Below are 144179 nucleotides of genomic sequence, written 5' to 3'. Positions count from 1 at the left end.
TTATAGCAAAAGCATCGAGAGACATCAGACAACATGTACATCAAGACAAGACATCAGACAAGACCTCAATCGGCGAATGCATATTAAACTCACATAGTTTACGACTGCATTTATAATAATTGCTTCTTATCTTCACCTCTACAACCTTCAGGTAATGACATACATAGTCGATAGGGAATATAGATACAGATATCAGCGCTCACATATCCCCCCATTCATGTATCATCAACTAAATGTGCTCCCCCATTTGTTGCAACCAAAAGCCGCAAAGAGCTCGGTAAAGTTTGACAGCCCATCCACAGACCCGTAATACGGGATAAGAAGGAATTCAAATGTATACTTCGCAATACCTCGAAGCTTGATTTAAAACACGTACGGCACGATGATACATGACCCCTCAAACATGGATTCATACACACATGCTTCTACTATTTCACTAGGTCATACCTTTTTCCCACCTGCTCCTCTCCTCCCTTTACCCAATCATAAAATGGTATTTACATTATGACATATATTTTTCTTTTTTTTGAACTGTTTTAGGAAGTGGCAGTTATTGATGACTGCCAAAGGGTGGACTGTCAAAGTCGGAAAAATATCATGCTACACGTTGCCATATATTCACCTCATGCGCTTGCCCGCTGCACGTGCACATTCTCTCCCGTGCGTGCGGATACTCGCAGCTGCGTGATGGCACCTCCTCGGCCATGCGCTCGAGCGCGTGGTATGTGCATTTACGGTAGAGTTTGTGTGCGTCTAGCGGGCGACTCAAACGTTAAATAATAAAACCAAATAGTATGTTTTATAGATAATGTTCCCCTTAATAATGACTGTAAGTTTGTTTAATGTAACTGGTCGCTGGACAGAGAAATTCCTCTTTGCATGATATGAAGGGTCAGACAGGGTTTGAGCAGTGGTGTTTGGTACCTAACTAAAGAACATTTTATTAGAAACAATCCGGTGCTGGTTAGGTAAAGATTAATCGCTCCTGCGTATAGTTATGTCTATTAGTAGTTTCTGGACATTTACTATATTTGCGGTTCATTATCCATGCGGCGGGAATTCTCAGATTCCCTAGTTTGATATAGTCACAGCCCACCTGTTCAAACTAACCTATGACCTTTTGTTATGATGCGAGGAGACATTCCTGTGTCCAATGAACAATGAGATTGTAGGTCCCTTTGTAGTATACTGTACGCAGTGTATATAAGGACAGCCAGCCTGGCCAGCTCAGTCTTCTTTCCACAAACGGTTTCCATCTTGACTAACTTGGAGCTGGTACCAGGACTAGCGCAGCGATCATTCCCCAGTGTGTGTAAGTTATTCTCTGTGACCATTCTAAATCTCTGTTTGTATTTGCCATATTCTCTCTCTCTGTTATTGTATAAGATTGTGACGATATTGTATATGTATGTGTAGTTAGCCTGCTTAGATATTGATGTTAGCCTGTAGTGTATGAACTGTTAACTGTTTTATTCCTTTTACATAGCTAGATATTGTTAGTAAAGGTGTTGGAACCTTAGCAAGGTATTGTGTGTTTATTACATTGCTGAGAGTATTCAGAGTGTCTCAATCGCTCAAGAGGCTTTCATACAATAGAGGTTAATTAGCATTGCATTGTGCTCACATTACAAAACCAAGGTTTACAGTACAAACTCAATCTTTCACTGTGTTGCATACAAGGTTTACTGAGTGTCATCCCGTGAGCGTCTGCGCCGCTCGTGTTCTCCTCGTGGTCACGAAGGTACGCTACGCTAGTAGCGCAGCATTACGGTAGTCGGACGCCTATAGCGTGCTCGACACCACGCGTTAAGTTGTGAGTGAGCGTGTCGCATGTGCGTCTCGACCACGACTAAGCGTCTGCTACGCTAAGTGCGTACCCTTACGGTACCCTATACGCCAATTGCGTACTGAGTCTCTTACCCATTTTATAGTGAATGTTATAAGATAAATAATTAGCTTTATCACGCATATGCGCTGATGTTTAATAAACACAAAGGTCACAGAACAACGATATAATAATAAATGGTACGTAGCATTGGTAGTAGCAGAACTGAAATGATAAACGGTAACTGAATCCAAGGTGATAATAAAAAGTCTCTGGCAACACAAATATATATTGGTGACAAGTTGATGGCAGAATGCAGAAGGTTTAAAGCAAATAAAGTCACTGGTAACACAAACGTGAAATAACTTGATAAATGCAAATGGTTTGGAAAACAGAACTCCGGTAATACTTGCAAGGCACACAGTCTCTGATAACTAAACGTGGAATGACTTGGTAAATAAATGTGAATGGTTTAGAAGACAGAACTCCGGTAATACTTGTAAAAGCACACAGTCTCTGTAACATAAAAGTTCTTTAGCCAAGCAAGGCCCAGGCAGGAGACAGTCCTAACTCAGAATGCTTGTTAAGTGCTGGATGCAATGCACAGAATGGAATGCTGGTAATAAGGTGCACAAGTTAGGCAATGAATAACACCTGAGGAGAATCTCTTACTGCTGATGAACTGTCGCTGGAGTCTGGAACAAGCAGGAGAAATGCAGAATGATGAATGGAATGAAATGATGAGATTATCCACGGGGTACCACTGGAGACAGGAACACGGAGAACCACTGGAAACAGGAACACGGGGAACCACTGGAAATAGGAACACGGGGAACCACTGGAAATAGGAACACGGGGAACTACTGGAAACAGGAACACGGGGAACCAGGAGAACTTGACACACTAAATGTGACTCGTTGTCCGAGGCGATGAGAATGAGCCAGGAACTGGAGTTTATACCCCTTGCTCTGTGATGATTGGATGAATATATATGAGAACACACCCTGCTGGATTGGGTGCCCAGATCAGCTGAGAGTTAACTGGAGCTGGTGATTAACCAGGAGAATGACTCTGTAGACAGTTAATGCAATGCACTGCTGGTTGCTGGCTGGGATCGGGAGTTAATGCTGTTTAACTAGAAGCACTGTGTACTCCAGGCTGCTGGCTGAAACCAGTGGTTAGGTGGAGCACAGTGAGCTCAGTGAGCTGTAGGCTGCAGGAGACTGAAGACTGGAACTGCTGGGACCTGTAGTTCCACAGGTCCAATTCACAGGGGATACTCTGATGACAGAGGACAGAAGCCAGGAGACGCCTGTTCACTGGAAGTGATGTGATGGAAAATGCAGATTCCTGACAAGTACATATATAGTAAAACCCAAAAATAAAATAAAAATCAAGAAAGTAACGTCATAAATGGAGAATATCCTGTCCGCACATTAGTATTTGCCAATAGGAAAGCGGACAGAGATAGAGTAACCCCCGGGTATTTCTCTTAAATTACCACATAAAAAGTATTCATTTCTAGTAATTCCCCTAGTCAAGATAAGCTCGGAAATGTTTGTTGGACCATGTACAGACCCTTAATACGGGATGAGAAGGATTGAATGAATACTTCGCATGACTTAGAAGCATGTTGATTTTTTTTTTTTTTTACAGTACTAGAAAATTCTCCGTCTGGATAAGACCACTGGTAAACACTAATTTGGCAAATGGGAGGAACGAGAGAAGTGCAACATTACCCTTTGACAAAACCTGCTGAAGTTACGATTGTCCTCTATGATGCTAAACCCTTTCTTTTTTTTTCCTAGCAGCAGTGGCCTGTAACTAACTTAATCGACAGAGATTTTGTTAAATGTGAAATACATATATTGTACTCCCGCTCAGGAAGTACAAGGTATGTTAGATACCCTCAAAGACTAATGTTGCATTCCACTGTTCTAGATTCATGTCCATCACAGGTAGAGGAAATTATCTCACAGATACCGGGTTCCCTATGAATTTAGGATGGACAGGACACTGGATTGATGGCTGAGGTAGTCCCAGTAGTGACACAGCAAGCACAAGCTTTAACGGGGGTAGACCAAGTATTTAAGAATCAATTCCCCGTAGTGCCCAATCCAGTTGTCACTTTAATAAAATCCTCTCCACCTCTACAAACTTATCTGTCACCAACCTTTATTCTGTTTTTCTTCACAGTTTTCCTCTTCATCTTTGCGTTCACACAGGGTGGTACAATACCTGGACCCGATTCTTTCAAGATTTCGAGTGACAGCCTGAGTATTGTCTCCCAAGCCCTGCATGACTGTTTGCAGTCCTTTCAGCCTGAGAATGGGTCGGTGCTGATATAATATGTTGATGACTTGTTGTTGTGCGCTGATTCATTTGAGCCGTCCCTGGCAGATATGAAGCAGTTTCTGTTTCGTCTCTTCCAAACAGGACACTGTTATGAGCCACGGCTGTGGCTCATTCCTGTTTTGCATTTTGGTTATGTATTTTATGTTATACTTCTGTTTATGTTCCCCGTGGGTGTCATGGGGTGTTCGGAGCTCACCCTTAAGGAGAGGGTACTGTTCTGAACCACAGGTAGTGGTTCATTCCTATTCTATGTTTATAGTTGTCTTGCAGGCCAGGATTTCCTGTTGCTCTGGTTTGAGAAGACTCTTGTTTGCTGCCGGTGGTGAGTCTGTGTGATTGCAGCTTGTTCCCATGTGTTCAGCCTCACCTGTCTGTTGATTGCACCTCTCAGTTGTGCAGCAGGGCAGCTGCACGACATAATTAATTAAGACTCTCTGTTATATTCTGGCTCAGTGCAATTCACAGAGGCTGGTGATATTTCCAGAGTTCCAGGGTTTTTGAGTTCTGAGCTAGTCCCTGCGAGTTCCTGAGCTCCTGTCTAGCAGTGTCTGTCTAGCTGCTTCCAGTGTCGGTTCCAGTGTCGGTTCCTGTGTCAGTTCCTGTGTTGGTTCCAGTGTCGGTTCCAGTGTCTGATCCCGTGTCCTGCCGTGAAGCGTTCCTGTCCAGAAGTCCTGTGGCTTTGTCTGTTCCTGGTCGAGTATCTGGCTTCTTGGTGTCCACCGGTCTGTCGTTTGGGATTCTGCCTGTCCTCCGGTTCTGAGAGCCTGTGTCGGCTACATTGGGGGTTCCCGTCCGTTTGCCAGTATTTGTACTGGTTCCCTGAGTAGCGGCTTTGCCGCGTCCGTCGGCCTAGGCCGCTGTATTCCTTGGTTATATCTGTCACTGGTGTTTTGCAGAGGGTTCTGCATATGCTGTCACCGCCGGTACACAACAGTATTGTGCCGGCGTGTGGACAGCATTTCCTTTGTTGTTCTTTTCCTTTGGCGGCGTGCCGCACATATACTTAGTTTTATGGTTGTTAGTAGCCCCTAGCCTTCTGTTTGCTTTAGTTAGAGGTCCCCTTGTTATTATCCTGTCTCGGTTCACGCCTTGTCTCACTCTAAGACCTGGGGGCATCGGAGTTGGGCAGACCTAATCCGCCGTGGGCCCAAGAAACCATAGTCACTCAGGCGTGAACTGACCACACGGGTGAAACAATGGAGGTAGGGTGCTAGGGGCTATTTCCACACCACACCTTATTTCAGCGTCATGTTCTGGTGCTCTGGACTCACTACGCAACATCTCCCTTGTTCTGAGCACCAGGAACCTAACATTATCACCAGCCATACAACAAAAAAGAAATAAAGCTTTTTCGTTTTTGGCCCAGTCCAGAGTCCTGTCAAGAATCCAGTCCTGTCTAGAACTCAGTGTGCAGAATCCAGTCCGGTGTTTAGAATCCAGTCCTGTCTAGAATTTAGTGTGCAGAATCCAGTCCTGTCAAGAATCCAGTCCTGTCTAGAACTCAGTGTGCAGAATCCAGTCCGGTGTTTAGAATCCAGTCCTGTCTAGAATTCAGTGTGCAGAATCCAGTCCAGTGTTTAAAAATCCAGTCCAGTCTTGTCTTGTCTAGTTTAAAAATCCAGTCCAGTCTTGTCGTGTCTAGAATCTTGTCTAAGAATCTTGTCTAGAATCTTGTCTTAGAATCGTGTCTAGAATCGTGTCTAGTCTTGTCTTGTCTAGTTTGAAATCCTCCTATGCCTACTATGCAAGCCCTGCAAGCATCTCTCTCAGCCCTGAACTCTGCTTTCAGTGCTTTGAAACCTGAGCGGCTGGAAGTTTTGCAGCAATCCTTAAAGCAACTGCAAAACCTTCTGACCAAAATTTTGCTTTATTTTGCCAGAAGTAGTTGAGAGTTCATTCTCTAAAGAGACTCTTGTTCACAGTATGGTGACAAGTGAATCCTCAGGTTTAATTAGAGAGAAAAAGTTTGAAAGTTTTCTGCGGCCCAGGCTCTCAGAAGAGGAGCGTCTGCGTCGCAGAAACTTAGATTTATGCCTATATTGTTGGGGTTTAGGCCACTATCTGCAGACCTGTGAGTTGCGCAAGCCAAAGTGTGGTGACAAGTCCTGCCCTCTGGCCAAGTTGAGTCAGGATACAAGACCTACTCCTGTCTCTACTGTGGCAGAGGTACTTGTCACACTACCCACACTAAAAAGCACTCTGTCCTATAATTGGGGTCCTTGGGCTAGGGAGCCCCATTATAGATTTAGGAACCAAAGGAGAATGTTTCTCTCCTCTCTTGATTTTCCTGTTGAAGCAGAGTTGCAAACCCCTGGAGTGGTGCCCGATGCCCGGGGTCCTGGAGTGGTGCCCGATGCCCAGGGTCCTGGAGTGGTGCCCGATGCCCAGGGTCCTGGAGTAATGCCCGATGCCCAGGGTCCTGGAGCAGTGCCCGATGCCCAGGGTCCTGGAGCGGTGCCCGATGCCCAGGGTCCTGGAGCGGTACCCGATGCCCAGAGTCCTGGAGCGGTACCCGATGCCCAGAGTCCTGGAGTGGTACCCGATGCCCAGAGTCCTGGAGCGGTACCCGATGCCCAGAGTCCTGGAGCGGTACCCGATGCTCTAGGTTATAGAGGGACATCGAATATTATAGCTCAGGTGTCAATACCAGAAGGGGTCTCAGAAGCTGTTACCCCAGGTAGAGACTTGAAAAGCGCAACTCCAGAGAAGGTGTCTAAAACCATAGTTCTAGAAGGGAACTCGAGAAGCAAAACCCCAGAAGGGATCTTTGAAGTAATATCCCCAAGTGGGGTCTCGAGAGACAAAGCCGCAAAGAAGGGTCTAGAGGTCGCTTCCCCAGGAAAGAACTTAAGAGGCATAGCGTTAGTGGAGGTTCTGAAGGTTAAAGCTTCAGCAAAAGTCCCGGAAGTCATAGTCCCGGGAGAAGTTTCGATAATTATCGACTCAGAGAGGGAGGCCGACGGCCCGGCCCCAGAAAGGGAGGCTGACGGCCTGGTCCCAGTAAAAGAATCCGAGGTGCTGACCCCAGCGGGGTTCCCGAAGGCCACTACCCCAGCGGGGTTCCCGAAGGCCACTGCCCCAGCGGGGTTCCTGAAGGCCACTGCCCCAGCGGGGTTCCCAAAGGCCACTGCCCCAGCGGGGTTCCCGAAGGCCAATGCCCCAGCGGGGTTCCCGAAGGCCTCTGCCCCGGGTGGGGTTCAGAAAGTCACTGCCCCGGGTGGGGTTCAGAAAGTCACTGCCCTGGGTGGGGTTCAGAAAGTCACTGCCCCGGGTGGGGTTCAGAAAGTCTCAGCCTCGAGTAAGGTCAATAGTGACCAGATCCTAGCAAAGCACTCTAGTCAGTCAGATGGGAAGGAAGCAGATCCTGACTCTGTTGATATCTCAACATCTATAATCTTTGATGGGGACTTAGTCCAATTTCTGGTGCTTTACAAACACTATTACACCATTTTGTTGTCTAGACCATTTCTGGGCATCACTTCAGAGAACCTTGTGCTCTATCTGATATATTCCTTTAGAGGAGAGCCTTTTGAGTGGGCGACCAGCCTAACGAAAGCTGAAGATCCCATTCTTCAGGATCCCCCAGCATTCAGTGATGCAGTTATTAAAAGATATGGTTCCAAAGAAATTGGTTCAGGATCCTCTAGGTCACCCGCCTTATCTGCTGAGAGTTCACCGTATACTGTAAACTCGGCACAAGAGTCTCAGCCCGTTGTTTTGACTGCAGGATGTGCTTTTCTGTCTTCTTCTAATAGTAGTACTTTGCCTGAAAGTTCAGCTCCCAAGGTTAAGAAACAAATCTCTGATTTGAACCCAGCCTTGCTGGGAGGTACCATCAGTTCAGACAATGTTTGGGGAATTACCTTGGTCAGACCTCAAGAACTTTGTAAAAATAAGAAGAAGAAAAAGAAATAATTATTGACTCTTGCCTTGATATAAAAAAAAGAAGATTTTTTCCCCCTTGTCTTGTGTCCAGTGGCCACCGTCAAGGGGGGGGGGGGGCACCGTTACAAGCTGTTGCCACAGCTTGTTTCTGTTAGACAAGTGTGTCAGGTTTTTTTTGTATCCCTTGTTTTGGAAAGTCTGAATTTTGGGGTCCTTTGACCCCTCCTCAAGGGGGGGGGTACTGTTATGAGCCACGGCTGTGGCTCATTCCTGTTTTGCATTTTGGTTATGTATTTTATGTTATACTTCTGTTTATGTTCCCCGTGGGAGTCATGGGGTGTTCGGAGCTCACCCTTAAGGAGAGGGTACTGTTATGAACCACAGGTAGTGGTTCATTCCTATTCTATGTTTATAGTTGTCTTGCAGGCCAGGATTTCCCGTTGCTCTAGTTTGAGAAGACTCTTGTTTGCTGCCGGTGGTGAGTCTGTGTGATTGCAGCTTGTTCCCATGTGTTCAGCCTCACCTGTCTGTTGATTGCACCTCTCAGTTGTGCAGCAGGGCAGCTGCACGACATAATTAATTAAGACTCTCTGTTATATTCTGGCTCAGTGCAATTCACAGAGGCTGGTGATATTTCCAGAGTTCCAGGGTTCTTGAGTTCTGAGCTAGTCCCTGCCAGTTCCTGAGCTCCTGTCTAGCTGCTTCCAGTGTCGGTTCCTGTGTCGGTTCCTGTGTCGGTTCCAGTGTCGGTTCCAGTGTCTGATCCCGTGTCCTGCCGTGAAGCGTTCCTGTCCAGAAGTCCTGTGGCTTTGTCTGTTCCTGGTCGAGTATCTGGCTTCTTGGTGTCCACCGGTCTGTCGTTTGGGATTCTGCCTGTCCTCCGGTTCTGAGTGCCTGTGTCGGCTACATTGGGGGTTCCCGTCCTTTTGCCAGTATTTGTACTGGTTCCGTGAGTAGCGGCTTTGCCGCGTCCGTCGGCCTAGGCCGCTGTATTCCTTGGTTATATCTGTCACTGGTGTTTTGCAGAGGGTTCTGCATATGCTGTCACCGCCGGTACACAACAGTATTGTGCCGGCGTGTGGACAGCATTTCCTTTGTTGTTCTGTTCCTTTGGCGGCGTGCCGCACATATACTTAGTTTTAGGGTTGTAAGTAGCCCCTAGCCTTCTGTTTGCTTTAGTTAGAGGTCCCCTTGTTATTATCCTGTCTCGGTTCACGCCTTGTCTCACTCTAAGACCTGGGGGCATCGGAGTTGGGCAGACCTAATCCGCCCTTCAAACGCGGCTGCCGTGGGCCCAAGAAACCATAGTCACTCAGGCGTGAACTGACCACACGGGTGAAACAATGGAGGTAGGGTGCTAGGGGCTATTTCCACACCACACCTTATTTCAGCGTCACGTTCTGGTGCTCTGGACTCACTACGCAACATCTCCCTTGTTCTGAGCACCAGGAACCTAACAGACACCAGGTCTCAAGGGATAAACTACAGTTGTGTAGGACAAGGGTCAAATACCTGGTACATAGTACTGGTACATGATTTGACAGTTCATACACCACACGCCGTATTGGTCCTTCAAAGTTCTGCCCGAACCCGGTATGTCTCATCAGCACGATGGCACCAGTATATTACTGCAGTGTGCCTTGTCATGCACAAAGGGTGGAGGATGAGAATACTGGTGAACAAAATTTTTGTATGCATGATGGTGTGGAATATCTGAATCAGACCTTTACTACGAGACCAGACATAAGTGACAACCTGGTTGTGAACGCAGACCTGATATTTTCTTCTTCTTCTTCTCCTCTAGAGATGTTTTTTTCTTTTCTTTTTTGAGTGATGCTCATGGTACTCTACATTGCAAACACACAACAGTTAAAATGCAAATTTGTGTTCCCTACAGGAAAAGGAGGTCTGAAAGTCGAAGGGGTATGGTTAGGAATCGTCAGGACTCTGGAGAGATGGACAAGGTAAGCCAGTGGCCCCCAGGACGTATCTCCCAGGCCTAGCTGAGGCGGCACATGGTCTGACTCACCTAGGGTAAGGAAGGTATGTGCAAATTGGTAAGAGCATACTGGCGTGTACCAGGGTTCTCTTCTCAGGCAAGCAGGAAAGCAATGACCTGTCTTACTTGCATGAGGAAGAACATTTGGTAAGGTAGTACCAACAGAGCCATCCCATATCCCTCCTGCAGACGGACCTTTTCAGGTAATACAAATCGACTTCATACAGTTAACACCCTGTAGGAATTTGAATTATGTATTGGTGTGCACTGATGTTTTCTCAAACTGGGTAGAGGCATTTCCTGCTGCCACGGATGCTGCTGTGTTTACCGCAAAGAAAATTGTGCAGAATTATGTGTGTAGATATAGTACCCCTAGGAGTAGGTGTAAAGTGATAGCTTGAAACTGGACTATTGTGGTCATAGACACTGCCACTAGTGTTATGTAGCATCAGAACCATTCCCAGATCCCCACTTAACGAATCACCCTCTTCAAAAAAAAAATTTTTTTTTTTTTGGAAGACAACCTCATGTCATGATTGATCCGCACAATGATCAGAAATACACCAATGAGGTGACAGTACAGTACCTTATCGAGATGAGCCAGCATTTGAGAACTTGACAAAATAACTTGAAACTGTTGATTCCTGATATGCCAACTACTAACTGTCTTGATTCTGAACCAAGAGACTGTGTGATTGTTCTTACGCTCAGGTTGCCTAATAGACAGGTGGGAAGGACCATACCAAGTTTTGTTGACAGCACGATCCCAGTGAAAGTAGCCGAGAGAGAGACTTGGGTCCATGATTCCCATCGCAGGAAAGTCGGTAGTCCGGAAGGAACTCATAAATGGAATGAGATCGCAAAAGTATCACCAGAGAGTCTGTTCCGTGAAGACTGAGAGGCGGCACTGTTGAACACTACCTGAGCATACCAAAAGATTACAGAAAGACCAGTCATTGTAATTGCTTTGCTATGGACAAGATTTGTTTTGTTCTTTCTTTTTTCCCATTGACAAAAATTTTTTCAGGACATTCAATTTTTGTGAGGTTTTTCATGAGGAGTCGAGTGTGGGACTGGAACTGGTTCTGGAGAAAGGAGTGATGTCTTTATAGGATCCAAGGATCAGCCTATCACTTTGTTAAAGCCAGAGAAAAATCAAAGGTCTAGTAGTTACGGTGTACGGAGGTAACGTGATAGGCTATTGTCTGAGGAATACTGTATTTTGTAGTTATTGAGACCCCATAATTGAAGATGAGTGCATCCAGAGATGTCAGTCTAGAAATAAGGCAGCATTTGACAGACATCCCTTTAGTGATTACCACTCACTAGTGGGTAAGGTATTAAACCAAACGGAATGTTGGATGTGCTCAAAGGTACCTCTAAGACCAAAATGATGCAGGATTAGTGCCATATTCTTTAGAGAGTTAGCTGAGGTACTTGAATTACACAGGGGGGGGGGGGGTCCGGTGGACAAGGAATATAATATAACTAGACCCCCTAGTCTTAAGATCCACCAGTACCATAGATAAATCCCTGGTATGTTTAAATCTCACCAATTTCATGAAATCAGGAAATTGGGAGGTAATCAGGAACATATTCACATATTCACACATAGCAGATAAAGAGCTCATTAATATATGTGGAAGAAAGGTCTATGAATGGCTCTCCCCAAACTCCGAAGGTTTATGTTATCTAGGAAGGACACAATTAATAACCCTTGTTCAATGATGAAACAGACCTAGCATACGATCCAGAAATGGAAACAATGTTCAGGGAATGATAGGAATATATATCATGAAAATTTTATATGTCTCTTTCACGATTTGTTTGTGTTTTCACCCTCTACCCAGCAAAACCTCTATCGAATCCGAACATCAGTGTACAAAGACGTAGGTACACGTATGTGTGAAACGTTCGTTCAAATCAGACATCATAGGCCATAGCCCTGTCTCAGCATACTCTACAGGTTAAATGTCATCCCGCACCCAACCAGTGGTCCCGTGACCGCCGAGTGCATATAGAGGATGTCTCGTACTCCTCCCTGTCTTCCCCAAATATGGTGAATGTCTAATTTGCGAAATGAATCACCATTATGTGTTTGAAATATTTTTCTTCTGTTAATAATTGATGGCAGTTATTGTTTACTGCCAAAGGTGTGGACTGTCGAAGTCAAAAATATTACATACACAGCACATGTAAACTCCACACTGATCAGTCGCTATGCTTGCGAATACGAGCTACGAGCACAGCAATATATGGTAGCATACACATTCACACAGACAAGCCACAAGGATATATTCAACACATATTTCATAAAGCACATAAATTAAACATGTCAAGCACCAGACATTATAAGGTTTTAAATTATATAATGGAGTATAACACCATGTATATTTATTAATGGAGCGGAGCAAGATGGACACGTCATGCTTGGTGTCAAAGTAATCAGATTAATAAGTGTGTTAATTTGGTGCCTGTGGTTAAGTTGTAGCACATTGCAATGAGTAGTTATGATTAAATGTAGGAATATAAAGCTACAATTCTGAAGTGAACAAAAGGATTTCTGGAAGACACATGGGCCAGCAACCTAGAACAAAAGCCCTCACACTGACCAATGACTCATCATGAATGAGAAAGCTCCCTCCCCTGGACCAATAACAGAAGACATGTACTCCCCCAACATACACAGTGTATAGCTGATCCCAGAGACAAGAAGTTCTGTTTTGCAAGGTTACAGCCCCAGTTGCTGTTTTGTTTTTGAGAGAGAGAGAGATATGGAGTGGAGTGTGCATTGAGCAAATATGGTGATGTATTGCTGGCTGTAATGGATTCTTTTGTAACAACTGCTTCCTGTGTAAATTGTAACCATGTATTCTTTTAATATCAAATATATACATCAATGAGCTTTGGAACTCATAAATGTGTGCGTGTACTTGTTTTCTCTTAAGGGATGTAGTGTTTGCAACGTACAGCACACTTTTATCGTATATGGTAATAAGATGCGCCTTGCGTCCACAACATATATTAGCGCTGGCATTTTAAATATTTATTAGAAATTAATCTGACTCTTACAATATATATTATATGTATATATATATATATATATATATATATATATATACACACACACACATTAAATAAAATGATATGCATGCAAGTGTGATAAAATAATATGGCTGCATGCTGGTAATTTTATGCAAACAAAAATATAAACATGGCACAAATTACACTAATGTAATCAAATATACAGTAGCTGCAGGGGATACAACAACAGAAATATAATGGATGAGGCAAAAGTATGTGTACAGAATGAAAAACATAATTGACCTGTGATGCTTTAGTAAACAAACTCCCGAGCAGGACGAGGAGCCTGTGTAAACACACACACACACACACACACACACACACACACACACACACACACACACACGGGAGGGAGGAGGGGGAGAACGGGCAGGGAGCTGATAAGCTCTCTCATCACTGAAATACAGCCTTATCGCAAATACAGAGTCAAAATCCTGGATAACGCGGCTCAGAAGCCGCGTTATTATCATTAGGTGAGGTGCTGATTTTTTTTCACAGTTGAAGGGTAATACATTTGAGAAGATCACATTTCCCATTACAATTAAGGGAAATGCGATCTGCTTTCTAAAATAATGCGATAAAGAGGAATTGGAGGAGTTTTTTTAGAATTCTCCTGCAATTCCTCTTTAGTACTTTTAGGTGAAACTAAAATTTCATGAAAAGTGTGTGAAAACACCCTTTTTCACAATATTTTAGTAAAAATAATTTTAATAAATAGGCCCCTTAGACTCTCCTGGGGATTTGTGATATCGGACAACGCCACCAATATTGTGCGTTTATTACAACTGGGCAAATTCTAGCACGTCCCATGTTTTGCACATACAATTAATTTGGTGGTACAGATTTTTTGGAAAAATGACAGGGGTGTACAGGAGATGTTGTCGGTGGCCCGAAAAATTGCGGCTTACTTTCGACATTCTGCCACTGCCTGCCGAAGACTGGAGCACCAGCAAACACTTCTGAACCTGCCCCTCCATCAACTGAAGCAAGAGGTGGTAACGAGGTGGAATTCAACACTCTGTATGCTTCAGAGGATGGAGGAGCAGCAAAAGGCCATTAAAGCCTATACATCCACCTACGATATAGGCAAAGTAGGGTGAATGCACCTGACTCAAGCGCAGTAGAGAATGATTTCCGTCTTGTACAAGGTTCTCCAACCCTTTGAACTTGCTGCACGTGAAGTCAGTTCAGACACTGCCAGCTTGAGTCAGGTCATTCCCCTCATCAGGCTTTTGCAGAAGCAGCTGGAGAAATTGAAGGAGGAGCTAAGACGAAGCAAGTATGTGGGACTTGTGGATGGAGCCCTTCATTCGCTTTGCCAGGATTCAAGGGTAGTCAATCTGTTGAAATCAGAGCACTATATTTTGGCCACCGTGCTTGATCCCAGGTTTAAACTCTACGTTGTATCTGTCTTTCCGGCAGACACAAGTGTGCAGAGGTACAAAGACCTGCTGGTGAGTAAATTGTCAGCTCAAGCGGAATGTGACCCGTCAACAGCTCCTCCTTCAATTTCTCCCGCCACTGGTGCTGCAAGGAAAAGAAGATTTCCTAGCACACCCGCTGGCGGTGATGCAGGGCAGTCAGGAGCGAAAGCTGACATATGGTCCGGACTGAAGGACCTGCCAACGATTACTGACATGTCTACTGTCACTGCATATGATTCTGTCACCATGAGTGACAGCATCCAAGTAGGCATGTCAGACAGTCCGTATGTATACTGGCAGGAAAAAGAGGCAATTTGGATGCCCTTGCACAAACTGGTTTTATTTTACCTAAATTGCACCCCCTCCAGTGTGTACTCCGAAAGAGTTGTCGAAGTCGAAAAATATTGCAGTACACACATCATGTACAAACTACACACAGATGGCCTCCGTGCGCATACTTATTCTGCCGTGCATGCACATATTCGCAGTTTGCGTATGGTCGCTCCCGCGGTCCTGCGTATTAGTGCGTGGTATGGGTAATTACGGTAGAGTTTGTGATCACATGAAAAAGCCATAAAAACACATTACATATTTAATCCAAATAGTGCACAATGTACACATAGTCTTCCTGCACCACACCGGCAAGTTACAACAGTTTAAATGGTATCAGATCAAAGGGATTCACCTTTACAGGATAGGAGGGGACAGAACTAGGTTATAAGGTTGTGTATGGTATCTATCTGTAGGGTATATTAAGGGCAATATTCCGATGTTGGTTTGCAGAAGATCGCATGCTCCTGCGAATAGTTATGCCCAGGAGCAGAATATAAATATAAACTGTATTTACTGTACATTTGGTATGCAGCAGGAACCCAGAGGAGACCACCTGCAAGTGCACCTGGAACAGACATCGCCCACCTATTCAAACCAACCTATGACCTCTCCTGTACTGTAAATGACTATCCCTGTGTCCAATGGACAAAGAGATTACAGTATCCATTGTGTTAGGTTTTGGACTATTGTATAAAAGAGCCAGCTGCATGCCCGGTCACACACAGACTCTGAAGGTCATCTACCTTGATGACTGTGGACCAGACTGGGAAGCGCAGGCAAATGCAAACACGTATGTACACGTATGCAAACGACTGTAGCCATTATTCTATTGTATTGTATTGTTATTGTAACCCCCTTTCAGTAATTATATGTTGGTGTGTCGGAACCCAGCATTTTAAATACAATCAGGTGTCGTGTCTCCTTTCCCTACTAAGGTTATAAGTGTATTTCAGTCACACGTGTAGCTGCTAAGTGCTCACGGAGTATCTTTGGGTGTGTACGCACTGCGTGTACTTTGTACGGCCAGCGCGGCGTTTGTACGCAAAGTACGTACACTGTACGGGGCTCTGTACGCTAATGGTGTAAAAAGTACGTAGGCTAAGGATTGATTACAGCGGCCGCAGCGGCTCCATTTAAAGCGTATTGAAGGTCTTTTTTAAGGTGATGCTTTTAGTACTGTAAGTAAACCAACGTTTACAATTGGGGGCTCGATTCGGTTTTCACATGCTCACAGCCTAACAGGTCATAACAGAGTTAATCTATCAGCAAAGGGTGGAAAGTTATTTTACGTAACCTTTTCCTGGTCGATCGATGTTCTGAAAACCCTATTTGTGTGCTGTTAGATTGCGTCTGCTCTGTCTGGTCTGCAGAGGTGCTGATAGAACCCGTAAAACAGGAAAATAGCTATTTAAAAAAATCTGTGAATTTTATTTTGGCGCCAAAAGCGTACACAAAAGGCACCGATACTTTGCATACCCTCTCACATTGTTGCCGCAAGATTTAGATTGCTAGATTTGTTTAGATCTGTGTGAAATCGGATACATTTGTTGCTATATAGTTACATTTGAAATACAAGTATTTAAGGAAGTAAATAAAAAGCACAACACGCAGGTCTGGCCCAGTCGTAAAGGGTTACACAGAACAAGCGGTTGTGCTTGTGAGCGATTATAGTTAGCACTGCTCACATTTATAGAGGTTGTGGGATTTGTTTTATTGCGGATGCATGGTTTTGTACACGTGGCTCGGACAAAGTACAGGGCCGTGCACGCAGCGTAAAAAAGACACGCACGGTCGTGTGTTTATGCAAAGTGCGTAAGATTGCAGACACTAAGTACAAATTACACGATAGTTTCGTTCAGTTAAAAGGTGGGACAGTAGCCATGCTATAATAGCACATAACTATCCGGTTTCAAAAGCAGATTAGTAGAAAACTTTTGTTTAAACTGTATTGCCTCTGGGGGTAAAGCTGCCAACCAGAACGAGTGGAAATTTTCTGTACAGAAAAACAAAGCGTATTTGAGTGAATGAAAGCAGGAGTGAGTGGATTGAACCCCGGGAATTCGGGATCCCGTAGTTGGTACACCAAGTGAGTGGAAACTTGGTGGCATGAGGCGGCTGACCCACGTTAGTATAGATTGGAATACGCAAATCGTGAGGAGATATGCAGAGGAGCGTAATAGGGAATTGTGCATTGTGCAGTATTGAAGTAAAAAGGTTTTTTGTTACGCTCAGGCTGAGGGTCGCAGTTTGTGCATCGACTCGTGGTCGTACGGCAGTTAGTAACAAGTACCTATATGCTGTGTGATTGGACCGCATGTTTGTGGGTGCGATACGTAGCACAACTTGATTCCCCTTTTACGAGTTTATTTTGCATAAAATCGCGGAATCATTAGCGCCGTGTAGAGCATACGCAAGCGTGATTTGTGTATAAGTGCATAGGGAGTTTTCGCTGCTCTCTCTCAGGAAAATCTCCAGCGGTGGATATTTGCTGGAAAAGGTAAGTCACTCCTAACATTTCCAGTAAATAGAAACCTTAGGGAACCTCATTGGGTACATGGTGGTCACTATTGGAGTGAGTCGTGGTAATCAGCGGAGGAGTGGGTGAAAGCGCTCTGAGAACTTTCACCGTCTATTCGTGTTGTGCATTGGGGATTGCGTAAAAGGAAAAATAAGAATTTACTCACCGGTAATTCTATTTCTCGTAGTCCGTAGTGGATGCTGGGTACTCCGTAAGGACCATGGGGTATAGACGGGCTCCCCAGGAGACTGGGCACTCTTAAAAGAAAGATTAGGTACTATATCTGGTGTGCACTGGCTCCTCCCTCTATGCCCCTCCTCCAGACCTCAGTTAGGGAAACTGTGCCCGGAAGAGCTGACATTACTAGGAAAGGATTTGGAATCCAGGGTAAGACTCATACCAGCAACACCAATCACACCGTACAACTCGTGATAACTATACCGAGTTAACAGTATGAACAATAACTGAGCCTCTCTCAACAGATGGCTCATACAATAACCCTTTAGTTAAGCAATAACTATATACATGTACTGCAGAGAGTCCGCACTTGGGACGGGCTCCCAGCATCCACTACGGATTACGAGAAATAGAATTACCGGTGAGTAAATTCTTATTTTCTCTGACGTCCTAGTGGATGCTGGGTACTCCGTAAGGACCATGGGGATTATACCAAAGCTCCCAAACGGGCGGGAGAGTGCGGATAACTCTGCAGCACCGAATGAGCAAACTCAAGGTCCTCCTTAGCCAGGGTATCAAACTTGTAGAATTTTGCAAAAGTGTTTGAACCCGACCAAGTAGCAGCTCGGCAAAGTTGTAAAGCCGAGACCCCTCGGGCAGCCGCCCAAGAAGAGCCCACCTTCCTCGTGGAATGGGCTTTTACTAATAAAGGATGCGGCAGTCCAGCCGCAGAATGTGCAAGCTGAATCGTGCTACAGATCCAGCGAGCAATAGTCTGCTTTGAAGCAGGAGCACTCAGCTTGTTGGGTGCATGCAGGATAAATAGCGAGTCAGTTTTTCTGACTCTAGCCGTCCTGGAAACATAAAGTTTCAGGGCCCGGACTACGTCCAGCAACTTGGAATCCTCCAAGTCCCTAGTAGCCGCAGGCACCACAATAGGTTGGTTCAAATGAAACGATGATACCACCTTAGGGAGAAATTGGGGACGAGTCCTCCATTCTGCCCTTTCCATATGGAAGATCAGATATGGGCTTTTTCATGACAAAGCCGCCAATTCTGACACACGCCTAGTCCAAGCTAAGGCCAAAAGCATGACCACTTTCCACGTGAGATATTTTAGCTCCACGGTCTTAAGTGGCTCAAACCAGTGGGATTTTAGGAATCCAACACACGTTAAGATCCCAAGGTGCCACTGGAGGCACAAAAGGGGCTGAATATGCAGCACCCCTGTAACAACGTCCGAACTTCAGGCAGTGAAGCCAGTTCTTTTTTGAGAGAAAAAGGGATAGGGCCGAAATCTTGGCCTTTTATGGATCCTAATTTTAGGCCCATAGTCACTCCTGACTATAGGAAGTGCAGGAATCGACCCCCCGGGAATTCCTCTGTAGGGCCTTCCCGGCCACACACCAAGCAACCTATTTTCGCCATATACAGTGAAAAAGTCTTGCTGTCACGTCTTTCCTAGCCTTTATCAGCGTAGTAATAACTGCATCCGGAATGCCCTTTTCCGCTAGGATCCGGCGTTCAACCGCCATGCCGTCCAACGCAGCCGCGGTAAGTCTTGGATCAGACAGGGTCCCTGTTGCAACATGTCCTGACTGAGAGGCAGAGGCCATGGGTCCTCTGAGAGCATTTCTTGCAGTTCCGGGTACCGAGTCCTTCTTGGCCAATCCGGAGCAAAGAATATTGTTCACACTCCTCCGTTTATTACAATTCTCAGCCATTGGGTCTGAGAGGAAGAGGAGGGAATATATAGACCGACTGGAACACCCACGGTGTTACTAGTGCGGCCACAGCTATCGCCTGAGAGTCCCTTGACCCAGCGTAAAACCTTTTTTATCTTTTTATTGAGGTGGGACACCATGTAGTCCACCTGAGGCAGTTTCCATCAATTTGCAAAACTGCGTGAAGACTTCCTGATGAAGTCACCACTTTCCCGGGTAGAGGTCGTGTCCACTCCCGGAATGAACACTGCTGACAGTGCGCTTACTTGATTCTCCGCCCAGCTAAGAATTCTGGTGGCTTCTACCCTCGCCACCCTGCTCCTTGTGCCGCCCTGGCGGTTTACATGAGCCCCTGCGGTCTGACTGGATCAGAACCGGTTGGTCGCGAAGCAGGAACTCCGCTTGACTTAGGGCGTTGTATATGGCCCTTAGTTCCAGGATATTGATGTGAAGGCAAGTCTGTTGGCTTGACCACAAACCTTGGAATTTTCTTCCCTGTGTAACTGCCCCCCACCCTCGGAGGCTTGCATCCGTGGTCACCAGGACCCAGTCCTGAATGCCGAATCTGCGGCCCTCGAGAAGGTGAGCACTCCACAGCCACCACAGGAGAGACACCCTGGCCCTGGGGGATAGGGTGATTAACCGATGCATCTGAAGATGTGATCCGGACCACTTGTCCAGTAAGTTCCATTGTCCTTGCATGGAACCAGCCGAAGGGGATGGCCTCGTATGATGCCATCATCCTTCCCAGGACTCGAGTGCAGTGATGCACTGACACCTGTTTTGGTTTTCAATGGATTCCTGACCAGTGTCATGAGCTCCTGAGCTCTCTCTATCGGGAGATAAACACTCTTCTGGTCTGTGTCTAGGATCATGCCTAGGCGAGGCAGATGAGCTGTAGGAACCAACTGCGACTTCGGAATATATAGAATCCAGTCGTGTTGCTGTTTCACTTCCAGAGAAGGTGATACGCTGTCCAGCAACTGCTCTCTTGATCTCGCTTTTATAAGGAGATCATCCAAGTATGTGATAATAGTGATACCTTTCTTCCGCAGGAGCACCATCATATCCGCCATTACCTTGGTGAAATTGGTAATGACAATCCCGTACCGCAATTCTGAGGTACGCCTGATGAGGTGGATAAATGGGGACACGAAGGTATGCATCCCTTATGTCCCGATTCATTTCAGGCTTGCAATGACCGCTCTTAGCGATTCCATCTTGAACCTGAACCTTTTCAGGTATATGTTCAGGGATTTTAATACAATATGGGTCTAACCGAACCGTCTGGTTTCGGGATTATAACATGGTCGAATAATAACACCCTCTTGTTGAAGGAGGGGACCCTTGACCACCACCTGTTGAAGATACAATTTACGAATTGCAGTTAACACTGGCTCCCTCTCTTGGGGGGAAGCCCGCCGGGTCCTCAGTGAGGGGGCATCTTCTCACAGTCCAGCCTGTATCCCTGCAATACAATTTCTATTGCCCAGGGATCTAACAGGGAGTGAACCCACTTGTGGCTGAACTTACGAAGGCGTGTCCCCACCGGGCCTAGCTCCGCCTGTGGAGCCCCAGCGACATGCGGTGGATTTTTGTAGAGGCCGAGGAGGACTTCTGTTCCTGGGGACTAGCTGTGTTGTACAGCTTCTTTCCTCTGCCCCCGGCTCTGACAAGAAAGGACGCACCTCAGACTTTCTTGTTTCTTTATTCGAAAAGCTGCATTTAATAATGTCGTGCTTTCCTAGGCTGTGCAGGAATATAAGGCAAAATATCAGAATTACCAGCTATAGCTGTGGAGACCAGGCCCGAGAACCTTTCTCCACACAATCCTCAGCCTTCCATATGCCTCTTAAGTCGGCATCATCTGTCCAATGTATATTTTACAGGACACGTCAAGCAGAAATCGACATAGCTTTTGTCTCTAGGACCCAGTATACTCATGTCCCTTTGGGCATGCTTTATAATTATATATCTATCACTTAAGACAGCATCTTAAAATATTTATATGCATACTAGGGTCTCAATCTCTGCTGATAAGGTACCTGTCCACGCTGCCACAGCGCTATAAACCCATGCCGACACAATCGCCGGTCTGGGTAGTATACTAGAATGTGCACACTATCTGCAGGATCCCTGAGAATAGCTAGTGCAAACAGGACACCCAAGGGGAAGATTCTCAACACATCCTGGCCCTAGTGGGGAAAGGATACAGCCTGAGAATTCTCTTGTGGGAAGCTGCCGTCTCTTGTCTGGAGATTCCCGCTGTTTTTCCTCATGAGAGGAGGGAAATTTACCTCAGCATTCTTCCCCTTAACATGTGTACTCTCGTGTCAGGGACAGATGAGTCATCAGTGATATGCAAATCATCTTTTATTCCAATAATCATATATTGAATATCTTTTAGCCCTCTTGGCTGTAACTTTGCATTATCGTAGTCGACAGTGGAGTTAAACTCCGTGTCGATACTTTGTTATTTTGGATAGTGAACATAGAGAGACTCTGAAGGACTCTGTGACATAGGGACAGACCAGGGTAGATTTCCTTTCTGTTCCCTAACCTTTTGTGCAATAATTTTACCTCAGCACTTACACATATCCAAACAGGTGTCGGCGTTGTCGACGGAGACACCCTCCCACACACATATCCGCTCTATCACCTCCTTAGAGGAGCCTTTTACCTCAGACATGTCGACACACGCGTACCGACACACCACACACACAGGGGATGCTCTATTTGAAGACAGTTCCCCCACCAGGCCCTTTGGAGAGACAGAGAGAGAGTATGCCAGCACACACCACAGCGCTATATAATACAGGGATGTACACTATACTGAGTGATTTTTCCCCTATAGCAGCTTATATACACAGTTTTGCGCCTAAATTTATGTGACCCCCCTCTCTTTTTTACCCTTTGTGTACCAGGATACTGCAGGGGAAAGCCTGGGGAGCTTCCTTCCAGCTGAGCTGTGAAGAGAAAATGGCGCCGGTGTGCTGAGGAAGAAGGCCCGGCCCCCTCAGCGGCGGGCTTCTGTCCTTTTATGTACTTTAATGGCAGGGGTTAATGCACATATACAGTTTATCAGACTGTATTATGTGCTTTTCGCCAAGTAAGGTAATCCAATTGCTGCCCAGGGCGCCCCCCCCCAGCGCCCTGCACCCATCAGTGACCGGAGTGTGTGGTGTGCTAAAGGAGCAATGGCGCACAGCTGCAGTGCTGTGCGCTACCTTAATGAAGACCGGAGTCTTCAGCCGCCGATTTTCAACTTCTTTTCTTTCTTCTGGCTCTGCAAGGGGGACGGCGGCGCGGCTCCGGGACCGGACGACCGAGGACTGGGCCTGTGTTTGATCCCTCTGGAGCTAATGGTGTCCAGTAGCCTTAGAAGCCCAAGCTAGCTGCAAGCAGGTAGGTTCGCTTCTCTCCCCTCAGTCCCACGTAGCAGTGAGTCTGTTGCCAGCAGATCTCACTGAAAATAAAAAACCTAACAAATACTTTCTTTTCTAGGAAGCTCAGGAGAGCCCCTAGGGTGCATCCAGCTCTGGCCGGGCACAGATACTAACTGAGGTCTGGAGGAGGGGCATAGAGGGAGGAGCCAGTGCACACCAGATATAGTACCTAATCTTTCTTTTAAGAGTGGTCTCCTGCGGAGCCCGTCTATACCCCATGGTCCTTACGGAGTACCCAGCATCCACTAGGACATCAGAGAAAAGTCTGCGATGAGATCCAATTGCAAGAGCGGTGGACGTATGGTAACCAGGGTTCAGGTTGAAGAGCTGCGGCCCAAGGGGTCAGCGAGGTTTATTATGTGTGGAAAATATGGTCCACACGCTGAAGACTTTTTGTCTGAATGGGTACGTATGACTGACAAAGATAGGGTATCATTCCCTAGAGTGGGCAGCTTTGAGCCAGAGGTATTGCAGAACTTAAGGATAAGGATATGTCTGATAAAATCCAGAAAACAAAGGATTAAGGGGGGTACTCACGGAGCGATCGCTGCTTAAAATCTAAGCAATCTGACTAGATTGCTTAGATTTTAAGCACGATCGCTCCGTGTGTAGCCCCCTTAGCGATAGCGATGCGCAGCCCCGCGCATCGCTATCGCTGCTGCTAGATTGGCCTGCATGCAGGCCAATCTAGCGGGTCGCTCACTTCACCCGCTGGGTGAAGTGAGCGGCCCCCCCGTCTCCCCCCGCCCGCTCAGCACAGATCGCGCTGTGCTGAGCGCCGGGAGAGATGTGTGCTGAGCGGTTCGCTCAGCACACATCTCTCTGCCATCGGCCAGTGAGTACTGGCCTTTAGACATACAGATTGCTTAAATCTATGGTAGCAAGAGGGGGATGTGCAAAGGGAATTAGCTCGCGCAGCAGGTTCCAAATCTAGCGGTAAAACAATAGCAACCACACCACCACCACCACCATATATTGATGGGGAGAAAGTGGCTACAAGCAATGGTGCATTGGTACAGGATAGGAAAGTAAATGATAAATGTACTAATGCTAACCCTTGCCAGCTGTATCCCGTTTTAAATTTTCCCCAGGACTGTGAGCAGGAAGATGAGCCCAGCACGATATCGGCACTCTGTCTAGCAGCCACCATACAGGACACCCAGGTGGGCACGGCCCAACCACCAAGAGTTGTAGCAAGGCCCCCTAGTGGAGGGATAAGTGAGGTCGTGTCCACAGGTAAGTACGGCACCATACACTATGCAGAAACAATAGCTCCTCACATTATAGAGTCAAACCAGAATGACGTAATTGAATTAAATCCTGTCAGGGTGATTGCAGTCCCCAATGGGAAGACTGACGCTCAGGGAGTAACTCCTATCAGGAACATTGCCATGCATTGTCCTTGGTCCCGAGTAGAATTAAGGTCAATTATGTCTGAATTTCCCGATCCCAGAAAAGATCTAGTCGGATGCCAGAAGTTTGTTAAAAGAATTAGGTAACGCCCATGGGCCCACAAATAAAGATTGGCGAACAGTGCTAAGGGTGTGTTTACCCTCAAACATTGACACCACGAAATTCATAACAAATTGTAAATTAGACGCAGAGGTACCTCTCACTGATGAATACAATCAGGAGAATATACGGCAAATCAATCTGCAATTAGGAGTGTATTTCCCTACTGTTGTCAAATGGAATAAAATCTTCTCCATAAGACAAAAGGAAGGTGAAATGGCATCCGAATATTTCCATTGAGCACTGCAGGAAATAGCTAGATACACTGGGATCGAGGACATTAAAGATAATGCACACCATAGGGAGGTAGCTGTTTCAGTATTAATGGACGGCTTAAAGGAGGCATTAAGAACAAGAGTACAAACCTCTCTACCTAACTGGAGAGGTATCTCGGTAGCTGCATTGAGAGAGTCCGCTATCGAGCACGACCGGAACATCAGTAAGCACAGGGAGTCACAGGGGGATAAGCTGATGACAGTAAGTATACAGGCTCTTACAACAAAACCACATCAGCCAAAACCCCAGACCCCTGATGGTAAGTCACGTGTAGTAATATGCTATATTTGTCGAAAGGAAGGACATTACGCAAGGGAATGTATGAATAAAAGGTGCACATAATGTATACCGACCCCCTAGACCAGGATACGAATCACACTACAATTCACATAATTGGGATCAGGGACCACATAGGAGAAATAACGAGCCACATGCAGGTTAAACAAGGAGGTACCCACCAAGGAGAGACTGGCAGACCTCCGAAAATTCACAGCTACCCCCTCACATATCGTAGCTGCCAATGCGCTGCGGGAGGGTCCCACTACACAATAGGGGTTGGGCCACACCTGTAGTCTGCAGCCAGTGAAGTTGATTGCTAGCCTTGGTAGTGAACCTGAGGTCACAGTTGATGTAGCTGGTGTACCATTACCTTTTCTTGTAGATACAGGGGCGGCCAGGTCAGTGTTGAATTCCACATGAGGTGTAAAGACCACGGGAAAAATGATTTCGGCAATGGGAGTAACAGGAACGGTGCAACAATACCCTTTGAGTAGACCTGCAGAGATTACGATAGGGCCCTTGCAAACCAAACATTCTTTTCTGCTGGCTGCATCGGCTCCAACTAATCTACTCGGCAGAGATTTATTGTGTAAAATGCGGTGTATCATATACTGTACTCCTGAGGGTGTCTTTTTAGATATATCTGAGAACCATGCTCAAGAAGTACAAGATATACTAGACACCCCTCAAAGGCTAATGTCGCATTCTACTGTTATAGACACGTGTCCATCAAAGGTAGAGAAAATGATCTCGCAAATACCGGGTTCCCTTTGGACCAAAGATGGACAGGACACTGGATTGATGGCGAATGTAGCTCCAGTAGCAGTACAAGTAAAAGATGGTAGGATAGCTCCAAAAATCCCTCAGTATCCTCTAAAGCCAGAGGTAGAGTTAGGAGTGTACCCTGTCATAGAGTGGCTGCTACAGCAGGGCATCCTAGTCAGGACGTCCAGCACCGCCAATAGTCCCATCTTCCCTGTGAAAAAAGCGGGGGGAGGGGTTACAGGCTAGTGCAGGATCTAAGGGGGATAAACAAGATAGTTGAGAGCCACTTCCCCGTAGTGCCCAATCCAGCTGTCATCCTCATGCAAATTCCCTCTACTGCAAAATTCCTCACTGTCATTGACCTCTGTTCTGCTTTCTTTTCTGTCCCTCTCCACCCTGACAGCCAATACCTTTTTACCTTTACATACAGGGGAGTACAGTACACCTGAACTCGTCTCCCCCAAGGTTTCATTGACAGCCCGAGTATTTTCTCCCAGGCCTTGCATGACTGTTTACAATCCTTTCAACCTGAGAGCGGGTCAGTATTAATACAGTATGTCGATGACTTATTGTTGTGTTCTGACTCACTCGAATCGTCCTTGAAAGATACGAAACAGCTTCTGTTTCATCTTTCCCATACAGGACACAAGGTTTCAAAGGATAAGTTGCAGTTGTGCCGGACCAGGGTCAAATATTTGGGACATTGCTTGACTCAAGGACTTAGACACCTCACCGCTGATAGAATACAGGCGATTCGCGACATGACTCTGTTACAAACTCAGCAACAGATCAGCACCTTCCTTGGAATCTGTGGGTACTGTCAAAACTGGATTCCAGGGTTCTCTATACTGGCTTTACCTTTGCAAGAAATGGTCTCTTCGAACAAACCGAAATGGATCTCTCACACAGATGAGTCCGAACTGGCGTTTGAGAGACTCAAACAGTGTCTATCACAGGCACCTGCATTAGGTATGCCAGATCATGAGAAGCCCTTTAAATTGTACGGTACTGAAAGTGCTGGGTGCGCTGCAGGTGTCTTAACACAGAGACATGGTGATGCCAGCAGACCGGTAGCTTACTACAGTGCACCGTTGGACACCATAGCGCGGTCTCTCCCCACTTGCTTGCGAAGTGTTGCAGCGATAGCTTTGCTGGTAAGTAAAAGCGAGGACATAGTGTTAGGACACGACCTAACCATCCATACACCTCATGCAGTATCAGCCTTGCTAAACTCCGCCCAAACCAGACATGTCTCATCTGCTCGGTTTACAAATCACTTATGGCCCCGGTAAACATCCCCATTAAGAGATGCAGCTCACTAAATCCTGCAACCTACTTGCCAAGTGTGCCTGTACAGGCACAAAGGGTGGAGGATGAGAATGATGGTGAAGAAGGATTTAGTGCAGATACTGATACGCATGATTGTATGCAGTGTCGGATTCAGCGGGGGGCACCAAGGCACGTGTCGTTTAGAAGAGTGTTTTAAAAAGATAATTCAAATAATGCTCCCCGCATCTACCTTGGTGGTCCAGTGGTTTGTGCGGCTGGCTGCTGCTGCGTCTGCGCTCTCACATTCACTGTCAGGACAGCCGTGGGTATGGCCCGCCTTTCCTTTGGTGACAGCGTCGTGGCGGGCACCCTTATGGAGCAGTGAGAGGCACTTCTGCAATCTCAGGTGTCTGAGCGGCCACCAGTCTCCGGAGATCACTGCCGCCGCAGCCATAACTATAATCATAGTCCAGGTGAGGTGACCGGGGTGCGGGTGCTGCTGCGCTGGGGGTGTGCAGTGCACTGGACCAGGGGATGGCAGGGGAGGCCATGTGTTTCTCCAGTCTAACTACTGCTCACTCCCCCTCAGTGTGTCAGTGTGACAGGAGATTTTTATATTTCTCTGACGTCCTAAGTGGATGCTGGGACTCCGTAAGGACCATGGGGATTAGCGGCTCCGCAGGAGACTGGGTACAACTAAAGAAAGCTTTAGGACTACCTGGTGTGCACTGGCTCCTCCCACTAAGACCCTCCTCCAGACCTCAGTTAGTTAGATTCTTGTGCCCGGCTGAGCTGGATGCACACTAGGGGCTCTCCTGAGCTCCTAGAAAGAAAGTATATTTAGGTTTTTTATTTTACAGTGAGATCTGCTGGCAACAGACTCACTGCAGCGAGGGACTAAGGGGAGAAGAAGCGAACCTACCTAACAGGTGGTAGTTTGGGCTTCTTAGGCTACTGGACACCATTAGCTCCAGAGGGATCGACCGCAGGACCCGACCTTGGTGTTCGTTCCCGGAGCCGCGCCGCCGTCCCCCTTACAGAGCCAGAAGCATGAAGAGTCCGGAAAATCGGCGGCAGAAGACTTCGGTCTTCACCAAGGTAGCGCACAGCACTGCAGCTGTGCGCCATTGCTCCTCATGTACACCTCACACTCCGGTCACTGATGGGTGCAGGGCGCTGGGGGGGGGCGCCCTGAGGGCAATATATGACACCTTGGCTGGCAAATCTACATCATATATAGTCCTAGAGGCTATATAGATGTAAAATTACCCCTGCCAGTATTCCAGAAAAAGCGGGAGAAAGTCAGTTGAAAAAGGGGCGGGGCTTCTCCCTCAGCACACTGGCGCCATTTTCTCTTCACAGTGCAGCTGGAAGACAGCTCCCCAGGCTCTCCCCTGTAGTTTTCAGGCTCAAAGGGTTAAAAAGAGAGGGGGGGGGGCACTAAATTTAGGCGCAATATATGTATACAAGCAGCTATTTGGGGAAAAATCACTCAGTTATAGTGTAAATCCCTGCATTATATAGCGCTCTGGTGTGTGCTGGCATACTCTCTCTCTGTCTCCCCAGAGGACTTTGTGGGGTCCTGTCCTCAGTCAGAGCATTCCCTGTGTGTGTGCGGTGTGTCGGTACGGCTGTGTCGACATGTTGGATGAGGAAGGTTACGTGGAGGCGGAGCAGAGGCCGATAAATGGGATGTCGCCCCCTGTGGGGCCGACACCAGAGTGGATGGATAGGTGGAAGGTATTAACCGACAGTGTCAACTCCTTACATAAAAGGCTGGATGACGTAACAGCTGTGGGACAGCCGGCTTCTCAGCCCGCGCCTGCCCAGGCGTCTCAAAGGCCATCAGGGGCTCAAAAAACGCCCGTTACCTCAGATGGCAGACACAGATGTCGACACGGAGTCTGACTCCAGTGGCGACAAGGTTGAGACATATACACAATCCACTAGGAACATCCGTTACATGATCTCGGCAATGAAAAATGTGTTACGCATTTTCTGACATGAACCCAAGTACCACATAAAAGGGGTTTTATTTTTGGGGAGAAAAAGCAGCCAGTGTTTTGTTCCCACATCAGATGAATGAATGAAGTGTGTAAAGAAGCGTGGTTTCCCCCGATAAGAAACTGGTAATTTCTAAAAAGTTACTGATGGCGTACCCTTTCCCGCCAGAGGACAGGTCACGTTGGGAGATATCCCTTAGGGTGGATAAGGCGCTCACACGTTTGTCAAAAGGTGGCACTGCCGTCTTAGGATACGGCCACCTTGAAGGAACCTGCTGATAAAAAGCAGGAGGCGATCCTGAAGTCTGTGTTTACACACTCAGGTTATATACTGAGACCTGCAATTGCCTCAGCATAAATAGGGCTGCTGCAGCGTGGTCTGATACCCTGTCAGATAATATTAATACGCTAAGACTGGGGTAATATTTTGCTAACATTGAGCATATTTAAGACGTTGTCTTATATATAAAGGATGCACAGAGGGATATTTGCCGGCTGGCATCCAGAATTAATGCAATGTCCATTCTGCCAGGACAGTGGCGCACCCAGGGGGGGTTTCCGAGTACCCAGAAACCCCCCCTCCACTAAAAAATAAATAAAATTATTTTTATTTTTTTTTAAGCCGCATGAGTATTATTAATGACTGTCTAGCGTCCTCTGCAGCCTGCTGTCTTCCTGGTGGCACTTGCAAGTGCAATAAAAGTTTACTTTATTTTAATTATAGTACATATATATCCATGTGCCTACATATATACACATGTATATACATACATACATACATACATATAAACACACACACACACACACACACACACACACACACACACACACACACACACACACACACACATGATATATATATACCTGTGTATATATATGTGTACTGTATGTGTGTGTATATATATATATATATATGAATGCATGTTTAATATGCTATGTATATGTGTATATGGGTTCACTACGATCTCCCGGCGGCCGGCCTCCCGGCGACCAGCATACCGGCCAGCCGCCGGCTTATCAACAGTGTGGCGAGCGCAAATGAGCCCCTTGCGGGCTCGCTGCGCTCGCCACGCTATGCGCACCACACTATTCTATTCTCCTTCCAGGGGGGTCGTGGACCCCCACGAGGGAGAATAAGTGTCGGTATGCCGGCGGTCAGGCTCCCGGCGCCGGTATGCTGGTCGCCGGGAGCCCGACCGCCGGCATACTGAAGACCACCCGTGTATATGTATGTGTGTGTGTATGTATATATATATATATATATATATATATATATGTGTGTGTAGATATATGTATATATATATATATATTGAAGAAAACGGCGGCACTCATCAGGCTTGTTTGTCAGATAGAAAAAAATCCCATTTATTAGTGTCGTGAAGCCGACATGTTTCGGGGTAAACCCCGTCCTCAGGGCCAAACACAAGTGTTTGGCCCTGAGGACGGGGTTTACCCCGAAACATGTCGGCTTCACGACACTAATAAATGGGATTTTTTTCTATCTGACAAACAAGCCTGATGAGTGCCGCCGTTTTCTTCAATATATGCTGGTGATTCTACTTCACATGGATGGCACCGCAGCAATTGCACTGTAAGGGGTTTGAGGAGTGCCGGGACTGTGTTTGGATATATATATATATATATATATATATGTGTAGATATATATATATATATATATATACACACACACACACACACACACACACAGACACACTAGTTTTACGGACCCAGCATATACTGGGTCACCTCAGTCCCCACCCCCGTGATTGGCTCCGCCCAGTTCTGGAAACCCCCCCATGCAAATCCTGCATTTGCCACTGCAGGAGGGTATTAGAAACCCGGCAGGTGATGCTGCCTGTAAAAGGCACATGGAGATTCTGCCTTATAAAGGTGAGGAATTGTTTGGGGATGGTCTCTGGGACCTCGTATCCACAGCAACAGCTGGGAAGAAAATGTTTTACCTCAGGTTTCCTCACAGCCTAAGAAAGCACCGTATTTTCAGGTACAGTCCTTTCGGCTTCAGAAAAGCAAGCGGGTCAAAGGCGCTTCCTTTCTGCACAGAGACAAGGGAAGAAGGAAAAAAGCTGCACCAGCAGCCAGTTCCCAGGATCAAAAATCTTCCCCCGCTTCCTCTGAGTCCACCGCATGACGCTGGGGCTCCACAGGTGGAGACAGGTGCGGTAGGGGCGCGTCTCGGGAACTTCAGGGACCAGTGGGCTTGCCCACAGGTGGATCTCTAGGTTCTGCAAATAGTATCACAGGGATACAGGCTGGAGTTCGAGGCGACTCCCCCTCGCCGTTACCTCACATCAGCCTTGCCGGCTGCCCTCGGAGAAAGGTAGTACTGGTGGCAATTCACAAGCTGTACTTCCAGCAGGTGAAAGCAAGGTACCCCTCCTTCAACAAGGCCGGGGTTACTATTCCAAAATGTTGTGGTACCGAAACCAGACGGTTCGGTGAGACCCATTCTAAAATTGAAAGCTTTGAACACTTATATACGAAGGTTCAAGTTCAAAATGGAATCGCTCAGGGCGATTATTGCAAGCCTGGAGAATTTCATGGTATCACTGGACATCAAGAATGATTACCTGCATGTCCCTATTTACCCTCTTCACCAGGAGTACCTCAATATTGTGGTACAGGATTGTCATTACCAATTCCAGGCGTTGCCGTTGGTCTGTCCCCGGCACCAAGGTATTTACCAAGGTAATGGCCGAAATAATTATCCCGTACTTGGACGATCTCCTTATAAAGGCGAGGTCCAGGGAGCAGTTGTTCGTCGGAGTAGCACTATCTCGGGAAGTGCTACAACAGCACGGCTGGATTCTGAATATTCCAAAGTCGCAGCAGGTTCTTACGACGAGTCTACTGTTCCTGGGTATGGTTCTGGACACAGAACAGGATAAAAAGGGTTTCTCCCGGAGGAGAAGTCCAAGGAGTTGTTGTCTCTAGACAGAGACCTCCTAATACGTATACAGGTGTCGGTGCATCAATGCACGCGAGCCCTGGGAAAGATGGTAGCTTCTTACGAAGAAATTCCATTCGCCAGGTCCCATGCAAGGATTTTCCAGTGGGATCTGTTGGACAAGTGGTCCGGGTCGCATCTTCAGATGCATCGGCGGATAACCCTGTCTCCAAGGGCCAGGGTGTCGCTGTTGTGGTGGCTGCAGAGTGCTCATCTTCTAGGGGGCCGCAGATTCGGCATACAGGACTGGGTCCTGGTGACCACGGATGCCAGCCTTCGAGGCTGGGGGGCAGTCACACAGGGACGGAACTTCCAAGGCTATGGAAAAGTCAGGAGACTTCCCTACACATAAATATTCTGGAACCGAGGGCCATTTACAATGCCCTAAGTCAGGCTAGACCCCTGCTTCAACACCGGCCGGTGCTGATCCAGTCAGACAACATCACGGCGGTCGCTCATGTAAACCGACAGGGCGGCACAAGAAGCAGGATGGCGATGGCAGACGCCACAAGGATTCTCCGATGGGCGGAAAATCATGTGTTAGCACTGTCAGCAGTGTTCATTCCCGGAGTGGACAACTAAGAAACCTCCACCCGGGAGAGTGGGGACTTCATCCAGAAGTCTTCCAAATGATTGTACACCGTTGGGAAAGGCCACAGGTGGACATGATGGCGTCCCGCCTCAACTAAAAGTTACAAAGATATTGCGCCAGGTCAAGGACCCTCAGGCGATAGCTGTGGACGCTCTGGTAACACCGTGGGTGTACCAGTGGGTGTATGTGTTCCCTTCTCTGCCTCTCTTACCCAGGGTAATGAGAATAATAAGAAGGAGAGGAGTAAGAACTATACTCATTGTTCCGGGTTGGCCAAGAAGAGCTTGGTAACCAGAACTCCAAGAAATGATCTCAGAGGACCCATGGCCTCTGCCGCTCAGACAGGACCTGCTGCAGCAGGGGGCCTGTCTGTTCCAAGACGTACCGCGGCTGCGTTGACGGCATGGCGGTTGAACGCTGGATCCTGAAGGAAAAGGGAATTCCGGAGGAAGTTATCCCTACGCTATTTGAAGCTAGGAAAGAAGTGAACGCAATCCATTATCACCGCATATGGCGGAAATATGTTGCGTACTGTGAGGCCAGGAAGGCCCCAAAGGAGAAATTTCAGCTAGGTCGATTTCTGCACTTCCTACAGTCAGAGGTGACTATGGGCCTAAAATTGGGTTCCATTAAGGTCCAGATTTCGGCTCTATCGATTTTCTTCCGAAATTGAACTGGATTCACTGCCTGAAGTTCAGACTTTTGTTAAGGGAGTGCTGCATAGTCAGCCCCCGTTTGTGCCTCCAGTGGCACCGTGGGATCTCAACGTGGTGTTGGATTTCCTGAAGTCGCATTGGGTTGAGCCACTTAAATCCGTGGAGCTATAATACCTCACGTGGAAAGTGGTCATTCTGTGGGCCTTGGCGTCGGCCAGGCGTGTATCAGAATTGGTGGCTTTGTCATACAAAAGCCCTTATCTGTATTTTATATGGATAAGGTGGAATTGAGGACTCGTTCCCAATTCCTTCCTAAGGTGGTATAATTTTTTAATGTGAACCAACCTATTGTGGTGCCTGCGGCTACTTGGGACTTGGAGGATTCCAAGTTACTGGATATAGTCAGGGCCCTGAAAAGTATATGTTTCCAGGACAGCTGGAGTCAGGAAAACTGACTCGCTATTTCTCCTGTATGCACCCAACAAGCTGGGTGCTCCTGCTTCTAAGCAGACGATTGCTCGCTGGATCTGTAGCACGATTCAACTTGCACATTCTGCGGCTGGACTGCCGCACCCTAATTCTGTAAAAGCCCATTCCACGAGAAAAGTGGGCTCTTCTTGGGCGGCTGCCCGAGGGGTCTCGGCTTTACAACTTTGCCGAGCTGATACTTGGTCGGGTTAAAACATTTTTGTAAGAGTCTACAAGTTTGATACCCTGGCTGAGGAGGACCTAGAGTTTGCTCATTCGGTGCTGCAGAGTCATCCGCACTCTCCCGCCCGTTTGGGAGCTTTGGTATAATCCCCTTGGTCCTTACGGAGTCCCAGCATCCACTTAGGACGTCAGAGAAAATAAGATTTTACTCACCGGTAAATCTATTTCTCGTAGTCCGTAGTGGATGCTGGGCGCCCATCCCAAGTGCGGATTGTCTGCAATACTTGTTTATAGTTATTGCCTAACTAAAGGGTTTTTGTTGAGCCATCTGTTGAGAGGCTCAGTTATATTTCATACTGTTAACTGGGTATAGTATCACGAGTTATACGGTGTGATTGGTGTGGTTGGTATGAGTCTTACCCGGGATTCAAAATCCTTCCTTATTGTGTCAGCTCTTCCGGGCACAGTATCCTAACTGAGGTCTGGAGGAGGGTCTTAGTGGGAGGAGCCAGTGCACACCAGGTAGTCCTAAAGCTTTCTTTAGTTGTGCCCAGTCTCCTGCGGAGCCGCTAATCCCCATGGTCCTTACGGAGTCCCAGCATCCATTACGGACTACGAGAAATAGATTTACCGGTGAGTAAAATCTTATTATATATATATATATATATATATATATATATATAGATATATACAGATATATATATAGATATATATATATACAAATATATATAGATATATATCTCTATATATCTACATATGTATATATATAAATACATATATCTATATATAGCGATAGAGATAGATAGATAGATAGATAGATAGATGATAGATAGATATAGATATAAAATGTTCCAGGGATGCGGCACTCACGGCTAATGTAACCAGACAACCAGACCTTAAGGTGATCTCAACATTTCAATTTCTATTTGAAATTTTCATCAGGAGATAAACAAAAGTGACCATAAAAATCTTACCTTATATCCCAAACACCCGCTATTAAAAAATAGTAGATTGGTACCCTGTTATAGACGTGGCAGAAACATCAAGGACAGTGTGGTTAAAACGGATGTCACGGGCTCTTTGGATCAAAAGCAGCCACATTTTCTTACAAAAAAAACAGGGAACTACAAGTGTCTGGGGTGCATAATTTGTGGGTACCTTGAACAGGGCAATACTTTTCCCACCCGCATACTGGCAAACTGTTAAAAATCAAACAGGTCTTTACATGCAGCTCTACCCACGTTGTCTGTTGTATCAGGTGCCCATGTGGCCTGGTATATGTGGGCAAAACAGTCAGGATATTTAAAGAAAGAATGGCCCTGCACCGCAGGAACCATAAGCAAGGCTTGTCCACACTTCGCTACAAAATGATCGATGGGGTCCCCGAACAGGTACGAGGAGGTGACAGAGCAAAACTGCTCTTACAGAAAGAAGCTAGTTGGATTTACAATCTCAATACCATGCACCTGCACAAATTAAATGAACAACTGAATTTGAACGTATTCATATAAATATCCAGCATTCATGTTCTGTAATATCTGCTTATTATAGGTTAGGATTACTATCTAGTGTCTGCTAGAAACTATGGAGCTCCAGTGGCGCACCCAGGGGGGTTTCCGAGCACCCAGAAACCCCCCTCCACTAAAAAAATAAAAATATATATATATTTTTTTTAGCTGCATGAGTATTATTAATGGCTATCTAGCATCCTCTGCAGCCTGCTGTCTTCCTGGTGGCACTTGTAAGTGCAATAAAAGTTTACTTTATTTTAATTATAGTACATATATATCCATGTGCATACATATATACACATGTATATACATACATACATATAAACACACACACACACATATGATATATATACATGTGTATATATACGTGTACTGTATGTGTATGTATATATATATATATATATATATGCATGTTTAATATGCTATGTATATGTGTATATGTATGTGTGTGTATGTATGTATATATATATATATATATATATATATATATATACACGGTATATATATGGGGTGGTCTTCAGCATGCCGACTGACGGGATCCCGGCGCACAGTATACCGGCGCCGGGATCCCAACAGCCGGCATACCGACAATTGTTCTCCCTCGTGGTGGTCAACGACCCCCCTGGAGGGAGAATAAAATAGCGTGGCGTGCTCGCCACACTGTCGGTAAGCCGGCGGTCGGGCTCCCGCGCCAGTATGCTGGTCGCCGGGAGCCTGTCCGCCGGCATACCATAGTGAACCCTATATATGTGTAGATATGTATATATATATTATATATATATGTATATATATATATATATATACACACACACACACAGACACACTAGTTTTACGGACCCAGCATATACTGGGTCACCTCAGTCCCCACCCCCGTGATTGGCTCCACCCAGTTCTGGAAAGCCCCCCATGCAAATCCTGCGTTTGCCACTGAGCTCAATATGCATAAAAGTGTTTTTCTTCCTTTTTCTGTTTATTTCTAATCACTTAGCAACCAGACTCCGGTATGCTGACGTCACAAAAGCGCGACGGGGCACAGTACGGACGCCAGCGTCGAGAGTCTGGACGTGGACTTTCTGCACAGGGTGTTTGGGATATAAGGTAAGATTGTTATGGTTACTTTTGTTTATTTTCTAATGAAAATTTCAAATAGAAATTGAAACGTTGAGATCACCTTAAGGTCTGGTTGTCTGGTTACATTAGCCGTGAGTGCCGCATCCCTGGAACATTTTACATATTATCTATGAGGGCACCCGGCGCCGCTGTTTATTGGCATTAGGAGAGTGCCACATTTTGAACTATATATATATATATATATATATATATATATATACAAACAAAGAACCCAGCACTCACCAAAGTAAACTCCCTTATCCTCAACAATTCAATAAATAAATGATGGGGGTTTAGTTAGTGGATTGGCCAATGCACGGAAGCCTGCATACCGATTTTCAAGGTACCCCACCTTCATGCAGGTCCTACACTATCACAGAGTCTTAAAACCTGACTACTTCACCGCTGTTACACACATCATCTGCCTGCTAGATTTAATGTGTACCTGCCACACCTTTATGGCTTTTAAAGGTAAACTAGTCACCTTTTGCACTGGCTCAAAGATGATTGCTAAGGAACAGCTGAGACAGGTTCAGGATAATAAAGTCCACACAGGGGTGCATGAGAAAGCTAGTGGCCACGGTTAATAAGAGCTAACCATAGATTAACCCCATCGTATACACACAGAGAAAAAAACCACAGCACTCACCACCCCAGAAGCGGGGCACAGCTATGCACTTACCACTTTATTATCCTGAACCTGTCTCAGCTGTTCCTTAGCAATCATCTTTGAGCCAGTGCAAAAGGTGACTAGTGTACCTTTAAAAGCCATAAAGGTGTGGCAGGTACACATTAAATCTAGCAGGCAGATGATGTGTGTAACAGCAGTGAAGTAGTCAGGTTTTAAGACTCTGTGATAGTGTAGGACCTGCATGAAGGTGGGGTACCTTGAAAATCGGTATGCAGGCTTCCGTGCATTGGCCAATCCACTAACTAAACCCCCATCATTTATTTATTGAATTGTTGAGGATAAGTGAGTTTACTTTGGTGAGTGCTGGGTTCTTTGTTTGTATTTATTAGAGCGATGTGGTCATGGGCTACATGCACCCCGCCCTGTGAGTGGTAAGTACAGCTGTGTACCCCGCTTTTGTGGTGGAGAGTGCTGTGTTACATGCACCCCACCCTGTGAGTGGTAAGTGCATAGCTGTGCCCCGCTTCTGGGGTGGTGAGTGCTGTGTTTTTTTCTCTGTGTGTATACGATGGGGTTAACCTATGGTTAGCTCAAATTAACCGTGGCCACTAGCTTTCTCATGCACCTCTGTGTGGACTTTATTATCCTGAACCTGTCTCAGCTGTTCCTTAGCAATCATCTTTGAGCCAGTGCAAAAGGTGACTAGTGTACCTTTAAAAGCCATAAAGGTGTGGCAGGTACACATTAAATCTAGCAGGCAGATGATGTGTGTAACAGCAGTGAAGTAGTCAAGTTTTAAGACTCTGTGATAGTGTAGGACCTGCATGAAGGTGGGGTACCTTGAAAATCGGTATGCAGGCTTCCGTGCATTGGCCAATCCACTAACTAAACCCCCATCATTTATTTATTGAATTGTTGAGGATAAGTGAGTTTACTTTGGTGAGTGCTGGGTTCTTTGTTTGTATTTATTAGAGCGATGTGGTCATGGGCTACATGCACCCCGCCCTGTGAGTGGTAAGTACAGCTGTGTACCCCGCTTTTGTGGTGGAGAGTGCTGTGTTACATGCACCCCACCCTGTGAGTGGTAAGTGCATAGCTGTGCCCCGCTTCTGGGGTGGTGAGTGCTGTGTTTTTTTCTCTGTGTGTATATATATATATATAATGTAACTATATTTTTATTTTTTTTAGCTCCAGCACCTGAAAGGGGGCACATTCCCTCCTTTACTGGGTTTGGGTTATGTGCTCACTGTGCTGCACTGGGTGCGGACATACTTACTGGTCCACTAGTGAGGGGTATGTGCTTGCTGCACTCCTTGAAGGAGGGGGGGGCAACGTACTGGGGATAGTAATGTGCTCGCTGCATCGGGCAGTACAGATGGTGTAGTGGTTAGCATTACTGCCTCTGAGCACTTGGATTCCATTCCCTGTGTGGAGCTTGTATATTCTCCCGTACTTGCGTGTGTATCCTCCGGGAACTCCGGTTTTCTCCCACAATCCAAAAATATACTGGTTAATAAATTGGCTCGTGACAAACATGAACTCTAGTGTATAATAGTGCTTGTAAAGGACAGAATAGATGGGCCAAGGGGTTCTTATCTATACACTGCCTCTCCCTGTCACCCACTGCCTCTATGTCTCTCACTGTCTCTCCTCATACCCTCACCCTCTGCTTCTCCCCTGAGTCACTATATCCCTGTCAGCTTCTCCGGTCATCCTCTGACTCTGCAAGGCATCACCCTCTCCCCGTCACCCTCTGCTTTACCTTGGTACTCACTGCCTTTCCCTGTCACTCTCTCCCTGTCACTTACTGCCTCTCCCCGTCACCTCCCTGTCACCCACTGTCTATTGCCGTCACCCTTTCCTATCATCCGCTGCCTCTCCATCTCCCACTATTTCTACCTGTCACCTTTCTCTTCTGCCACCCTCTTCTTGTCACCCACTGCCTCTCTCCATCATACTCTAAGTCGCCCACTTCCTCTCCGTGTATACAGAAAAGCAGTCTGAGATTGAGGTGAGGAGCTGAGCAGTGGTGCGTGCGGGAAAAGGGGTCAGGAGGTGGAAGAAAGGACAGTTACTCAGAGTCTAGAGGCTGGGAAGGGGAGCCTGGCTGTGACTTGTGAGGGGCTGGGTGAGGACTGAAGAGGAAAAGGTAGGCATGAGCTTTGGAATGGATGAGGAATAGTTAGAAGGTGTGATGAAAATGAGGGCATTGCTTTTGAGGCCATGACCCTTGTTGCGGATCCACACCCACTTTTCCAGGAGCGCGCGTGCCTTTGGCACACATAAAAGAATACCCCAACCCCCTCTTTCCCTGTAATGGTGCCCCCCCTGTCATTTTGTTCTGGATCCGCCCCTGATTGTATGGAATACCTGAATCAAACTTTCACTGCGAGACTTGACATCAGTGACAACCCACTGGAAGGAGTAGACTTTACCTTCTACACTGACGGTAGTTGCCAAAGACAGACAGACAGAATCAGGAGATTTGTGCACTGGATATGCAGTTGTAGATGACGAAGGTATCATAGAAGCTGAACCCCTTGGCCCACCGCACTCACCACAAGTTGCTGAGTTGGTCGCCCTAACCAGAGCATGTGAATTGGCCAAGGGTAAGTCAGCTAATACATACACAGATTCTAGGTACGCCTTTGGAGTGGTGCATGATTTTGGGGCCCTATGGCGCCTCAGAAATTTCATGACGGCAGCTGGCACACCTGTAGCACATGCGTCCCGCATCAAAAGGCTTTTGACAGTAATACAGGAACCAGAGTGGCTGTTATCAAGTGCAAAGCACACACTTACAACCAAGACCCAATTTTACTTGGTAACAGCGGGCAGACAAAGCTGCTAAATCAGCAGCAAGCACCCCCATACAGACGAACATCACACCACTGATGACATTTAACACGGTCAACACACAACAGCTAATTGAAATGCAAAATTTGTGTTCCCTACAGGAAAAGGCAGTCTGGAGGTCAAAGGGATATGGCCAAGAGTCCTCCGGACTTTGGACAGGTGGACACGATAAGCCGGTGGCCCCCAGAGCATATCTTCCAAGTCTAGCTGAGGCAGCACACGGTCTGACTCATCTGGGCAAATAGGGTATGTGCAAGTTGGTAAGAGCCTACCGGTGTGCGCCAGGATTCTCTTCTCATGCAGGTAAGAGAGCAATGACATGTTTTACTTGCTTGAGGAAGAATATTGGTAAGACAATACCAACAGAGCCATCCCATATCCCTCCGACAGACGGACCTTTTCAGGTAATACAAATCGAATTCATACAGTTACCACCCTGTAGGAATTTGAAATATGTGTTAGTATGTATTGATGTATTTTCCAACTGGGTAGAAGCGTTCCCTGCTGCCACAAATACTGCTACGTTCACTGCAAAGAAAATTGTGCAGGAATTTGTGTGTAGATATGGTATCCCTAGAATTGAAAGTGATAGGGGTACCCATTTCACAGGTGAAGTCTTTCAGGTCATGTGCAAACTGATGGGAATTAATAGCAAGCTGCATACTCCGTACCGGCCACAGGCGAGTGCAAAGGTAGAGAGAGTGAACAGCACTATTAAGAACAAGCTGAGCAAAGTAATGGCTGAAACTGGATTGCTGTGGCCAGAAGCTTTGCCACTAGTGTTGTACAGCATCAGAACCACTCCCAGGTCTCCACTTAACTTATCACCCTCTGAAATTCTTTTTGGTCGACAACCTCATGTAATGATAGACCCCCAGGATGATTTGAAATGCAATAATGAAGTGACTGTGAAATATTTGGTTGGGATGAGCCAGCAGCTGAGAAATCAACAAAGAAATCTAAAGCTGGTGATTCCTGACCTACCGAACAGTAATTGTCATGACATTGAGCCTAGGGATTATGTGATGATTTCGAAATTTCTTACGCTCAGGTTGCCTCATAGACAGGTGGGAAGGACCATACCAAGTCTTGTTAACCAGCACGACAGCATTGAAGGTTGCCGAAAGAGATACTTGGGTCCACTCGTCCCACTGCAAGAAGATCGCTGACCCGGAGAGAACTCGTGACAAAGAGCAGGGTGTGGAGAACCTCGTATCACTGGAGTGTTTGTTCCGCGAAAGTTGAGAGGCAGGACTGTTGAAAGGCATCTGAGCACGGAGAGCAACAAGATCTAGGACGGTTGTCGCACCATTTTCTTTTTTCACCCCACCTCCTGCATTTTCCTTCCTTTTCTCCTTCTTATTTTCCTTCTTTCCCCTAACGAAATGGATCTATCACAAGAGACTGCGTTTCGGGTTCTGCTAGTAATTCTGTTTTGATCAGGACTATTTGCTTTGGTGAGGGTCCCAGAGAGGTCGAGCAGGGATCTGGAATGGGTTCTGATGGCAAGTACGAATTTGTAGGATTTCAGGAGCAGCACATCACTCGAGTAAAGGCTGGTATCAGTAAGCGCTCTGGTAATCATGGAGCTCGGAGGCACTGTGAAGGGTTATTGTCTGATGAATATTGTATTTGTAGGAATTGTGAGAATATAGTCGAGGATGGGTGCATCCAGAGATGTCAGTCCAACTTAATATCGACATGGACCGCCATCCGTTGACTGATTACCACTCACTAGTGGGTAAGGTCTTAAACCAGACAAAATGCTGGGTGTGCTCACAAGTACCTCAAGGTTAGAGTAAGTCAGGATTAGTACCATACCCTTTAGCAATAGATGAGGTACTCGAATTAAGGGGTGGGAGACCGGTGGACAAGAAATTCAATATCTCTAGGCCCCCTAGTTTGAAGCTCCACCAGTATCATGTAGACAGGTCCTTATTGTGTTTTAATATTTCCAATTACCGAAAACCAGGAAATTGGGAAGTGACGTGGAATAACCAGACAATGACCTTTTCACACAGAGCTGATAAGATACCCATAGACTCTGAACTTGTACGCCAAATAGCCAAAAGTGGGAGGTATTTTCGGTATAGGTATACACGTGGAAGCAAGACCATGTGGGTTGGAAAAGTATCGTCAGGGTATTGTGCCCATATCATCCAGCCCGATACTTGTACTGAGCAAATGGGAGAACTAGGGATTGGTTTCTTTACTTGGAAAGTTTGCAATATGGTGATGTTACATTTTGTCCCCTATGTTCTCCCAGATGATGCCTATTTCATATGTGGGAGGAAAGCGTACAAGTGGCTTGCCCCGAGCTCTGAGGGACTGTGCTATATTGGGAGAGTACTACCGGAGGTCACTACCATAACCCACGATAAAATGAAAGACGTTCACTGCAGTGCTCAGGCTCCTTATACTCATACTCACTATGAACACATCATCAAGAGACACCTCATAGATAGGACAGAGCACGCAGCCTCTGATTTGATCCACGAATCCACCGGGATTCAGTTCCTTCTCGCATTAGACATCACCCGTACTGCCAGAGGAACTATAAATTATAGGTATATCCATGCGCTAGCGAACTTGATAGATAATATAACTGAGATGTATGATGACACCTTCAGGTATACGGGAAGGGAGTAACAAGCCTACAAGAGGAACTGATCCAGCACAGGAAGGTCCTTAATTATGTTACAGCCGTGACAGGTGGGTACTGTGTTACTCTGGCAACTCAATATGGTGTGAAGTGCTGTACGTATATTACGAACAGCACTGACGACCCAACGGAGATCATCGATCAGAAGATGGACAAGATCTTGCAGTTGAAGTGGGAGTTCAGGAGGAAGCACAACCTTACCTTAGCGACTGTGGGTAATGAAGTGACCGGCTGGGTCTCATGGTTGAACCCACGCAAATGGTTCTCAGGTTTAGGAGAATGGGCTCAAAATGTAATTATGAGTGTGGGGAAGTTTCTCCTTTGTATCCTGGGAGTCATCATAATTATTGGTTTGATATTTAGGTGTGTTCAAATTCTAACGCGGCGCAAGCACGGCACAAATTTGATGAGTCTAAGGAGCGAGGGCGCTGTTACAGCAGCAGATTTAATTTATGATCCATCCATAGAGACAGTGTTATGATAAGGATTGTAAATTAATTTCATGGCCTGTTTCTTTCACCCGTTTTTCTTTGTCTCCCCCTCTGCCCAGATACATCCAACCGGAAAAGACGTCAGCCATACCGAAAATGTTTATGTGAATGTAATTTTATATATATGTCTTATCTTCATCTCTGCAACCTCCAGTTAATGGCACACATAGTCGACAGGTGATATCCACATATACTAGCACTCACATATGTTCCCCCTCCATGTATCATCAACTAAATGTGCACCACATTTGTTGGAACAAGAAGCCGAAAAGAGCTCGGTAGTGTGTGTTGGCCCATTTACAGACGATTAATACGGGATGAGAAGGATATAGGGGGTAATTCCAAGTTGATCGCAGCAGGAAATTTTTTAGAAGTTGGGCAAAACCATGTGCACTGCAGGGGAGGCAGATATAACATTTACAGAGAGAGTTAGATTTGGGTGGGTTATTTTATTTCTGTGCAGGGTAAATACTGGCTGCTTTATTTTTACACTGCAAATTAGATTGCAGATTGAACACACCACACCCAAATCTAACTCTCTCTGCACGTTATATCTGCCTCCCCTGCAGTGCACATGGTTTTGCCCAATTGCTAACAGAATTCCTGCTGCGATCAACTTGGAATTACCCCCATAATGTATACTTCGCAATACCTCAAAGCTTATTTAGAACATATACGGCACAATGATACATGCCCCTCAGACATGGATTCATACATACATGCTTTTTACTATCCCACTAGGTCATACTTTTCCCACCTACAACTCTCCCCCGATCATCCAAGCTTCTGTATATATTGTATAGATATTGTATAGATATTGTTCTGTTTAGTGATTAGTTAGTGGCAGTTATTGGTGACTGCCAAAGGGTGGACTGTCGAAGTCGAAAAAGATTGCAGTACACACATCACATACAAACTACATACAGATGGCCTCCGTGCGCGTACTTATTCTGCCGTGCGTGCACATATTCGCAATTTGCCTATGGTCGCTCCCGTGGTGATAGAGGAAACGGGGAGACTGACGAAAAGTTCCGCGCATGTGCGCTTGATATTTTTTATCACACAGGGATAACGGATGACAGGAACAATTAATAATAACTTAATCCGATAAATGAATATTTCAAAAGTCACTGGTAACAAATGAGCAATGAAGATGAACTACAAGTTGATATAAATGATAAGGCAATAATGAAATCAGATGCAGCAAACGAAACTCCGATACATAACAAATAGCAATTAAAGCACACAGTCTCTGTAGAAGCACACGTCTTTAAGCCAAGCAAGGCCCTAGCAGGAGACAGTTCAAACACAGCAAGTTGTTAAGTGCTGAATGCAATGCACAATGCTAGATGCTGGTAATCAGTTGCACAGGCTGAGTCTCTTACTGCAAGAAAGTCTCTTACTGCAAGTTGTTGTGGCAAACTGTGGCTGGAGTTCATAGCAAACTGAAGACTGAAGAATGACAACAAGGAAACCACTGGAAACAGGAATACAGGAACCAGGAGAACTTGTACACCGAATGTGACTCGTAGGAAAGCTGGAATGGATGCTGGTACTTGTAGTTCCACAGGAACACTGGAACAGGGAAACAACTTGGAAATGCCAGAAATAGGAGATCGCTGGAAACAGGGGATTGCAGACTGGAACTGGAAACGGAACTGGAATGGAACTGCTGGAACCTGTTGTTCCACAGGTCCAATACACTGGGGAATTTCTGCAGACAGAGGACTGAAGACAGGAGACCCCTGTTCAAAGGATGTGACGTGTTGTCCAAGGCGATGAGACTGAGCCAGGAACTGGAGTTAATACCCCTTGGTCTGTGATGATTGGATGTTGCATCTCTGTGAGAGCGCACCCCGCTGGATTGGGTGTTCAGATCAGCTGTGAGTTAGCTGAAGCTAATGATTCATCAGGAGAGTGATTCTGCAAATGCTCTGCTGATTGCTGGCTGGGCTCAGTAGTGCACCGGGAGTAAATGCTGTTAACTAGAAGCACTGTGTACTCCAGGCTGCAGTAGACTGAAAACTGAAACTGAACTGCTGGAACCTGTAGTTCCACAGTAAGTGATGCGATGGAGAATGCAGATTCCTGACAGTGTGGTATGGGTAATTACGGTAGAGTTTGTGATCGCATGAAAAAGCCATAAAAACACATTACATATTTAATCCAAATAGTGCACAATGGACAAAGAGATTACAGTATCCATTGTGTTAGGTTTTGGACTATTGTATAAAAGAGCCAGCTGCATGCCCGGTCACACACAGACTCTGAAGGTCATCTACCTTGATGACTGAGGACCAGACTGGGAAGCGCAGGCGAAACCAAACATGTATTTACCATTGACTGCAGCCATTATTCTATTGTATTGTATTGTTATTGTAACCCCGTTTCAGTAATTATATGTTGGTGTGTCGGAACCCGGCATTTTAAATACAATCAGGTGTCGTGTCTCCTTTACCTACTAAGGTTATAAGTGTATTTCAGTCACACGTGTAGCTGCTAAGTGCTCACGGAGTATCTTTGGGTGTGTACGCACTGCGTGTACTTTGTACGACCAGCGCGGCGTTTGTACGCAAAGTACGTACACTGTACGGGGCTCTGTACGCTAATGGTGTAAAAAGTACGTAGGCTAAAGATTACAGCGGCCACAGCGGCTCCATTTAAAGTGTATTGAAGGTCTTTTTTAAGGTGATGCTTTTAGTCCTGTAAGTAAACTGACGTTTACAGAGTGTTTAGTGCGGCCGGTAACCTTGTCAGCGATCGGCGTAGGAGGTTACTTCCACAAAATGTGGAGATGATGTTCATCAAAATGAATTATAAATTCCTCCAGGAAGACCTTGACCAGCAATTGTCTCAGGAAAGTACACAGGGGCCAGTGATGGTGGATTCCAGTGGGGACAAATTAATACTCTGTGAGGAGGATGTGCACAGTGAAAGGGGTGAAGAATCGGAGGATGAGGTTGACATCTTGCCTCAATAGAGCCAGCTTGTGCAAGGAGAGATTGCTTATTTTTTGGTGGGGGCCCAAACAAACCAGTCATTTCAGCCACAGTCGTGTGGCAGACCCTGTCGCTGAAATGGTTGGTTTGTTAAAGTATGCATGTCTTGTTTACTGTATACAACATAAGGGTGGGTGGGAGGGCCGAAGGGCAATTCCATCTTGCACCTCTTTTTCTTCTTTGCATCATGTGCTGTTTGGGGACTATTTTTTTTAAAGTGCCATCCTGTCTGACACTTCCGTATATGTCCAGTGGTACTGCCATATAAATCCAGTGATACCGCCGTATATGTCCAGTGGTACTGCCATATAATTCCAGTGATACCGCCATATATGTCCAATGGTACTGCTATATAATTCCAGTGATATTGCTGTATAATTCCAGTGGGAATTGTTTGTGTCGCTTGGCTTAGTCATACAGCTACCTCATTGCACCTCTTCTACATCTTTGCATGAGGTGCTGTTTGGGGCCTAGTTTTTGAAACGTGCTATCCTGTCTGACACTGCAGTGCCACTCCTAGATGGGCCAGGTGTTTGTGCCGCACACTTGTGTCACTTGGTTTAGTCATACAGCAACCTCGGTGCACCTCTTTTTCTTCTTTGCATCATGTGCTGTTTGGGGCCTTTTTTTTATATCTGCCCTCCTGTCTGACACTGCAGTGCCACTCCTAGATGGGCAAGGTGTTTGTGTTGTCCACTTGTGTCGCTTAGCTTAGTCATCCAGCAACCTCGGTGCAACCTTTTGGCCTAAAAACAATATTGTGAGGTGTTCAGTGTTCAGAATAGACTGGAAATGAGTGGAAATGAATGTTATTGACATTAATAATAACGTATGACCAAAATTACCCCCATATTCTGTGATTTTAGCCGTTTAAAAAAAAAAAAATTAAAAAATCATCCAGATCCAAAACCAAAACACGAAAGTGGAATTAGAACCAAAACACGAAAAGTTCCAGCCGCACATCTCTAATCCTAACCCTCTGTCCCATGCTCGGTCCACGCCATCTGTGTCACCCCTGTCTGTCTGCCCCTCCACTTTAGAATGTAAACTCTCACAAGTAGAGCCCTCTTCCCTCATGTGCTTATCCTTTTCTTACTTTAATAATCCTCAACTGCCCAAATCCAGCCATTTTTTGGGCACCTTGAAACTTACCTCTATGTCATCTACTGGTGTAGTTATGTTTAGCTACCCTGTACTTGTCCTATATTGTCTTCAACTGTAAGTCACTGTTTTCCTGTTTTGATTATGTGCATATGTACTCTGTAATTGGGCGCTGCGGTAACCTAATTAAAACCAATATATAGGACAGGTTGGCGTGGGTGATACCACCAGGCAGAAGGGGTCTCTGGCCTTCTATTGTGTATGTAAATACACAGCATTAGGTATACAGGGGAGGGGTTCTGGGGTGCACACCGGTAATGAGAGGTGCGACCCTCCTGTATGTATGTATGTATGTATATATATAATATATATATATATATATATATAACAGACTTGGAAACTGCGGCACTCGTAATTAATGAAGAAAAAGTACACTTTAATGAGTCAAGCCCATGGTAAAAATGCCGTACACGGCCAACGTTTCGGTGCCATGCACCGTTGTCAAGGCAGGCATGCAGAAAGAAACAAACATAACACATAGATTGCACTCACCTAAATAGATGATAAATCACTGCCCAGCGGGAGAGCCGGGTCCGGCGTTCGCATCCGCCCGCCGCAGCCGCCGGTGCGTCACACGGCATCCGCTTTGGTTACCATGGCAACGCGTCCCGTTTCCCTGGCGACGCGTCTGTTAGCCGGGCCAAATGCAGGATGTCTCCAACTCATCTCCCCGGCCCTCACCGCGGGCATCTACAGTAAAGCAGAAATGCATAATCACAGAATGGGGAAAAAACGTTCAAGTGCTAATATTAAACATGTGTATAACAAATTGCTCATTACTGTGAATAATGCATATAAGGGACAGCAAGTGGTCACACGGACCATAACAACAACAATCTATGGCTGGACCAAAATTTCAGTGGTTGACTTAGCTGAGATGCGTATCAAACAATTTGCAGGAACCTGGGTGTTGCACATATCCAAGTCCCCGCTGGCCAGATCGCATAAAGCTATGTAAATATTAATAAACTAGGAGACAGATTATAAGACAACCTCACAACGAGGCTGTCACCGAAACACATTCCAATTAAGGCGTTCGTTGAGACCGTGAGGGGCCACAGTATTCAGAACGTGGATCCACCTGCTCTCGCACTTCAGCAGTTTGCCGTCCCTGTCGCCACCTCTAAGGGACACTGGTATATGGTCAATCAGGATGTGTTTCAGTTGCGCCAGGGAATGTCCTGCAGAAAGAAAGTGACGGGCCACGGGTTGGTCCGCCTCCTTAGTCTTCAGGGCTTTGTTGATTGATGAACGATGTAGGGCCATGCGTTCTCGGACCGTCCGTGTTGTCTTGCCCACGTAATATTTATTGCATGGGCAGATGATGATGTATACCACGTGTTGATAAACATGATAACGCAAAGTTAATCTTGAATCTGCGGTCGGTGTGTGGACTTTTGAAGTTGCTGCCTGTAATCATGTGGTTACACGTAGTGCACCTTGGACATTTATAGCAGCCAGGAGGTCTTGTCATAAAGTGCGGTTCCGCTGGTGTCTGGCTGAACCCGGTAATGTCTGTGTGAACCACCATGTCACGTATGTTCCGTCCCCTGGTAAAGCAGGCCATCGGTTTCTTATGTCTGAAGCACTGTAGGTCTTTGTCCGTGGCGACAATAGGCCAAAGTGCCCGACTGGCTCTTTGCACAACCTGGCTTGAGGTGTTAAACGCAATTTTCCATGGTATAGCAGTATTGTTTACGCGTTCTCGCGGGCGCAGCAGTTGGTCTCTACCCATGGATAAAACCTCCTGTTTTTGTTGCTTCAAGGAGTTAAGACTATATCCCCTTGCTATAAATTTGTCGATGACAACATCAATGTCTCTAGCGGCTGTGTCAAGATTATCGGCAATTCTGGCCACTCTCATCATCTGTGACTTCGGCAGACCCTTTTTAAGGGGTTTAGGGTGGTGGCTTGATGCCAGTAAGAGTGTGTTTCTGTCCGATGGCTTAGAGTATACCTTCGTATGCAGGCCGTCCGGTTGAAGTGTAACGAGTACATCAAGATAATGTATGGAAGACATGCTCTGTTGAGAAGTAACCTTGATAGTGGACTCTCTGTTGTTTATTTCTTGTATCATCTGGTGGAGCAATTCCTCGCTTCCAGTCCACAGGATGAACAAGTCATCAATATAACGCATGTAGATTTTGATGTGCCGTTGATAATCTTCTCTATGAAAGAACATGTGGTCCTCTTCCTGAAACATGTAGATGTTTGCATAGCTGGGTGCCACATGGCTACCCATGGCACAGCCTGACAGTTGGCGATAAAAGCGGCCATTGTATATGAAATAATTTCTGATCAGGGTAAGTTCTAAAAGCTGCATGAATAAATCTATATCCATGTCTTTGATGCCTTGAGATTCATAGAACCGCCTGGTTGCCGCCAATCCCTGTTGGTGGGGAATGGATGTATATAGACTATTGATGTCTAGAGTACATAAGATGCTATTTGGTGGCACTTCCCCAATAGCTGATAGCCGTAAAAGGAAGTCCGTGGTGTCCTTAATAAGGGTAGGTTGGCGCATCACATATGGTTGTAATATGCAATCGAGAAACATGGAAATGTGATGATATAAGGAGTTGCGTGCTGAAATGATTGGACGTCCGGGGGGCTGGGTCTGATGTTTGTGAATCTTTGGAACGGTGTATAATACCGGACATACTGGGAACGACTGTTGTAAAGCTTTTAAGAGTTTTGAATCCACATCACCCCGCAGGGGTGCTGATTGTAATATGTCTTGTAATTCTTTTTGATACTGGATAGTTGGATCTCCAGGTAATAGTTGATATACTTGTCCATCAGCAAGTTGCCTCTCAATCTCAGCCATGTAGTCAAACAGATCCTGTATCACAATAGCGCCCCCCTTGTCGGCAGGGCGCATTGTGATATCACGGTATCCGGATAGGTCACGCAAGGCCTGGGACTCCTGACGGCTCAAGTTATGATGAACTCTAGGTTGAGCTTGTACAAATTTCTGTACTGAGTCATCCATGAGTCGGGTGAAGGTCTTGATTGAACTATTGGCAGAAACTGGATCAAACGTAGATGCACTTCTTTTAGACAGGAACGTCTGTGTAGGTGTGTCCTGTCTAAGAGGATCTGAATGTTGAAAAAATTCCTGTAGTCTGAGTGACCTGGAGAACTGGTGCAGTTCAATGTTCCAATTAAGATCATTGTATGGATTGGTGGGGACGAAGGACAGTCCTTTGTTTAAAACTCTTTCTTCAACTTCGGTGAGGCGTCTGGATGATAAGTTATATATTATTTTTTCTTGTTTTTGAGAGAGTTGCCGTCTTTTTTGCCTCTCGTTTTGTCCCCCGCGACGGGTGGCTTGGTGCTTAAGTTTGACTCTAAGGAGGCGGACCAACCCGTGGCCCGTCACTTTCTTTCTGCAGGACATTCCCTGGCGCAACTGAAACACATCCTGATTGACCATATACCAGTGTCCCTTAGAGGTGGCGACAAGGACGGCAATCTGCTCAAGTGCGAGAGCAGGTGGATCCACGTTCTGAATACTGTGGCCCCTCACGGTCTCAACGAACGCCTTAATTGGAATGTGTTTCGGTGACAGCCTCGTTGTGAGGTTGTCTTATAATCTGTCTCCTAGTTTATTAATATTTACATAGCTTTACGCGATCTGGCCAGCGGGGACTTGGATATGTGCAACACCCAGGTTCCTGCAAATTGTTTGATACGCATCTCAGCTAAGTCAACCACTGAAATTTTGGTCCAGCCATAGATTGTTGTTGTTATGGTCCGTGTGACCACTTGCTGTCCCTTATATGCATTATTCACAGTAATGAGCAATTTGTTATACACATGTTTAATATTAGCACTTGAACGTTTTTTCCCCATTCTGTGATTATGCATTTCTGCTTTACTGTAGATGCCCGCGGTGAGGGCCGGGGAGATGAGTTGGAGACATCCTGCATTTGGCCCGGCTAACAGACGCGTCGCCAGGGAAACGGGACGCGTTGCCATGGTAACCAAAGCGGATGCCGTCTGACGTCACCGGACGTGACGCACCGGCGGCTGCGGCGGACGGATGCGAACGCCGGACCCGGCTCTCCCGCTGGGCAGTGATTTATCATCTATTTAGGTGAGTGCAATCTATGTGTTATGTTTGTTTCTTTCTGCATGCCTGCCTTGACAACGGTGCATGGCACCGAAACGTTGGCCGTGTATGGCATTTTTACCATGGGCTTGACTCATTAAAGTGTACTTTTTCTTCATTAATTACGAGTGCCGCAGTTTCCAAGTCTGTTACACATCTTCCACTGAAGGCACCGCATACTACTGGAAACGGCAACGAGTGACGGTTCATTTCTGTATTTTTATATATATATATATATATATATATATATATATATATATATAGTAGGTCATAAGTCTACAGTCATTCCAGCTAGTTGTCTAAATCCTAACACCACTCCCCCTATTGGGAGCAGTAACCTTTGCCGAGCGCAGCGGTAGCAGAGCAAGGCATCTTGCCCGAACGCGAGCCATACGAGGGGACACGGTGTGCTAATTAGGGTTCTCGGTCATGTTACGAACAAAACAACACAAGATCCCCCCGAAAAACGCATGTCGACCTAACGAGTGACGTCCTAAATAGGGTCGATCCAACAAACCCATTCCGAGCCCAGTGTACCCTGTTGTATCAATAACCCCGCTACACCTACACTAGAGAATGCTACATCCACACTTGTCCGACAGAAGACTAGACATATTCCTTCCACCTTGCTCAAGTCTTCCTCACTCTCACTGAGGCACAGACAGCAGCCAGCACTGACGTCACTGCTACTCAGCATCCCACCACTAGCCGACGTTCCAACCACAAGATGGCCGCCTAACGTAACTCCTTCCCCTAGCTACGTTATCACGTCTCATCGACGTCCATCTAACCCCCGTCCTCATCATCCCTCCATCATTAATCGGACGTCACTTCCCGGCTGTTGAGCCCGTTTCTTAATCCCGGCGTGTGCGAGTCTGTGATAGAGAGCGGACAGCAGGTGGGTTCTCCGTGCGCGCAGCCGGCGGGGACGGAGGCGCGGCGGCCTCCGCATGCTATTCGCGGTCGGGATGGCGGGAGCGGGCGCGCGGGATGATATTCGGCCGCCGCCTCCTCGTGGGTGACGGCTGATGGCGGGAACGACGCTCTGTCCGCATTGTTCCGTCCTGGCCATATGCTGTAGTATACAATGTGAGGGCGAGTACTAGTGCTTGTGCTGCACATTGTTTCCCCTTGTGTATATATGAGGTCTATGGTACCCTAACCATATGCAGTGCTTGAGGGGTTACACAAAAAAAAAAAAAAGAGAAATGTGTTTATGTATGTATGTGTGTGTACACACACACTAATGGCTTTATCATGTGATGGCTGTTGCAGAATGGGTGTCCTTCAGCGGCAGTAAGCAATGCCAACATGGCATATAATGGCATGCAGCCGCCCCCAAGCTTACATCTGATGCATGTGTAGTGCGCTAGCATGGTTGTGAGCAGTACATTCGCACAAAGCAGCTGAGCTATACACATCGCTTCTGGTCATCTGCAGTCCCATCGTTAAGAATCTGAAACATGCACTCATTATACCTCTTTCACATCTCCAATGCCGGATACCACACGGGAGTTGGAAACGGGTCCTTCCCAGGTGGGATCCGGCATTGGAGACTCTCCTACCCTTTTCGCTGGCTTCTAGACCCGGCTATATGACGGGTCAGTTGCCATAGCGGCTGGAGGTGGATGTGGCGCTGGGCGATGAGCTCATTCATCTCTGCGCTACCTCTCCCTATCTAGTAAATGGGTCTCGTCGACCCGGGAATCCGTTTATGCAGCCACTGACCCGGTTTTCAACCCGGGAATAACACTGCTTATAACCCGGGTTCAATTACCGGGTCAGGTGACCCGGGAATTCGGACTTGGCGCTTTCACACCGCACACTGACCCGTGTGGGTCGATAACTGGTTATTTGTGTGTTGTGAAAGGGGTATTAGTGGCAATCTCGGCATTGGGGGCAGCTCAATTGTTTTGGGTACCCGTGGCTCCCATCTAAAGTCACGGGAGCTATTCAATTGATGAGCGACCAGCCCTGGCTGTGTCTGCTGCGTTGTTGTGCCCCAGAAGAGACCCAAAGCCCTGCAGTACTTTCTTTGTTGCAAGCAGAAATCTATGATAAATGACTGCTGCCCAAAACTATTGAATATCTCCCCTACAGCTGTGAGAAACAAATGACCCCCACCCCCCTATTGAATGGAAAACCTATCGGGTCTATTTACTAAACCTTGGACGGAGATAAAAGTACCAGCCAATCAGCTCCTAACTGCTATGTCACAGGCTGTGTTTGAAAAGATGACAATTAGGGGCTGATCGGTTGGTACTTTTATCTCCGTCCAAGGCTTGGTAAATAGAGCCCTATTTCCCTGGAACAGTAAGCATAGGTGATGGCCGTCCTTGATAGTGGGATGGTGTCTTTCAGATATGACCCCAGCAAAGTAAATGGGTTTGCAAAGAAGTGCTGAACGCTCCATCCCCCTTTCTGAGGAACACAAAGCTTTCCCTATAGTGAAGGTGTGCAGGGTTCCTTAGAGGTTTCTTTCCACCTCAGGTGGTTATAACCCAGGAGAGCTGCTTATGGCAGTGTTAGGCCGCTGTGTGTGATTTTAGTTGAGTACAGGTTATGGGGTAATTGATAGCACTTGCATTTAGTCTGATATCCACCCATCCCTCTCCTTTACAGAATGCCGAAATCAAAGGAGATTCTTTCTTCAAGCACATCTGGAAGTGATTCAGATGAAGTTGACGAAAAGGTGAGTTATTCATTTTGTAATTATTTTTCTATCGATTTAACTGGTTGAGATGTTTAAAGATGACCATTCTCGTGATTTGCATCTGGAACCGTTTATTTTACCTGTGGTCTCTGAGTAAGCCTATGTTGAATTTACTATATCCTGTCCTAAGGCCCACTATGCATCATCACCAGCCGGATCCTCCAATTGGTGAGGAGCGATGATTGGCGATCCGTCAGGGAAATTTAAACATGTTAAAAAATGCCTGTTCCAGATGTCGGGAGTTTTGGACACTACCCCAATACATCTCTGATATATGGTGGCCTGTAGGGTTCTCAATACATATTTGTAAAGCACAGGAATGTCAATGTTCAAATTATATTTGTTTCATGCTTTTACATTACGGTGGGAAGACACCACGTGGGTTAATCAAAAATCACACAGAAGTATCTAGGTTTGTATGCAAAAAAAAACATACCACCAATAAAATGCTATTTGTAGGGAGGATAGGTTAAAAAAAATTTTTTTTTTATCTCCAAATACACCAAAAATGGTTTACAACTGTTTTATTTTTATTTTTTAAACAAATTCTCCTTTGGTTATTTGCTTATATCAAATATTATATACAAAAAATGGGGATTCACAAGAAATGAATCAAAAGAAAACACATTTGTGGTGCAGTTTTTGGGGTATTTTTTTAATTAGCTGCAGGCTTTTAGCAGCTGGGTAGTACAGATGTGAGGACACATGTTCAAATCCCTCCACGACCCCAACTGTTGGGAGTTTCTATATTCTCCCCATGCGTGGGTTTCCTCCCAAACTCCAGAAATATACTGGTAAGTTAATTAGCTCCCAACAAAAATTAACCCTACATGGGCAGACTAGATCGGCCAAGTGGTACTTACCTGACTTCAAATTCTTTGTTTCATACTCCTTTGTTATATGGTGCCTGATCACCCTTCTAAAGTGACAGCAGTTTATGGGGAGATATTCAATTGATCTTTTATCGTGCCCATACGGGCTGGGTTTAGCAGCGTAAAGTGGCTAAACGCGATCAAACGAACGTACACAACATGAAAAGTCCAAGGGGTGCGAGCTGAAATGCCAACAGCTATTGTGCCCGAATGGAGCAACAATTGAATTGCTCCGTTGGGCACCATCTAGCGGCTGCCGGCGCGATAAGTTGAATATCGCCGTATATTTTAAATGCCCAGACCTATTCAGTTAATGCCCACAGTAAGCCCCTGGGGTTCACTTATGGTGCATTTCTACTCGCACCGAATCTGTTGCCTGCACCCTCTGTTACTGGGCACTTACCTTAGTGTGGGATATAACTGAATAGGTCTGGGCACATAATCTGGCTGCTTAAAGCCCACGGCACGTCCCATGGCTAATTTGCCCGATTCACACGGCGTCTATGCGAAAATATGAGAATTCCATGTAAAAAGACAGACTTTTCTGATCTACTGCATCCAAATTGCAGCATCTGACCTGAGTAACCGTACCTTTACTCAGTATGGCCAACACAACTATGCTGCTGAGGCCCGTGAACCTATGGGCCTAATTCAGACCTGGTCGCACGCAGGCTATTTCTCTGACGTCCTAGTGGATGCTGGGACTCCGTCAGGACCATGGGGATTAGCGGCTCCGCAGGAGACGGGGCACAAAAATAAAGCTTTAGGATCAGGTGGTGTGCACTGGCTCCTCCCCCTATGACCCTCCTCCAAGCCTCAGTTAGGTTTTTGTGCCCGTCCGAGCAGGGTGCAATCTAGGTGGCTCTCATAAAGAGCTGCTTAGAAAAAGTTTTTAGGTTTTTTATTTTCAGTGAGTCCTGCTGGCAACAGGCTCACTGCACCGAGGGACTTAGGGGAGAGAAGTGAACTCACCTGCGTGCAGGATGGATTGGCTTCTTAGGCTACTGGACACCATTAGCTCCAGAGGGATCGAACACAGGCCCAGCCATGGAGTCCGGTCCCGGAGCCGCGCCGCCGACCCCCCTTGCAGATGCCGAAGATTGAAGAGGTCCAGAAACAGGCGGCAGAAGACTTTTCAGTCTTCATGAGGTAGCGCACAGCACTGCAGCTGTGCGCCATTGTTGTCAGCACACTTCACACAGCGGTCACTGAGGGTGCAGGGCGCTGGGGGGGGCGCCCTGGGCAGCAATGTATAATACCTTTCTTATGGCTAAAAATACATCACATATAGCCCTTGAGGCTATATGGATGTATTTAACCCCTGCCAGATCTCACAAACTCCGGGAGAAGAGCCCGCCGAAATAGGGGGCGGGGCTTATTCTCCTCAGCACACAGCGCCATTTTCCTGCTCAGCTCCGCTGTGAGGAAGGCTCCCAGGACTCTCCCCTGCACTGCACTGCACTACAGAAACAGGGTAAAACAGAGAGGGGGGGCACTTTTTTTGGCGATATTACTATATTTAAGCTGCTATAAGGATACAACACTTATATAGGGTTGTTCCCATATATATTATAGTGCTTGGGTGTGTGCTGGAAAACTCTCCCTCTGTCTCCCCAAAGGGCTAGTGGGGTCCTGTCTTCAATAGAGCATTCCCTGTGTGTCTGCTGTGTCGGTACGTGTGTGTCGACATGTATGAGGACGATGTTGGTGTGGAGGCAGAGCAATTGCCGATAATGGTGATGTCACCCCCCAGGGAGTCGACACCGGAATGGATGGCTTTGTTTATGGAATTACGTGATAATGTCAGCACATTACAAAAATCAGTTGACGACATGAGACGGCCGGCAAACCAGTTAGTACCTGCCCAGGCGTCTCAGACACCGTCAGGGGCTGTAAAACGCCCTTTACCTCAGTCGGTCGACACAGACCCAGACACGGACACTGAATCTAGTGTCGACGGTGAAGAAACAAACGTATTTTCCAGTAGGGCCACACGTTATATGATCACGGCAATGAAGGAGGCTTTACATATCTCTGAGACTGCAAGTACCACAAAAAGGGGTATTATGTGGGGTGTGAAAAAACTACCTGTAGTTTTTCCTGAATCAGAGGAATTGAATGATGTATGTGATGAAGCGTGGGTTAACCCAGATAGAAAAGTGCTAATTTCAAAAAAGTTATTGGCATTATACCCTTTCCCGCCAGAGGTTAGGGCGCGCTGGGAAACACTCCCTAGGGTGGATAAGGCGCTCACACGCTTATCAAAACAAGTGGCGTTACCGTCTCCTGATACGGCCGCCCTCAAGGATCCAGCTGATAGGAGGCTGGAAACTACCCTAAAAAGTATATACACACATACTGGTGTTATACTGCGACCAGCCATCGCCTCAGCCTGGATGTGCAGTGCTGGGGTGGTCTGGTCGGATTCCCTGACTGAAAATATTGATACCCTGGATAGGGACAGTATTTTACAGACTTTAGAGCAATTAAAGGATGCTTTTCTTTATATGCGAGATGCTCAGAGGGATATTTGCACTCTGGCATCGAGAGTAAGTGCGATGTCCATATCTGCCAGAAGAAGTTTATGGACGCGACAGTGGTCAGGTGATGCGGATTCCAAACGGCATATGGAAGTATTGCCGTATAAAGGGGAGGAATTATTTGGCGTGGGTCTATCGGATCTGGTGGCCACGGCAACTGCCGGGAAATCCACCTTTTTACCTCAGACCCCCTCCCAACAGAAAAAGACACAGTCTTTTCAGCCGCAGTCCTTTCGGTCCTATAAGAACAAGTGGGCAAAAGGACAGTCATATCTGCCCCGAGGCAGAGGAAAGGGTAAGAGAGGGCAGCAAGCAGCTCCTTCCCAGGAACAGAAGCCCTCCCCGGGTTCTGCAAAGCCCTCAGCATGACGCTGGGGCTTTACAAGCGGGACTCAGGAGCGGTGGGGGGTCGACTCAAGAATTTCAGCGCGCAGTGGGCTTGCTCACAGGTGGACCCCTGGATCCTGCAGGTAGTATCTCGGGGTTACAGGTTGGAATTCGAGAAGTCTCCCCCTCGCCGGTTCCTAAAGTCTGCTTTGCCAACGTCTCCCTCAGACAGGGCGACGGTATTGGAAGCCATTCACAAGCTGTTTTCTCAGCAGGTGATAGTCAAGGTACCCCTCCTACAACAGGGAAAGGGGTATTACTCCACGCTATTTGTGGTACCGAAGCCGGACGGCTCGGTAAGACCTATTCTAAATCTGAAATCTTTGAACCTGTACATACAAAAATTCAAGTTCAAGATGGAGTCACTCAGAGCAGTGATAGCGAATCTGGAAGAAGGGGACTTTATGGTGTCCCTGGACATCAAGGATGCTTACCTGCATGTCCCAATTTGCCCTTCACACCAAGGGTACCTCAGGTTCGTGGTGCAAAACTGTCATTATCAGTTTCAGACGCTGCCGTTTGGATTGTCCACGGCACCTCGGGTCTTTACCAAGGTAATGGCCGAGATGATGTTTCTTCTGCGAAGAAAAGGCGTATTAATTATCCCTTACTTGGATGATCTCCTGATAAGGGCAAGGTCCAGAGAACAGCTGGAAGACGTAGTAGCACTAACCCAAGTAGTGCTGCAACAGCACGGGTGGATTCTGAATTTTCCAAAATCTCAATTGAACCCGACGACACGTCTGCTGTTCCTGGGAATGATTCTGGACACGGTTCAGAAAAAGGTGTTTCTTCCGGAGGAGAAAGCCAGGGAGTTATCCGAACTTGTCAGGAACCTCCTAAAACCAGGAAAAGTGTCTGTGCATCAATGCACAAGAGTCCTGGGAAAGATGGTGGCTTCTTACGAAGCGATTCCATTCGGCAGATTCCACGCACAAACTTTTCTGTGGGATCTGCTGGACAAATGGTCCGGATCGCATCTGCAGATGCATCAGCGGATAATCTTATCGCCACGGACAAGGGTGTCTCTTCTGTGGTGGTTGCAGAGTGCTCATCTGTTAGAGGGCCGCAGATTCGGCATACAGGACTGGGTCCTGGTGACCACGGATGCCAGTCTGAGAGGCTGGGGAGCGGTCACACAGGGAAGAAACTTCCAGGGAGTATGGTCAAGCCTGGAGATGTCTCTTCACATAAATATACTGGAGCTAAGAGCGATTTACAATGCTCTAAGCCTGGCAAAACCCCTGCTTCAGGGTCAGCCGGTGTTGATCCAGTCGGACAACATCACGGCAGTCGCCCACGTAAACAGACAGGGCGGCACAAGAAGCAGGAGAGCAATGGCAGAAGCTGCAAGGATTCTTCGCTGGGCGGAAGATCATGTGATAGCACTGTCAGCAGTGTTCATTCCGGGAGTGGACAACTGGGAAGCAGACTTCCTCAGCAGACACGATCTACACCCGGGAGAGTGGGGACTTCATCCAGAAGTCTTCCACATGATTGTGAACCGTTGGGAAAAACCAAAGGTGGATATGATGGCGTCTCGCCTCAACAAAAAACTGGACAGGTATTGCGCCAGGTCAAGAGACCCTCAGGCAATAGCTGTGGACGCTCTGGTAACACCGTGGGTGTTCCAGTCAGTGTATGTGTTTCCTCCTCTGCCTCTCATACCAAAAGTACTGAGAATTATACGGCAAAGGGGAGTAAGAACGATACTCGTGGCTCCGGATTGGCCAAGAAGAACTTGGTACCCGGAACTTCAGGAGATGCTCACGGAAGATCCGTGGCCTCTACCTCTAAGACGGGACCTGCTTCAGCAGGGACCGTGTCTATTCCAAGACTTACCGCGGCTGCGTTTGACGGCATGGCGGTTGAACGCCGAATTCTAAGGGAAAAAGGCATTCCGGAAGAGGTCATTCCTACACTGGTAAAAGCCAGGAAGGAGGTGACTGCACAACATTATCACCGCATTTGGAGAAAATATGTTGCGTGGTGTGAGGCCAGGAAGGCCCCCACGGAGGAATTTCAACTGGGTCGATTCCTACATTTCCTGCAAACAGGATTGTCTATGGGCCTCAAATTGGGGTCCATAAAGGTTCAAATTTCTGCCCTGTCGATTTTCTTCCAGAAAGAATTGGCTTCAGTTCCTGAAGTCCAGACTTTAGTAAAAGGAGTACTACATATACAGCCCCCGGTTGTGCCCCCAGTGGCTCCGTGGGACCTTAATGTAGTTTTGGATTTTCTCAAATCCCATTGGTTTGAGCCACTCAAATCGGTGGATTTGAAATATCTTACGTGGAAAGTAACCATGCTACTGGCCCTGGCTTCAGCCAGGAGAGTATCAGAATTGGCGGCTTTATCGTATAAAAGCCCGTATCTGATTTTCCATTCGGACAGGGCAGAACTGCGGACGCGTCCTCAGTTTCTGCCTAAGGTGGTGTCAGCGTTTCACCTGAACCAGCCTATTGTGGTGCCTGCGGCTACTAGCGATTTGGAGGATTCCAAGTTGCTGGACGTTGTCCGGGCATTGAAAATATATATTTCAAGGACGGCTGGAGTCAGAAAATCTGACTCGCTGTTTATACTGTATGCACCCAACAAGCTGGGTGCTCCTGCTTCTAAGCAGACGATTGCTCGTTGGATTTGTAGCACAATTCAACTTGCACATTCTGTGGCAGGCCTGCCACAGCCTAAATCTGTCAAGGCCCATTCCACAAGGAAGGTGGGCTCATCCTGGGCGGCTGCCCGAGGGGTCTCGGCATTACAACTCTGCCGAGCAGCTACGTGGTCGGGGGAGAACACGTTTGTAAAATTCTACAAATTTGATACCCTGGCTAAAGAGGACCTGGAGTTCTCTCATTCGGTGCTGCAGAGTCATCCGCACTCTCCCGCCCGTTTGGGAGCTTTGGTATAATCCCCATGGTCCTGACGGAGTCCCAGTATCCACTAGGACGTCAGAGAAAATAAGATTTTACTTACCGATAAATCTATTTCTCGTAGTCCGTAGTGGATGCTGGGCGCCCATCCCAAGTGCGGATTGTCTGCAATACTTGTACATAGTTATTGTTACAAAAAAATCGGGTTATTGTTGTGAGCCGTCTGTTCAGAGGCTCCTACGTTTGTCATACTGTTAACTGGGTTCAGATCACAAGTTGTACGGTGTGATTGGTGTGGCTGGTATGAGTCTTACCCGGGATTCAATATCCTTCCTTATTGTGTACGCTCGTCTGGGCACAGTATCCTAACTGAGGCTTGGAGGAGGGTCATAGGGGGAGGAGCCAGTGCACACCACCTGATCCTAAAGCTTTATTTTTGTGCCCTGTCTCCTGCGGAGCCGCTAATCCCCCATGGTCCTGACGGAGTCCCAGCATCCACTACGGACTACGAGAAATAGATTTATCGGTAAGTAAAATCTTATTTTTTTGCACTGCTGCGACCAGGTAATCCCCGCCTACAGGGGAGGGGGTAATCGCTGTGCAGGGCTGCAATCGGCTGTGCAGTCAGCTGCACAAACAAAATTTTCTGCACAGCCCAGGACTCACTCAGCCGCTGCGATGATCCTGGAAGAAGCTGAGGTCTGGAACCCTCCCTGGAAACGACCGGGCATGCCTGCGTTTTCCTGGACACTCCCTGAAAACGGTGAGTTGACACCCCCGGACGGTCTCTTCCTGTCAATCTTCTTGCGTTTGGGGCTGCGAATGTTTTCTTCGCCGATGGCCACCGCTAGCGACCTGCACATTGTGGCCCACGCGTATGCGCTGCTCCGGCCCGATCGCACGGCTGCGAAAAAAGGCAGTGTGCGCTCGGGTCTGAATGACCCCCTGTGTCCGAAGACACAGCTGCCTATTTTGTCATGCATCCAGTCTCTGCAGAGCTCCCAGTTGCCACTCCCCAAATTCCTGTCAATCAGGCTGTGGTGAACAAGGCACTGACTGGAGCCACAGCACCATCTCGACACGTGTGCACGGGCGCTCTGGTGCAGTACCAAAAACCATCGGTCAGTAGTGACCGAATTGGGACTGCGTCTCAGTCTGAATCGGGCCCTATGCCCCTTATTTTCTCAACAGAGAATAATTGTATTAAAATCTAACTCTTAGTACAGGCCTGGCCAACCTGTAGCTCTCCATCTGTTGTGAAACAACACGTCCCAGCATGCCTTACCACAGTTCTTGCATTCCCGAATAGCAAAACTGTGGCAGGGCATGCTGGGACGTGTAGTTTCACAACAGCTGGAGAGGTTTGCCAGGCCTGTCTTTGTAGATTACATTAAAATTGTAAAAACTTAACAAACCTACAATGTAATGCACAAAGAAGTCACTAATGACTTTAAGCTTGTAAAGAGTTTAAAGGTAAGAAAATAGAAAAGCAATAAATATTTTTTTACAGTGTTTATGTAATCCATTACAAGTTATATTTTAATAATACATTTTAAAATTCTGTATTAAAAGCCTAATTTAAGGTTGATTGCAAAACATTTTCCTCTAATGGGCAAAACCATGTGCACTGCAGGGGGTGGGGAGGGGGCAGATATAACGTGCAGAGAGAGTTAGATTTGGGTGGGGTGTGTTCACACTGAAATCTAACTTGCAGTGTAAAAATAAAGCAGTCAGTATTTACCCTGCACAGAAGCAAAATAACCCACCCAAATCGAACTCTGAACATGTTATATCTGCCTCCCCTGCCCTGCACACGGTTTTCCCATTAGAGTAAAATGTTGTTTCTCTTACGTCCTAGAGGATGCTGGGGTCCACATTAGTACCATGGGGTATAGATGGGTCCACTAGGAGCCACTGGCATTTTAAGAGTTTGTGTGTGGGCTGGCTCCTCCCTCGATGCCCCTCCTACCAGACTCTGTTTAGAAAATGTGCCTGGAGGAGACTGTCACAGCTAGGGGAGCTCTATAGGAGTTATTTTAGTTTTATTATTTTATTTAGACTTTAGGCACAGGGAGGCTGCTGGCAACAGCCTCCTTGCTTCGAGGGACTAAGGAGGGGGGAGTAGTGTCCGCCCTGCGGTGTCTGAGCCACTATCTCCACTGACAGGACGCTGAGCTCCTGAGGGGATCGATCGTTCCCTGCCACAGGGCCGCCACCCCCTTACAGAGCCAGAAAATCAGAAGATTGTGAGATATGGCGGCACAAGGGTAGGAGCGCAGCTCTGAGCGCCTGCGCTCCGGGAAGGCTCAGCGGCACACAGTGTTGGCGCTATGAGGGGCGTCCTGAGCCAGCTTCTAAATACCCTACACTGTTCAGACGCTAACCGGAGACTGAATCCCCAGGCTAGTGTCAGAATTCTCTGTACACAGACGCTAACAGGGGACGGAATCCCCCGCCTAGCGACTGAATCCTCAGGCCAGTATAAAGAATTTGCGCGGGAAGACACGCCATCTTCAAGGGGCAGAGCTTCTCCTCAGAGCGGACCCAGCAGCGTTCAACGCCAATTTCCTGCTTGCAGTTCCTGTACACAGACGCTGACAGAGCTGTTCCTCCAAGCAACTCCAGCTATCCTGCGCAGTACCAGGGGGTTGTAGAAGGGGGGGGAGGTGGTGCATTAGATGCTGTAAACTATTACTGTACACAGTGGGCACTGGTAAGGGGTGTCCTATATCTTACAAAGCGCTGTGTGTGGGTTGGCTCCAAACTCTGTCTCTTGGCATACTTGGGGGGGGGGGGGGGGGGGGGGGGGGGAGGAACTCTGTCTGCCCTGTGTGTGTGGGGTTTGTGGTCTCCATAAAGCTATGTCCAGGGACTCTGTGTCATATGCTGCTGAGGATATGTCTTCTCAGGATGATCCCATTCCATGTAATCAGGATTGCACTGTCTTAGCGCAGATACCAACAAGGGAGCCTGAGTGGTTATCCTCTATCCAAACTATGATTTCTCAGATTTCTACTGGGGTTGCACAAAATGAATCTGCAACTTGGGTTTTACAGAACTCTATGGCAGTTTGGTCCGGTTCTGTTACCTCAGGGCCCCCTACTGTATGTTCCCACAAACGTGCTCTTGCCCAGATTATGCAAGATGGCACGGATACCGACTCTGATACGGTAGAAGGCGATGGGGATGTGCTGAGGGGGGCGGCATCTCTTGCAAAAGGGGTGCAGTTGATGATAGAGGCTACCAGAGATGTATTGAATATTGCAGATGCAACACCTGAACAGGTTGAGGAGGCTTACTTCACTGGCGATAAGAAAGCCTCGCTAAAGAATTGACTGCTATATTTGAGAAAGCATGGGAAAACCCGGAGAAAAAATTCCAGATACCTAGAAGGGTTCTGGTTGCTTTCCCCTTCCCTGAGAAGGACAGAAAAAAAAATGGGAAAACCCACCCATAGTTGACGCGTCTGTATCCAGACTCTCAAAAAAGGTGGTTTTACCCGTTCCAGGATCTACCTCCTTAAGAGCCGGCTGATCGCAAAATTGATAATACGCTCAAATCTATATACACTGCTTCAGGGGCGATACTACTTCCCACTATTGCCAGTGCATGGATTTCCAAAGCTATAGTAAAGTGGTCAGGCACGTTACTTGAGGATTTGGATACAATGGATAAAAGGGATGTTGAATTGTTTTTGCATAACATTCAGGATGTATGATGGAAAGACCTGGGTTCCATGGCTGCATGGATATCTTCCATGTCTGTCTCAGCTCGTAGGGGACTCTGGCTGTGCCAGTGGTCTGCCGCCGCGGAATCCAGGAGAGTCGTGGACACCCTACTCTACACAGGTCAGGCTCTCTTTGGGGAAGCGTTGGATGCGTGGATTTCCACGGCTACAGCGGGTAAGTCTCCTCCTTTTCTTCCCTCAGCTGCACCTGCTACCCTTCAGCTACATCAGTCCTTTCGGACTGCCAAAGCAAGATAGGCCAAACCATCCAACACCTTCATTAGAGGAGGTCGGCCAAAATCAAAGAAACCTGCTGCTGTGGGTTCCCAGGAACAGAAACCTGCTTCAGGTACGACAAAACCTTCAACATGATGGTGGACCGCGCGGCCTGGAGGTGGGGCCGGTGAGGGCGAGACTCAGACATTTCAGTCACGTCTGGGTGTCGTCCGGCGTGGATCTCTGGGTGCAAGATATTGTCCCAAGGGTACAGGCTGGAATTTCAAGATCTCCCTCCTCACCGATTCTTCAAATCAGGCTTGCCAGCTCTGCTGGCAGACAGGGCTATCCTACAGGAAGCCATCCAGAAGTTGGTGGAGGCACAGGTTATTGTACCGGTTCCACCCCATATGCACAACAAAGGTTACTATTCGAACCTTTTCGTGGTATCGAAATCAGATGGTTCGGTCAGACTCATTTTGAACTTTAAGTCGTTAAACCCCTTCCTAAGGGTGTTCAGGTTCAAAATGGAGTCTGAGAGCGGTGATAACAGGTCTGGAGGAGGGGGGGTTCCTGGTATCCCTGGATATCAAGAATGCATAAATTTCCGATTTCGCCGCCGCATCAAGCTTATCTCCGATTTGCACTGTTGAACTGTCGCTTTCAATTCCAGGCCCTGCCATTCGGCCTCTCCACAGCACCGAGGGTGTTCACCAAGGTGATGCGGAAATTATGGTCCTCCTCCGCAGACAGGGGGTGAACATAATTCCTTATCTGGACTAACTGCTGATAAAGGCATCGTCCAAGGAGAAGCTGTTACAGTCCATTGTTCTCGCAACCCATCTTCTCAAGGAACATGGTTGGATCCTGAATCTTCCAAAATCACATTTGGAACCAACCAGGAGGTTGTCCTTTCTGGGAATGATCCTCAACACGGAAGTGCAGAGGGTATTTCTTCCAGTGAAAAAAGCGTTGGTGATTCAAGCAATGGTTCGGTATGTCCTGAAGCCAGCCCGGGTGTCTGTTCATCAGTGCATTCACCTTCTGGGGAAGATGGTGGCCTCTTATGAGGCTCTGCAGTACAGGAGGTTTCATGCTCTATCCTTCCAGCTGGATCTCCTGGATAAGTGGTCGGGATCTCATCTACACATGCACCAGTTAATACGTCTGTCGCCACAGGCCAGGATTTCACTCCTCTGGTGGCTACAATTACCTCATCTTCTGGAGGGCCGCAGGTTCAGGATTCGGGACTGGATCCTTCTAACCATGGATGCAAGCCTCCGGGGCTGGGGCGCAGTCACTCAAGGGGAAACCTTTCAAGGACGGTCAAGTCTGGAAGCCGGCCTGCCGATATACATTCTGGAACTAAGAGCCGTTTACAACGGTCTTCTACAAGCGTCCCATCTTCTAAGAAATCGGGCCATTCAAGTGCAGTCGGACAATGTAACGACAGTGGCCTACATAAACCGTCAGGGCGGAACAAAGAGCAGAGCAGCAATGTCAGAGGCAACAAGAATCCTCGCCTGGGCAGAAAAACATATGTTGGCGCTGTCAGCAATCTTCATTCCGGGAGTAGACAACTGGGAAGCGGACTTCCTCAGCAGACACTATCTCCATCCAGGGGAGTGGGGTCTCCATCCGGAGGTGTTCAAGGAGGTAACAGATCTTTGGGGTGTACCCCAAGTAGACATGATGGCCTCTCATCTCAACAAGAAGGTTTGGCGGTATTGTTCCAGGTCGACGGACCCGCAAGCCTTGGTGGTGGACGCCCTAGTGACTCTGTGGGTGTTCCAGTCGGTATACGTGTTTCTTCCACTTCCACTCATTCCAAGAGTTCTAAAACTCGTAACGAGAACAGGAGTTCAGGCAATCCTCATTGCTCCAGACTGGCCAAGAAGGGCTTGGTACGCGGAGCTTCTGAATCTACTGCTAGAAGACCCGAGGCCTCTTCCTCTTCGTGAGGACCTGCTGCAGCAGGGGCCATACGCCTATCAAGACTTGCCGTGGCTACGTTTGACGGCATGGAGGTTGAACGCCAGATATTAGCTCGGAAGGGCATTCCGAACAAGGTTATTCTTACCCTGATACAGTCTAGGAAAGGAGTAACGTCTAAACATTACCATCGTATTTGGAAAAAATATGTATCTTGGTATGAGTCCAAAAAGTTTCCTACGGTGGAGTTTCAGCTGGGACGGTTTCTCCTCTTCCTGCAAGCAGGTGGGCCTGAGGTTGAGATCCGTAAAGGTCCAGATTTCGGCCTTATCCATTTTCTTCCAGAAACAATTGGCTGCCCTCCCTGAGGTTCAGACTTTTTTTGAATGGGTTCTGCACATCCAACCTCCCTTTGTAAGGCACCCTGGGATCTTAACGTGGTGTTGCAGTTCCTCCAGTCGGACTGGTTTGAGCCTCGACAGGAGGTTGAGGTCAAGTTTCTCACGTGGAAGGCTGTTACTTTGTTGGCCTTGGCTTCGGCTAGACGTGTGTCGGAGTTATTGCTTTGTCATGTAAAAGCCCATACTTTATCTTCCATGAAGATAGAGCTGAGCTTCGGACACGTCAGCAGTTTCTTCCGAAGGTTGTGTCGGCATTTCATATCAACCAACCTATTGTGGTGCCAGTTGTGACTGACTCCTCAATCTCATCAAGGTCCTTAGATGTTGTAAGGGTTCTAAAAAAATTTGTGAGGAGGACTGCTCGTCACAGAAAGTCAGACTCACTGTTTGTCCTGTATGATCCCAAGAAAATTGGGTGTCCTGCTTATAAGCAGACGATCTCTCGCTGGATCAGGTTCACTATCCAGCATGCGTATTCTACGGCAGGCTTGCTGTGTACTACGTCTGTTAAGGCCCACTCTGCTCGTAAGGTGGGTTCTTCCTGGTGGCTGCCCGTGGTATCTCTGCCGTGCGGCTACTTGGTCGGGGTCGAACACGTTTGCAAAGTTCTGTAAGTTCGATACTTTGACCAAACTTAAGGTCCTCAGAGGCCAATCAGTTCTGCAGGAGCCTCCGCGCTCTCCCTCCCGTTCTGGGAGCTTTGGTACATCCCCATGGTACTAATGTGGACTCCAGCATCCACTAGGAGAGGGGTGGCCAACCAGTCAGAGGCAAAGAGCCAGAAAAGATCCATAGGCAAGGGCAAGAGCCACTTTCAAAAATGGGGGTGTGTCCTCGTTGTCACAAAGCCACACCCCATTTTTTGTGCCCACACCTTTCGGTATGACGTTTGTAGGAGTGTGACCTTGTCATAACCCCATTTAGTCATGTTGTACAGTGCCACATACATATAAAAATGCCAAAAATGGGTGCCCCCACAGGGCCAGATACACGGGTGCCCCCACAGGGCCAGATACACGGGTGCCCCCACAGGGCCAGATACACGGGTGCCCCCACAGGGCCAGATACACGGGTGCCCGATATGCCCCCAGTGCAGATACACATGCCCCCACAGTGCCTCATATGCCCCCAGTGCAGATACACATGCCCCCACAGTGCCAGATATGCCTCCAGTGCTGATACACATGCCCCCACAGTGCCTCACTCCCCCCCCCCCCCCCCCCCCCCCCCCCAAAAAAGTGCTGCTTACCGCGCTGCTGGTGCGAGGGGAAGGAAAGCGCAGCGTGCGCCTCTCCTACCCCTCAGTCTCCGCCGCCGGAGCCCATCTTCAATTTGGCGCCGGCCCGTGAGCCAATCAGAGCTCACGGTCTGGCAGCCAATCAGGAGCCTTAGCAGCCGCTCCACGAGCTCTGCTTAGCTAAAATTCGGCGCCGATGGCCCGTGAGCCAATCAGAGCTCACGGTCTGGCAGCCAATCAGGAGCCTTAGCAGCCGCTCCGCGAGCTCTGATTGGCTCACGGGCCATCGGCGCCGAATTTTAGCTAGACACCGCCGCTGGAGTCCTGCTGTGAGTGCGCTGTCTGGCAGCGGTGGCCGGGAGCGGATCGAGCCGCATGCGGAGGATGAAAGAGCCGCATGTGGCTCGGGAGCCGCGGGTTGGCCACCGCTGCTCTAGGACGTAAGAGAAAATAGGATTTTAATTACCTACCGGTAAATCCTTTTTTCGTGGTCCGTAGAGGATGCTGGGTGCCTGCCCAGCGCTTCGTTTTCCTGCAGTGATTATATGGTTCAGTACAACTTTGTTTTTAGTGGAGTACTGCTTTGTTACTGGGTAAGTAATGTTTCAGCGGTTGCTGAGTTTTGAAGCCCGTTAGCTTGATTTGCCTTGTATGTGTGAGCTGGTATGAATCTCGCCACTGTGTGTGTGTATAGTCCTTCTCTCGAAGATGTCCGTCTCCTCGGGCACAGTTTATAGACTGAGTCTGGTAGGCGGGGCATAGAGGGAGGAGCCAGCCCACACTCTCAAACTCTTAATGTGCCAGTGGCTCCTAGTGGACCAGTCTATACACCATGGTACTAATGTGGTCCCCAGCATCCTCTACGGACTACGAGAAAAGGATTTACCGTTAGGTAATTTAAAATCCTATTTCTCTATCGTCCTAGTGGATGCTGGGGTTCCTGAAAGGACCATGGGGAATAGCGGCTCCGCAGGAGACAGGGCACAAAAAGTAAAGCTTTACGATCAGGTGGTGTGTACTGGCTCCTCCCCCCATGACCCTCCTCCAAGCCTCAGTTAGATTTTTGTGCCCGGCCGAGAAGGGTGCAATCTAGGTGGCTCTCCTAAAGAGCTGCTTAGAAAAGTTTAGCTTAGGTTTTTTATTTTACAGTGAGTCCTGCTGGCAACAGGATCACTGCAACGAGGGACTTAGGGGAGAAGAAGTGAACTCGCCTGCGTGCAGGATGGATTGGCTTCTTTGGCTACTGGACATTAGCTCCAGAGGGACGATCACAGGTACAGCCTGGATGGTCACCGGAGCCTCGCCGCCGGCCCCCTTGCAGATGCTGAAACGAGAAGAAGGTCCAGAATCGGCGGCAGAAGACTCCTCAGTCTTCTTAAGGTAGCGCACAGCACTGCAGCTGTGCGCCATTTCCTCTCAGCACACTTCACACGGCAGTCACTGAGGGTGCAGGGCGCTGGGAGGGGGGCGCCCTGGGAGGCAATGTAAACCTATTTTTTGGCAAAAAATACCTCACATATAGCCTCCGGGGGCTATATGGAGATATTTAACCCCTGCCAGAATCCGTTAAAGAGCGGGAGACGAGCCCGCCGAAAAAGGGGCGGGGCCTATCTCCTCAGCACACAGCACCATTTTCCTCACACAGCTCCGCTGGTCAGGAAGGCTCCCAGGCTCTCCCCTGCACTGCACTACAGAAACAGGGTAAAACAAGAGAGGGGGGGCAAAATTGTGGCAAAAATATATATATTAAAGCAGCTATACAGGGAGCACTTATTATAAGGCTATCCCTGTCATATATAGCGCTTTTGGTGTGTGCTGGCAAACTCTCCCTCTGTCTCCCCAAAGGGCTAGTGGGGTCCTGTCTTCTTTAAGAGCATTCCCTGTGTGTCTGCTGTGTGTCGGTACGTGTGTGTCGACATGTATGAGGACGATATTGGTGTGGAGGCGGAGCAATTGCCAAATATGGGGATGTCACCCCCTAGGGAGTCGACACCAGAATGGATGGCTTTATTTATGGAATTACGGGATAGTGTCAACACGCTAAAGCAGTCGTTTGACGACATGAGACGGCCGGACAATCAATTAGCACCTGTCCAGGCGCCTCAAACACCGTCAGGGGCTGTAAAACGCCCGTTACCTCAGTCGGTCGACACGGACCCAGACACAGGCACTGATTCCAGTGGCGACGGTGACGAATCAACCGTATTTTCCAGTAGGGCCACACGTTATATGATTTTGGCAATGAAGGAGGCGTTACATATTGCTGATACTACAGGTACCACAAAACAGGGTATTATGTGGGGTGTGAAAAAACTACCTATAGTTTTTCCTGAATCAGATGAATTAAATGAGGTGTGTGATGAAGCGTGGGTTGCCCCCGATAAAAAACTAATTTCAAAGAAGTTATTGGCTTTATACCCTTTCCCGCCAGAGGTTAGGGCGCGCTGGGAAACACCTCCTAGGGTGGACAAGGCGCTCACACGCTTATCAAAACAAGTGGCGTTACCCTCTCCTGAGACGGCCGCACTTAAAGATCCAGCAGATAGGAGGATGGAAAATATCCAAAAAAGTATATACACACATACAGGTGTTATACTACGACCAGCTATAGCGACAGCCTGGATGTGCAGTGCTGGGGTAGCTTGGTCAGAGTCCCTGATTGAAAATATTGATACCCTGGATAGGGACAATGTTTTACTGTCTTTAGAGCAAATAAAGGATGCATTTCTTTATATGCGTGATGCACAGAGGGATATTTGCACACTGGCATCACGGGTAAGTGCTATGTCCATTTCGGCCAGAAGAAGTTTATGGACGCGACAGTGGTCAGGTGATGCGGACTCAAAACGGCATATGGAAGTTTTGCCGTATAAAGGGGAGGAGTTATTTGGTGTTGGTCTATCGGATTTGGTGGCCACGGCTACAGCCGGGAAATCCACCTTTTTACCTCAAGTCACTCCCCAACAGAAAAAGACACCGACTTTTCAACCGCAGCCCTTTCGTTCCTTTAAAAACAAGAGAGCAAAGGGATATTCATATCTGCCACGAGGCGGGGGAAGAGACTGCAACAGGCAGCTCCTTCCCAGGAACAGAAGCCCTCCCCCGCTTCTACAAAAGCCTCAGCATGACGCTGGGGCTTCCCAAGCGGACTCGGGGGCGGTCGTCTCAAGAATTTCAGCGCGCAGTGGGCTCACTCGCAGGTAGATCCCTGGATCCTGCAGATAATATCTCTGGGGTACAGGTTGGAACTAGAGACGGATCCACCTCGCCGTTTCCTGAAGTCTGCTTTACCAACGTCCCCCTCCGACAGGGTGACGGTCTTGGAAGCCATTCACAAGCTGTACTCTCAGCAGGTGATTGTCAAGGTACCTCTTTTACAACAAGGAAAGGGGTATTATTCCACTCTATTTGTGGTACCGAAGCCGGATGGCTCGGTAAGACCTATTCTAAATCTGAAATCCTTGAACCTGTACATAAAAAAGTTCAAGTTCAAGATGGAGTCACTCAGAGCAGTGATAGCGAACCTGGAAGAAGGGGACTTTATGGTATCCTTGGACATCAAGGATGCGTATCTCCACGTTCCAATTTACCCCTCACACCAGGGGTACCTCAGGTTCGTCGTACAGAACTGTCACTATCCGTTTCAGACGCTGCCGTTTGGATTGTCCACGGCACCTCGGGTCTTTACCAAGGTAATGGCCGAGATGATGATTCTTCTTCGAAGAAAAGGCGTATTAATTATCCCATACTTGGACGATCTCCTAATAAGGGCAAGGTCCAGAGAACAGCTAGAGATGGGATTAGCACTGTCTCAAGAAGTGCTAAAGCAGCACGGGTGGATTCTGAATATTCCAAAATCCCAGTTAATTCCGACAACACGTCTGCTGTTCCTAGGGATGATTCTGGACACGGTTCAGAAAAAGGTTTTTCTCCCGGAGGAAAAAGCCAAGGAGTTATCCGAACTTGTCAGGAACCTCCTAAAACCAGGAAAGGTGTCTGTACATCAATGCACAAGAGTCCTGGGAAAAATGGTGGCTTCTTACGAAGCAATTCCATTCGGCAGATTCCACGCAAGAATTTTCCAGAGGGATCTGTTGGACAAATGGTCAGGGTCGCATCTTCAGATGCACCTGCGGATAACCCTGTCTCCAAGGACAAGGGTGTCTCTTCTGTGGTGGTTGCAGAGTGCTCATCTATTGGAGGGCCGCAGATTCGGCATACAGGATTGGATCCTGGTGCGCCAGCCTGAGAGGCTGGGGAGCAGTCACACAAGGAAGAAACTTCCAGGGCGTGTGGTCGAGCCTGGAAACGTCTCTTCACATAAACATTCTGGAACTAAGAGCAATCTACAATGCTCTAAGCCAGGCAGAACCTCTGCTTCAAGGAAAACCGGTGTTGATCCAGTCGGACAACATCACGGCAGTCGCCCATGTAAACAGACAGGGCGGCACAAGAAGCAGGAGTGCAATGGCAGAAGCTGCAAGGATTCTTCGCTGGGCAGAGAATCATGTGATAGCACTGTCAGCAGTGTTCATCCCAGGAGTGGACAACTGGGAAGCAGACTTCCTCAGCAGACACGACCTTCACCCGGGAGAGTGGGGACTTCATCCAGAAGTTTTCCACATGCTTGTAACCCGTTGGGAAAGACCAATGGTGGACATGATGGCGTCTCGCCTCAACAAAAAACTGGACAGGTATTGCGCCAGGTCAAGAGACCCGCAGGCAATAGCTGTGGACGCGCTGGTAACGCCTTGGGTGTACCAGTCGGTGTATGTGTTTCCTCCTCTGCCTCTCATACCAAAAGTATTGAGAATTATACGGCAAAGAGGCGTAAGAACGATACTAGTGGTTCCGGATTGGCCAAGAAGGACTTGGTACCCGGAACTTCAAGAGATGATCACGGAGGATCCGTGGCCTCTACCTCTGAGAAGGGACTTGCTTCAGCAGGGTCCCTGTCTGTTTCAAGACTTACCGCGGCTGCGTTTGACGGCATGGCGGTTGAACGCCGGATCCTAAAGGAAAAAGGCATGCCGGAAGAAGTCATTCCTACCTTGATTAAAGCAAGGAAGGAAGTAACCGCGCAACATTATCACTGCATTTGGCGAAAATATGTTGCGTGGTGCGAGGATCGGAGTGCTCCGACGGAGGAATTTCAACTGGGTCGATTCCTACATTTCCTGCAATCAGGATTGTCTATGGGTCTCAAATTGGGATCTATTAAGGTTCAAATTTCGGCCCTGTTGATTTTCTTCCAGAAAGAATTGGCTTCAGTTCCTGAAGTCCAGACCTTTGTTAAGGGAGTACTGCATATACAGCCCCCTGTGGTGCCTCCAGTGGCACCGTGGGATCTCAATGTTGTTTTGGACTTTCTCAAATCTCATTGGTTTGAACCACTAAAAAATGTGGATTTGAAATATCTCACATGGAAAGTGACCATGCTACTAGCCCTTGCTTCGGCCAGGAGAGTGTCAGAACTGGCAGCTTTATCTTACAAAAGCCCATATCTGATTTTCCATTCGGACAGGGCAGAACTGCGGACTCGTCCACATTTTCTCCCTAAGGTGGTGTCAGCATTTCATCTGAACCAGCCTATTGTAGTGCCTGCGGCTACAAGCGACTTGGAGGACTCCAAGTTGTTGGACGTTGTCAGAGCTTTAAAAATATACATTTCAAGGACAGCTGGAGTCAGGAAATCTGACTCACTGTTTATACTATATGCTCCCAACAAGTTGGGCGCTCCTGCGTCTAAGCAGACTATTGCTCGCTGGATTTGTAGTACGATTCAGCTTGCACATTCTGTGGCAGGCCTGCCACAGCCAAAATCGGTAAAAGCCCACTCCACAAGGAAGGTGGGTTCTTCTTGGGCGGCTGCCCGAGGGGTCTCGGCATTACAACTCTGCCGAGCAGCTACGTGGTCGGGGGAGAACACGTTTGTAAAATTCTACAAATTTGATACCCTGGCTAAGGAGGACCTGGAGTTCTCTCATTCGGTGCTGCAGAGTCATCCGCACTCTCCCGCCCGTTTGGGAGCTTTGGTATAATCCCCATGGTCTTTTCAGGAACCCCAGCATCCACTAGGACGATAGAGAAAATAAGAATTTACTTACCGATAATTCTATTTCTCGGAGTCCGTAGTGGATGCTGGGCGCCCATCCCAAGTGCGGATTATCTGCAATAATTGTACATAGTTATTGTTACCTAAATCGGGTTATTGTTGTAGGGAGCCATCTTTCAGAGGCTCCTCTGTTATCATACTGTTAACTGGGTTTAGATCACAGGTTGTACGGTGTGATTGGTGTGGCTGGTATGAGTCTTACCCGGGATTCATAAATCCTTCCTTATTGTGTACGCTCGTCCGGGCACAGTATCCTAACTGAGGCTTGGAGGAGGGTCATGGGGGGAGGAGCCAGTACACACCACCTGATCGTAAAGCTTTACTTTTTGTGCCCTGTCTCCTGCGGAGCCGCTATTCCCCGTGGTCCTTTCAGGAACCCCAGCATCCACTACGGACTCCGAGAAATAGAATTATCGGTAAGTAAATTCTTATTTTTTGCAATCAACCTTGAATTAGGCCGTAAGACAACAAGAGTGCACCACAAAGGAGTTTTCACTACTTGTGAATATCCCTTTGGTGGTGCACATTGTTCGACTCCAAGGTGCACCACCAACATTGATTATTTCAGAAAGTATTTATTTCTGTCATTTCTTGTGATTGAGTCTCTCAATTATATATATTTTTTTGCAAATTTAATATGAGGATAACGAAGAGAATATGCGTTATCTTTTGAAGTTCAAAGCATTTAAGATTGGGCACTTTAAGTGTGTAGTTCCTCCTATCAGATGTTGGACTTGAACTGGCACATCTGAAAGAATCCCAGTTGTATCTGGATAAACTTCCAGGGCTTTGTGCCAGCTATGTCCTCGATGGTAAAACACCTGTAGTACCATCCAACACCTACTGACAAGTTTTGACTTTCCAAGTCTTTGGCCCGGTGTACCATACCATAGAAGTGTGATGTCAAGGCTGCTGTTACTGGATAATGTGAGTACACTGAGTGTACTCAAAAAACAAAACAAAAAAAATCTCCCTTTTTAGATGCCCCATGATCTAAAGAGTTATTTATCCTCCTCATATAAGTTTAAATGCAATAACGTAAAATTATGTATTTAGGAGTCTATATTATGTCCCGTTATGAATCTTTATATGGAATATTAGCCCTTATTTTTTACATAAACTCAGACAGGATCTTAATCTCTGGAAATGTATTTAATTTTGTGGTTGGGCAGGATTATCGCCATCAAAATGACTATTTTGCCCCAACTCCTATCTATTTCAAACACTCGGGTAAAGTCCCTGAAAAAGTGCTGAGGGAAATAGTCATATCTTTCACGCTTTGTGTGGAATGATGAACCCCCTAGATTAGCTCTAGGTACTCTCAAGCTTCCTAGATTGTTGGGCGGTAGGGGGTTCCCTGATGTTAAGTTGTATTATCTGGCCAGCCATTTGAGCCATATAGCGACCTCCTTTGGGTGCTATTGCGTGGATTGACTTGGAGACCTACACGCTGGGAGTCCGCTCCCTTGCCTCCGTTTGGGGTGTAGATAAAACGTCTAGAAGCTCGCTGCTTCATTTGCTCCCCTCCCTTAAATTCTCAGTATCTATTTGGGTCTACTCGTCCAATAAATTTCAGCTGTCCTCCTTTCCCCCCTGTGGGATAATCCAGCTTTCTCATGCATCCTAGAGGATGCTGGGGTCATCATAGAACCATGGGGTATAGACGGGATCCGCAGGAGACATGGGCACTTTAAGACTTTGAAAGGGTGTGAACTGGCTCCTCCCTCTATGCCCCTCCTCTAGACTCCAGTTTTAGAATTGTGCTCAGTGAGACTGGATGCACTACAGGGAGCTCTACTGAGTCTCTCTGAAAAAATACTTTTCTCTAACGTCCTAGTGGATGCTGGTGACTCCGTAAGGACCATGGGGAATAGACGGGCTCCGCAGGAGACTGGGCACTCTAAAGAAAGATTTAGTACTACCTGGTGTGCACTGGCTCCTCCCTCTATGCCCCTCCTCCAGACCTCAGTTAGAATCTGTGCCTGGCCAGAGCTGGGTGCTTTTAGTGAGCTCTCCTGAGCTTGCTAATAAGTATTTTGTTAGGTTTTTTATTTTCAGAATTTCTGCTGGCAACAGACTCTCTGCTACGTGGGACTGAGGGGAGAGAAGCAAACCTACTAACTGCGGCTGGGTTGCGCTTCTTAGGCTACTGGACACCATTAGCTCCAGAGGGTTCGAACACAGGATCTTAACCTTGGTCGTCCGTTCCCGGAGCCGCGCCGCCGTCCCCCTCGCAGAGCCAGAAGTCAGAAGCTGGCAGAAGCAAGAAGACATCGAAATCGGCGGCAGAAGACTCCTGTCTTCACATGAGGTAGCGCACAGCACTGCAGCTGTGCGCCATTGTGCCTACACTACCCACACACTCCGGTCACTGTAGGGCGCAGGGGGGGGCGCCCTGGGCAGCAATTAGGATACCTCTTGGCAAAAAGACACATATATACAGCTGGGCACTGTATATATGTACGAGCCCCCGCCATTTTATTACACAGACCCGGGACAGAAGCCCGCCGCTGAGGGGGCGGGGCCTTCTTCCTCAGCACTAACCAGCGCCATTTTCTCTTCACAGCTCCGCTGAGAGGAAGCTCCCCAGGCTCTCCCCTGCAGTATCAAGGTAGAAAAAGGGTAAAAAGAGAGAGGGGGGGGGCACATAAATTTAGGCGCAAATTATCATAAACAGCAGCTACTGGGTAAACACTAAATTACTGTGTAATCCCTGGGTTATATAGCGATGGGGTGTGTGCTGGCATATCTCTCTCTGTCTCCCCAAAAGGCCTTGTGGGGTCCTGTCCTCAATTAGAGCATTCCCTGTGTGTGTGCGGTGTCGGTACGTTTGTGTCGACATGTTTGACGAAGACGGTTACGTGGAGGCAGAACAAGTGAATGTGGTGTCGGCACCGACACCTGATTGGATGGATATGTGGAAGGTGTTAAACGATAACGTAAGCTCCTTGCATAAAAGGTTGGATAATCAGTCAGGGTCTCAACCCGTGTCTGATTCTACAGCTCGGAGGCCGTCAGGGTCTCAAAAGCGCCCACTATCCCAGTTGGTTGACACAGATGTCGACACGGATTCTGACTCCAGTGTCGATGACGATGAGGCAAAGTTGCAGCCTAAAATGACTAAAGCCATCCGATACATGATTATAGCAATGAAGGATGTATTGCACATATCGGAGGAAAACCCTGTCCCTGACAAGAGGGTTTATATGTTTGGGGAGAAAAAGCAAGAAGTGACTTTTCCCCCTTCACATGAATTAGATGAGTTATGTGAAAAAGCGTGGGATTCCCCTGATAGGAAAGTACTGATTTCCAAAAGATTACTTATGGCGTATCCTTTCCCGCCAACGGATAGGTTACGCTGGGAATCCTCCCCTAGGGTAGACAAAGCGTTGACGCGCTTATCTAAGAAGGTGGCCCTGCCGTCACAGGATACGGCCGCCCTAAAGGATTCTGCGGATAGGAAGCAGGAAGGTATCCTGAAGTCTGTTTATACACATTCTGGTACTCTTCTGAGGCCAGCAATTGCTGCGGCCTGGATGTGTAGTGCTGTAGCAGCATGGACGGATACTCTGTCTGAGGAGTTAGATACCCTGGACAGGGAGACTATTTTACTGACCCTAGGACATATCAAAGACGCTGTCCTATATATGCGGGATGCCCAGAGGGACATTTGCCTGCTGGGCTCTAGAATAAACCCAATGTCGATTTCTGCCAGAAGGGTCTTATGGACTCGGCAATGGACAGGTGATGCCGACTCTAAAAAAGCAAGAAAGTCAGAGGTGCATCATTTCTTGCCAGAGGCAGGGGTAGAGGAAAAAAGCTGCACCATGCAGCTAGTTCCCAGGAACAAAAGTCCTCCCCGGCTTCCACTAAATCCACCGCATGACGCTGGGGCTCCACAGGCGGAGCCAGGAGCGGTGGGGGCGCGTCTCCGAAATTTCAGCCACCAGTGGGTTCGCTCACGGGTGGATCCTTGGGCTATACAAATTGTGTCTCAAGGATACAAGCTGGAATTCGAGGTGACGCCCCCTCACCGTTACCTAAAATCGGCCTTGCCAGCTTCCCCCAGGGAAAGGGAGGTAGTGTTGGCAGCAATTCACAAGCTATATCTCCAGCAGGTGGTAGTGAAGGTTCCCCTCCTTCAACAGGGAGGGGGTTACTATTCCACCATGTGTTTGGTACCGAAACCGGACGGTTCGGTCAGACCCATTTTGAATTTAAAATCCCTGAATATTTATCTGAAGAAATTCAAGTTCAAGATGGAATCGCTCAGGGCGGTCATTGCAAGCCTGGAGGAAGGGGATTTTATGGTGTCTCTGGACATCAAGGATGCGTACTTACATGTCCCCATTTATCCACCTCATCAGGAGTACCTCAGGTTTGTGGTACAGGACTGTCATTACTAATTCCAAACGTTGCCATTTGGCCTGTCCACGGCACCGAGAATATTTACCAAGGTGATGGCGGAAATGATGGTGCTCCTTCGGAAGCAAGGGGTTACAATTATCCCATACTTGGACGATCTCCTCATAAAGGCGAGGTCCAGGGAGCGGTTGCTGATCAGCGTAGCACTCTCTCAGGAAGTGTTGCTACAGCACGGCTGGATTCTGAATATTCCAAAGTCGCAGCTGATTCCTACGACGCGTCTGCCCTTCCTGGGCATGATTCTGGACACAAACCAGAAAAAGGTGTTTCTCCCGGAGGAGAAGGCTCAGGAGCTTGTGACTCTGGTCAGAGGCCTCCTAAAACCAAAACAGGTATCTGTGCATCACTGCACGCGAGTCCTGGGAAAGATGGTGGCGTCATACGAAGCCATTCCCTTCGGCAGGTTCCATGCGAGGATCTTTCAGTGGGATCTGTTGGACAAGTGGTCCGGATCGCATCTTCAGATGCATCGGCTGATCACCCTGTCCCCCAGGGCCAGGGTGTCTCTTCTGTGGTGGCTGCAAAGTGCTCACCTCCTCGAGGGCCGCAGGTTCGGCATACAGGACTGGGTCCTGGTGACCACGGATGCAAGCCTCCGATGATGGGGGGCAGTCACTCAAGGAAGAAACTTCCAGGGGCTGTGGTCAAGTCAGGAGACTTGTCTGCACATCAATATCCTGGAACTAAGGGCCATATACAGCCCCAGTGCTGATTCAGTCGGACAACATCACTGCAGTGGCCCATGTAAACCGCCAGGGCGGCACAAGAAGCAGGAGGGCAATGGCAGAAGCCACCAGGATTCTTCGTTGGGCGGAGAATCACGTACTAGCACTGTCAGCAGTGTTTATTCCGGGAGTGGACAACTGGGAAGCAGACTTCCTCAGCAGGCACGACCTCCACCCGGGAGAGTGGGGACTTCATCAAGAAGTCTTCACGCAGATTGCAAATCGATGGGAACTGCCACAGGTGGACATGATGGCGTCCCGTCTCAACAAAAAGCTAAAAAGATATTGCGCCAGGTCAAGGGACCCTCAGGCGATAGCTGTGGACGCACTAGTAACACCATGGGTGTTCCAGTCGGTCTATGTGTTTCCTCCTCTTCCTCTCATACCAAAGGTGCTGAGAATTGTAAGAAAAAGAGGAGTGAGAACAATACTCATTGTTCCGGATTGGCCAAGAAGGACTTGGTACCCGGAATTGCAAGAAATGCTCACGGAGGACCCATGGCCTCTGTCTCTCAGACAGGACCTGTTACAACAAGGGCCCTGTCTGTTCCAAGACTTACCGCGGCTGCGTTTAACGGCATGGCGGTTGAACGCCGGATCCTAGCGGAAAAAGGCATTCCGGATGAAGTTATTCCTACGCTGATGAAGGCTAGGAAGGACGTGACGGCAAAGCATTATCACCGTATATGGTGAAAATATGTTGCTTGGTGTGAGGCCAGGAAGGCCCCTACAGAGGAATTCCAGCTGGGTCGATTCCTGCACTTCCTACAGTCAGGAGTGACTATGGGCCTAAAATTAGAGTCCATAAAGGTCCAGATTTCGGCCCTATCAATTTTCTTCCAAAAATAACTGGTTTCACTGCCTGAGGTTCAGACGTTTGTTAAGGGAGTGCTGCATATTCAGCCTTCTTTTGTGCCACCAGTGGCACCTTGGGATCTTAACGTGGTGTTGAGTTTCCTGAAATCCCACTGGTGTGAGCCACTTAAGACCGTGGAGCTAAAGTATCTCACGTGGAAAGTGGTCATGCTGTTGGCCTTAGCTTCGGCTAGGCGTGTGTCAGAATTGGCGGCTTTGTCATGTAAAAGCCCCTATCTGGTTTTCCATATGGATAGGGCAGAATTGCGGACTCGTCTGCAATTTCTGCCGAAGGTGGTGTCATCCTATCATTTGAACCAACCTATTGTGGTGCCTGCGGCTACTTGTGACTTGGAGAATTCCAAGTTGCTTGACGTAGTCCGGGCTTTGAAGATTTGTGACCAGAACGACTGGAGTCATGAAGACTGACTCGCTGTTTGTCCTGTATGCATCCAACAAGCTGGGTGCTCCTGCTTCAAAGCAAACTATTGCTCGCTGGATCTATGGCACGATTCAGCAGGCTCATTCTGCGGCTGGATTTCCGCATCCAAAATCAGTGAAAGCCCATTCCACAAGAAAGGTGGGCTCTTCTTGGGCGGCTGCCCGAGGGGTCTCGGCCTTACAGCTTTGCCGAGCTGCTACTTGGTCGGGTTCAAACACATTTGCAAAGTTCTACAAGTTTGATACCCTGGCTGAGGAGGACCTTGAGTTTGCCCATTCGGTGCTGCAGAGTCATCCGCACTCTCCCGCCCGTTTGGGAGCTTTGGTATAATCCCCATGGTCCTTACGGAGTCCCCAGCATCCACTAGGACGTTAGAGAAAATAAGATTTTACTCACCGGTAAATCTATTTCTCGTAGTCCGTAGTGGATGCTGGGCGCCCGTCCCAAGTGCGGACTTTCTGCAATACGTGTATATAGTTATTGCTTACTAAAGGGTTATGTTATGTGGCATCGGTTGAGTGATGCTTGTTTGTTGTTCATACTGTTAACTGGGTAAGTTTATCACGAGTTATACGGTGTGATTGGTGTGGCTGGTATGAGTCTTACCCTGGATTCCAAAATCCTTTCCTTGTAATGTCAGCTCTTCCGGGCACAGTTTCCTTAACTGAGGTCTGGAGGAGGGGCATAGAGGGAGGAGCCAGTGCACACCAGGTAGTACTAAATCTTTCTTTAGAGTGCCCAGTCTCCTGCGGAGCCCGTCTATTCCCCATGGTCCTTACGGAGTACCCAGCATCCACTACGGACTACGAGAAATAGATTTACCGGTGAGTAAAATCTTATTTCTCTAACGTCCTAAGTGGATGCTGGGGACTCCGTAAGGACCATGGGGAATAGCGGCTCCGCACGAGACTGGGCACATCTAAAGAAAGCTTTAGGACTATCTGGTGTGCACTGGCTCCTCCCCCTATGACCCTCCTCCAAGCCTCAGTTAGATCTCTGTGCCCGAACGAGAAGGGTGCACACTAGGGGCTCTCCTGAGCTTCTTAGTGAAAGTTTTAGTTTAGGTTTTTTATTTTCAGTGAGACTTGCTGGCAACAGGCTCACTGCATCGAGGGACTAAGGGGAGAAGAAGCGAACTCACCTGCGTGCAGAGTGGATTGGGCTTCTTAGGCTACTGGATTTGCTCCAGAGGGACGATCACAGGCCCAGCCATAGATGGGTCCCAGAGCCGCGCCGCCGGCCCCCTTACAGAGCCAGAAGACAGAGGTCCGGAAAATCGGCGGCAGAAGACATCCTGTCTTCACCAAGGTAGCGCACAGCACTGCAGCTGTGCGCCATTGCTCCTCAGCACACTTCACACTTCGGTCACTGAGGGTGCAGGGCACTAGGGGGGGGCGCCCTGAGCAGCAATAAAAACACCTTGGCTGGCGAAAATACATCACATATAGCCCCCAGGGCTATATGGATGAATTTTAACCCCTGCCAGAATCCATAAAAAAGCAGGAGAAAAGTCCGCGAAAAAGGGGCGGAGCCTATCTCCTCAGCACACTGGCGCCATTTTCCCTCACAGCTCAGTTGGAGGGAAGCTCCCCTGGCTCTCCCCTGCAGTCACTACACTACAGAAAGGGTTAAAAAAGAGAGGGGGGCACTAATTAGGCGCAGTATTAACAATACAGCAGCTATAAGGGGAAAAACACTTATATAAGGTTATCCCTGTATATATATAGCGCTTTGGTGTGTGCTGGCAAACTCTCCCTCTGTCTCCCCAAAGGGCTAGTGGGGCCCTGTCCTCTATCAGAGCATTCCCTGTGTGTGCTGTATGTCGGCACGTTTGTGTCGACATGTATGAGGAGAAAAATGATGTGGAGACGGAGCAGATTGCCTGTAATAGTGATGTCACCCCCTAGGGGGTCGACACTTGAGTGGATGAACTGTTGGAAGGAATTACGTGACAGTGTCAGCTCTGTATAAAAGACAGTGGTTGACATGAGACAGCCGGCTACTCAGCTTGTGCCTGTCCAGACGTCTCATAGGCCGTCAGGGGCTCTAAAGCGCCCGTTACCTCAGATGGCAGATATAGACGCCGACACGGATACTGACTCCAGTGTCGACGGTGAAGAGACAAATGTGACTTCCAGTAGGGCCACACGTTACATGATTGAGGCAATGAAAAATGTTTTACACATTTCTGATAATACGAGTACCACCAAAAAGGGGTATTATGTTCGGTGAGGAAAAACTACCTGTAGTTTTCCTGAATCTGAGAAATTAAATGAGGTGTGTGATGATGCGTGGTTTTCCCCCGATAACAACTGATAATTTCTAAAATGTTATTGGCATTATATCCTTTCCCGCCAAGGGCTCTACCCTCTCCAGAGATGGCCGCCCTTAAGGATCCTGCTGATAGAAAGCAGGAGGGTATCCTAAAATGTATTTACACATACTGGTGGTATACTGCGACCAGCAATCGCCTCAGCCTGGATGTGCAGTGCTGGGTTGGCGTGGTCGGATTCCCTGACTGAAAATATTGATACCCTAGATAGGGACAGTATATTTTTGCCTATAGAGCATTTAAAAGATGCATTTCTATATATGCGTGATGCACAGCGGAATATTTGCCGACTGGCATCAAGTCTAAGTGCGTTGTCCATTTCTACCAGTAGAGGGTTATGGACACGTCAGTGGTCAGGTGATGCGTATTCCAAACGGCATTTGGAAGTATTGCCTTAATAAGGGGAGGAGTTATTTGGGGTCGGTCTTTCAGACCTGGTGGCAACAGCTGGGAAATCCACGTTTGTACCCCAGGTCGCCTCTCAACATGAGAAGACGCCGTATTATCAGGCGCAGTCTTTTCGTGGACAAGCGGGCAAAATGTTCCTCATTTCTGCCCCGTGACAGAGGGAGAGGAAAAAGGCTGCAGAAATCAGCCAGTTCCCAGGAACAGAAACCCTCTCCCACCTCTGCCAAGCCCTCAGTATGACGCTGGGGCTTTACAAGCAGAATCAGGCACGGTGGGGGGCCCGTCTCAATGAATTTCAGCGCGCAGTGGGCTCACTCGCAAGTAGACCCCTGGATCCTTCAGGTGATATCTCAGGGGTACAAATTAGAATTCGAGACGTCTCCCCCTCGCCGTTTTCCTAAAGTCGGCTTTACCGATGTCTCCTTCTGACAGGGAGACCGTTTTGGAAGCCATTCACAAGCTGTATTCCCAGCAGGTGATAATCAAGGTACCCCTCCTGCAACAGGGAACGGGGTATTATTCCACACTGTTGTGGTACCGAAGCCGGACGGCTCGGTGAGACCGATTCTAAATGTAAAATCTTTGAACACTTACATACAGAGGTTCAAATTCAAGATTGAGTCACTCAGAGCAGTGATTGCGAACCTGGAAGTAGGGGACTACATGATGTCTCGGGACATCAAGGATGCTTACCTTCATGTCAAAATTTACCCTTCTCACCAAGGGTACCTCAGGTTTATGGTACAGAACTGTCACTATCAGTTCAGACGCTGCCGTATGGATGGTCCACGGCACCCCGGGTCTTTACCAAGGTAATGGCCGAAATGATGATATTCCTTCGAAGGAAGGGAATTTTAGTTATCCCTTACTTGGACGATTCCCTGATAAGGGTAAGATCCAGGGAACAGTTGGAGGTCGGTGTAGCACTATCTCAGGTAGTGTTGCGGCAGCACGATTGGATTCTCAATATTCCAAAATCGCAGCTGGTTCCGACGACTTGTCTTCGGTTCCTAGGGATGATCCTGGACACAGTCCAGAAAAAGGTGTTTCTCCCGGAGGGGAAAGACAGGGAGTTATCCGAGCTAGTCAGGAACCTCCTAAAACCGAGCCAAGTCTCAGTGCATCAATGCACAAGGGTTCTGGGGAAAAATGGTGGCTTCCTACGAAGCAATCCCATTCGGCAGATTCCATGCAAGAACTTTCCAGTGGGACCTGCTGGACAAATGGTCCGGGTCGCATCTTCAGATGCATCAGCGGATAACCCTGTCACCAAGGACAAGGGTGTCCCTCCTGTGGTGGTTGCAGAGTGCTCATCTTCTAGAGGGCCGCAGATTCGGCATTCAGGACTGGGTCCTGGTGACCACGGATGCCAGCCTGCGAGGCTGGGGAGCAGTCACACAGGGAAGGAATATCCAGGGCTTATGGTCAAGCCTGGAGACATCACTTCACATAAATATCCTTAAGCTAAGGGCCATTTACAATGCTCTAAGCTAAGCAAGACCTCTGCTTCAAGGTCAGCTGGTGTTGATCCAGTCGGACAACATCACGGCAGTCACCCACGTAAACAGACAGGGTGGCACAAGAAGCAGGAGGGCAATGGCAGAAGCTGCAAGGATTCTTCGCTGGGCGGAAAATCATGTGATGGCACTGTCAGCAGTATTCATTCCGGGAGTGGACAACTGGGAAGCAGACTTCCTCAGCACGACCTCCACCCGGGAGAGTGGGGACTTCACCCAGAAGTCTTCCACATGATTATAAACCGTTGGGAAAAACTCGACAGGTATTGCGCCAGGTCAAGGGACCCTCAGGCAATAGCTGTAGACGCTCTGGTAACACACTGACTGGTACACCCACGGTATGTGTTCCCTCCTCTGCCTCTCATACCCAAGGTACTGAGATTGATAAGATGGAGAGGAGTAAGCACTATATTCGTGGCTCCGGATTGGCCAAGAAGGACTTGGTAACCGGAACTTCAAGAGATGCTCACGGAGGATCCATGGCCTCTACCTCTAAGAAGGGACCTGCTCCAACAAGGACCCTGTCTGTTCCAAGACTTACCGCGGCTGCGTTTGACGGCATGGCGGTTGAACGCCGGATCCTGAAGGAAAAAAGGCATTCCGGATGAAGTCATCCCTATCCTGATCAAAGCCAGGAAGGATGTAACCGCAAAACATTATCACCGCATTTGGCGAAAATGTTGCGTGATGCGAGGCCAGTAAGGCCCGACGGAGGAAATTCAACTGGGTCGATTCCTACATTTCCTGCAAACAGGAGTGTCTATGGGCCTGAAATTGGGGTCCATTAAGGTTCAAATTTCGGCCCTGTCAATTTTCTTCCAAAAAGAACTAGCTTCAGTCCCTGAAGTTCAGACGTTTGTAAAAGGGGTACTGCATATACAGCCTCCTTTTGTGCCTCCAGTGGCACTTTGGGATCTCAATGTAGTTTTTTGGGTTCCAAAAGTCACATTGGTTTGAACCACTTAAATCTGTGGAGTTAAAATATCTCACATGGAAAGTGGTCATGCTGTTGGCCCTGGCCTGGGCCAGGCGCGTGTCAGAATTGGCGGCTTTATCCTGTAAAAGCCCTTATCTGATTTTCCATTCGGACAGGGCGGAATTGAGGACTCGTCCTCAGTTTCTCCCTAAGGTGGTTTCAGCGTTTCACCTGAACCAACCTATTGTGGTGCCTGCGGCTACTAGGGACTTGGAGGACTCCAAGTTGCTAGACGTTGTCAGGGCCCTGAAAATATGTTTCCAGGACGGCTGGAGTCAGAAAATCTGACTCGCTGTTTATCCTGTATGCACCCAACAAGCTGGGTGCTCCTGCTTCTAAGCAGACTATTGCTCGTTGGATTTGTAGTACAATTCAGCTTGCACATTCTGTGGCAGGCCTGCCACAGCCAAAAATCTGTAAATGCCCACTCCACAAGGAAGGTGGGCTCATCTTGGGCGGCTGCCCGAGGGGTCTCGGCTTTACAACTTTGCCGAGCAGCTACTTGGTCAGGAGCAAATACGTTTGTAAAATTCTACAAAATTGATACCCTGGCTGAGGAGGACCTGGAGTTCTCTCAATTGGTGCTGCAGAGTCATCCGCACTCTCCCGCCCGTTTGGGAGCTTTGGTATAATCCCCATGGTCCTTACGGAGTCCCCAGCATCCACTTAGGACGTTAGAGAAAATAAGAATTTACTTACCGATAATTCTATTTCTCGTAGTCCGTAGTGGATGCTGGGCGCCCATCCCAAGTGCGGATTGTCTGCAATACTGGTACATAGTTATTGTTACAAAAATCGGGTTATTGCTGTAGTGAGCCATCTTTTCTAGAGGCTCCTCTGTTATCATGCTGTTAACTGGGTTCAGATCACAAGTTGTACAGTGTGATTGGTGTGGCTGGTATGAGTCTTACCCGGGATTCAAAATCCTTCCTTATTGTGTACGCTCGTCCGGGCACAGTATCCTAACTGAGGCTTGGAGGAGGGTCATAGGGGGAGGAGCCAGTGCACACCAGATAGTCCTAAAGCTTTCTTTAGATGTGCCCAGTCTCCTGCGGAGCCGCTATTCCCCATGGTCCTTACGGAGTCCCCAGCATCCACTACGGACTACGAGAAATAGAATTATCGGTAAGTAAATTCTTATTTTTTGTTAGGTTTTTTTTTTAATGCTCACGGAGGCTGCTGGCAACAGTCTCCCTGCTTCGTGGGACTTAGGGGAGAGTTCAAGGGCTCTGCTTCTGGCTACAGGACACCATTAGCTCCTGAGGGTGCTGATTGCTAGGTACGCCTAGATGCTCACTCCCGCAGCCTGCCGTCACCCCCTTACAGAGCCAGAAGTCAGTAGACAGGTGAGTAGCTGAATAAAAGAAGACTTCAGTGACGGCATTATCTGAGGTACCGCACAGCGTGCGGACGCTGCTCGCCAAGCTCCCACATATACACAGCACTAGAGGGGGGGGGGGGGGGTGGAGCGCCCTGGGCAGCTATTAAATCCTCAGAGGACACTGGCAAAAGTGGGACAGTGCCGAGGCACTGTCCAAAACCCATTAAACAAGAAACTACGTTAGTCCATTTATGCAACCACCGTACTCTACTCAGACCTGTCATTGCGTCTGCGTGGGTAAGTAGTGCTATTGAAAAGTGGGCAGACAACTTGTCTTCTGAAATACATACCCTAGATAGGGATAGCGTCCTCTTGACGCTATGTTATATCAAGGACTCTGCAGCATACCTTAAGGAAGTTGCGAGAGATATTGGTCTTTTGGGATCAAAGGCCAATGACATGGCAGTCTCGGCTAGACGAGCGTTCTGGATTCACCAATGGAATGCTGATGCTGATTCCAAGAAAAGTATGGAATCTTTACCATATAAAGTTAAGGCTTTATTTGGTGACGGCCTTGATGATTTGGTATCTACAGCTACCGCAGGTAAGTCATCCTTTTTGCCTTATGTTCCTCCACAACAAAAGGAAACTCATCACTATCAGATGCAGTCCTTTCGGCCCAATAAGTACAGAAAGGGCCGAGGTTCTTCCTTCCTTGCTACTAGAGGAAGGGGAAGAGGTAAATGATCACCAGCCTTGTCAGGCTCCCAGGAGCAGAAGTCCTCCCAGGCTTCTGCCACTTCCACCTCATGACGTTGGGGCTCCTATGCAGGAGTCCGCACCGGTGGGGGCACGTCTCAAACTCTTCAGTCAGTTTTGGGTTCGTTCGGACCTAGACCCCTGGGTTTTACAAATAGTATCCCAAGGGTACAAGCTGGAGTTTCTAGACGTTCCCCCTTGCCAGTTTTTCAAATCGGCCTTACCAGCTTCTCTTCCGGACAGGGAGGTAGTTTGCGACGCAATCGTCGGGGTTCCCCAGACGCAACAGGGAGAGGCTTTTATTCAAGCCTGTTTGTGGTCCCGAAGCCGTACGGCTCGGTCAGACCAATCCTAAACCTGAAATCCCTAAATTTCTACCTAAAGAAATTCAAATTCAAGATGGAGTCTCTCCGAGCAGTGATTTCCAGTCTGGAGGAAGGGGATTGTATGGTGTCAGTGGACATAAAGGATGCCTACTTACATGTTCCCATTTATCCTCCGCATCAGGCTTACCTGAGGTTTGCAGTTCAGGATTGTCATTACCAATTTCAAACGTTGCCGTTTGGTCTGTCCACGGCTCCGAGGATTTTCACCAAAGTGATGGCGGAGATGATGGTTCTCCTTCGCAAGCAAGGAGTCACGATTATCCCATACTTGGACGATCTCCTGATAAAGGCTAGATCCAGGGACCAGTTGGTACAAAACGTTGCACTCTCCCTGACCGTTCTTCAGCAACATGGTTGGCTCCTAAACTTGCCAAAATCACAGTTGATTCTGACGACGCGGTTGTCGTTTTTGGGAATTATATTGGACACAGAACTACAGAGTGTCTTTCTTCCAGTGAAAAAGGCTCTGGAACTTCAGAGTCTGGTCAAACAAATTCTGAAACCAGCAAGAGTGTCAATCCATCAATGCATTCGGTTGCTGGTGAAGATGGTTGCGGCCTACGAGGCCATTCAGTTTGGCAGGTTCCATGCCAGAGTGTTCCAGTGGGACCTGTTGGACAAGTGGTCCGGGTCCCACCTACACATGCACCGGAGGATAATCCTGTCTTCCAAGACCAGGGTCTCACTCCTGTGGTGGCTGCACAGCTCTCACCTCCTAGAGGGGCGCAGGTTCGGGATCCAGGACTTGATCCTAGTGACCACGGATGCAAGCCTCCGAGGCTGGGGGGCAGTCACGCTGGGAGAAAACTTCCAAGGAAGATGGTTAAGTCAGGAAACTTGTCTCCACATAAACGTTCTGGAGTTAAGGGCCATTTACAACAGCCTTCTGCAAGCGGAACATCCTCGAGATCTGCCCGTACTGATCCAGTCGGACAATGTAACAGCAGTAGCGTACATAAACAGTCAGGGCGGAACGAAAAGCAGAGCGGCGATGTCAGAAGCCACGAGGATTTTCCGCTGGGCAGAAAAGCATACAAGTGCTCTGTCGGCGATCTTCATTCCAGGAGTGGACAACTGGGAAGCAGACTTCCTCAGCAGACACGATCTCCATCCAGGAGAGTGGGACCTCCACCAAGATGTCTTCGCAGAGGTGACAAGTCTTTGGGGAGTTCCTCAAGTAGACATGATGGCATCTCGTCTCAACAAGAAGCTTCAGAGATATTGTTCCAGGTCAAAGGACCCTCAAGCGATTGCAGTGGGTGTTTCAGTCGGTGTATGTATTCCCTCCACTTCCTCTCATTCCAAAGGTTCTAAAGATCATAAGAAGAACAAAGATCCGGGCGATCCTCATTGTCCCAGACTGGCCAAGGAGGGCTTGGTATCCAGATCTTCAGGAATTACTCATAGGAGATCCCTGGCCTCTTCCTCTGCGCGAGGGCCTGTTATAACAGGGGCCGTGAGTGTATCAGGACTTACCGTGGCTACGTTTGACGGCATGGCGGTTGAGCGCAAAATCCTAGCCCGTAAGGGTATTCCCAGTGAAGTCATTCCCACACTTATTCAGGCCAGAAAAGGGGTAACGTCTAAACATTACCACCGTATTTGGAGAAAATATGTTTCTTGGTGTGAATCCAAGGGGGCTACTACGGAAGAGTTTCGGCTAGGACGTTTTCTCCATTTTCTACAAGCAGGTGTGGATGCGGGCCTAAAATTGGGCTCAATTAAGGTACAGATTTCGGCCTTATCGGTTTTCTTTCAGAAACAATTTGCCTCCCTTCCAGAAGTTCAGACTTTCGTGAAAGGCGTGTTGCACATCCAACCTCCATTTGTGCCTCCAGTGGCACCATGGGATCTTAATGTGGTGTTGCAGTTCCTTCAATCCCATTGGTTTGAACCTTTACGGAAGGTGGAGTTGAAATTCCTCACTTGGAAAGTGGTTGGCCTTGGCATCTGCAAGGTGGGTGTCTGAGTTAGCGACCTTGTCTCACAAGAGCCCTTATTTGATCTTCCATGAAGATAGAGCTGAATTGAGGACATGTCAACAATTTATACCGAAGGTGGATTCCACTTTCCACATAAACCAACCTATTGTGGTGCCTGTGGCTACTGACGTCTTCACTGAGTCAAAATCTCTGGATGTGGTCAGAGCTTTGAAGATTTGTCGCCAGAACGGCTCAGATTAGGAAAACAGAGGCTGTCTGTCCTGTATGCTCCCAACAAGGTTGTGTGTCCTGCTTCCAAGCAGACCATTGCTCGCTGGATATGTCACACGATTCAGCAGGCTCATTCCACGGCAAGTTTGCCGTTACCGGAATCAGTAAAAGCCCATTCCACTAGGAAGGTGGGCTCGTCCTGGGCGGCTGCCCGGGGTGTCTCGGCATTACAACTTTGCCGAGCTGCTACTTGGTCGGGGTCAAACACGTTTGCTAAGTTTTACAAGTTTGATACCTTGGCCGATGAAGACCTAAAGTTTGGTCAATCGGTGCTGCAGAGTCATCCGCACTCTCCCGCCCGTTCTAGAGCTTTGGTATAATCCCATGGTTCTTTTGGTGTCCCCAACATCCTCAAGGACGTAATAGAAAACAGGATTTTAATACCTACCGGTAAATCCTTTTTCTATATGTCTGTAGAGGATGTTGGGCGCCCGTCCCAGTGCGTAATGTATCTGTAGTTTAGTTCTGGTTACACACAGGTTGTGTTATGGTTTCTTCAGCTTGTTGCTGAATTTTGTTCATGTCCGTTGGCATGTGTTCAGTTGAATGCCATGTTATTCGGCATGTTTATGGCGTGAGCTGGTATGATCACCTTGTTAATTCCCTTCCTCAAAATGTCCATCTCTCTGGGCACAGTTCCAAACTGAGTCTGGGGAGGGATATAGAGGGAGGAGCCAGGTCACACCCCCTTTGAAAGTCTTAAAGTGCCCATGTCTCCTGCGGATCCGTCTATATCCCATGGTTCTTTTGGTGTCCCCAACATCCTCTACAGACTTATAGAAAAGGATTTACCGGTAGGTATTAGAATCCTGTTTTCTCCTACATACTTGAAATGTCTCTGTAGTTGAATATGTGCTCATATTGCTTATTATACTATTGTATAACTTGTGACTGATTGCTGACTTTACTATTCACGGTCAGTTTGTGTGTGTGTATATACTGATCCTCAATGCTGGTGCAAGCCTCCTTAATAATCCAAGGCAGGTACAGGTTCAAGTTGAACCCCCATGGGCTTCTTTTGCACAAACATTATCCAGTATACTTTAGCTGAGCGGATAATTCCAGCTCCTATACCAGGGATAAGTTACCCTGTTAACCCTTATATGCTACATTCCCCCTGGGGGTTATCACATCCAGTCCAGGAATCTGCAGCCTTTCAACAAAAACATGCTGAAAGGCCTGTGGATAATAAATCACAGACATGAAACAACATTGTAACAGTCTACACATGTTTCAGAGGAGGAATCTTCGGATGAGGAAGTTTAGAATGCCAAAGAAATGGAATTCCCATTATCCTCTTCTAGCTGGGAACTGTTTAAAAAGGGAGGTGGCTCCCAAAGTAGATACGCATGTCATTCAATTGGTGCTAAAATCTACATTGCCTCTGCCTTCAACATCATTAAATTATGTTACAGATGGGAAAATAGATATGTTTTAAAACAAAAAAACAAAACATTTTCTCCTTGTCTGGGGCAGTTGTAAGATCAGCCATGGCTTCAGCCTTGATGGCAAATCAGTGGCAGCTTGGGCTGATGCATTAGAGGATTATCTTTCATTGGCATCTAGAGAGCAAAAATACCATATTGCACATATTAAACAGGTGGCTATTTTTATGGAAGAAGCAGCCTTGAATATGGGTACTATTGCCTCTCAAGCAGTAGCAGGTCGCACAGCTGTTTGGCTGCGTACATGGAAGGCTGACTCAGAATCCTAGAAAGTTCTAGAGTCTCTGCCTTTTACTGGAGATATTCTTTTGGTAAATAATTAAACAGTATTTTGGAGTCAGAAGCAGACTCCAAGAAAGTGAAGTTTCCTTCAACACACAAATCCAAACCTAGGTTTCCAGCTTTTTGTACCTTTGGGACCCAGGGAAAAGCAAAAGGAAAGGGTTATGGCAAACAGTCTCAATCTGGCAAGACTAAAAAGCTTTGGGCTACCAGTGGGCCTGCTTCCAAGCCAGAAGATAAGCCATCACCCTGATGGTGTGGGCCTATACCTGGGGGATCCCAGGGTGGGAGAACGACTTCTTCATTTTGCACAGATCTGGCAGCTGTCCACCACAGATACCTAGGTGCAAGAAATGGTATCTCACTGTTATGCTTTTTGCCTTCAAGAAACACCCTCCACAAAGTTACTTTGGTACCAGCCAGTCTTCAGTGGAAACAAAGGCCAGGGCCTTGCAAGAGGCAGTTCAGAAGATGCTTCAATCAGGAGTGATAATTCCAGTTCCTTCTGCGCAACGAGGACAAGGTTTTTATTCCAACCTGTTTCTAGTCCATTAGCCAAATGGGTCGTTCTGGCCCATTCTCAATCTCAAAGCTCTGAACAAATACATTTAGGTGCCTCGTTTTCATATGGAGACTTTACGTTCCATTATTTTGGCCATTGAGCTGGAGGATTTCATGGTATCCCTGGATATCCAGGATGCTTACCTGCATGTTCCTATAGCACAGTCCCATCAGTACTATTTCAGGTTTGCTATCCTCCAGCAACACTTTCAGTTTCAGGCCTTACCATTTGGACTGGCCACAGCTCCAAGAGTGTTTACCAAAATTATGGTGGTAATGGCGGCTTATCTCTGTCGGCAGGGGATAAGGATTTTTCCATACCTCGATGACTTATTAATCCTGGCGCAATCTCCGGAATTTCTTCAGTTTCATCTGCAACAGAAAATAGGTTGTCTGCAGAGACACAGTTGGCTCATAAATTGGTCAAAATCGTCCCTGGTTCCGTCCTAATGGATGACACACTTGGGGGCTGTATTGGATTCGGGTCTTCAGAGTATTTTTACCTCTGAACAAAATATCCACAATACAGTCTGATTCAGGAGCTGGCACACAGTCAAAGGGTATTCATTAACGCAGCGATGTGTGTGTGTGTGATGGGATCTATAGTGTCGACATTCCACACGGTGGAGTGTGTTCAATTCCACTCAAGGCCTCTGCAACGTCTGATCCTTTCCAAATGGAATGGGTTACATCAGACAATAAAAACTCAGACTATGGTCCTTCCTCTGAAAGGAAGAAGGTCATTAGCCTGGTGGCTACAGACATCCCAGCTGGCCAAGGGAGACCCTTTTGGATCCGATTGGGAGGTTCTGACAACGTATGCAGTCTTCAGGGCTGGGAAGCAGTGTCAGAAAGAAGTTGCTTCCAAGGGCTGTGGACCAAGGAAGAAAGTTTCCTGCCAATAGATGCTTTGGAACTTCGGGCCATATATATATGGCGCTCATTCAGGCAAAGTACATTCTTCAGGAGAAACCAGTTCAAATTCGCTTGGACAGTACAACGTCCGTAGCGTACCTCAATCATCGGGGATGAACTTGCAGCCAAAAAGCAATGGAGGAGGTAAGCCGCACGTTAAGTTGGGCAGAACTTCATCATCCATCCTTGTCTGCAGTGTTCATTCTGAGTTTCCTAAACTGGGAAGCGGATTTTCTCAGTCGACACGCCATTCATGCAAACAAATGGGCTTTACACCCCGTGGTCTTCCACACTCTGGTGTAGACAAGTGGGGGTTACCGGAGATAGATCTCATGGCTTCCTGTCAGAACAATGTTCCCGCATATGGGTCAAGGACAAAGTATCTCAAAGCGACCTTTGTGGATGCCCTGTCAGTAAGATGGGACTTCCGTCTGGCCTATGTGTTTCCACCGATCGCCCGAATACTCAGGATGATACGAAAGGTAAAATAGGGGAAAGGCGCCGTGATATTAATAGCTATGGCTTGGCCCAGAAGACATTGGTACATAGATCTGCAGAGGCTGTCGGTGGATACTCCATTCCTACTCCCTCAACGTCCAGATCTACTGTCTCAGGGTCCTTGCTATTATAAGCAATTGGATGGGCTCTTGAGACTTCCATCCTGAAGTCAAGAGGATTCTCACAACAGGTAATTCAAACAATGCTTAGAGCAAGGAAACCATCCTCAGCTCGCATTTATTACTGGATATGGCAAGCCTATATTAAGTGTTGCAGTGACAGGAAAATTGACCCTAGGTCTTTCAGAGTTTAGAGTCCTAGCATTCCTTCAGGCAGGAATGGACAAAGGTCTATGGGTGGCTTCCTTGAGAGTTCAGGTGTCGGCATTGACTGGTTTCAAAAGAAAATTGATAACCTACAGGATATTCACACTTTTTTTTTTTTTTTCCAAGGAATGCTTCACATCCAACCTCTCATGGTTCCTCCTACAGCGCCTTGGGATCTAATTTTAGTCCTAAAGGTGCTTCAAGTTGCCCCATTTAAACCACTGAAGCAAGTGGATCTTAAATGGCTGACAGCTAAGGTTCTCTTTCTACTGGCTATTGCTTCAGCTAGAAGAGTTTCAGACTTAGGGGCTTTGTTATGTTGCCCTTCTTTTCTGATATTTCATCCAGATAGAGCAGTTCTCAGAACCAAATCTGGTTATCTTCCTAAGGTGGTGTCTGATTTCCACCTTAACGTCTAGTTCCGGCTTTCCAAGGACTGGACCTTTCTGCAGGAGATGCATCATAGGACATACGGGTATATTCAATTAGGGTCGAAAGCTGCTGTCTGTCGAAAAGACGGCAGTTTTCGACTTAAGGTCGAATCGTGATTCAACCTATTCAATCCCAGCTAATTTTATTCGACAAGTCGGGTAATTCGACTTGTCGAATAGTACGTGAATCGGCGGTATAGCTGCCGATTCACGTACTTTCGAGGGAAACTGGGCCAAATTCGACAGGATTTGGCCCTGTTTCCGACCGTCTCAGTCTGACAAAAAAAAATGTTGGACTGAGATGTGGGAGCTTAGTGGAGGAGAGGGTGGAGAATCGGGAGGAGAGCCGTGGGCAGCCTGACCGGGGGGGGGGGGGGGTGGCGGGGTCAGTACTGGAGGATGTCACAGCCGCCGCTCACAGCAGCGTCCACCCGGCTCCAGCAAGCGAGAGGAGAGGGGGGGGGGGGGGAGCAGCAGCTATGTAGCCGCTGCTGTAGCGCTGCTCGCCCCCGTCTGCCTGCGGCTCTAAGCTCCTGCATCTCAATGCAACTTTTTTTTTTTTTTTTTTTAAAGTCGAATTGATAATGCATTGAATAGCCCAGGTCGGATCCATTCCGACAAATGAATGTCGGAATGGATCTGACTTAAATTGAATATACCCCATAGTCCGTGTGTTAAGGATCTACGTGGATCGTACCAATGCCATCAGAAAGACACTTTGTTCTCTACGGATTTCACAAGAGAGGATGCCTGCTGACCAGCAGACACTGGTGAGGTGGCTTCAGATGACTATTTCAGAAGCATATTCTCAAGCTGATCTCCCTATTCCTGCTAATGTGTCTGCGCACTCTACTCATAAGGTAGGTCCTTCATGGGCAGCACAACGTGGTGCTTCAGCTGAATAGATATGTAAGGCAGCCACATGGTCTTCCATTAACACATTCATTAGACATTATGCCTTTGATACCTTTGCCTCTCAGGACGCTGCATTCAGGCGAAGGATTCTCCTGTCCAATCAGGAGTGTCCCCTCCACTAAAATTGCTTTTGAACATCCCAATGTTTATCCTGTGAATAATCTATGGACCCTACAGGAGAAATACGTAGTTATGGTAGAATTACCGTCTAACTTTCTCCTAAGTCCACAGTATCCACAGGGATCCCACCCTGACGCATCTGATTTGAGAATCCTTACACCTACTAATCTCTTCCCTCTTGTACGGAAGTGTGTGTTCTTCTCGCCTGATTAGGGCTCTCTATGATGCTCCTGCCTTGAGCTTTGGAAAACTGAATTGCCTGAGCCAGGAGGCGGGGCTATAGGGGACTGGCCCATGGCATTCTGGGAGGCCGAAAGCTTTTGATCGTTGGTGCCAATCTGCTGACGCTACCTCATATCTCAATGTATATCCTGTGGATACTGTGTATTTAGGAGAAACAGTTATCGACAGGAAGTCTACCATTACTACGTATGTCTCTATGTATGTCTATTTGTCTCTTCTTGAATAAATAAGGAGTTTAAAGAAAATAAATAAATAAAAATCTCCCTTCTCTCTGCTTTAAGCCAAAGAGAAAAAAGCAGCCACCACCAGAGAAAGAGAAGCCAACAAAGAAACAGAAGACTGGGGAGAGCTCTAAAGGTTCCGCATCCTCCAAACAAGGTGATAAGAGCGGGGATGATGAAAACATGTTCCAGGTACGTTCTATGTACTGGGGATGAGTGAGTAGCACTTATTGCAGCCTCTGTGGCATATGAAACCCATGCACTCTCAAAAAAAAGTGTGCGTGCCTTGCTTGGTTTAGAACCATCTGTCTCCTCATGAACTTTGTCTCTTAACAGATCGGAAAAATGAGGTTCGTTAGTGTTCGGGACTTCAGAGGAAAAGTACTCATTGATATTAGGGAGTATTTTATGGACCAAGCAGGAGAAATGAAACCAGGAAGGAAAGGTAATGTTAATATATTGATTGAATAGAATTCTAATGAAGTGATTTCTTCTGTTTAAATGGGATGGACAATCATTAAGACAATATAGTTTTGCTACTACAAAGTCACCAAGTCATTCCCTGTAACAATCTAACCACTTGCCTGGCATGGTGGTATCAACAAGTCCCTTATCTGAGCTGGACGCACAGGATGCGACCAGAGTGTTTGCAGCTGCAGGGATGGGAAACCTCCCGCTGCTGCTGCTCTGAGGGACCAGGAGGTCCCTCTGCCTCCCTGCACCCTCACCCAGTGTTTGCTGTGCTGCTGTTCGGTCAGTACGGCAGGACCCCCACCTGGTGGCTGCAGACAACAGCAGCCTCTGGGGAAATGTAAATGAAACTCCCCGCCTGTGTACCTGGTAGCTGTCTGGACAATTAAAGAAATCTCCTTCTCTTTTTTTTTTTTTTTTTTCTCTGACGTCCTAGTGGATGCTGGGAACTCCGTAAGGACCATGGGAACCCCGTAAGGACCATGGGGAATAGCGGCTCCGCAGGAGACTGGGCACAAAAGTAAAGCTTTAGGACTACCTGGTGTGCACTGGCTCCTCCCCCTATGACCCTCCTCCAAGCCTCAGTTAGATTTTTGTGCCCGGCCGAGAAGGGTGCACACTAGGTGGCTCTCCTGAGCTTCTTAGTGAAAGTTTAGTTTTAGGTTTTCTATTTTCAGTGAGACCTGCTGGCAACAGGCTCACTGCATCGAGGGACTAAGGGGAGAAGAAGCGAACCTGCCTGCTTGCAGCCAGCTTGGGCTTCTTGGCTACTGGACACCATTAGCTCCAGAGGGACCGAACACAGGCCCAGCCTCGGAGTCCGGTCCCAGAGCCGCGCCGCCGGCCTCCTTACAGAGCCAGAAGCAAGAAGAGGTCCGGAAAATCGGCGGCAGAAGACATCAGTCTTCACCAAGGTAGCGCACAGCACTGCAGCTGTGCGCCATTGCTCCTCATACACACCTCACACTGCAGTCACTGAGGGTGCAGGGCGCTGGGGGGGGGCGCCCTGAGCAGCAATAAAAACACCTTGGCTGGCAAACATACATCACATATAACCCCCAGGGCTATATGGATGTATTTTAACCCCTGCCAGAATCCATAAAAATGCGGGAGAAAAGTCTGCGAAAAAGGGGCGGAGCCTACCTCCTCAGCACACTGGCGCCATTTTCTCTCACAGCTCAGTTGGAGGGAAGCTCCCTGGCTCTCCCCTGCAGTTACTACACTAAAGAGAGGGGAGCACTAATTAGGCGCAGTATTAATAAAACAGCAGCTATAAGGGGAAAAACACTTATATAAGGTTATCCCTGTATGTATGTGTGTGTATGTATGTATGTGTATATATGTATGTATGTATGTATATATATATATATATATATATATATATATATATATATATATATATGTATGTAGAAGACGGTCCGGCACTCCAATAACTGGTGCATTTGTCCCTGGTGCCCTCACTTTCCCATAGGTAAATGCAGTAAAGATGATGTGCGGCACTCAGGATTGAAGAAAAGAATCACCACCAGCGTAATGATCAACGTTTCAATTTTACTATGAAACTGATGACAATTTTCATAGTAAAATTGAAACGTTGATCATTACGCTGGTGGTGATTCTTTTCTTCAATCCTGAGTGCCGCACATCATCTTTACTACTACTATATATATATATATATATATATATATATATATATATATATATATATATATATATATATATATATATATATATATATATATATATATATATATATAATATTTCTCTGACGTTCTAAGTGGATGCTGGGGACTCCGTCAGGACCATGGGGAATAGCGGCTCCGCAGGAGACAGGGCACAAAAATAAAAGCTTTAGGATCAGGTGGTGTGCACTGGCTCCTCCCCCTATGACCCTCCTCCAAGCCTCAGTTAGATTTTTGTGCCCGGCCGAGAAGGGTGCAATCTAGGTGGCTCTCCTAAAGAGCTGCTTAGAATAAAAGTTTAAGTTAGGTTTTTTATTTTCAGTGAGTCCTGCTGGCAACAGGCTCACTGCATCGAGGGACTTAGGGGAGAGAAGTGAACTCACCTGCGTGCAGGATGGATTGGCTTCTTAGGCTACTGGACACCATTAGCTCCAGAGGGAGTCGGAACACAGGTCTCACCCTGGGGTTCGTCCCGGAGCCGCGCCGCCGACCCCCTTGCAGATGCCGAAAAGTGAAGAGGTCCAGAAACCGGCGGCAGAAGACTTTTCAGTCTTCATAAGGTAGCGCACAGCACTGCAGCTGTGCGCCATTGTTGTCAGCACACTTCATAGCAGCGGTCACTGAGGGTGCAGGGCGCTGGAGGGGGCGCCCTGGGCAGCAATGATAGTACCTTATTCTGGCTAAAAATACATCACATATAGCCCCTGGGGGCTATATGGATGTATTTAACCCCTGCCAGGTCTCAGAAAAATGGGAGAAGAAGCCCGCCGAAAAGGGGGCGGGGCCTATTCTCCTCAGCACACAGCGCCATTTTCCCTCACAGAAATGCTGGTGGGAAGGCTCCCAGGCTCTCCCCTGCACTGCACTACAGAAACAGGGTTAAAACAGAGAGGGGGGGCACTTATTTGGCGATATGACTATATATATTAAAATGCTATAAGGGAAAAACACTTATATAAAGGTTGTCCCTGTATAATTATAGCGTTTTTGGTGTGTGCTGGCAAACTCTCCCTCTGTCTCCCCAAAGGGCTAGTGGGGTCCTGTCCTCTATCAGAGCATTCCCTGTGTGTGTGCTGTGTGTCGGTACGTGTGTGTCGACATGTATGAGGACGATGTTAGTGAGGAGGCGGAGCAATTGCCTGTAATGGTGATGTCACTCTCTAGGGAGTCGACACCGGAATGGATGGCTTATTCAAGGAATTACGTGATAATGTCAACAGAGACGGCCGGCAAACAAAATAGTACCTGTCCAGGCGTCTCAAACACCGTCAGGGGCTTTAAAACGCCCATTTACCTCAGTCGGTCGACACAGACACGGACACTGATTTCAGTGTCGACGGTGAAGAGACAAACGTATTTTCCTTTAGGGCCACACGTTACTTGTTAAGGGCAATGAAGGAGGTGTTACATATTTCTGATACTACAAGTACCACAAAAAAGGGTATTATGTGGGGTGTGAAAAAACTACCTGTAGTTTTTCCTGAATCAGATAAATTAAATGAAGTGTGTGATGATGCGTGGGTTTCCCCCGATAAAAAATTATTGGCGGTATACCCTTTCCCGCCAGAAGTTAGGGCGCGTTGGGAAACACCCCTTAGGGTGGATAAGGCGCTCACACGCTTATCAAAACAAGTGGCGGTACCGTCTCCAGATAGGGCCGTCCTCAAGGAGCCAACTGATAGGAGGCTGGAAAATATCCTAAGAAGTATATACACACATACTGGTGTTATACTGCGACCAGCGATCGCCTCAGCCTGGATGTGCAGAGCTGGGGTGGCTTGGTCGGATTCCCTGAAAAATATTGATACCCTTGACAGGGATAGTATTTTATTGACTATAGAGCATTTAAAGGATGCATTTCTATATATACGAGATGCACAGAGGGATATTTGCACTCTGGCATCAAGAGTAAGTGCGATGTCCATATCTGCCAGAAGATGTTTATGGACAAGACAGTGGTCAGGTGATGCAGATTCCAAACGGCACAAAGAAGTATTGCCGTATAAAGGGGAGGAGTTATTTGGGGTCGGTCCATCGGACCTGGTGGCCACGGCAACTGCTGGAAAATCCACCGTTTTTACCCTAAGTCACATCTCTGCAGAAAAAGACACCGTCTTTTCAGCCTCAGTCCTTTCGTCCCCATAAGAGTCATATCTGCCCAGGGATAGAGGAAAGGGAAGAAGACTGCAGCAGGCAGCCCATTCCCAGGAACAGAAGCCTCCACCGCTTCTGCCAAGTTTCTCAGCATGACGCTGGGGCCGTACAGGACCCCTGGATCCTACAAGTAGGATCCCAGGGGTACAGATTGGAAAGTCGAGACGTTTCCCCCTCGCAGGTTCCTGAAGTCTGCTTTACCAACGTCTCCCTCCGACAGGGAGGCAGTATTGGAAACAATTCACAAGCTGTATTCCCAGCAGGTGATAATCAAAGTACCCCTCCTACAACAAGGAAAGGGGTATTATTCCACACTATGTTGTGGTACTGAAGCCAGAAGGCTCGGTGAGACCTATTCTAAATCTGAAATATTTGAACACTTACAAAGGTTCAAATCAAGATGGAGTCACTCAGAGCAGTGATAGCGAACCAGGAAGAAGGGGACTATAGGGTGTCCCGGGACATCAGGGATACTTACCTCCATGTCCCAATTTGCCCTTCTCACCAAGGGTACCTCAGGTTCGTGGTACAGAACTGTCACTATCAGTTTCAGACGCTGCCGTTTGGATTGTCCACGGCACCCCGGGTCTTTACCAAGGTAATGGCCGAAATGATGATTCTTCTTCAAAGAAAATGGACGACCTCCTGATAAGAGCAAGGTCCAGAGAACAGTTGGAGGTCGGAGTAGCACTATCTCAAGTAGTTCTACGACAGCACGGGTGGATTCTAAATATTCCAAAACCGCAGTTGTTTCCGACGACACATCGGCTGTTCCTAGGGATGATTCTGGACACAGTCCAGAAAAGGGTGTTTCTCCCGGAGAAGAAAGCCAGGGAGTTATCCGAGCTAGTCAGGAACCTCCTAAAACCAGGAAAAGTGTCAGTGCATCATTGCACAAGGGTCCTGGGAAAAATGGTGGCTTCTTACGAAGCGATTCCATTCGGCAGTTTTCACGCAAGAACTTTTCAGTGGGATCTGCTGGAAAAATGGTCCGGATCGCATCTTCAGATGCATCAGCGGATAACCCTGTCTCCAAGGACAAGGGTGTTTCTTCTGAGGTGGCTGCAAAGTACTCATCTACTAATGGGCCGCAGATTCGGCATTCAGGAAGGGTCCTGGTGACCAGGGATGCCAGCCTGAGAGGCTGGGGAGCAGTCACACAGGGAAAAAATTTCCAGGGAGTGTGATCAAGTCTGGAGAATTCTCTCCACATAAATATACTGGAGCTAAGGGCAAGTTACAATGCTCTAAGCTTAGCAAGACCTCTGCTTCAAGGTCAGCCGGTATTGATCCAGTGGGACAACATCACGGCAGTCGCCCACGTAAACAGACAGGGCGGCACAAGAAGCAGAAGGGCAATAGCAGAAACTGCAAGGATTCTTCGCTGGGCGGAAAATCAGGTGATAGCACTGTCAGCAGTGTTCATTCCGACGCCCGAGAGAGTGGGGATTTCATCGGGAAGTCTTCCACATGATTGTGAACCATTGGGAAAGACCAAAGGTGGACATGATGGCGTCCCGCCTGAACAAAAAACTGGACAGGTATTGCGCCAGGTCAAGAGACCCTCAGGCAATAGCTGGGGACGCTCTGGTAACACCGTGGGTGTACCAGTCAGTATATGTGTTCCCTCCTCTGCTTCTCATACCCAAGGTACTGAGAATTATAAGACGTAGAGGAGTAAGAACTATACTCGTGGCTCCGGATTGGCCAAGAAGGACTTGGTACCTGGAACTTCAAGAGATGCTCACAGAGGACTCATGGCCTCTGCCGCTAAGAAGGGACTTGCTTCAGCAAGTACCATGTCTGTTCCAAGACTTACCGCGGCTGCGTTTGACGGCATGGCGGTTGAACGCCGGATCCTAAGGGAAAAAGGCATTCCGGAAGAGGTCATTCCTACCCTGGTCAAAGCCAGGAAGGAGGTGACCGCACAACATTATCACCACATGTGGCGAAAATATGTTGCGTGGTGTGAGGCCAGGAAGGCCCCACGAAGAAATTTCAACTCGGTCGATTCCTGCATTTCCTGCAAACAGGAGTGTCTATGGGCCTCAAATTGGGGTCCATTAAGGTTCAAATTTCGGCCCTGTCGATTTTCTTCCAGAAAGAATTGGCTTCAGTTCCTGAAGTCCAGAAGTTTGTCAAGGGAGTACTGCATATACAACCCCCTTTTGTGCCTCCAGTGGCACTGTGGGATCTCAACGTAGTTCTGGGATTCCTCAAATCACATTGGTTTAAACCGCTCAAATCTGTGGATTTGAAATATCTCACATGGAAAGTGACCATGCTGTTGGCCCTGGCCTCGGCCAGGCGAGTGTCAGAATTGGCGGCTTTGTCTCACAAAAGCCCTTATCTGATTGTCCATTCGGACAGGGCAGAGCTGCGGACTCGTCCCCAGTTTCTCCCTAAGGTGGTGTCAGTGTTTCACCTGAACCAGCTTATTGTGGTACCTGCGGCTACTAGGGACTTGGAGTACTCCAAGTTGCTAGATGTTGTCAGGGCCCTGAAAATATAGGTTTCCAGGATGGCTGGAGTCAGGAAAACTGACTTGCTGTTATCCTGTATGCACCCAATAAACTGGGTGCTCTTGCTTCTAAGCAGACGATTGCTAGTTGGATGTGTAGTACAATTCAGCTTGCACATGCTGTGGCAGGCCTGCCACAGCCAAAATATGTAAATGCCCATTCCACAAGGAAGGTGGGCTCATCTTGGGCGGCTGCCCGAGGGGTCTCGGCTTTACAACTTTGCCGAGCAGCTACTTGGTCAGGGGCACACCCTGACTGAGGAGGACCTGGAGTTCTCTCATTCGGTGCTGCAGAGTCATCCGCACTCTCCCGCCCGTTTGGGAGCTTTGGTATAATCCCCATGGTCCTGACGGAGTCCCCAGCATCCACTTAGGACGTCAGAGAAAATAAGAATTTACTTACCGATAATTCTATTTCTCGTAGTCCGTAGTGGATGCTGGGCGCCCATCCCAAGTGCGGATTGTCTGCAATACTTGTACATAGTTATTGTTACAAAAATCGGGTTATTATTGTTGTGAGCCATCTTTTCAGAGGCTCCGCTGTTATCATGCTGTTAACTGGGTTCAGATCACAGGTTGTACAGTGTGATTGGTGTGGCTGGTATGAGTCTTACCCGGGATTCAAAATCCTTCCTTATTGTGTACGCTCGTCCGGGCACAGTATCCTAACTGAGGCTTGGAGGAGGGTCATAGGGGGAGGAGCCAGTGCACACCACCTGATCCTAAAGCTTTTATTTTTGTGCCCTGTCTCCTGCGGAGCCGCTATTCCCCATGGTCCTGACGGAGTCCCCAGCATCCACTACGGACTACGAGAAATAGAATTATCGGTAAGTAAATTCTTATTATTTATATATATATATATATATATATATATATATATATATATATATATATATATATATATATATATATATATATATATAGCGCTCTGGTGTGTGCTGGCATACTCTCCCTCTGTCTCCCCAAAGGGCTAGTGGGGTCCTGTCCTCTATCAGAGCATTCCCTGTGTGTGTGTGCTGTGTGTCGGTACGATTGTGTCGACATGTATGAGGAGGAAAATGGTGTGGAGGCGGAGCAATTGCCTGTAATGGAGATGTCACCCCCTAGGGAGTCGACACCTGAGTGGCTGAGCTTATGGAAGGAATTACGTGACAGTGTCAGCTCTTTACAAAAGATTGATGACATGAGACAGCCGGCTACTCAGCCTGTGCCTGTCCAGGTGTCTCAAAAGCCATCAGGGGCTCTAAAACGCCCGTTACCTCAGATGGCAGATACAGACGCCGACACGGATACGGACTCCAGTGTCGACGATTAAGAGACGAATGTGACTTCCAGTAGGGCCACACGTTACATGATTGAGGCTATGGAAAATGTTTTACATATTTCTGATAATACCAGTACCACTAAAAAGGGTATTATGTTGGGTGAGAAAAAAAAAAAAAAAAAAACTGCCTGTAGTTTTTCCTGCATCTGAGGAATTAAATGGAGTGTGTGATGATGCGTGGGTTTCCCCCGATAAAAACTGTTAATTCCTAAAAAGTTATTAGCATCATACCCCTTCCCGCCAGAGGATAGGGCACGTTGGGAAACACCCCCTAGGGTGGATAAAGCGCTCACACGCTTGTCTAAACAGGTGGCACTACCGTCCCCGGATACGGCCGCCCTTAAGGAACCTGCTGACAGAAAGCAGGAAAATATCCTAAAAATGTATATACACACACGGGTGTGATACTGCGACCAGCAATCGCCTCAGCCTGGATGTGCAGTGCTGGGGTGGCTTGGTCGGATTCCCTGACTGACAATATTGATACCCTAGATAGGGACAGTATATTACTGACTATAGTGCATTTAAAAGATGCATTTTTATATATGCGTGATGCACAGAGGGATATTTGCCGACTGGCATCAAGAGTAAGTGCGCTGTCCATTTCTGCCAGAAGAGGGTTATGGACAAGACTGGTCAGGTGATGCTGATTCCAAAAGGCATTTGGAAGTATCTCCTTATAAAAGGGAGGAGTTATTTGGGGTAGGTCTAACAGACCTGGTGGCCACGGCAACGGCTGGGAAATCCACATTTTTACCCCAGGTAGCCTCTCAACATAAGAAGACGCCGTATTATCAGGCGCAGTCCTTTAGGCCCCATAAGGGCAAGCGGGCAAAAGGCTCCTCATTTCTGCCCCGTGGCAGAGAGGAGAGGAAAAAGGCTGCAGCAAACAGCCAGTTCCCAGGAACAGAAGCCCTCTCCCGTTTCTGCCAAGTCCTCAGCATGACGCTGGGGCTTTACAAGCGGACTCGGGCACGGTGGGGGCCCGTCTAAAAAATTTCAGCGTGCAGTGGGCTCACTCACAGGTGGACCCCTGGATCCTTCAGGTGGTATCTCATGGGTACAAATTGGAATTCGAGACGTCTCCCCTTCGCCGTTTCCTAAAGTCTGCTTTACCGACGTCTCCCTCCGACAGGGAGGCGGTATTGGAAGCCATTCACAAGCTGTATTCCCAGCAGGTGATAATCAAGGTACCCCTCCTACAACAGGGAAAGGGGTATTATTCCACGCTGTTTGTGGTACCGAAGCCGGACGGCTCGGTGATACCTATTTTAAATCTGAAATCCTTGAACACTTACATACAAAGGTTCAAATTCAAGATGGAGTCACTCAGAGCGGTGATTGCGAACCTGGAAGAAGGGGATTATATGGTGTCTCTGGACATCAAGGATGCTTATCTCCATGTCCCAATTTACCCTTCTCACCAAGGGTACCTCAGGTTTGTGGTACAGAACTGTCACTATCAGTTTCAGATAGTCGGGGTAGCACTATCTCAAGTAGTGTTGCGGCAGCACGGTTGGATTCTCAATATTCCAAAATCGCAGCTGATCCCGACGACACGTCTTCTATTCCTAGGGATGATCCTGGACACAGTCCTGAAAAAGGTGTTTCTCCCGGAGGAGAAAGCCAGGGAGTTATCCGAACTAGTCAGAAACCTCCTAAAACCAGGCCAAGTGTCAGTGCATCAGTGCACAAGGGTCCTGGAAAAAATGGTGGCTTCCTACGAAGCAATTCCATTCGGCAGATTCCACGCAAGAACTTTCCAGTGGGACCTGCTGGACAAATGGTCCGGATCGCATCTTCAGATGCATCAGCGGATAACCCTGTCACCAAAGACAAGGGTGTCTCTCCTGTGGTGGTTGCAGAGTGCTCATCTTCTAGAGGGCCGCAGATTCGGCATTCAGGACTGGGTCCTGGTGACCACGGATGCCAGCCTGCGAGGCTGGGGAGCAGTCACACAGGGAAGAAATTTCCAGGGCTTGTGGTCAAGCCTGGAGACATCACTTCACATAAATATTTTGGAGCTAAGGGCCATTTACAATGACCTAAGCCAAGCAAGACCTCTGCTTCAAGGTCAGCCGGTGCTGATCCAGTCGGACAACATCACGGCAGTCGCCCACGTAAACAGACAGGGCGGCACAAGAAGCAGGAGGGCAATGGCAGAAGCTGCAAGGATTTTTCGCTGGGCGTAAAATCATGTGATAGCATTGTCAGCAGTGTTCATTCCGGGAGTGGACAACTGGGAAGCAGACTTCCTCAGCAGGCACGACCTCCACCCGGGAGAGTGGGGACTTCACCCAGAAGTCTTCCACATGATTGTAAACCGTTGGGAAAAACCAAAGGTGGACATGATGGCGTCCCGCCTAATCAAAAAATTGGACAGATATTGCGCCAGGTCAAGGGACCCTCGGGCAATAGCTGTGGACGCTCTGGTAACACCGTGGGTGTACCAGTCAGTGTATGTGTTCCCTCCTCTTCCTCTCATACCAAAAGTACTGAGAATTATAAGACGGAGGGGAGTAAGAACTATACTCGTGGCTCCGGATTGGCCAAGAAGGACTTGGTACCCGGAACTTCAAGAGATGCTCACGGAGGACCCGTGGCCTCTACCTCTAAGAAGGGACCTGCTCCAGCAAGGACCCTGTCTATTCCAAGACTTACCGCGGCTGCGTTTGACGGCAGGGCGGTTGAACGCCGGATCCTGAAGGAAAAAGGCATTCTGGATGAAGTCATCCCTACCCTGATCAAGCCAGGAAGGATGTAACCGCAAAGCATTAACACCGCATTTGGCGAAAATATGTTGCGTGGTGCGAGGCCAGTAAGGCCCCGATGGAGGAATTTCAACTAGGTCGATTCCTGCATTTCCTGTAAACAGGAGTGTCTATGGGCCTAAAATTGGGGTCCATTAAGGTTCAAATTTCGGCCCTGTCAATTTTCTTCCAGAAAGAACTAGCTTCAGTTCCTGAAGTTCAGACGTTTGTAAAAGGGGTACTGCATATACAGCCTCCTTTTTGTGCCTCCAGTGGCACCTTGGGATCTCAATGTAGTTTTGGGGTTCCTAAAGTCACATTGGTTTGAACCACTTGAATCTGTGGAGTTAAAATATCTCACATGGAAAGTGGTCATGTTGTTGGCCCTGGCCTCAGCCAGGCGCGTGTCAGAATTGGCGGGCTTTATCCTGTAAAAGCCCTTATCTGATCTTCCATTCAGACAGGGCGGAATTGAGGACTCGTCCTCATTTTCTCCCTAAGGTGGTTTCAGTGTTTCATCTGAACCAACCTATTGTGGTACCTGCGGCTACTAGTGACTTGGAGGACTCCAAGTTGTTGGACGTAGTCAGGGCCTTGAAAATATGTTTCCAGGACGGCTGGAGTCAGAAAATCTGACTCGCTGTTTATCCTGTATGCACCCAACAAGCTGGGTGCTCCTGCTTCTAAGCAGACTATTGCTCGTTGGATTTGTAATACAATTCAGCTTGCACATTCTGTGGCAGGCCTGCCACAGCCAAAATCTGTAAAAGCCCGTTCCACAAGGAAGGTGGGCTCATCTTGGGCGGCTGCCCGAGGGGTCTCGGCTTTACAACTTTGCCGAGCAGCTACTTGGTCAGGGGCAAACACGTTTGCTAAATTCTACAAATTTGATACCCTGGCTGAGGAGGACCTGGAGTTCTCTCATTCGGTGCTGCAGAGTCATCCGCACTCTCCCGCCCGTTTGGGAGCTTTGGTATAATCCCCATGGTCCTTACGGAGTTCCCAGCATCCACTAGGATGTCAGAGAAAATAAGAATTTACTTACCGATAATTCTATTTCTCGTAGTGGATGCTGGGCGCCCATCCCAAGTGCGGATTGTCTGCAATACTTGTACATAGTTATTGTTAACTAAATCGGGTTATTGTTGTGAGCCATCTATCCAGAGGCTCCTCTGTTATCATGCTGTTAACTGTGTTCAGATCACAAGTTGTACGGTGTGATTAGTGTGGCTGGTATGAGTCTTACCCGGGATTCATAAATCCTTCCTTATTGTGTACGCTCGTCCGGGCACAGTATCCTAACTGAGGCTTGGAGGAGGGTCATAGGGGGAGGAGCCAGTGCACACCAGGTAGTCCTAAAGCTTTACTTTTGTGCCCAGTCTCCTGCGGAGCCGCTATTCCCCATGGTCCTTACGGAGTTCCCATGGTCCTTACTGAGTTCCCAGCATCCACTACGGACTACGAGAAATAGAATTATCGGTAAGTAAATTCTTATTTTATTTTTTTCCTCCTTTATTTACCAAAATCATTTTGGGTAAGTTGAAATACATGTTCTTCACCTAATTCTCTCATTTAAAAAAAAAAAAAAGACAACATCTGGACTGTTTTTGGGAAAAGAATTTGTCAGTTAAGTAGCTAAGGGGGATATTTATGGAACAGTGGAGAGAGAAAATACCAAATGTAAAGGGTGGAGGGACCTGAAAGGTTTTATTTTTCTCGCTATGTTAGGGTACGCTTTCCCTGCGCTTCTTGCTGCATTAGTGTAAGACTGCATTGCACTGGCCTCTGTATTGTGTTATCAAAGGACAGGCAGAAACTGGTGTATTCCTATAGCACTGTCACCACTAGTCACTGACCAGTAGAGGGCCTCTCGCTCTTCCTGGCAGCCTGTACGCAGCACACTGTGTTACATGCTTCCTCTTTTGACACAAGGATTTCCACAGAGGGGCAGTACAGACAGGACAGTTGTAAGGTCCTTCTTACTTGTCATTAGGTTCATGTAAACTGGATATAAATAATCCTCTCTTTTGTGCTGGCAAAAAGGACCAATATTTCCAGAAAACCATGGTCTCCACAGGTTAAACATATAATGCAATGGGGGAAAAAGTATCACCATCCTTTATTTGCAGTCCTAACCATTTAAATAGTAAAATACCTATACATTTTGGTGTTACTATATTTCAGACAGCTAGATTTTAGGGATGTTGACGAGCTGCACTTGTAAATTTAACCTAAAAGCAGGACCTTGCAGGCTTTTTTCCTCCTAATGTTTACGGTCTTCATACTTGCCAAACCCCCCCCCCCCCCTCCCCCACCCAATAATGGGTTTAACATCACACAACCAAATACCCATCCCAAAGCAACAAATAGATGTGTACTGAGCGTGTATATGCTTGAAATATTTTAATTATTTCTTTGTACAGTATGTTGTTGATCACTCTAGGATTTTTGTGAACATGGTGCAGATTTCCGAGAAGGCCACCCTTTTAATTTTGAAGGGCAAATCTTTGGATGCGACTCGAAGCATACTTTAAACAGACACATGCAGTTATTATAATGTGTACACTGACCCACTGCGTACCTGTGTTTTTGTTTTGTAATCTTTTTGATTTAATGCTTCTCCAAAGCTCTACCTTATTATTTAACCACTACTTTTTTTTTTTTTTTTTTTATCCAAGTGTCCCTAAAAATAGTTTGTCTGCATTTTTAATATTAATACTTGCTCCCTCAGTGACATTACACCCACTCGTATATGGTCCCCGTTGATGAAAAGGCTCCCAACCATTCGCTTACCCAAAGCGTCCTAGAGGATACTGGGGTCCCATTTAGTACCATATGGTATAGATGGGTCCACCAGGAGCCATGGCCACTTTAATAATTTGATAGTGTGGGCTGGCTCCTCCCTCAATGCTCCTCCTAACAGACTCCGTTTAGAAAATGTGCTCCTGAAGAGTTTTCTGCATTTATTTTATAGGGTTATTTTCAGGCAGGGCTGTTTGGCACCATCCTGCCTGCTTCCTGGAACTTAGAGGGGGGGTGGGGACGGCCCAACCTCTTGAAGGGTTAATGGTCCCATTCCCCGCTGACAGGACACTGAGCTGCTGAGGGAACTATTCGCAAGCCCCACCACGGCGAGCGTACATTCCTGCAGCACGCCGCCACCCCTAACAAAGCCAGAAGAAAGAAGAGTGGTGAGTACTAAGCCGTCGTCCCGACTAGCGTGTTGCCGGCCATTCTGGCAGCATGAGGGTACGGAGACGCACGGTTTCTAACCGTAGCGGAATGCGTCTCCATACACAGTACACAGCTGCGTCTCAGTACACTGTACACAGTACCCACACTTCAAAAAACAGACTTAAAATGGTTTTCTCTCCATTTTAAGCAACATTACCTCAGCCAGTATATAAAAAAAAAAAGCGTGAAGACCGCGCGCCATTGAAGGGGCGGGGCTACACTGAGAGGATCCAGCAGCTCACTAGCGCCATTTTCCCTCTGCAGTGGACACAGACACTGACTGACAGGAACGCGCAGCTCCTCCAGTGTGACTCCAGATTACCTCAGCGGTACCAGGGGGTCATGGCAGTGGGGGAGCAATTATTAGTGTACTTAGTCTGCGACCCATCTAAGCTTGGCATTAGCGATAAGGGTGCGGTGGGGGCTGGCTCCAAATAACTGTCTCCCTGAAGGGCTCTTTGTGGGTTAATTGTGCATAACCTTTTCGTGTATGTGTGCTGTCACATTTACATTATGTCAGGCAAAGAGTGTGATTCTTGTACAGCGGAGTGTTCCTCTTCACCAGGGGACTCACTACTGGGTACTCAAAGCAGTGCACCTTCCCAGAATAGCGGGGCTGAGCCGGAATGGGTTAATTCCATTAAGGAAATGGTCTCCTATTTCTACAAAGCTATCCCGCAACGAGAAAGAGACTCAGTACTTAAGACAGACTGTGGATGAGTTTATGAACAGGAACTCGGTCTCCTTCCTCCCCACCCCCACACCCCCCATATGTCTGCGAAAACGAACTCTGGCCCATATCCTGCAGTCTGACTGGTCAGAAATGGAGGAGGGTGAGGTGGATTTGGAGGAGGGGGATGCTGCTCTGTCACAGGGAATAAGAGGGTCTTATAGAGGCGATCAGAGATGTTTTGCAAATTCCTGATAAGGTGACAGATGAGTGTGAGGAATCTATTTTAATGTAAAAAGAAGTCCTCAGTCACTATTCCTGCGTCAAAGAAATTGAATATCCTGTTTGAAGAACCGTGGCTTAATCCCCATATGAAATTTCAAATCCCTAAAAGGTTGCTCTCATCTTTTCCTTTTCCTCTGGAGCATAGGAAAAAATGTGAAAAGCCAGACGCATCAGTCTCTAGGTCAGGCATGTCCAAATTGCGGCCCTCCAGCTGTTGTGAAACTACATATCCCAGCATGCCCTGACACAGTTTTGCTGTCAGAGAATGCTAAAGCTGTGTCAGGGCATGCTGGGATGTGTAGTTTCTCAACAGCTGGAGGGCCGCAGTTTGGACATGCCTCACGTAAAATTGTATTGCCTGTCCCTGGTGGAGCATCCCTAAAAGATACGGCTGATCGTAAAATTGAGACCACACAAATCATTGTACACAGCTGCTGGGGTGGCCCAAAGACCCACTATAGCATGTGTGGATCACAAAAGCCATTCAATTCTATCTTTCCTCTCCAGACCTCTCCCCTGCTCTCCTCACTCGTATCTCCAACTGTCTCTCTGCTACCTCTTCCTGGATGTCCCAGCGCTTTCTTAAACTTAACATGTCTAAGACCGAGCTGATCATCTTCTTTCCCTCCCGCATAACCTCACCTCCTACAATCTCATTATCTATTGATGGCACTACTATCTCCTCTAGCCCCCAAGTGCGCTGTCTTGGAGTAATCCTTGACTCCTCCCTCTCCTTCAAACCACACATTCAGCACCTCTCACAAACCTGCCGTTTTCATCTAAAAAATATTTCCGGGATCAGACCCTTTCTGACCCAGGATGCTACTAAGACTCTTATCCACTCACTAGTCATCTCCAGACTGGACTACTGTAATCTCCTCCTAACTGGCATTCCTGACAAATACCTCTCTCCACTCCAATCTATACTCAGTGCTGCTGCCCGGCTCATCTTCCTCACCAAACACACTACGTCCACCTCTCCTCTCTTACTAGACCTTCACTGGCTCCCCTTCCCTTTCAGAATCCATTTCAAGCTTCTCACACTTGCTTACAAAGCCCTCACCCACTCCTCTCCCATCTACATCTCTGACATTATCTCCCTTTACACTTCCACCCGTCCTCTTCGCTCTGCTAATGCACGTCGACTCTCCTGCCTACGGATTACTTCCTCCCACTCCTACCTCCAAGATTTTTCACGTGCTGCACCACTTCTTTGGAATTCCCTACCGCTTCCCCTCAGACTCTCCACCTCTCTACAAAACTTCAAACAGACTCTCAAGACCCACTACTTCACCAAACCCAGCCAAATCTCATCCTAAATAATAATAATTGCTAAATGGTCAGGTAACCTAATTGAGGGGTTAGATTCCTTGTCTAGGGGGGATGTTTTACTCCTGCAGCATATACAGGACTCTGCGATCTTTACGGTGGAAGCCATAAAAGAGATTTGTTTGCTTAATGCACGCACCACCGCTATGGCAGAGTCGGCACGCAGGGGCTTGTGCTACGCTGGTGGACTGCTTGATATGGACTCCAGGAAAGGCGTGGAAGGCCTACCATTCACAGGAGAGGCCTTGTTTTGGGATGGACTAGACAAATGGATCTCCAAAGCTACTGCGGGTAAGTCTACGTATCTTCCTTCCGATGCTCCCTCAGCCAGGAAAGCTTATTCGGCTTCATATTTACAGTCCTTTCGGACAGCCAAGTTTAAGGGAAAATCCAGAGGGGCTTGTACGGCCTCCAGAGACACAAGAGGTAAACCACGCAAACCAGCAACTGCAAGTATTCAGGAGCAGAGCTCAGGCTCTGCTTCCTCAAAGCCTTTAGCATGACTGTGGACCGCGAGGCCTGGAGCTCTGTCAGGTGGGGAGCCTGACTACAATTCATCAGTCACATCTGGTCAAGTACATACCGGGATCCCTGGGTAATAAATCTTATTTCTCTAACGTCCTAGTGGATGCTGGGGACTCCGTCAGGACCATGGGGAATAGCGGCTCCGCAGGAGACAGGGCACAAAAGCAAGCTTTTAGGATCACATGGTGTGTACTGGCTCCTCCCCCTATGACCCTCCTCCAAGCCTCAGTTAGGTTTTTGTGCCCGGCCGAGAAGGGTGCAATCTAGGTGGCTCTCTTAAAGAGTTACTTAGAAAAAGTTTTTAGGTTCTTTATTTTCAGTGAGTCCTGCTGGCAACAGGCTCACTGCATCGAGGGACTTAGGGGAGAGATTTTCAACTCACCTGCGTGCAGGATGGATTGGATTCTTAGGCTACTGGACATAGCTCCAGAGGGAGTCGAAACACAGGGCTCGCCCTGGGGTTCGTCCCGGAGCCGCGCCGCCGACCCCCCTTGCAGACGCTGAAGATGAAGAGGTCCGGAACCAGGCGGCAGAAGACTCTCAGTCTTCATCAGGTAGCGCACAGCACTGCAGCTGTGCGCCATTGTTGTCAGCACACTTCACACAGCGGTCACGGAGGGTGCAGGGCGCTGGGGGGGGGCGCCCTGGGCAGCAATGTATAATACCTGTATGGCGAAAAATACATCACATATAGCCTTGAGGCTATATGGATGTATTTAACCCCTGCCAGATATCTAAAACTCCGGAGAAGAAGCCCGCCGAAAAGGGGGCGGGGCCTATTCTCCTCAGCACACAGCGCCATTTTCCCTCACAGAAAGGCTGGTGGGAAGGCTCCCATGCTCTCCCCTGCACTGCACTACAGAAACAGGGTTAAAACAGAGAGGGGGGGCACTGATTTGGCGATATGTATATATATTAAAATGCTATAAGGGAGGAACACTTATATAAAGGTTGTCCCTGGATAATTATAGCGTTTTGGTGTGTGCTGGCAAACTCTCCCTCTGTCTCCCCAAAGGGCTAGTGGGTCCTGTCCTCTATCAGAGCATTCCCTATGTGTGTGCTGTATGTCGGTACGTGTGTGTCGACATGTATGAGGAAAATATTGGTGAGGAGGCGGAGCAAATTGCCTGTAATGGTGATGTCACTCTCTAGGGAGTCGACACCGGAATGGATGGCTTATTTATGGAAATTACGTGACAATGTCAACACGCTGCAAGCCGGTTGACGACATGAGAGGGCCGGCGAACAAATTAGTATCTGTCCAGGCGTCTCAAACACCGTCAGGGGCTGTAAAATGCCCATTTACCTCAGTCGGTCGACACAGACCCAGACACTGATTTCAGTGTCGACGGTGAAGAAACAAACGTATTTTCTTTTAGGGCCACACGTTAAGGGCAATGAAGGAGGTGTTACATATTTCTGATACTCCAAGTACCACAAAAAAGGGTATTATGTGTGAGGTGAAAAAACTACCTGTAGTTTTTCCTGAATCAGATAAATTAAATGAAGTGTGTGATGATGCGTGGGTTTCCCCCGATAGAAAATTATTGGCGGTATACCTTTTCCCGCCAGAAGTTAAGGCGCGGTGGGAAACACCCCTCAGGGTGGATAAGGCGCTCACACGCTTATCAGAACAAGTGGCGGTACCATCTACGGATAGGGCCGTACTTAAGGAGCCAGCTGATAGGAGGCTGAAAAATATCCTAAAAAGTATACACACACATGCTGGTGATATACTGCGACCAGCGATCGCCTCAGCCTGGATGTGCAGAGCTGAGGTGGCTTGGTCGGATTCCCTGACTAAAAATATTGATACCTTTTGACAGGGACAGTATTTTATTGACTATAGAGCATTTAAAGGATGCATTTCTATATATGCGAGATGCGCAGAGGGATATTTGCACTCTGGCATCAAGAGTAAATGCGATGTCCATATCTGCAAGAAGATGTTTATGGACACGACAGTGGTCAGGTGATGCAGATTCCAAACGGCACAAAGATGTATTGCCGTATAAAGGGGAGGAGTTATTTGGGGTCGGTCCATGGGACCTGGTGGCCAGGGCAACTGCTGGAAAATCCACCGTTTTTTACCCTAAGTCACATCTCTGCAGAAAAAGACACCGTCTTTTCAGCCTCAGTCCTTTCGTCCCTATAAGAGTCATATCTGCCCAGGGATAGAGGAAAGGGAAGAAGACTGCAGCAGGCAGCCCATTCCCAGGAACAGAAGCCCTCCACCGCTTCTACCAAGTTCTCAGCATGACGCTGGGACCGTACAGGACCCCTGGATCCTACAAGTAGTATCCAAGGGGTACAGATTGGAATGTCGAGAGGTTTCCCCCCTCGCTGGTTCCTGTAGTCTGCTGTACCAATGTCTCCCTCCGACAGGGAGGCAGTATTGAAAACAATTCACAAGCTGTATTCCCAGCAGGTGATAATAAAATTACCCCTCCGACAACAAGGAAAGGGGTATTACTCCACACTATATGGTGGTACTGAAGGCTAGGTGAGACCTATTCTAAATCTGAAAAATTTGAACACTTACAAGGGTTCAAATCCAGATGGAGTCACTCAGAGTAGTGATAGCAAAGAACAAGGGGACTATATGGTGTCCCGGGACATCAGGGATGCTTACCTCCATGTCCCAAAATTTGCCTTTTCTCATTAAGGGTACCTCAGGTTCGTGGTACAGAACTGTCACTATCAGTTTCAAGACGATGCCGTTGGATTGTCCAAGGCACCCCGGGTCCTTACCAAGGTAATGACCGAAAGGAGGATTCGTCTTCAAAGAAAATGGACGACCTCCTGATAAGAACAAGGTCCAGAGAACAGTTGGAGGTCGGAGTAGCACTATCTCAAGTAGTTCTACGACAGCACGGGTGGATTCTAAATATTCCAAAACCGCAGTTGTTCCGACGACACGTCTGCTGGTCCTAGGGATGATTCTGGACACAGTCCAGGAAAAGGTGTTTCTCCCAGAGGAGAAAGCCAGGGAGTTATCCGAGCTAATCGGGATCCTCCTAAAACCAGGAAAAGTGTCAGTGCATCATTGCACAAGAGTCCTGGTAAAAATGGTGGCTTATTACGAAGCGCTTCCATTCGGCAGATTTCACGCAAGAACTCTTCAGTGGGATCTGCTGGACAAATGGTCCGGATCGCATCTTCAGATGCATCAGCGGATAACCCTATATCCAAGGACAAGGGTGTCTCTCCTGTGGTGATTACAGAGTGCTCATCTTCTAGAGGGCCGCAGATTCGGCATTCAGGATTGGATGCTCGTGACCACGGAGGCCAGCCTGAGAGGCTGGGGAGCAGTCACACAAGGAGTGTGATCAAGTCTGGAGAATTCTCTCCACATAAATATACTGGAGCTAAGAGCAAATTTATAATGCTCTAAGCTTAGCAAGACCTCTGCTTCAAGGTCAGCCGGTATTGATCCAGTGGGATAACATCACGGCAGTCGCCCACGTAAACAGAAAGGGCGGCACAAGAAGCAGGAGGGCAGTGGCAAAACTGCAAGGATTTTTCGCTAGGCGGAAAATCATGTGATAGCACTGTCAGCAGTGTTCATTCCGGGAGTGGACGACTGGGAAGCAGACTTCCTCAGCAGGCACGACCTCCACCCGGGAGAGTGGGAACTTCATCGGGAAGTTTTCCGCATGATTGTGAACCGTTGGGAAAGACCAAAGGTGGACATGATGGCGTCCCGCCCGAACAAAAAATGGGACAGGTATTGCGCCAGGTCACGAGACCTTCAGGCGATAGCTGTGGACGTCCTGGTAACACCGTGGGTGTAACAGTCGGTGTATGTGTTCCCTCCTCTGCTTCTCATAACCAAGGTATTGAGAATTATAAGAATAGAGGAGTAAGAACTATACTCGTGGCTCCGGATTGGCCAAGAGGGACTTGGTAACCGGAACTTCAAGAGATGCTCACAGAGGACTAATGGCCTCGGGAGCTAAGAAGGGATTTGCTTTCAGCAAGTACCATGTCTGTTCCAAGAGGAACCGTGGCATCGGCCTTTAAGAAAGGACCTGCTCCAGCAGGGACCTTGTCTGTTCCAAGACTTACCGCGACTGCGTTTGACGGCATGGCGGTTTGAACGCCGGATCCTAAGGGAAAAGGCATTCCGGAAGAGGTCATACCTACCCTGGTCAAAGCCAGGAAGGAGGTGACCGCACAACGTTATCACCACATGTGGTAAAAATATGTTGCGTGGGTGAGGCCAGGAAGGCCCCACGAAAAAATTTCAACTAGGTCGATTTCTGCACTTCCTGCAAACAGGAGTGTCTATGAGCCTCAAATTGGGGTCCATTAAGGTTCAAGTTTCGGCCCTATAGATTTTCTTCCAGAAAGAATTGGCTTCAGTTCCTGAAGTCCAGACGTTTGTCAAGGGAGTATTGCATATACAGCCCTTGTGTGCCTCCAGTGGCACCGTGGGATCTCAACGTAGTGTTGGGATTCCTCAAATCATATTGGTTTGAACCACTCAAATCTGTGGATTTGAAATATCTCACATGGAAAGTGACCATGCTGTTGGCCCTGGCCTCGGCCAGGCGATTGTCAAAATTGGCGGCTTTGTCTTACAAAAGCCCATATTTGATTTTCCATTCGGGACAGGGCAGAACTGCGGACTCGTCCCCAGTTTCTTCCTAAGGTGGTGTCAGCGTTTCACCTGAAACAACTTATTGTGGTGCCTGCGGCTACTAGGGACTTGGAGGACTCCAAGTTGCTAGACGTTGTCAGGGCCCTGAAAATATATATATATATATATATATATATATATATATATATATATATATATATATATATATATATATATATATATATTTCCAGGACGGCTGGAGTCAAAGTCTGACTTGCTGTTTATATTGTAGGCACCCAAAAAGCTGGGTGCTCCTGCTTCTAAGCAGACTATTGCTCGTTGGATTTGTAGTACAATTCAGCTTGCACATTCTGTGGCAGGCCTGCCACAGCCAAAATATGTAAATGCCCATTCCACAAGGAAGGTGGGCTCATCTTGGGCGGCTGCCCGAGGGGTCTCGGCTTTACAACTTTGCCGAGCAGCTACTTGGTCAGGGGCACACCCTGACTGAGGAGGACCTGGAGTTCTCTCATTCGGTGCTGCAGAGTCATCCGCACTCTCCCGCCCGTTTGGGAGCTTTGGTATAATCCCCATGGTCCTGACGGAGTCCCCAGCATCCACTTAGGACGTCAGAGAAAATAAGAATTTACTTACCGATAATTCTATTTCTCGTAGTCCGTAGTGGATGCTGGGCGCCCATCCCAAGGGGAGGAGCCAGTACACACCATGTGATCCTAAAAGCTTGCTTTTGTGCCCTGTCTCCTGCGGAGCCGCTATTCCCCATGGTCCTGACGGAGTCCCCAGCATCCACTACGGACTATGAGAAATAGATTTATCGGTAAGTAAAATCTTATTTTTCCAGGGCTGCAGACTGGAGTTCCCAGAGCTCCCACCTCACAGATTCTTCAAATCAGGCTTACCAGCTTCACAAGAGGAAATTATAACTTTACAGCAGGCCATTCAAAAACTGGTACAGATGCAAGTCATTGTTCCAGTTCTATCTCATCTAAACAACAAGGGGTACTATTCCAGACTTGTTTGTAGTACCGAAACCGGACGGTTCAGTACGACCAATTCTGAACCTCAAGTCCTTGAACCCGTTCTTAAGAGTGTTCAAGATGGAGTCTCTGAGAGTGGTGATCTCAGGTCTGGAGGAAGGGGAATTCCTTGTGTCTCTGGATATCAAGGATGCGTAGAACAGGGAGAAAAGAAGACTCTTTTGGGTGCACTCTTAACTTTGAACAATATATAGACTAAACAAGATAAGATGATATTTAAAATCAATTTTTATTATCACAAAATTAAGATACTTAGTGGTTAATGAGAGAAAAGACAGTAAAGAACAATATAAACAGTTAGCGAAATTGCTGATATGATAATGATAATAAAGTCCTGGCTGGCGGAGTTATATCTGAATGCAGTAAATTATTAACTTGGATATTAAGTGGTACGTTCTAATAACAAAATGAAAGTCTGTCCTATATTGGTGCCAAAATAATAATAATATATATAGCCTCAATATTGATTGTAATTATTAATAGAAAAGAGGCTTGCTGGGACTTGTAGTTCTTCTGAAAAAAAAACCCAATATTCTTACATTTTTACACATGGCTATCAGCCCCTTGGATGGGGGGGGGGGGGGGGACAGCCTCGGGCTTCACCCCTGTCCCTTGGGTGGCTGGGGGGACGACCCCTTGATTGAAGGGGTCCCCACTCCTCCAGGGTACCCCGGACAGGGGTGACTAGTTGGGTATTTAATGCCACGGCCGCAGGGCGCTGTATAAAAGTGACCCCCGGCTGTGGCGTTATCTGTCCAGCTAGTGGAGCCCGGTGCTGGTACAAAAAATACGGGGGACCCCTACTCTTTTTGTCCCCCGTATTTTTTGGACCAGGCGCAGAGCCCGGTGCTGGTTGTTAAAATACGGGGGATCCCCTGTCATTTTTCCCCCCGTATTTTGGCAAACAGGACCGGCTCAAAGAGCCCGAGGCTGGTAATGCTTAGGAGGGGGGACCCCACGCAATTTTTTTTGGTTTTTTTTTTTTCAATTTTTTAAACATTTTTAAAAATCTAATCAAAATCCGTCAAATCGGACGTTTTTCGACAGCGGGACTGTCGAGTTCGTTTTTTATTGAATATGTCGAATTCCGGCACCCACCTGCCGGAATTCGACGGTCGAATTTAAAAACGGGCGAAAAAGTGCCGCAATTCGCCTGGAATTGCATATACCCCTTAGCATCAATCCAGAGACTGCAATTTTGTTGTTGTGCCCAGTAACAATCCAGCCGTAATTTTCGTTAGTATTGGGTGGAGACATTGTATTCTATACCTGATTAATACAAGCATGGAGATCACATTTTGCTTTGTATTTTACAACAACTCAGCATTCTTATCCAGTGGTAATATTACTATTTGACCTCATTTCAGCAATTGCATTAGACTGTATATTTGTATATATATGCATAACTTCGATTAGTCCATCTGGACATATGCTTCTTGATAACCTGAATTACTTTATCAGTACAGGTACCTTTGTGTACTCCTCTTCTTTGTTTCTATCTATACTTAATTTCATGGACTCTCACCACTGATTCAGGGTTATATCCCTGTCTAACATTGGCAGCAGATCCATCTATTTTCCTCTATTGCCTAATTTCTGTCACTTTGCTTTGATACTATGTAATTCTTGAACTCTCATCAGTGATTCCAGAGCTTCCAATTACCGTTTACTTTCTCTACTATCATACCACACTGGAAACGCCCGAAGCCGTCCAAACTTGGAAGCTAATCAGTGTTGGGCTGGGTCAGTACTCAAGTGGGGGACCATCGAGTAAGACTCCGTTTAGTAGAGCACGCATTGGTCCTACATGCTCAGTGTCTAACACTGACAGCAGATTCACTCTGCCGTCTTATCTCTTTCTGCTCTCTTTTCTATTAATAATTACAATCAATATTGAGGCTTTATATATTATTATTTTGGCACCAATATAGGACAGAGTTTCATTTTGTTATTAGAACGTACCACTTAATATCCAAGTTAATAATTTACTGCATTCAGATCTAACTCCGCCAGCCAGGACTTTATTATCATTATCATATCAGCAATTTCGCTAATTGTTTATATTGTTCTTTACTGTCTTTTCTCTCATTAACCACTAAGTATCTTAATTTTGTGATAATAAAAATTGATTTTCTCTAACGTCCTAGTGGATGCTGGGGACTCCGTCAGGACCATGGGGGATTAGCGGCTCCGCAGGAGACAGGGCACAAAAATAAAGCTTTAGGATCAGGTGGTGTGCACTGGCTCCTCCCCCTATGACCCTCCTCCAAGCCTCAGTTAGGTTTTTGTGCCCGTCCGAGCAGGGTGCAATCTAGGTGGCTCTCCTAAAGAGCTGCTTAGAAAAAGTTTTTAGGTTTTTTTATTTTCAGTGAGTCCTGCTGGCAACAGGCTCACTGCATCGAGGGACTTAGGGGAGAGAAGTCAACTCACCTGCGTGCAGGATGGATTGGCTTCTTAGGCTACTGGACACCATTAGCTCCAGAGGGATCGAACACAGGCCCAGCCATGGAGTCCGGTCCCGGAGCCACGCCGCCGACCCCCCTTGCAGATGCCGAAGATGGAAGAGGTCCAGAAGCAGGCGGCAGAAGACTTTTCAGTCTTCCTGAGGTAGCGCACAGCACTGCAGCTGTGCGCCATTGTTGTCAGCACACTTCACACAGCGGTCACGGAGGGTGCAGGGCGCTGGGGGGGCGCCCTGGGCAGCAATGTATAATACCTTTTTATGGCTAAAAAATACATCACATATAGCCCTTGAGGCTATATGGATGTATTTAACCCCTGCCAGAACTCACAAACTCCGGAGAAGAGCCCGCCGAAATAGGGGGCGGGGCTTATTCTCCTCAGCACACAGCGCCATTTTCCTGCTCAGCTCCGCTGTGAGGAAGGCTCCCAGGACTCTCCCCTGCACTGCACTACAGAAACAGGGTAAAACAGAGAGGGGGGGGGGGCATTTTTTTTTGGCGATATTACTATATTTAAGCTGCTATAAGGATACAACACTTATATAGGGTTGTTCCCATATATATTATAGCGCTTGGGTGTGTGCTGGCAAACTCTCCCTCTGTCTCCCCAAAGGGCTAGTGGGGTCCTGTCTTCAATAGAGCATTCCCTGTGTGTCTGCTGTGTGTCGGTACGTGTGTGTCGACATGTATGAGGACGATGTTGGTGTGGAGGCAGAGCAATTGCCGGTAATGGTGATGTCACCCCCCAGGGAGTCGACACCGGAATGGATGGCTTTGTTTATGGAATTACGTGATAATGTCAGCACATTACAAAAATCAGTTGACGACATGAGACGGCCGGAAAACCAGTTAGTACCTGCCCAGGCGTCTCAGACACCGTCAGGGGCTGTAAAACGCCCTTTACCTCAGTCGGTCGACACAGACCCAGACACGGACACTGAATCTAGTGTCGACGGTGAAGAAACAAACGTATTTTCCAGTAGGGCCACACGTTATATGATCACGGCAATGAAGGAGGCTTTGCATATCTCTGATACTACAAGTACCACAAAAAGGGGTATTATGTGGGGGGTGAAAAAACTACCTGTAGTTTTTCCTGAATCAGAGGAATTGAATGATGTATGTGATGAAGCGTGGGTTAACCCAGATAGAAAAGTGCTAATTTCAAAAAAGTTATTGGCATTATACCCTTTCCCGCCAGAGGTTAGGGCGCGCTGGGAAACACCCCCTAAGGTGGATAAGGCGCTCACACGCTTATCAAAACAAGTGGCGTTACCGTCTCCTGATACGGCCGCCCTCAAGGATCCAGCTGATAGGAGGCTGGAAACTACCCTAAAAAGTATATACACACATACTGGGTTATACTGCGACCAGCCATCGCCTCAGCCTGGATGTGCAGTGCTGGGGTGGTCTGGTCGGATTCCCTGACTGAAAATATTGATACCCTGGATAGGGACAGTATTTTACAGACTTTAGAGCAATTAAAGGATACTTTTCTTTATATGCGAGATGCTCAGAGGGATATTTGCACTCTGGCATCGAGAGTAAGTGCGATGTCCATATCTGGCAGAAGAAGTTTATGGACACGACAGTGGTCAGGTGATGCGGATTCCAAACGGCATATGGAAGTATTGCCGTATAAAGGGGAGGAATTATTTGGCGTCGGTCTATCGGATTTGGTGGCCACGGCAACTGCCGGGAAATCCACCTTTTTACCTCAGACCCCCTCCCAACAGAAAAAGACACCGTCTTTTCAGCCGCAGTCCTTTCGGTCCTATAAGAAGCGGGCAAAAGGACAGTCATATCTGCCCCGAGGCAGAGGAAAGGGTAAGAGAGGGCAGCAAGCAGCTCCTTCCCAGGAACAGAAGCCCTCCGCGGGTTCTGCAAAGCCCTCAGCATGACGCTGGGGCTTTACAAGCGGACTCAGGAACGGTGGGGGGTCGACTCAAGAATTTCAGCGCGCAGTGGGCTTGCTCACAGGTGGACCCCTGGATCCTGCAGGTAGTATCTCAGGGTTACAGGTTGGAATTCGAGAAGTCTCCCCCTCGCCGGTTCCTAAAGTCTGCTTTGCCAACGTCTCCCTCAGACAGGGCGACGGTATTGGAAGCCATTCACAAGCTGTTTTCTCAGCAGGTGATAGTCAAGGTACCCCTCCTACAACAGGAAAAGGGGTATTACTCCACGCTATTTGTGGTACCGAAGCCGGACGGCTCGGTAAGACCTATTCTAAATCTGAAATCTTTGAACCTGTACATACAAAAATTCAAGTTCAAGATGGAGTCACTCAGAGCAGTGATAGCGAATCTGGAAGAAGGGGACTTTATGGTGTCCCTGGACATAAAAGATGCTTACCTGCATGTCCCAATTTGCCCTTCACATCAAGGGTACCTCAGGTTCGTGGTGCAAAACTGTCATTATCCGTTTCAGACGCTGCCGTTTGGATTGTCCACGGCACCTCGGGTCTTTACCAAGGTAATGGCCGAAATGATGATTCTTCTGCGAAGAAGAGGCGTATTAATTATCCCTTACTTGGACGATCTCCTGATAAGGGCAAGGTCCAGAGAACAGCTGGAGGACGGAGTAGCACTAACCCAAGTAGTGCTGCAACAACACGGGTGGATTCTGAATTTTCCAAAATCTCAGTTGACCCCGACAACACGTCTGCTGTTCCTGGGAATGATTCTGGACACGGTTCAGAAAAAGGTGTTTCTTCCGGAGGAGAAAGCCAAGGAGTTATCCGAACTTGTCAGGAACCTCCTAAAACCAGGAAAAGTGTCTGTGCATCAATGCACAAGAGTCCTGGGAAAGATGGTGGCTTCTTACGAAGCAATCCCATTCGGCAGATTCCACGCACGAACTTTTCAGTGGGATCTGCTGGACAAATGGTCCGGATCGCATCTGCAGATGCATCAGCGGATAACCTTATCGCCACGGACAAGGGTGTCTCTTCTGTGGTGGTTGCAGAGTGCTCATCTGTTAGAAGGCCGCAGATTCGGCATACAGGACTGGGTCCTGGTGACCACGGATGCCAGTCTGAGAGGCTGGGGAGCGGTCACACAGGGAAGAAACTTCCAGGGAGTATGGTCAAGCCTGGAGATGTCTCTTCACATAAATATACTGGAGCTAAGAGCGATTTACAATGCTCTAAGCCTGGCAAAACCTCTGCTTCAGGGTCAGCCGGTGTTGATCCAGTCGGACAACATCACGGCAGTCGCCCACGTAAACAGACAGGGCGGCACAAGAAGCAGGAGAGCAATGGCAGAAGCTGCAAGGATTCTTCGCTGGGCGGAAGATCATGTGATAGCACTGTCAGCAGTGTTCATTCCGGGAGTGGACAACTGGGAAGCAGACTTCCTCAGCAGACACGATCTACACCCGGGAGAGTGGGGACTTCATCCAGAAGTCTTCTACATGATTGTGAACCGTTGGGAAAAACCAAAGGTGGATATGATGGCGTCTCGCCTCAACAAAAAACTGGACAGGTATTGCGCCAGGTCAAGAGACCCTCAGGCAATAGCTGTGGACGCTCTGGTAACACCGTGGGTGTTCCAGTCAGTGTATGTGTTTCCTCCTCTGCCTCTCATACCCAAAGTACTGAGAATTTTACGGCAAAGGGGAGTAAGAACGATACTCGTGGCTCCGGATTGGCCAAGAAGAACTTGGTACCCGGAACTTCAGGAGATGCTCACGGAAAATCCGTGGCCTCTACCTCTAAGACGGGACCTGATTCAGCAGGGACCGTGTCTATTCCAATACTTACCGCAGCTGCGTTTGACGGCGTGGCGGTTGAACGCCGAATTCTAAGGGAAAAAGGCATTCCAGAAGAGGTCATTCCTACACTGGTTAAAGCCAGGAAGGAGGTGACTGCACAACATTATCACCGCATTTGGAGAAAATATGTTGCGTGGTGTGAGGCCAGGAAGGCCCCCACGGAGGAATTTCAATTGGGTCGATTCCTACATTTCCTGCAAACAGGATTGTCTATGGGCCTCAAGTTGGGGTCCATTAAGGTTCAAATTTCGGCCCTGTCGATTTTCTTCCAGAAAGAATTGGCTTCAGTTCCTGAAGTCCAGACTTTTGTAAAAGGAGTACTACATATACAGCCCCCGGTTGTGCCCCCAGTGGCTCCGTGGGACCTTAATGTAGTTTTGGATTTTCTCAAATCCCATTGGTTTGAGCCACTCAAATCGGCGGATTTGAAATATCTTACATGGAAAGTAACCATGCTACTGGCCCTGGCTTCAGCCAGGAGAGTGTCAGAATTGGCGGCTTTATCGTATAAAAGCCCATATCTGATTTTCCATTCGGACATGGCAGAACTGCGGACGCGTCCTCATTTTCTGCCTAAGGTGGTGTCAGCGTTTCACCTGAACCAGCCTATTGTGGTGCCTGCGGCTACTAGCGATTTGGAGGATTCCAAGTTGCTGGACGTGGTCAGGGCATTGAAAATATATATTTCAAGGACGGCTGGAGTCAGAAAATCTGACTCGCTGTTTATACTGTATTCACCCAACAAGCTGGGTGCTCCTGCTTCTAAGCAGACGATTGCTCGTTGGATTTGTAGCACAATTCAACTTGCACATTCTGTGGCAGGCCTGCCACAGCCTAAATCTGTCAAGGCCCATTCCACAAGGAAGGTGGGCTCATCCTGGGCGGCTGCCCGAGGGGTCTCGGCATTACAACTCTGCCGAGCAGCTATGTGGTCGGGGGAGAACACGTTTGTAAAATTCTACAAATTTGATACCCTGGCTAAAGAGGACCTGGAGTTCTCTCATTCGGTGCTGCAGAGTCATCCGCACTCTCCCGCCCGTTTGGGAGCTTTGGTATAATCCCCATGGTCCTGACGGAGTCCCCAGCATCCACTAGGACGTTAGAGAAAATAAGATTTTACTTACCGATAAATCTATTTCTCGTAGTCCGTAGTGGATGCTGGGCGCCCATCCCAAGTGCGGATTGTCTGCAATACTTGTACATAGTTATTGTTACAAAAAAATCGGGTTGTTCTTGTTGTGAGCCGTCTGTTCAGAGGCTCCTACGTTGTCATACTGTTAACTGGGTTCAGATCACAAGTTGTACGGTGTGATTGGTGTGGCTGGTATGAGTCTTACCCGGGATTCAAAATCCTTCCTTATTGTGTACGCTCGTCCGGGCACAGTATCCTAACTGAGGCTTGGAGGAGGGTCATAGGGGGAGGAGCCAGTGCACACCACCTGATCCTAAAGCTTTATTTTTGTGCCCTGTCTCCTGCGGAGCCGCTAATCCCCCATGGTCCTGACGGAGTCCCCAGCATTCACTACGGACTACGAGAAATAGATTTATCGGTAAGTAAAATCTTATTTTAAATATCATATCTTATCTTGTTTAGTCTATATATTGTTCAAAGTTGAGTGCACCCAAAAAAGAGTCTTCTTTTCTCCTTGTTCTATGTCTTAACACTGACTCAGGGTGCACCACCAAACAGTTTAAGAATTAGAAAACCTAGTTTTCTTGTTATTTTCTATTTTTGGTACAGATTAAATTGTATTTCTATTACATCCTATGCGGTATTCCCCAAACATATATCAAGGATGCGTACCTTCACATTCCGGTCTGGCCGCCTCACCAGGCTTATCTACGGTTTGCACTACAGGACTGTCACTACCAGTTCTAGGTCCTGCTATTTGGTATCTCCACGGCACCGAGGGTATTCACCAAAGTGATGGCAGAGATGATATTTATACGCCACAAGCAGGGAGTGAACATAATTCCGTACCTGGACGATCTTCTGATAAAGGCACCATCCAGGGAGAGGTTGCTGGACAGCATTGGCCTCTCAACCAAACTTCTCCAGGATCACTGGATTCTGAACCTTCCGAAATCTCACCTATAGCTAACATGGAGGCTCCCATTCCTGGGAATGTTACTGGACACTGAGTCACAAAGTGTTCCTTCCGTTGGAAAAGGCATTGGTAATCCTGTCTGGTTCGGGATGTCCTGAAGCCAAACCAGATATCTGTGTATCTATGCATTCGCCTTCTGGGGAAAATGGTGGCCTCTTACGAGGCTGTTCCATACAGAAGGTTTTCACGCAAGACCCTTCTAGCTTGATCTGTTGGACAAATGGTACGGATCGCATCTTCACATGCACCAGAAGATTCGTCTGTCGCCAAAAGCCAGGATCTCCCTTCTGTGGTGGCTACAGACCTCCCACTTCGTCGAGGTTTGGAATTCAGGACTGGATCCTGTTAACCACGGACGCAAGCTTCTGAGGTTGGGGAGCAGTCACACGGGGTGCAGTTTAAAGGAAGATGGTCAAGTCAGGAAGTTGTCCTTCCAATCAACATTCTGGAACTCAGGGCCATATACAACGCCCTTCTGCAGGCCTCATCTTCAGGATCGGCCATTCAAGTCCAGTCGGACAATGTAACGGCAGTGACTTACATAAACCGACAGGGCGGAACGAAAAGCAGAGCAGCAATGTCAGAGGTGTCAAGAATTCTCCTCTGGGCAGAGAAAAAACGCTGTGGCGTTGTCAGCAGTCTTCATTCCGGAAGTAGACAACTAGAAAGAATTCCTCAGCAGACACAAGCTGCACCCGGGGGGATGGGGCCTTCACCCGGGGGAGTGGGGCTTTCACCCGGAAGTGTTCAGGTGCTTGACACGTCGGTGGGGATATCCACAAATCGGCATGGTGGCCTCTCATCTCAACAAAAAGCGCAAGCGGTATTATTCTAGGTCGAGAGACCCACAGGCAGTGGCGGTAGACGCTCTGACGACTCCATGGTTCTAACAGGTGGTGTATGTGTTTCCTCCACTTCCTCTGATCCCAAGAATTCTCAAAAGAATAAAAAGGGAAAAGGTTCAAGCAATACTCATTGCTCTGGACTGTCCAAGAAAGGCTTGGTACGCGGACCTTCTGGAGATGCTTATCGAAAAGACCGTGGCCTCTACCTCTTCGCTAGGCTCTTCTGCAATAGGGCCCGTTCGTCTATCAGAACTTACCGCGGCTTCATTTGACGGCATAGAAGTTGAACGGCTGATTCTAGCCAAAGACGGATCCCTAACAAAGTTATTCCGACTATGATCCAAGACATTACCACCGTATTTGGAAGAAATATGTCTTTTGGTGCGAGGGCAGAACTTATTCTCCGGTGGAATTTCACCTGGGACGATTCCTGCTTTCTCTTACGTCCTAGAGGATGCTGGGGTCCACATTAGTACCATGGGGTATAGACTGGTCCACTAGGAGCCATTAGCACCTTAAGAGTTTGAGAGTGTGGGCTGGCTCCTCCCTCTATGCCCCTCCTACCAGACTCAGTTTAGAGAATGTGGCCGGAGGAGCCGGTCACAGCTAGGGGAGCTCCATAGGAGTTCTTTTAGTGTTGCGTGGTTTTTTTGTTTTTTTTTAAGAGTTTAGGCACAGGGAGGCTGCTGGCCCTGAGGGGTCTAAGCCCCTATCTCCGATGACAGAACGATGAGCTCCTGAGGGGATTGAACGTTCGCCGCCGCAGTGGATCGCTCACCCCAGCAGCATGCTACCACCCCCTTACACAGCCAGAAGGCTTCAGTGGCGAGTTAGTCACTGGCCCCCCTGGAAAGTGGGGAGCCGGTGTGAAGATGACGGCAACAGGGTAGGGAGCGCAGTACTAACTGCACTCCGGGGCTCAGCGGTACATGGTGCGGCGCAGTAAGGGGCGTCCTGAGCCAGAGCCTAAACTCTACACTGTCCAACAAGCCTGTCGGGGTCCCAGGATCGCAGCCAGCACAATTCCTAAGGCCAGTATAAACTACAGGAAAGCGGGAAGCTGCGCCATGAAAGGGGGCGGAGCTTCTCAGAGCGGACCCAGCAGCGTCCAGCGCCATCTTCCTGCCTGCAGAAGTGCTGACAGGTAGAGCTGGTCCTCCAAGTCAACTCCAGCTATCTTGTACGGTACCAGGGGGTTGTAGAAGGGTAGGGGGCGGCTGTGTAAAGTCTGTGTAGTCTAAGGTACACAGACAGCGCTTGTAGAACTAATGACACTACCTTTAAAAAGCGCTGTGTGTGGGTTGGCTCCCATCTGTGTCTCTCTGTGGCATACTTGGGAGGGAAACTGTCTGACATTTTCCTGTGTGTGTGGGTGTTTACCATCTCGCATAGCCATGTCTAGGGACTCTGTGTCATATGCTGCAGAAGATGTTTCCTCTCAGGAGGGATCTATTCCATGTACACAGGATTGTAATGCTTTGTCTCAGATCCCTATTGTTGAAGCTAATACTGAGACTGAAACTCAGGTGTTGAAGTCTATGGCAGTTTGGTCATGCTCTGTCCCTATTCCTGCAAAATCCCCTAGCATGTTCCCACAGAAACGTGCACTTGCTCAAATTATGCAACATGACACGGATACAGATTCTGATACTTCAGACTGTGATGGGGACGTGCTGAGGGGGGCGGCATCCCTTGCAAAGGGGGTGCAGCTCATGATGAGGCCATTAGAGATGTGTTAAACATTAATGACACTACACCTGAGCAGGTTGAGGAGGCTTATTTCACTGATAAGTAAGCCCCGCTAACCTTTCACGCGTCTAAAGAATTAAGTGCCATATTTGAAAAATCCTGGGGAAACTCTGAGAAAAAATTCCAGATCCCAAAAAGATTTCTGGTTGTTTTTCCCTGGTCTCACAAGAGCCCCTATTTAATTTTCCACGAGGACAGAGCTGAACTCAGAACTCGTCAGCATTTTCTTCCTAAAGTGGTGTCTGTGTTTCACATCAACCAACCTATTGTGGTTCCGGTTATCACCGATACTTCCACTACTTCAAAGTCTTTGGCTGTTGTGAGGGCTTTGAAGATATACGTAAAGAGGACAGCTCCTCACGGGAAATCAGACTCGCTGTTCGTTCTATATGATCCCAATAAAATTGGGTGTCCTGCTTCTAAGCAGACGATTGCACGCTGGATTAAGCTCACTATCCAGCATGCTTATTCCATGGCAGGTTTGCCAGTTCCAAAATCTGTACAAGCCCAATCTACTTGGTCGGTGGGTTCTTCCTGGGCGGCTGCCCGGGGAGTGTCTGCTTTACAGCTCTGCCGAGCGGCTGCTTGGTCTGGTTCGAACACGTTTGCCAAGTTCTACAAATTCGATACTTTGTCCTCTGAGGACCTTCAGTTTGGTGAATCAGTTCTGCAGGAACCTCGGCACCTTCCCACCCGGTTTGGGATCTTTGGTACATCCCGATGGTACTAAATGGAACCCCAGTATCCTCTAGGACTCAAGAGAAAATAGGATTTTAATTACCTACCGGTAAATCCTTTTCTTGTAGTCCGTAGAGGATACTGGGCGCCCGCCCAGTGCTTCGTTCTTCCTGCACTGTTACTTGGTTAAGTATTGTTGGTTCGGTTGTTGCTGTTTAAAGTTTGGTTAGCTTAGCTTTCCTCTGTTTTGTGTGTGTGGGGGTTCGGAATCTCTCCGCTATCTTTATCTATCCTTCTCTCAAAGTATGTCCATCTCCCTGGGCACAGTTGCCTAGACTGAGTCTAGTAGGAGGGGCATAGAGGGAGGAGTCAGCCCACACTATCAAATTCTTAAAGTGCCCATGGCTCCTAGTGGACCCGTCTATACCCCATGGTACTAAATGGAACACCAGTATCCCCTATGGACTACGAGAAAAGGATTTACCGGTAGGTAATTAAAATCCTAGTTGCTTTTTTTTTTTTTCAGGCAGGGCAAAGCATTCTGCTTAAATCTAGCCAGAGCACCAGTTGTCCTGCACCATAGGCAGTGTCACATTTTGGCTGGAAGACCAACAATAACGCTTACCAAGTTTATGTTGAATATAAGTGAACTTGCATATTAATATTAGATACTAGAAAGTATCTTTGTTTCCTGTAGTCCTATCTGTTACTTCTCTTGAACCACACATGTTTCTCTTTTAGGTATTTCATTAAATCCTGAGCAGTGGAACCAGCTGAAGGAACAAATGTCTGACATTGATGATGCAATAAAAAAACTGTAACGTCCATCCATTGGCGAAAGAAACCTCATGTTTTACTTTTAAGCACTCTTTTTACATTTGATATTTTGTTTACTACTTTTTTTTCCTCGTTTGTTTTACAAGCTGTTGTACTTTTTGGATTGCGAAACGATTTGTAAGATGAAGCATTTTTTTTAATGTGCATTAAAACTGAGCATATTTGAAATGCAGTTGAAGCCTCCGTTTCCACTAGATTACTAACAACTTTTTCTAGCCCCTAATTTGCTGATTTTAGGGCCAATCTGATTTTGAACTCTACAGATTTAGGAATCTGTATTTCATTAAGAAAACGCACAAACTCATGTTAAGTGCTATGGGTGGGGAAGCCTGCCATGAAAGGCTGATTCATATATGGGCCATCCTGATTTTCTTTATTGGGAAGCGATAGTTCCGTCCATTAAGATGAAAGCTTATCGCAATTGCAGAGCATTTGTAGAAAGTTGAGGCTGAGCGCAATTGTCTGCTTTATTGTCATAGAGTTAATGAGTATGCTTGGCCTGCACTTTGCTTTTTCTCAGAGCCATTGTTCCTTTGATTAGTGTTCAATGCACATATTAAAATCTCTTAACCTTTTTCGTAGAACGGCTATGTTTCGTATCGGTTGCCCTGTGCTAGAGCCAGTGGGATTTTTTTTTTCTTACGTTTTGCTTTTTCCAAGAATTCCCCACTACCGCCTGCCCCCACTGTAACGTTTTGTTTAGACTTAGAAATGTCCCTTGATGTACAATGTGGGAATTGACCTCCCCAGCCACTACAGATGCAGCAAAGTTTGTCTGAAATACTAATTTTTGTAACCTAATGCAATAATGTGTTAATTACAGTAATTGTTCAGATAAGTACGATAAAAGTGAGCTGCTGTTGTGAATTGTGTTTTTATTGAGTTTGGAATATGAGTGCGGGGGATTTGTCTAGGTGAAAGGAATATTCTCATGCACACAAGGTGCGGCTTCTGATGCTCTTTATTGCCTCTGACCTGGCTTTGTACAGATGGAGCCACGGTTATCTTGGCTAGTTTGCTGCACCTAGTCTCACCATGGTTTATTAGCATAAGCCTTTTATCTATTCTCAGCTGCAATACAATACAGAGAACAATACAGTAGGCGATTAAGTCATTACAGCAGGGAATTAAATCCGACTGCCCTGACTCAATCCTATTAAAGGCCAAGATAAAGATCTCTCTAGCTGTATGTCTGCGTGAGGCTGACGCTCGTGGCGGTCATTTCGTAGATGACATATTAAACTTTATGGATTTTTGACAACAATGTATATCACTTAGAATGTTACTGAATTAAGTTATTTGTATGTAACATTTATGTCCTGGGTGTATTTTAAATCTCCCCCCCTTTAAAGTTTGTGGTGATGTCTGTAGAAACTAGAGGACTGAAGACTATCCAATGTATATTAGACAGTAGAAAAGGTCACTTTGTCCGTGTTTAGTACTAAAATTAAACAAAAGAAATTAAAATACTTTGTCTCTTGGTAAATTTGACTTTGCAACAAGTAATAATTTTTATGATTCTGGTTTAAATTTGACCGTTTCTTTACCGCTCACCTGTATTGCCCTTCTATAGCAGTGTTGCCCCAGTGGAGCTTATAATCTAAGGGTTTTTTTGTTGTTGTCCAAATAACATGCTTACAGATGTGTCCCCTTATGTTGCAGCACAACGAATATGCCCACGTTTCATGGCATGCTAATCGCCGCACGTGCTGGCAACTCTGTACGCCACAGTGCAGCACAATGTGCACCGTAAGATCCTATGGGATTGCGGGTGCAAGTAAATGCGCCCGCCTGGGCACTTCTGCGGCATACATGTTGTAACATGTTGCGGCACTGTGGAATAAACGGACGCATCTGTATTTATTAGCAGTTTCTTATATAGCGCAGCATATTCCGTTGCGCTTTACAATTAGAACAGTTATAGAACAAAACTGGGCAAAGACAGGTAGGAAGGCCCTGCTCGCAAGCTTACAATCTATAGGGAAATAGGCATTGAAACGCAAGGATAGATGCTACCTATTGCATAATGGTCCCCCAGATTGCTAAGTTCTTAATGGGTTGTATGATATGATCACCCAGCAATGTTGGAAGACAAAATGTGAGGTTGTGTACTGTACAGAGAGGATGTAACTGGATAGGGAAGCATTGAAGGTTATGTGGGTGGTGTCTGGAATTTGGTAGGCTTGTTTTCGGAGTGTGCTAGGTAACCCTCACAAGCATGGGGCGAGTATACAAGATCCACACAGTGCCTTGGAAATTGAACCCAAGACCGTAATGCTGTGAGGCAGTAATGCTAACCATTACACCCTCCGTGCTGATAGAAATTGTATTTTAATCCAGACAAATTGTTTCAAGCCACCTAGAGCCTGAACAATTTTCAACACCAATCTTTGGGTAGTCAGGTTCCAGAAATTAAAAGGATGAGAACATCTTATGGGTGCTGAAGGGTTAATTATGGGAGTAAGGGAAGAGTTAAAATATGCAGATAAACAGGTAAAACCATGCCTGATCTACTAACTGTGGTGAGAGAGAGAAATATGGTGTCATTCGATGGTAGATGTTTAATAAGGAGGAAAATATACAGAACCATTCTGCAGGGTTATAGATCTTCTGTTGTCTTGGTAAAACAAAGTGCCTACATACTGCATCTGGTGCAGGTGTCAGTTGGCCTCTCTCGTGGATGCCAGGACAGTTCTTTGGCACATCAAGTTGCCCATTTCCACAAATTCCTTATTCTAGTAGTTCCAGATAGGCTACCACTCTGACATGCAACCCATAACAGCAGATCCATCTTTGCGTCTACTTCTGTTTGGAGAACTGCTTTTTAGGCATCAGGACTTTTGGCAAAAAGCTTTATTGGTGTAGCTGTTGAAGATGGGATTTCGAGAGCTAAAAGTATAACTGATCAAGCAATACAGCCGATGTAAAGGGTTAGAGAGCTGGTGTCCATGTATAAGTTGACATTAAACTGTCCAGTTTTCTTTCCTGCACTTGGGTTTAGATTCTGGACTAGCTTTAGAGAAATAAAATGTACACCGATAGAATGGCCAAATCTTCCACTGTTCAGGAGCAGAGTGCTAGGTGAAATGGTGCACATTTAAGGATGAGAATGGAGTCTACGTTCAGAACTTCAGGATTATAATGGAACCCCAGCTCGTCACATGTAGATGCAATTCAACATTGGTGTTGGCTGCTGATACTGGCCAGGGCATATGACCCTTGGAAGCCTCTATCTAGAATGTGGACCACTACTGTGTCTGATGCATATAGCACATAGAGTTTTAACTAGAAATTAAGTGGTGCAAAAAGGAGTGTAACCCAATTACCCAAAATATTAATCGTCTGTGCCCCTATTCAGATTCACATACTGGGCAGCTGTCCTTGTAGTTACAGCCGTGAGCAAGTGCAATGAATTGGTTAAAGCTTAATAAAGGATTTTTTTCCACCCTTTTTGAATTGTTTACACATTTGTTAGTTAAACAATGTGCAGAATGTCTCTGAAGTCCTGCAGCGGTGTTTAAATGTATGTGATTGGGGTGAGCAACATGTGCTGTTTAGTCTATGCTCCAATGCTAATATTTGATACATCTGGTCCACACTCAGATGAATGGTAAAAATAGCATGTCTTTGAGGTTATGGGTGCTGAAATCAAACACTTCTTTCCCGGGGTTACAGCCAGGTAATGAAAGGTCTTCGTTGAACTGTTGTAACGTAGGATGAAGACTCGGAGACAAGAAATGGCAACAGATAATCAAGATAGTAATCAATGGTAACTTTGTCAATGTCATTAAAGGAACATTATTTTGACACATTCCTGGGCCTCAGCTCTGTGACCTTGGAAATTCATCTCGGGTCATTTTCTTTCACACATGCAGAAATCCCGGGTTGATGCATGTTCATGTGCAAAACCTGGTATTTAGCTGCATGTGTGAAAGGGGTTCCAGAGTTGATATAAAAATTATTCAGTTAGTATTGAAATTGGATTTCCCCCCAGATGTTGGGTGCTAAGACACGAAGAGGACCTGAAGTACCTGCTATCAATGTCTGATTACTAGGACAAGGTGGGCTCCATTCTTATGGTTCCTGAACAAATGCCTCTGTTAATTAAAATGGTCACACCTGTATATGCTGTAACTAGTTTTAATAACTTGTCTTCATACATATAAGATAGTTTAATAACCTTTTTTTATATTTAAAAAGAAAAACCTGTATGGGAAGCTACAGTACTACAAGTAATTCAGTCCTTGGAAAATTGCTTCCATGAGTGACCTTTTAAATTGGGGTTACACACCGTGGAGTTCTCCAAACGCTGCATTATTATTAATAACCTTTATATGGTATCACAAGGGATCCGCAGCACCTAATTAGAGTACTTAAATAAGCAAAACAAGAAAACTGCGACTTGCAGTTGAAGATGATATAGGATGTATCAACAGACGACACTGATGATTTTCTGCCACCCTGATACTTAAGGGATTTGGTGCCGTTTAAGGGAGTATGGATTGAAGATAGTTTAGGAAGAGAAGGAAAACCACATGAGGGAAGAGGGCCCTGCTTGTTAGAGCTTACATTCTAAAGTGCAGGGGCAGAAAGTGAGCGTTGGATAGAGGGCTTAGAAAGAGAGTTTGGTGAAGAAATCTGAGAGAGGTAGAGAATTCCAGAGAAAGGGAGTAGTACGTGCAAAAATCTTGGAGGTAGGAGTGAGAGGAGGTAATTGTCAGAGGCAGAGCTGCTTGTGGACAGAGGAGAGGAGGCAGAAATTCTCTGTAATGGCTATCAGGCAGACACTGATTGTGACCCCTGATTATTGCTGTTTTCTCTAACGTCCTAGAGGATGCTGGGGACTCCGTAAGGACCATGGGGGGGGGGGAATAGACTGGCTCCGCAGGAGATAGGGCACTTTAAGAAAGACTGGATTCTGCGTGTGCACTGGCTCCTCCCTCTATGCCCCTCCTCCAGACCTCAGTTTTAGGGGGATATTCAATTTGGTCCGAAGAGACATCGGGAGTAAAAACCCCCGATGTTTCTTCGGGTGCTGCGGTCGGGCTATTTAATTTGCTCGGCTGGTAACAGGTCCTCTTACACCCGAAAACACACAGGTTCAGTGAAACCTGTGTGTTTTCGGGTGAAACAGCCCCGTTTTCGGTTGAAAATGGGGCTGTTATCGGGCATTTTGCTTCGCCTGCCGGAGGCAGGTGAAGCAAAACCCCCGATAAGCCGCGGCACGCGCCGGCTTATCGGGGCCAATTAAATACCCCCCACCGGCTGATACTTATCACCCGGCACCCCGGGCCAAATTGAATATCCCCCTTAGACTGTGCCCAGAGGAGAATGGGTGCACTGCAGGGAGCTCTCCTGATTTTCGTGCTTAGAAAGCATTTTTGTTTGGATTTTTCTCTTTTTCAGGGAGCACTGCTGGCAACAGGCTCCCTGCATCGAGGGACTGAGGAGAGAGGAGCAGACCTACTTAAATGATAGGCTCTGCTTCCTCGGCTACTGGACACCATTAGCTTCAGAGGGAGTGAACACAGGTTCGCCCTGGGCGTTCACCCCCAGAGCCGCGCCGCCGTTCTCCTCACAGAGCCAGAAGAAACGAAGCCAGAAGACGTCTAAGGCGGCAGAAGCCTTTGTTGCTTCACAGAGGTAATGCACAGCACCGCAACTGTGCGTCATTGCTCCCATACACCTCACACACTCCGGTCACTATACGAGTGCAGGGCGCAGGGTGGGGCGCCCTGGGCAGCAATAAAAACCTCTTATTTGGCAAAAGAGAGCATATATACAGCTGGACACTGTATATATGCATGAGCCCCCGCCAATTTTACACTTTTAGCGGGACTGAAGCCCGCCGCTGAGGGGGTGGGGCTTCTCCCTCAGCACTCACCAGCGCTATGTTTTTCTCCACAGCACCGCTGAGAGGAAGCTCCCCGGACGCTCCCCTGCTTATACCACGGTAGAAGAGAGGGTTTTAAAGAAGAGGGGGGGCACATAATTAGGCGCAGATAATAATAACAGCGCTATGGGGTAAACATTAAATTGCTGTGTTTTTCCTTGGTCATATTGCGCTGGGGTGTGTGCTGGCATACTCTCTCTCTCCAAAGGGCCTTGTGGGGGAACTTCTTCAGAAGAGCATTCCCTGAGTGTGGGGTGTGTCGGTACGTGTGTCGACATGTCTGAGGTAAAAGGCTCTCCTAAGGAGGAGATGGAGCAAGTGTGTGTGGTGTTGCCGTCGACAACGCCGACGCCTAATTGGCTATGTGAAATTAAGGGCTAAGATTAATTATTACGCAAAAGATTAGAGAACAGACAGGGAATCTACCCATGTCTGTCACTATGTCACAGAGACCTTCAGAGTCTCACAACGCTCACTATCCAAAATAATAGACACTGATATCGACACGGAGTCTGACTCCAGTGTCGACTACGATAATGCAAAGTACAGCCAAAACTGTCAGGAAAGTATTCAATATATGATTATTGTAATCAAAGATGTTTTGCATATCGCTGATGACTCATCTGTCCCTGACGGTACACGTTTAAGGGGAAGAAAGCTGAGGTAAATTTCTCTCCTCTCATGAAGAAAAAGAGCGGGAATCTCCAGACAAGAAGCTGCAGCTTCCTTTCCCTAATGGGGCCAGGATACGATGAGAATCTTCCCCTAGGGTGTACAAGGCATTGACACGTTTACCCAAAATAGGTAGCGCTGACTTTACAGCTATCCTCAGGGATCCTGCAGATAACATGCAGTAAAAGTACTTTGAAGTCCATTTACACACATTCTGGTACACTAAGACCGGCGATTGTATCGGCATGGGTTTATAGCGCTGTAGCAGCGTAGACAGATACCTTATCAGCGGAGATTGAAACCCTAGATAAGGATACCATGTTATTGTCCCTAGTGTGTGTGTATATATATTTATATGTAAAAGATGTCATATATATATATATATATATATATATAACAACAATCGAAAATCAGAGGCGGCACTCAGAGTCTTGTGAAGCAGTGAAAAAAACTTGTATTTGTGAGGTCAACGTTTCGGGGACCACCTCCCCGTCTTCAGGACAAACAAATAGTGAAAACAATGTGCAATAAATACCTACTTACCCCCCTCCTCTTTCTGATCTCCCCGCCAGCGTCCGCCGCGGACACGCCAGCCGCACTTCCGGTATAGTGTTCTGCTTGTTGCGTCAAAGCCGGAAGTGACGTGTCAATGTGGGCCGCGTGACCATGGCAACGCTGAAGGGGAAAGAGAAACAGAGAACACATAACTCTTTAATCAAAACAGACACCCGATCGCCAGTGCCCGCTTGCAATCAAGAGACTCCTCATTTTTAAAATGCATCAATCACATTCCAATAAAAAGTGCTATTAAAACATCTTAAAATTCATATACAAAATATGACTAAGGCCTAATATTAAAAATTACAATATAAAACATTGAAAAACATCCTTGTGTTCCCATTAACCCTTTTTATACCTACTATGTGACAATTAAACATATCATAAGACCTGCACTACCAACAAATACTTAATATTTGTTTGGAAGTCAGGATGGGTGCTTTGCTATACTGTGATGCTAAACTGAGCACCTAAATTCCTCTCTCCAGTGGTGTCTTAAAAATTAATTCACTTAATTGGGTACTAAGCTGCATGTTGGATCTATAGAATGGCTCGAACCTATGCTTCTTTTCTCATCTTCTATCTATTTTCTCCCTTCAGGTGACATGTATATGTATGGCTCCCTACCATTTCTACTTTGGAGGTGGAGCTCTACCCTAGCTTTCTACTTATTTCTGAATTCACACAAAATTAATCAGCCCTAGACTATCATTCAGACCTTTCGGCTTCAGAGTATTTAGCCTGTGGATCCATCTGGACTCCAATTGTAATAACTGTTGTCCTCGATTCCCACCTCTGGTCGATACTGGCACATGATCAATGATCCTGTGTTTGAATGTAGCCATGCCATGTCTGTTTTCCAAAAAGTGCCTGGCCACAGGCTGATCTCCACTGCCAGTGGCCAGCGCATTGCGTATTGCCTGCCTGTGCTGCGCCATTCTTGTCTTGAACTGGCACTCAGTTTTGCCAATGTAATAGCGCCCGCACGGGCATATAATGGCATAAATCACGAATTTGGTGCTGCACGTCAACGGCCACCTAATGGGGAACTTCTTCCCTGTATAAGGATGTGCTATGTGATCTCCAGGTGACATATGGGAACAGGTGGTGCAACCTGTGCATTTGTAACACCCATTTTTACGTGATAAAAAATTCGTGGCTGGGGATGCTTTAAGTTTGGACATATCTGTTTTTACAACGATGTCCCTGATGCTTTTGCCTCTTTTGTGGCTAGGCATCAACCTTTTGTCTTTAAAGATTTTTAAATCTGGATCGGACGTGACAATAGGCCAAAACTTCCGTACCTTCTGTTTAATGGCACTACTCCTGGTGGTAAATTCATTAACCCATGGGATGACATTCGTCATATCCCTAACTGCCGCTGGTTGCAGTAATTCTTCTCTCTTTTTACCTAGGGCTTTTGCCTTAGCTGCCTGTAATAGTTTTCTAGGGTACCCCCTTTGCAGAAATCTTTGTTCCATCTCATCCAGTTGGGCTAGCCTCAATTTATTATCGCTATTTACTCTGCAGACCCGTAGGAACTGGGAATAGGGGAGCCCCTTGATTGTCGCTGGGGGATGAAAACTATCATGTCTTAACATGGTATTTCGGTCTGTCGGTTTCTTATACAGACTCGTGTTTATCTGCTTATCCTGGATTCTAATGTGTATATCCAAGAAACAGATCTCTATCATACTGCATGCAACTGTAAACTTAATGGGGCTAGTTGTGGAGTTGTGTGTCTCCACCAGTTTACTCAATGCTTGCTCTGTACCTCTCCAAAAGAGTAATAGATCATCTATATATCTATAATAAACAAAGAGGCACACTGCCACCGCCTTGTCAGCAAAGAAAAGATTTCGCTCCACCTCCCACATATACGAGTTTGCGAACGAGGGTGCCACGGATGACCCCATGGCACACCCCGTTCGTTGTCTGTAGTATGCCCCATCAAAGATGAAATAATTGTGGGTTAAAGTAAACTCCAACAACTGAATGAAAAACTCTACATCTGGTCCTACATAATGTGTGTTGCCTGTTATCAACTGCCTCACTGCCTGTAGACCCTGCGTGTGAGGTATACAGGTATAGAGGCTTGTGACATCTAAAGTGGCCAGTATAACGTCTGTTGGCACTTCCTTAATGGACTGGAACTTTCTCAGAAGCATGCTGGAGTCTTTCAAGTGGGAGACCGTGTGTTGGATGCAGGGCTGTAAATATGTGTCAAGGTATACCGCTGCAGGCTCGCACAGAGACCCCCGGGCCGATATAATCGGTCTCCCCGGAGGCTTCTGTGCGTCCTTGTGTATCTTGGGAATTGTATAAAAAATAGGCGTGACTGGATATTCCGGGCAAAGTTTCCTGCCCACATCTGTTGTTATCACGCCCTCTTCCTGCGCTTTCTGTAACAATTTCCCTAGCTGTACTCGGTATTCCTGTGATGGATCAGAGCTCAGCCTACAATAAGTGTCCTGATCATTTAGTAACCGGAGACATTCTGTTTTATATTCTGCTGTGCCCTGTACAACCACCGCTCCTCCCTTATCCGCGTTGCGGATCACGATATCTTTGCGGTCACTTAGTCCTTTCAAGGCGGCTCGTTCCTCTTTCGATAGATTATGATGTTTGTGGGCAGTTATTTCACTCCCTGCTGTTTCCAGCATTCTGTGAAAAGTCTTTAAGGAGGGATTTTGAGAGACCGGATCAAACCGTGACTTAGGCCCCAAGCTCTGGATTCGTGGTGGTAATGTTACTTTATCCTTACTGGGGGGGGGATTTGCTAAAATAGTCCTTAATTTTTAAGGTACGATGTAGTTTGAATGACTCCACTGTCCATCCAAAATCTTTGCCAAAGTTAGTAGGGACATAAGACAACCCTTTATTCAGTGCACTCACCTCTGCGGGTGTGAGGGGGGTTGTAGATAAATTGAAAATTAACGTGTCTTCCCCTTGGTGGTTTTGGTCTTTCCTTTTTCTTTGGCTTTGTCCTCCCCGTCGCGTTTGCCTCCTTTTCCTCCCCGGGACGCCGCCACTGCCCGGGTCTTTACCCCTAAAGGGGTCCTCTCATTTGAGGAAATGGCAGAAGATGTGTTTGCTTCCTCCGAATCACTTGCTGAGGTGTAACCTTGTCTGCCTCCACTTCTGAACCTCGGATTACGGGCAGGCCTCCTCCTGATGTTCTCTGCTTTGGTGTTCCCCAGCCAGGTATACACCCGGTGTTGCGTGTGGTCCATCTGCACCTTTCTCAATTTCTCTTTCTTGAATTTCAAGAGATTGTTCTTATACTGCTCCACCTGTTCGTTAAGTTTTGTCATCCACGTCTTGGATTGTTCCAAGGACAGAACTGTAGCATGGTCTAGTTCAAATTTGCTTATATTCTCCCTGGTTCGTTCCAGCTCCTTGGTGGATTCCTCTATCACTAGGAGTACCAAATCCATGGAGCATTTGTTTAGTACAGCGATCCATTTTCTGCAAAATTCCATGTTGTACCGACCGATGGTGGGGATGTTATGAACTCTGAAGCCCCTCGGTAGCTGTTTGGCTCTATAATAGTCCGATAACGTCCGACTATGATAGAGGTAATCCAATTCTCGTTTTTTCAACCGGAACAACTCGCGCTGGATATCATCCCCAGAAGGTGTGACCGTCTCTGTAAATGCTGGTTCCTTGTGTAAAATTCTTTCTGCTTCTATATCTGAGAAGCTCAAGGTGTCATACGTGTCACAATGAAGGAGGAATGAAGTCAGGTCTCCACCATCCTGTGCAGCTGTAGCCATCTTGTTATAAAGTGCTATGATGCTAGTGCAATTATGACATACACTGTTTCGTATGAAAAAGGTGCTCGTGCTGATAATGGTGCAAAGTGCTGGTAAAAGCAGACCTGTTGAGGCTGGGTAGTCATATATAAACGCTTACTGGGTGCCTTGAGTACTCCTTTACGCCTGCACGGCGTGCAAGGACTATTGTATATTCCAAATGTTCTCTGGCACTCCAGTCCTCCCCCGTAGGGTGTATCCTGCTCTGGTGCCCTCCCCAGGGATCCTCTCCCTGACATGCAACTCTGTTTGTGGTTCCGAAACCGGACGGTTCGGTCAGACCCATTTTAAATTTAAAATCCCTGAACCTTTACTTTAAAACGGTTCAAGTTTAAGATGGAATCACTCAGGGCGGTCATCGCCAGCCTAGAAGGGGGAGATTTTTTGGTATCTCTGGACATAAAGGATGCATACCTTCATGTCCCCATATATCCTCCTCATCAGGCGTACCTGAGATTGGCGGTACAGGATTGTCATTACCAATTTCAGACGTTGCCGTTTGGGCTTTCCACGGCCCCGAGAATTTTCACCAAGGTAATGGCGGAAATGATTTTGCTCCTGTGCTAGCAGGGTGTCACAATTATCCCGTACTTGGACGATCTCCTCATAAAAGCGAGATCACGGGTGAAGTTGCTGAGCAGCGTATCACTTTCACTGAATGTGTTACAGCGACACGGCTGGATTCTCGATATTCCAAAGTCGCAGCTGAATCCTACAACTCGTCTGCCCTTCTTGGGCATGATTCTGGACACAGACCAGAAAAGGGTTTTTCTTCCGAAGGAAAAAGCGCAGGAACTGATGACTAGTCATGAACTTGTTGAAACTAAAACAAGTGTCAGTACATCATTGCACTCAAGTTCTGGGAAAGATGGTGGCAACATACGAAGCCATTCCATACGGGAGATTCCATGCAAGGGCCTTCCAATGGGACCTATTGGCCAAATGGTCCGGGTCGTATCTGCAATTGCATCAGCGGATCACCCTGTCCCCCAGGGCCAGAGTATCTCTCCTGTGGTGGCTAAACAGTGCTCACCTTCTAGAGGGCTGCAGGTTCGACATTCAGGACTAGATCCTGGTGACCACGGACGCGAGCCTCCGCGGTTGGGGAGCGGTCACACAGGGAAGAAATTTCCAAGGACTTTGGTCAAGTCAAGAGACTTGTCTTCACATCAACATCCTGGAACTAAGGGCCATATACAACGCCCTACGTCAAGCGGAGATCTTACTTCGCAATCGACCAGTTCTGATCCAGTCAGACAACATCACCGCAGTAGCTCATGTAAACCACCAAGGCGGCACAAGGAGCAGAGTGGCAATGGCGGAAGCCACCAGAGTTCTTCGCTGGGCGGAGAATCATGTAAGCGCACTGTCAGCAGTGTTCATTCTGGGAGTGGACAACTGGGAAGCAGACTTCCTCAGCAGACAAGATCTGCATCCGGGAGAGTGGGGACTTCGTCAGGTAGTCTTCGCGCAGATTGCACGTTGGTGGGGGCTACCCCAAATAGACATGATGGCATCCCGTCTCAACAAAAAGCTACAAAGGTATTGCGCCAGGTCAAGAGACCCTCAGGCGGTAGCTGTGGACGCCCTAGTGACACCGTGGG

General features: G+C 47.4%; 1 protein-coding gene and 1 long non-coding RNA gene across 2 annotated transcripts; one reads left to right on the top strand and one right to left on the bottom strand.

Moving 5' to 3' along the window:
- Positions 1-44023: 44023 nt before the first annotated feature.
- Positions 44024-52055, bottom strand: LOC135055917 (uncharacterized). The gene is made up of 2 exons (XR_010243848.1): positions 51842-52055; positions 44024-46744 (listed from the first exon to the last, which is right to left on the bottom strand). It is a non-coding gene; the product is annotated as an uncharacterized LOC135055917 (long non-coding RNA).
- An 18-nt stretch (positions 52056-52073) lies between these two features.
- SUB1 (SUB1 regulator of transcription) lies at positions 52074-132504 on the top strand. Its single transcript, XM_063960501.1, has 5 exons — positions 52074-52171; positions 53896-53965; positions 96663-96794; positions 96939-97047; positions 131542-132504. Exons 2-5 carry the CDS (start codon positions 53897-53899, stop codon positions 131619-131621), a joined length of 390 nt encoding a protein of 129 aa, XP_063816571.1. The 5' UTR covers positions 52074-52171; position 53896; the 3' UTR covers positions 131622-132504.
- The last annotated feature ends 11675 nt before the right edge of the window (positions 132505-144179 follow it).

Source organism: Pseudophryne corroboree, chromosome 1 (genome assembly GCF_028390025.1).
Source record: "Pseudophryne corroboree isolate aPseCor3 chromosome 1, aPseCor3.hap2, whole genome shotgun sequence".
Taxonomy (NCBI): Eukaryota; Metazoa; Chordata; class Amphibia; order Anura; family Myobatrachidae; genus Pseudophryne; species Pseudophryne corroboree.
The sequence above is the reverse complement of the archived record's forward strand: the minus strand, read 5'-3'. Positions and strand labels throughout refer to the sequence as shown.

Bases quoted from the DNA above. Each gene is read 5' to 3' on its own strand.
- SUB1 (XM_063960501.1), top strand. From the start codon at position 53,897: ATGCCGAAATCAAAGGAGATTCTTTCTTCAAGCACATCTGGAAGTGAT. The intron at 96,795-96,938 runs GTACGTTCTATG...GTCTCTTAACAG, and splicing joins ATGATGAAAACATGTTCCAG to ATCGGAAAAATGAGGTTCGT. The intron at 97,048-131,541 runs GTAATGTTAATA...TTTCTCTTTTAG, and splicing joins AATGAAACCAGGAAGGAAAG to GTATTTCATTAAATCCTGAG.